A 144,179-nucleotide genomic window follows, 5' to 3' on the forward strand; every position below is an offset into this window, starting at 1 on the left:
ATTCCATCCTCCCGATCACCCTTTTGAAGTCATCCAGATGGATTATATCCAGATGGAACGTTGTCGAGGATTCAAATATGTCCTCGTAATTGTATGTGCACTCTCCCGATGGACAGAAGCATATCCAGTCCCAGATTACACTGCTCCGACCACTGCCAAACAGCTGGTTCGTGAATTCTTCCCACGGTACGGCTTGCCCCGTATCGTATACTCAGATAACGGCCAGCCATTCTCATCCGAGCTTGTAAAACAAGTTACACTTCTGTTAGGCTATCAGTGGAAATTCCACTGTGTCCGGCATCCCGAGGCAGCAGGTCTCGTGGAGCGCCATAATCAGACTCTGAAAATTCGACTTGCTAAAATCTGCAGAGAGAAAGGCGTTGACTGGATAGTAGCTTTGCCAGTTGCGCTCTTCTACATGAGAATGATAGCACATTCTCGATCAGGGCTATCCCCGTATGAGGTGGTCTTCGGTAGGCCACCGAATATGTGGGGGACGCCTATACCTCGTAAAATAACGGATGTTGATTGTAATATGCTGACAGATTACCTTGCCTCCTTGATGTCTGCACTACAATCTTGTCGTTCACAGGTAGCTGCAGCCTTTCCCGACAACACCGACGTGAAGCCCCATGAAGTGGTTCCTGGAAATTATGTTTTCATAAGAAACTTCGACCGACGGAGTCCGCTGGAGCCCCGCTGGCAAACACCGAAATTGGTACTTTTGACGACGAGGACGGCTGTGAAGGTTGAGGGCCGGAAAGGGTGGCTGCACTCGAGCCACGTCAAGAAGTTTCATGGACTGCCTTCTGACTTAAATTCTCAGCCCTGCCCTCCTCCACAGACTGACTCAAAACTCCCCCTGGTTGAGAAAACCGCTTCGCAAGAATTAAAACTAAAACTAAGGTCTAGCAAGTCAGACAGTTTAATTGTTTAAGTCCTCCCCTAGGTGAATCGGTTAAATTAGTTTCTGACATGTATCCCCTAGACCGAAATAGAGAGAGAGATAGACAGAAACAGCTCAAGAAAGATGAATATTGTAAATCACTTCGTAGTCACTGTATAGTGACACTATTGATTATGTTTTTTCTAAGTTTATTGATTATTGCTGCAAGTATCCTACTGCACATTTATTACCCTATTTTCAAGCGTGCACATTCTGCTTTCAACGTCACTGCCGAACATTCTTTTAGCGAATTACCCCCGCATGAGTTGTCCTACAGACTTGCGCTGCGCAACAACACCTTCATTAGTATGTTACATCACTCTCATCAGACCAGCAACGCTACAAATTGTTGGATATGTGGCCGACTCCCTCCCTACCAGAAATACAGGGGAGTTCTGGGTATGGGGAAACCTCAATACAGTTCTGCATAAAGTATGTTTCCCTGACAAGGAGGGACTCCCCAAAAGGACAGGGACTGATTAAGCATGGGCGAATTTTGCGAATCTCGCGTTCGCGAATTTTGCGGATTTGCGAACTCGCAATCCACAAAATCCGCGAATTCCCGCAAATTTGCGGATTTTTTTTTTTTTGTGTTCGCCCGTGTTTCTGCCAGTTCGCGAGGGTTTTTACAATTTCGCAATTTGCGAACTTACCTGTCGGGTCGCAAGTTTTGCGAACTTGTTGTTTCTACGTGTCCAGCCTGTTTGGGACACTCTTCTTCATCACTGCCACTCTCTGTCACCACTGCCACTCTCTGACTACTCATGCCACCCTCTGGCCCGCCCATGCCACCCTCTGTTTCATCACCACACCCTCTGGTTGTCCAGTGTACATTATTTTCGGCAAAGCAAAGCACACCTTAAGTGACCTGAATTAATTTGGGGCTGATTAATGTGTCACAGAATATTTTTTTAGCTGGCACCTGCTTCCTTAGTGCGCCCTGATTAGTGATCTTTTGCACTTGCTAAGTGCTTTCATTGTTGCAAAATTAGTTACAACACCTGCCCTGCCCCAACTGACAATAAAGAATTAGGGGCTGATTAATGGATTTTAACTTCCAGCCTGGCTCCTGCTTGTCTCCCTTAGCTGTAATTCAGGACCTTTGTGGCATATGTGTAACTATTCTGAGGTTCAGAGCAGGGTCACATAATAGTTGCAACTGGCAACTGAACTCTGGAGGGGCCCCTCAGGAAGCACTACAGGAAATGGCTACTAATGATGAGCCTGAACTTTTGAACCTGGTAAGTAGTTTCAGTTTTGCTAAGATCATATTTCTGCAATTTAGCACTTATTCGCGGGGCGCGAAGTTGTACTGGGAAGCCGCGAACTCACGCGAACAGTGCGAGCAGTGCGAGCAAAATCCGCTACTCGCGGATTTGCGGATTTTGCGGGAGATTCGCGAATCTCGCGGATTGCGAATTTCCCGAAAATCCGCAAAATCCGCGAGCGAAACGGATTTTCCGCCCATGCTTAGGACTGATCTAGAAAATGAAGTATATGGACTAGGTAACTTTACACTTAACCTCATGATTCTGAATGTTGAATCCGAATCCGAGCCAGTCTTGCCCGCTATGTCCGTATTACCAGTCAAAGGTGAACTATGTGTTAGAAAGAATGGTTCAGTACACCTGGGTCATAGTAAATGTACTACTGTGATCAAATTCAGTGATAAGGGCAAGTCTGCGTTTAAAGCTTCACGACATTCCTACTTCATTTGTGGTCATACCGCATATATACGTTTACCTCTAGATTGGGATGGTACCTGTTACATTGCATTCCTTTTGCCACCTGTTTTCCTAGCTCCTCCTGATTATCATAGGAATACCCATCTAGTACACAATAGACCCCAGAGAGATCTCCCGATTGTCGACTATACTGAAACGGCATGGGAGCAATACACAGACTTCAATAAAGGTTTCTTTCCCTACTTAGGTGCTGTCTTTAATAGTAAACTGATACGCAAGTTAACTAGAACCCTCGAAGCAGTAGTGAATGAGACTACTTCCGCCCTAGGTAACTTAACAGAGGAGCAGTCTGCGATGCGGATTGTTGTTCTTCAAAATCGTCTCGTCCTTGACGTCATCCTGGCCGATAGGGGCGGAGCCTGTAGAGTCATCCGATCGAGTTGCTGTGTTTTCATTCCAGAAAACGCGCCATCAGTATATAGAGCCATTACTCGTCTTCATAAAATTGCAAGTCAGATACACCAGAATCCAGGCACCTGGACTTGGTCTGTTTGGTTCTGGACTACGTTGTCAGCCTGGGGATGGAAGATCCTATCCTTCCTAGGTATAGCCCTTCTCATAGTATTTAGTTGTTGCCTATGTCTACAATGTGGGCCGGCGATTTGCGGCTTGTGCGCCACATCATGTATTCCTCATTCAAATTCTCATTCTAAACGTCATAAGAAGAAAGAAGAGCAAATGATACTACGTGAACAGATTGATAGACTTATGAGTATCGATATATCATGAAGGGTCCTTAGGGAACAAGGAGGGAATGAGGAAATATAAATTTTATGGTCAGAAATGTTCCCTAACGTGTACCCCACCGTCTCCATGTACGAGCTTAAAGTGCATGTAACTTCCCTCCTGTACCAGCTACAAAGACGCAAATACATTTGCGTCCAACGTTAACATGTCCTCTTTCAGATCCACCATGAATGGGTCAGATATTCCGTTCCTAAGTGTGCCTTGCCAACGTCTTTTCATGGTGTACTTTTCACGTTTTCCCTGGCTCAGGCGAGTTAGGCCCTGATTCCTGTCATCGAGTCCTTTTCTGCTTTCTGCCTCTGAAGGCTCCAGCTAGGATGAGCATCTGTATCCATGACCTTTGTCTTACTCCCTGCGCGGCTAACGGTGCCTGGCTCAGCCTGTTGCCTGCCAAACGATATTTTGCCTTCGAGTTATCTGCTCCACTCCTGGAAAATACCTGTCTGGTAGTTTAGGAAAACATCCTTCCAGCTGCAGAGCAAAGGGCCCGGCCTCACTGTCTCCATGCAAGTAATTCATAGCTCCTGTTACCATGGTAGGCCCATGCCCCCTCGCATCTCATGCAGACACGAAGACGCATATGCACGCACTAGCAGTCAGTATAGAATAGCCTTTTGCCCGAGAGACCTTTTCCATTCAGATAATACAGTTCCTTAAACACAAGATATTAGATACGATTTGGGATTAGGTTGTTCTGACACCCCAGACTTCTGTCTCCTCATGTAAGGCTAAATGTCAAGTCCCCTTCACCCTCCAGTCCCACGTCAATCACACGTCATACTGCTGCGCGCGCATCTCTGCCATATATTTCGGCTGACACTGCAGGATTCTCTTGTGGATCCACCCACCTGTGACATCACATAATGACGTTTCTAGTACCTGCCCTCATGCACGCCTATTGTAACGCCTCTTTCATTACGTATGTGTATTCTTATCTCTCCTCTCAGCTGTTACGCCTCCTGCATCTGTCATTACTGTAATGCATTGACTATATATATGATAACTTGTCAATAAAGTATTGTCTATCCTTTCCCGAGCCTTAGTGGCAACGGAAATCGATTTGCCATGGTTCGAACCATATAACCAATTCCTTTTTAAGGAATAAAACCCCTTTTTAAAACCTCAAATACCACGGATCCTGTCTTTTCTTTTTGACTGAGTTATTCTTATTGAACTTTACCGCATAAATTAAGTATAGGTAATTAATATTGACCACACATTTCCAATTGGGTTATGTACCTATAGTACATGTATGTGAATTTAGAGAGAGAACAGCATGTTGGGGGTCTGATTAGCAGGCACACAGCCTCAATAATTCGAAAACCTGTGAGCAAAAAGCAAAAATTGGGGTGACCTTAGGATAGCAGACCCTACTCTCCTACATAAACCCAAGGGCTTTGCTCAGATGGTGAAATACTCAATGTGTCATAAATAAGGCATGAGCTCTGGATGTGTATAAAGTGGCCTACTTGATCAAAATAATAGCGTTAAAGAGCTAGAGGTTATCATTCTAACACAAACACGTAAAAGTTATATACAGCACGCTTTCTAGTAAATGTTAGGCATGAATGTAAGCATTTTTTACAATAAGACGATTCTCAAAACTGGCATTCTGGAAGATACTACTTTTGAGGTTATTTTGGTTATTGACAGCAGCTTCCCACTAAAACAGGCTATGTTCATAAAACAGCACATGTGAAGCATTTCTTAACACTTTTATTATTATTTAGCTTATTTGCCTGCAAGGCTTTAGAATAAACACAGTCAGGGTACGTGGAAAGTCAAGTCTCCCAAGTCACCAGAAACTGCAGACTCCATATTTGATCTGCAGGTTGTCCAAACTCCTCTGCCCCTCTGTATGGTTAAGCTGCTCCAAGACATAATGCCATTCAGGGCGACAACCATCAGCTTTAAGGGTACCCAGCAAGGCCTATAATTGAAGGCACTCAAGCGGAATGTCCCATATGGTGCTCTGCATCAGAAGAAGCATGAGTTAAAATATTGAGACACAGGTGTTTTGCTTTTAGTGGTAACAGTAGGTGCAGCACCAAGTTGACCACTCTTAACACTTAACAAAATGTGTCATAAAATGTTGACAGATACATGACATGTAAGTGCACTTAGCACATGTTTCTTGATTCAATGATTAGTGAAAAATTTTTACCCAGCATTACTATTAAAGAGTGCATTTATTGTACAATTAGAGGATCTACTCACAAGAATGTGCTTAACTATCTCGATTAAGATGTTTCAATGAAGTTTGAGTAATATAAAACCATTCTCATTTAATAAATAATGTGCTTACTCAGAATAGGAAAACTGACTTTTCTAAATGTGTGCTTTAATGTTTGCATTTAATGACTTGAAACTGTGATTAGAATTATCATTATATATGTTGAATGTGATCTTAATTGAAATGATAAAGTTATGTATTGTATGCACTGAGGAGTCATTCCCATGTCCAGTGTGGGACAATCCATTGATGTTGCAGTCTACAACTTGGGGATTTGATGAGGACCCCTGATGTTGTGATCAATGGGGTGTTACCCAGTGGACTTTGCATGTTGTAATAGACTGTTCTCCATGACTTTTTAGACAGATGCTTTTGCAGATCCCTTCCTATCCTTTTGCCCCAGCAGATCTCTCTTGCGGATTCCTTGCAGACACCTTCTCTGATTCCCAATTACATGAATGGAGAGGTTGTATGCCACAATGCTTAATGCCTTAGGCTAACACTTATCCCTGATCAATAGAAGACCCATGAACAAGCTTCTGAGATGCTAACGTTCCCCTATTCAGATTTCTTTTTGTGCTGACCTGCCTTCCTTCAATGAAATTCTGTACTTTGAGAGGCTTTTGTTCCTAACCATCCTCTGGACTTTTAAATACTATCGGCCTGATTCATCATACTCCCGTTTTGCGAGCCCCTAATAGCGATTCATAGCGAATCGCTATTAAGGACTCGCAAAACGGGATTCATGTAGGAATATGCAAAAAAAATTTGATTCCTACTAATTCCTTATTTGCGATTAGCAAATTGCTAATCGCAAATAAGGAATAACTCCCCATTCATTCCTATGGGCCAAAAGGCCCATAGGAATGAATGGAGAGTATTCCTTATTTGCGATTAGCAATTAGCTAATCGCAAATAAGATAGCGATTGAAAGGGTGCCAGGGGTGTACAAAGGACACCCTGTAGCACCCCTTAAATGCTAATATGAACAGGGGTTGCGCACACACATGTCAAAAGGACATGTGTGTGTGCAACATGCAACACAGAAAAATGCTTTTAAAAGCATTTTTCTGAGTTATCGCTATTTACCACGAGGTTTGACCTCGCGGTAAATAGCGGCCCGAAATTGCGATTTCGCAATTTTTAAATGGATGATGAATTGCATTTAAGGAATCTCAAATAGAGATTCCTTAAATGTAATCCATCGCAAATTTGCGAAAACGCAATTACCGATTTTTGCATTTGGGATGATGAATCCCAAATGCAAAAATCTCACTCGCAAAGGGCCAGATTCTCAGAATCTGGCCCTTTGCGAGCCGAATTCAGCTTCATGAATTCGGCTGTATATTACTAATGTATGGGAGAGAGTGCCTTAGACTATTTTCTGAGCACCAGATTTTAACGCTATTATTCTGTAATGCTGTCACAGAATTGTGTGTTAGTTTCATATTAGTTCTCAATTTCTTCATGTGTCTGTGACTTCCAGCTGTTATTTTGCAACTTTACAGCATAGTCTTAAGAGATGTGTATTTTAATTTGATTATTAATTTGTAATACATCTTTTTGAACTTGGCTACCGAATCCTGGTCCTCATTGTATAGCCAAGTGGGTTGTACTGTTAATTGAAATTTGGTTGAATTCGAATGATAACACCCATCACCTCTCAGTCAGATTTAAAAGGTCTATCGGAGGACCAATGGAAAGGAAATGGGAACTGAAAATGCTTCTAGTCCAGTATATTGATGACCTACGGGTTGCGTAAAATATGCTGGAGGCTTGCAAACATGACTCAATTGCATTGCTGAACCACTTAGCTGAGAATGGAGATAAAGTGTCCATGACCAAATTAGAATTCTGCAAGAAAGAAGTTCTGTATCTAGGATATCGTATTGAGAAAGGAGCAAGGAAGGTGTCGCAAGAGAGAATCTCTGCAATTCTGAGAATTAAGAAGCCAACAACACAGAAAGAAGTCAGTATGTTCTCTGGAATGGTGGGCTACTGTCAACAGTGGTTTCTCAACTTTTCCCTGACAGACAATCCTTTATAGAGGCTGACACACAAAGACACGTCAGATCTGGTACCATGGGCTGATGGATGCTTGTCTTCACAGAGCTTGGAGTTTGTCTCTGCAGTGCCCCGGCACTGGCAATGCCTGATTATAATAAATGTTTTGCGTTGTTTTGCAGTGAGAGAGATGGTTGCCCTCTTTCAGTGCAAACCCAGATGCATTGCAATTTTCACAGACCTGTGACGTATTTTTCTGCCACACTTGGTCCCGTTGCTGCTACCCTGCCTAGATTTCCTAAAACTATTGCCTCCACCAGAGGTAGCATCGAGCAGTATGGGAGCATTGTTATGAGCCACCTCTTAACAGTTGCAGTACCCCAATCATTTGAGGTGTTGCTAACCCGTCCTCAGACACAGCACCTTACTAATAGTTGGCTTACCAAGTATGAGCAAGTCATCCTTGGTGCGGAAAATGTATCCCTTAGGAGATCAACTGTACTAAATCCAGCCACTTATTTGCCCATTCTGGGAATGAAATGGTTGAAGCTGAAGCAGAGGGTTACTGCCTTGATGTTTCTGAACTACGTATCAAGCCGAGTCCTGTTATACACTACTTAAATCAGATAAACATGCTGTTTGTTGATGTCTATTGCTTACAAGACCATGAGGGAAAACAGAGAACTGCCTATGGTGTCTGTATTGTCTCAGGTGTGGTCCAAGCCCCCTGGCTTCAAGGAGTCTTTCAGCACAAGTAGCAGAAGGAATTTCTCCGACCAGAGCATGCTGTGTTTTTGACAAGCTGAAGGTGATTTCACCAATAGTCAGAATGGCTTTGGTGTTGTTCATGACTTTGAGAAGTTATGGTTCCAATGCGGGTTCATGACCTCTACTGGGTCACACATTTCTGCAATGTTGAAAGTTTGAGAAACGTGTTACAGGGTGTGCAACTGCCTGCCCAAATTGCTGTGGTAAAATCTGCCAGTCAAAGAAAAGGCACTGATTTTGTGACAGTGGGTATCAAATATGCTGATGAAGCTGTAAAGTATTGCGCATTGAATTCATGCACTTTTAATGGGGTGCACGTCAATTAAATTTTGGGTGTCACAAATTGGCACACAACACATCTTTGACACAAACTTTTAGCTATCAATCTGGATTGGGGGTGAACCATGTCTGTGTAGAGAGGCGCACTGTATTTCATCGTGCTGCATGTTATGAAATGCTGTTTTTCTGTTAACAGGACATTTCTTGCAGGTATTCACATGCATTGTTGGTTTAGACCAGATATATCACTGTACTAGAGATAGGGAAAAGAGCCTGAAAATAAGACATTGACGAAGGAGCATTGAGAAACAGAGCGCTAACTGAATGGGCTGTTTAACAAATGTGACAACCCATGTGTGCCTGATAAAGAGGGTTGTTACCATGCCCAGTGTGGGACAATCCGTCAATGGTTAATACTAATTGATTTGCATTTGGTTTTGTAGCGTGGTTGGTGGGCACCTACCACTGTTTGGTGCACCATTGTACTGGCACTGGCAGGGAGACTCCCCCAGCTCCTAGCCAAGCCCTCAGCAGCCCCAACCAAAAATCTGCCTGATACCAATGCATAGGCCTTGCCTGTATGCAGCAATTACAGGTTGACCATAACTTGGTTTTGTGGGTGAGGAAGCATGTGACATAATTACGCTCATAACTCCTCCTTCAGCATTCGCCATTTAGGGCCAGATGTAGGTGGCTAAATACCGGTCAGTAACACCGAAATTCTGTAAATGTCAGCGTTACCGACCGGTGTTTAGCCATTCCTAATGTCCTAATGTAGGTAAGGAATCGGTAAATACCGATTCCTTAATACCGATTCCTCATTGCTCTTGCATTTAAGGAATCGGTAATATCGATTCCTTAAATGCAATGTAGGAAGCACATTAAAGAGTGCTTTTGAGCCTTAAGAAATCAGTAATTACCACCAACTTCAAGTTGGTGGTAATTATCGATTTCTCTTAAAAAAGCATTGGCACCCTTGAAATACCTCCCGGTAATGTCTTCACATTCATTCCTATGGGCCTCCAAGCCCATAGAAATGAATGGGTAGGTATTCCTTATTACCGAATCTTAATGACAGATTCAGTAATAAATAATATTAAGGATTCAGTATTTTTTACTGAATCTTTACCTACATAGGAAATACTGATTCCTTCTTTTTTTTTTTTTTAAATATCCTTTATTGAAAATCACAGGAGATAAGAACACTTGCAAGATACATCTTACACATCTTCACATCCCGGGGATGTCTGTCATGGTTGCGGGGCACAGTGCATCACATAGCATTGCATTGCTTCATACATCATGCTAGTAGTGTGCTACATACGTCCCATCCATGTTAGCGTGGCAAAGGAGAAAACATAACAAGATAAACAGTGAAAGGGATAAAGAACTAGGAGATACAGGGAAAAGGGAGGTTGTGGTCACTGATTCAGAGAGTGTGATGTGTGTGTGTGTCGCGTGGAAGGTGCGTCGATGCTTAGGGTGCCCGTAGATATTATCAAGGCGCAGTTGTGGATGCGGGTCCTGTGTCAGGGAGGGTAGTGGGTCGGCGGGGGGGCGGGCGCTGGGAGTGTGGATAGTGTTGGGCGGGATGGCGCCTAGGCGGTCACCATGGAATGTCGGCTGCCGACACAGTGTTTATGCTGTCGGGGTGATCATGTGTGGTTCTGCCGGTGATGACAAGGTTATAGCCTATGTGTCCCCCTCTCCACCCTGTGTCTCCTGGTCTCCCCTGGGGGGGGAATCATGTTGGGGGTGCCTCACTAGCTGGCATTCCTTGTGAAATGAGATGAGCGTCGTATCCCATAGTGTCGCGATCAGGAACTGTCTCAGTCCCGCTGTTTCCTCACTGTGTAGGGTGATGCTTTCCGCCTTCGCCCAATTGTCTAGGGAGGTGCTCCAGTGCTCCATTAGGGGTGGAGTGGCTTGCTTCCAGTGTTTCGTTATCAGCCTTTTGGCTGTGAGGAGGCCGAGGTCCCAAAAGCGAGAGGGTACTTTATTTTGTTTGGTCCGCTGGTATAGGCCTAGGAGGCCTGCCTCCCATGTGTGCGGTATCGGCATGGCTGTGCATTTTTCTAAAATCAGTAGCACAGTCTGCCAGTATGTCTGGATCTGCGGGCATTGCCACAGCATATGTAACAGGTCCGCTCCCACCAGGGCACATCTAGGGCAGCTAGCCGCAGTGCCCGGGAGTGCCCATTTGGTGCGTAGTGGCTGCAGAGTGTGTTGCGTGTGTGACAGGAGCGCCTGAGTCAGCCATTGTACAACATGTGTGCCGTTCCCCATGACATGTAGCTGTTGAATCAGTTGATGTGTTGGTAGTTCCTCAGCGATGCTGCCCCACCGTCGCGTGTATGCCATGATAATTGAGGCGTGCTGTAGGAACTGTCCCGCCAGGAGGCCCGTGTCAGTGGCCAGCGTCTCGAAAGGTATCAAGGTGCCCTGGGCATATAGGTCCGCCATGGTGTCCACTCCTGTGCGTGTCCAGTGTTCTAGTGCCGCTTCCGTGACGATGGAAGTGGTCTTTGGGGTGCCTAAGAGTGGGAGTGCTGGGGCATATGGCTTGGCGTGTTTCGTGAGCCGCAAGCTCCTAGTGTAGCATCGCACTGCAACGTCTACATGTGGTTGTGACGATCTCTTCGAGTGAGCCAGGGGGTGGAATAAGGCATGTACTTGTGCGGAGGTCAGCACGTCCGTTGCCGTGGCCGTTTCCTCCAGGTTCTTTCCCGCGAGCCAAGCAGTCACCCACTGTAGCTGCGCAGCTAGGTAGTATAATTCTAAATTCGGTACTGCGAGGCCGCCATCATTGACCGGCGCATACAGTTTCTGAAGGGCTACCCTGGGTCTCCCAGCGTTCCATATCAGGCCCCTGAGCATGGATGCCAGGTCTTTGAAGGTGCGGGCTTGCACGTATACCGGGATGTTGGCGAAGTAGTACAGAAGTCTTGGTAGGACGATCATTTTCATCAATGTTACTCTGCTCTGGACATTGAGCGGTAGGGTCTTCCAGAAGGCAATTTGGGATCTTATAGATGTTATGGCGCACGTCAAGTTACCGTCCAGAACATCTGGGGGTTTCTGTAGATATATATTCCCAGGTACCTAAATGTGGTTGGATGCCATGGCAGTTGTTCGCCGTTGATCCTAATGTCAGGGTCCGGAATGTCGGGATTGAAGGAGTGCGCCCCAGATTTGGCCCAGTTCACTTTAAGGCCGGACATGGCCTCGTAGGATCAAAAGATATCTGAGAGTTCCGGCGGTATCCGTGTGAGGTCCCTGACATACAAGAGTAAATCGTCTGCATATAGCGAGACAACGTGTATGCCGTCTGCTAGTGGAATGCCCCAGTGTGCGCCCTGAGTGAGTAGTATCTCGGCTAGGGGTTCTATCGCAAGCGAAAAGAGCAATGGGGACAGTGGGCAGCCTTGTCTGGTGCTGCGACGAACCCTGATGGCATCGGAAAGCAGTTTGCCCGTGCGGTCTCTCACCACGGGATGTCTGTACAACAGTCCAACTAGTTCAATGTAATCATCCCCCAACTCGAATTTGCGCAGTACTGACAGCAGGTAGGGCCATTCGACCGAGTCGAATGCCTTCTCTAGGTCTAGAATCAGGCAACCCGACCTTGGCCAATCCCGTGTTGCATAAGTTTGCACCCAGAAAAGTCTCCGTATGTTGTGGGAGGTGCATCTAGTGGGCACGAAGCCGTTTTGGCCACTGTGTATTAAGGCGGGTACTAGGGCTGCCAGGGGACGAGCTAGGGTCGACGCCAGTATCTTATAATCCGTGTTCAGCAGGGCTAGGGGCCTATACGAACCTAAGAGCGTTCCCTCTCGTCCCGGTTTAAGAAGGGACACTAAGGTCGCCTCGTTCATTGACAGGGGCAAGGCCGAGTCCTCCACTGCCGCTGCGTACACTCTAAGGAGCTCCGGGATCAGGATATCGGAACAGGCTTTGTAATATTCCACTGGTAGCCCATCGGGGCCAGGGGCCTTGCCGTTCGAGAGGGCAAAGATGGCCTCACGTAGTTCGTCCGCTGCCAGTGGTGACTCGAGGTCGTCCTGTTGGTCGTCTGTTAGGGTCGGTAGTGCTATGTCGTCTAAGTATGCATCTATGGTGGGTTGCGTAGTCAGAAGGCGGGACTCATAGAGCGCCCCGTAATGTGTCACAAAGGCCTCGTGGATTTTCGTCTGGGTGTATACTGTTGGGCCGGCTGTGGGTTGTATCGCTGTCACAGGTGTGGTGCGCTCCTCACGCTGTATCAACCAGGCCAGTAGCTTACCAGGTTTGTCACCTGTGTGATGTGTGCGGGCTGAGTGGGCCATGTAGTTAATGTTTTTCAACCTGGCAAGCAATTTGTCATGTTCAGCCCGCATCTCCAGTAAGTCAGCATCCGCGCCCGCGGCTGCTGCCTGTTCCGCTTGCAGCAAGCGTGATTCCAAGTGTCTGAGGTCAGCTTCTAATTGCCGTCGGGAATGTGCCTGAGTGCCTAGGCATTGTCCCCTAAGGACCACTTTGAAAGCATCCCATTCTATTTGAGGTGTCGATGCCGTTCCAGTGTTGTCCTCAAAATATTGTGCAGTGTGTGCGACAGTTGGGTAAGGAAGTCCGACAAGCCTGTGTTGGGCGCATACACTGATGCCAGTACCAGTAGGTTCCCATCTAGCCTGCCGTGTATTACTACATATCTCCCCCCAGGATCTATGTGTACGTCCTGCGTGGTCCATGGAGTGCCCGGCTTGACCCATAACAATGTCCCTTTAGCATAAGACGAGAAACCTGTAGCATATAATTGTTCGCGCCACCTGCGGCGTAGCGTGGGTGTCTCAGTGTCACTAAGGTGTGTCTCTTGCAGAAGGGCGATTTGTATGTGGTGGCATTTGAGGTACGAGTGGATTTGGTAACGTCGGGACGGTGTATGCATACCCCTCACATTCCATGTACAAACTTTAAGGCCGTCATTGCATGTACATAATAGCATCTCCCTCCCAGCCGACCACCACCCCCCCCTGGAACCCATGCATACCATCGAGCAAACATTCCTGCTAACAATCAGAATAAGTTGACACACCATTTCGGTTAAGACCAGTGGGGGAAAAGGGAAACATGGCTAAAAGAACAACTAGCCAGTGAACATTGTGAACAGTCAAAATGCCAAAAGGTCGGATGCAAAACGTGCTCCCGTCCATACTCTCTAGGAGAGCAACCAAATTGTAAGTCTAAGGGGGTGGTTATGCTATGCGCACTTAGTCAGTTATGTCAAGGCATAAAAGGTGTTGTGGGAAAGCCCACTGCCTTCCCGGGAAGAGCGTGCCGGTCTAGACCGCCCTGGCACGCAGGGAGCCCCACTCATACATGCAGCAAGCATTATACGTTACGTGGTCCAGTCGAGCTGTGACGAGGCGAAGTATCTCTGCAGCCGCATCCTGGTCGAAGGCAGGCACCCAGTGTCAGTCAATGGCTTTCCACCCATCGGGGGGACCCCTGGTGTGTGTCTATTGCTAGTTCATCCCTCAGGGTTGAGGGGGCCACCACCCGTCTGTTCCGGTAGTGTGTGGCTCCGAGGCCATCTTGGTGGCGTTGAGCAAACGTTTCTTGGGTTGCCTTGCACGTCGCGTGGTTAGCTGATGTAGTCCGCCGTTTGGGGAGTGACATCCGGCCGCCCCTCCGATGCTGGGGAATCCGGTATGCCATAAATGGCCTCGTCATCGCTGGGAGATTCCTGTGTGCCGCCGTCCGCCGCATCACTCTGCACTGGGGATCTACTGAGTTCCATCACCAGGCGAAGGGCGTCTTGTTTCTCCTGGCGCGTGGTGTCCGCTGGGGGGGAGTCCTCGTCTCGGCGTTCGCCCCTGCCCGTGACCTCTGGTGGGGTCTACGTCTTCTTCTGTAGCCTCCGGGCTGTCGCCGGGCCACGGATCCCGCAGTTGTTCTTGGGTCCGTGTCTACTCCACTGTCCAGCCATGATTCCACTTCCGCAGGGTCCGTAAAAAAATGAGTTTGTTCTCCAGCCACTACCCTCAGTTTTGCGGGAAACAGCAGGGAGTATTGCAGGCCCAGCTGTCTCAGGTGCTTTTTCACGGCCATGAAGATATGTCATTGCCGCTGCACCTGTATGGTGTAGTCCGGGAAGAACATTACCGTCACATTTTCAATCCGGACCTCATGGAGTTTTCTCGTTTCGCGTAGTATGGAGTCTCTGTCTCGGTAATTCATCACGCGGAGTAGCATGGGCCTCGGGTTGGAGCCCGTTGCCAGGGGTTTGGTAGGGACTCTGTGAGCTCGTTCTATGACGAAGTGTGGGGAGAGAGATCCCTCTGGCAGAATGTCTTTCAGCCACTGTTCCATGTGTTCCTCTGGAGATCTCCCCTCCCATTTCTCCGGGACCCCGACCAAGCGTACGTTATTTCTGCGTGTCCTGCCTTCCGCATCTTCAGCCCTGTCCTCCAGGAATTCCACCCTGTTCAGTAAGTCTTGTATTTGCTTGTGCGACTGGTCGGTCCGGGGCTGAAGCTCCTGCATGGTGCCTTCAAGGGTTGTGGTGCGTTCCGCCAGGTTCTTATGGTCCACCCGTAGGTGCGTCAGGTCCACGGCCACGCTGTCTATTTTGGCGGCCAGGGAGGTGCGGGTCAGTTGTATGGATTCTTCCAGCCGCTCCATTGCAGCCAGCATTGTATCGAGCTTTGCCGCTGTTTGGTCTGGGTCAGTGCCTTTCCCGGACTTGTCCATTTTGCCTTTTGAGATCGCGCCTCCAGTCCCAGTGCGTGTTCTAGGCCCGTTAGACATCTATACCAGGGTGTCGCTCCCGTGCCAGTGGTGTGTCCCGTCTCCTGAGGGCCTGCCGATGCGTGGGGTTACCGAGTGTCAGGGCAGTAAAGTATCTCTCGGTGTGCACAGTCCGTGTGTGTGCAGACGTCCATGTCCGTGGCTTCCTGGCGGCGGTTCACAACCTCTGGGGAGCGTTGGGCCGGTGTCCCACCAGCCGCGTGTGGCGTGGGGTCTGGGCGTGCCTCCCCTCGTCGAGTTTAGGCACTGCAGTGAGTCATGCGGGCTGCTGCGTCGCACACTTGATGCGGGTGGTACTGTGGGCGCCGTGTGTCCTCGGTGTGCTGTGGTCTGGCCGTGGACAGGTGCGCTATCCTGCAGATGGGATGGCGCAGATCGCTTTGCTGGTGCAGGGTGAGGGTCAGCCGTGTCCGCCCCCCAATTGCATGGCTCTCTCTACTCGTGACTGTACTGGGCCAGTCCCACCAGTCGCTGTGTGGAGGGGCAGGGTCCCCGGGGGGGTGCTTGCAGGTCCCCGCCGCCGGTGGAGCAGGTCTCCCCCGCCTACCTCTGGTGCGTGTCGGGCCAGCCGGCTCCTTCCAGTCGGTCTCGGGCTGTTGACCGATCAGGTATGGAGGCGGTAGGCACCTGTTACGTGGGTCCTCTGGTCTGGCCAGGTTCGATCTCGGGTGTCGCCAGCACTCCGCAGTTCCTTGTGGTCACCTCGTGCGTAGGCCGCAAGTTCAGGCCTACCGCGTTTCGCAAAGACTCGGCCTTTCCTGGGCGCCTGTCCGCGCCGCAGATTTCCTGGTGCTCTCTGCGATCACCGATCTGTCCCAAAATTGGCAGGGTGGTGAAGGGAGACGTCCCTGTGCAGCGCCGGTGGTTTTCGGCCGGCTGCGAGTGGCGGATCCACGGATAAATGCGCCGTGAAGGGGAGCTCAGAGCGGAGCTCTACCCAAAGGCGGCCATTCCCTCTGCGCGCTTAGCCACGCCCCCCGAAATACTGATTCCTTCATAGCGAATCGGTAAAATTCGCTATTAAGAAATTGGTATTTCTGATTTACCTACATCTGGCCCACAGTGCAGGAACTTGGATATTAACTGGCCTAGCTTAGCCTCCAAGACCAGGGCTGCAGCTCCTCAGCCTACCAGTGACCGGTCCCAGCAATTTGCAACACTGTGATCACATTGCACACACCCTTGGGAGTTCAAGAGAAAGTGAAGACCCTCTGCTGTCTGTGACGGTAGCGGCCAACACACGAGACCGCAAATTTTATCGCTGTTCTCACACATGGGAATGAGGAACTTAGAATGTATTCAAAGTTGTCAGTGTCAGCCATCCTTAGATGAGGGACACAAGCATAGCAACCTAAATACAAAAGAGAAAGAAATAATTTGAGTTTGTAATCTAAGAAAAAATAGCAAGAAAATAGAAAAAATATTCTTAAGGAGGGTAGATTAATTTAACCGAATTTTATTAGCACGTGAGTGTTAACTTTAAGCAAATATCTGAAAAGAGAAATATTGTATTTTCTTTCATGCCTCTTTAAAAGAGCTTCCGGAGCGAGCAACCACAAAGAAGAGGGCGGTCAGATGCTAAGGAGCGCTGAAAACCCCGTTCATTGATGAATTCATTATTGGTTTAAACCACAAATGAAAAATCACATGCAATTTAGTTGAATCAAAAGAACTGAGAACCTACCCACAGGGTTTCTTCTCACAAACAATTTCTTGGAAAATGAAGTACTCTTCTGGGGGAAAATGGGTTTATAATTGTATCTTTCCTCTTCTGTTTAAATTCCAACCTTTGCAATATAGAAGTGGTTACTCTGGGCATCGATGCTGTTGCCTAGCAACCTCACTTTCACAGCACATTCTATACGAGGTTAAATCCGAGCACTGCACTTTGAAGGATGAAGAATGTTTCAGAAAAGCTACATGTAGTCACAGGCTAGCGTGGCATGTTCTTTCTGTTCTTTCTGATCAGCAGCGACCTTTGGGCGCCCAGTATGAGTGGCGGGATGATTCCCGACATGTGCAACTCCTCTAAATGCATATATTCAGCCTATGAGCTTTGCATTTTTAATTGTAAAACTACATCCCCGTTAACATTCTACAGAGGAAACCTTCAGGAGTTTAAAGAGAAATGTAAAGAGAGTATAGGGACGACAAATTACTGGGACATGGATATTTTTTTGGTGGTATGCAACAAAATCCGCATGTTATGCTCTATTCACATATTTGAGCTGTTTCGAAAGTAGTAAAAGACAGGCCGAGGACCGACGCAAGTGTCTGGGCCTTTCTCCTTCCACTGAGTTTAGCACATACACTGTTTTACATACATAACACGGCTACTTATACTATTATTTAAATAACCTAGGGCCAGTTGTAAATTAACCTTCGTTTGCTATTTCCTAATAGCAATATTTTGTGATTTGCTAGTAGGAAATCACAAACAGCTATGTACAACAGGGTGTTTTACACTGCGTGTGATTCCCAGTGGGTAGAAATACCCTGACATCCAAGGCATCTTTGAGGGGTTCCCATAGGGACCGGGTATGGTAAAAAAAGCTGTTATTTAAAAATGTTCAGCCGGAGTCGCACTGGATTCCCGGATCCTGCCAACATGTTTTCCAAAAAGAGAAGCATGGTCTCTTGTGCTTCTGTAATCTTGGGCCCCCGGGTGAGCCAGGTCTCGGAGGCATGCAAAACATATGTAGGAGGGGGCCCTCGAGGCCCTCTCCTAAGACTTATAAAGCCCCAGTGACTGCCACTTCCCCCCGGGGAAAATGTGCAATTAATGCAAGGTGGGGCATGCGGCCCCCTGCAGGCCTAGGGACTGTCACCTCCCCAGGGCTAAAATGAAATTATTGCAGGGGGCAAGTGGGTCACTCCCAGGTATCGCCACCTCACTGGGGAAAATGCTTATGATTAAAGTCAGGGACACGCGTCCACTCGCAGTCCCAAGGACCACCACTTCCCTAGGGCTGTGTAGTGCAATGTAGCGGGCTGTTTGGTCTTCCTCCTGGAGCCTTAGATGGCCCTGGGACCACCACCACCCAGGGCCAGCTTGCTGTGACGGGGTATCCATCTTTGGGTTTTTCTGTTCATTTCTATGTTTTTTTAATTCTATTTCCTAACTATAATGACCCTGTAACCTTTGTTTTTCTAAAATAATTTCAAAGATTTTTCAAATTCTATTTCCAAACTATAAAGTCCCTGTAACGTTTGTTTTTTTAAGTGAATTTCCATGTTTTTTTAACCAGTAGTCGCATTTACAGCTTGTGGGAGAAAGGGAGCGGGCCTCTGACCAGGTCTCAGGAATCCTGCTGTGTGAGACTTACTGGAAGCAGCAGGTGGGCTTCTTGGCCCCCAAGGACCCTCAGCAGCCAAGAGGACTTCATCCCCCAACCAGCAGTGCACCAGGAGGAGCGTTTGCACAGTGGTGGAGAAAGGGGGCGTGGACTTTAAAGACCTCTCAGCAATCCCACTGTGTAGGACTTACTGGAGTTCTACCACTTGAACGAGTACAGTGGCATCAGCAAGAGTGTGATAATATTACAGATCTCTCTAAAAAGTTTAGAACTCACCACATGGGAAGGACTAAAGAGAAGACCCCCTACTGCTGGGGCAGAATCTAAAAAAGGGGGAAGAAAGAGAGAGGAGACCTTACTGGGAAACCCATAGGGTTATTAATATTGCCCTCACCCACTGAGTAGTGGCATGCTTCATCATAGGGCTGCTAACCAACCCTGGCAAAGACCAATGCTAGGGGTGGAGAGTGTGTTTTATTAAGAGTATAACATAAGAGGGATCCCTATTGCAGAAAGAAAGATAATTAAAACTGTCTAAGTGGTACCCCCATAAATTGTATTATGGGCCCCTCTTGGTAGGATTAAAAATATATTATAAATCGGTATATGGGAGAAGCAACATCTCCATTACTCTGTCTGCATGAACCAACATGTTTCAGCCTTTACCAAGCACCCAACAGTGGCAATGGCCTTCTCCAGGATACAGATCCATTTGAAGGCGTACCTACAAAAATAAGACATAACCTATTATTTATGGATCATCTTCTCACAGTAAGGATCACCTCCTCTATTTTTTCTTTTAACAACATCATTATATATAATGTGAAGTGAAATCTAGTTTCACACTGTACTCTCACCAGCAGATATCACCCAACACCATTTGAGAGATGATACACTCAAATTGACTCAAACCTGAAAAATAGTAAAAATACAACAATACTATCTTCCTTACGCGAGTCTCATCAATAGTAGTCCAAACAAGGGGACAGAATGGGAACGTTGCCCTATAGTCGCACTCTACCATCATAGGTAGTCCAAAGTAAAGGAAAAAGCCTTTTAAAATCGTAATAGGAAGGTTGCTGTCTCTTGTTATTAGTACAGACCTCTTAATTTGCACTGATTTTGCTGTAGTTGTTTCTCTGTTGTTGTGTGTAATTCAATTACAAAAGGTGTTCTCATGTTATTACTTGTTATATCAACAGTATATAGATGTGTGTCTTTAGTCAGCAATGAATTTAAAGGGTAAATCAGGCTAGTTTATTTTTATGTTTAAAGCTGTGGAAAAGGGTGCGCTTGGTCCGAGAATTTTCTTATGACTACAACACGAATATTGGATATTGGATATTGGATAGGTATTTATAGAGCGCTGACGTTCGCTCCCAAGGGAGCATCTTGGCGCTTTATTATTATTTAAATATCTGTCAGGGACCTCCGTTTGTTTGAGTACACATAGGCTCCTGTGTTAATTCTAATTCTAATATGTGTTATTGAAAAGGGCATATTTGTAAGTTTGTGTATTCATGGTCACATCTATTTTTTATATATATTGTTTATATACATATGTTAAGGCAATGGTTACCCGCCAGCGTCGCTCAAATGAATAAACGTTAACAAATAGTATTGGGCCTTATTATTACTATTATGTGTCAGCAACATTTTTTAAAATGTATTAGAATCATTTCACAGAGTTATGGTATTCCTTAATAAAGGTATGGGTGTGGTGTGTTTCTCGGCCCGTCATGGGATCTTATATTCAATGGGACACCTCATGTATGTTCATGTGAGTCCAATGGGGGTTGCATCTTGACAGGCCTATGGACTACTCTTATTTTCTCTCTGGGTTAGTGTTAATGTATTTTAATTACTTCAAGGAATTCATATGTATATCATATACTGATGTCCTTGTGCTAAGCATATGGGGCCCATCGAAAGTTCTTATATTCATTGGGACAGATCATGTTTCCTAATAATGCGTGTTATTTAATTGGAGTCAGGGGATGAAATCATTCAGTTCCTTTTCACTTCTCTGGAGTCCATATACCCATCTTTGTTCTTGTTAAAAGAAAAGCTTGTTATATCTTTGACTGTGTGGGGAGGTAGGGTATGTCAATTACAATCCATCTGACGTCTTTCCCAGATGGGTTGATTTTAAAAGGTGTGCACTGAGTTTTGTTATTGTGTTTTTGCACCTTACATTGCTCATATGTTTGAGGATTCTCATCTTTACTCATCTAGTAGTCGGGCCTCCATGAAGTGGTAAAAAAAATCTCAGCTGCGCTATGCAGCTAGATAGAAAAATGCAGTTCGCTGTGGTTTTCAGTGCCAGAACGGCACCATGCACAGTGCAAGCGAGCACTGCTTTCCTTTCTGCCGCTCGAGTAGATTTTTACTCGAGCAGCAGCTTTCTCAATGTGAACGGGCAGTTTCTCAGGGAGCATGCACGACTACTCCCAATGAGAAGCCTGACCCTCCCCAACGTTGAGAAATCTCGCTGGGAGGTTTACTTTCCATGCTCGCGCTCGCCAACTTGATGTTGACCACCACAATATAACATCGTCAGGTTAGACAGACCAAGGAATGTGGGAGGAGGCATAGCTTGCATTCACCGCTCAGAGATTGAGGTCTGCCAATTCCAATCTGACCCCCTAGAATCCTGTGAATACCTTGGTATTAATGTGAGAACACCAAATAATCAAAGCTGCAACTTGCATGCATTCTACCACCCACCAGGAGAGAACGCAAAGTTCACAGAGCAACTGAGAGAGATCATAACGACCAACTCTAATTCAGATGCCAATAACATATTCTTAGGCGACTTTAATCTCCACTGGGACGACGGCAATGACAAACTGGTTAACTCGCTTAAAGACTTCCTCAGTGAGCTAAAACTCACACACGCATGCAACCAACCCACTCACACACAAGGAGCGGCCTTAGACTGGATTATTTCAAGAAATACAGAGACATCAATCCTCGCTATAGACCCATGTGATTGGTCTGACCATCACATCATAACATTCGCGATACCTACAATGAAAAAGGGAAAGACTGTGCAACCACGCAAGCTCAAGAAACTGATCCGAGACACAAAAGAAGCTAATATTGAACTACTGGTTGAAAGGTGTGAGAAAGGCCTGAAGCCACCCAACAATAAGCAAAATGTCAATGAGCTGACGGATCACTACATAACCTCGATCGGTAATATCGTCAATGACACCATGCCCCAAAAACTGAAAAAAGTCTCAGAGAAGCCAAAAAATCCTTGGTTTAATGAGTCACTGAACGAGGACAGGCGCAAACTGAGAATGGCCGAAAGGAAATGGAGACAACATCCCTCTTCCCCTGAGCTGAAAGCCCTCAGAAAAACAAGAAAAGGATATAACAAAAAGATAATCAACTCCAAAAAAGAATTTTTCAGAGCTGAACTGGACAATGCCAGAAACAGACCACGAAAACTCTTCCAGATCTTAAAACAACAGTCAAATAAACTAGCCAAAACGGTTCAAGAGAACACAAATACTCCCATAAGCTGCGAGGAATTCTCCTCATTTTTCACGGAAAAATCAAAAATGCTAGAAGTTGAACTCACAAATGCAGCAGCTAACCTTATGACCCTTCCTCCACCGAAAAATGAGGCCAATGTGTCAACAGAGGGTCTCCAAACAAAAAACAATGCAAACTGGGACACATTTGAATTATACGACCAGGAAAAGATCGCCAAAACGCTGGTGGAACTCAGACCAAACAACCACTATCAAGACCCTCTACCGGGAAAGTGTGTAAGAGAAATCAGCCACACTCTAGTTCCAATCTGGACTGAGATAATAAATGCCTCACTGGCACAAGGGATCCTCCCTGACTGCCTAAAAACAGGGCAGGTAGTGCCCATCATCAAAAAACCGACAGCTGATGCAACAGACCCAAATAACTATCGACCAGTGACTAACATCCTCTACTGGCCAAACTCATTGAGAAATGTGTGCAGGGCCAATTAAGCCAACACATCGCTAAGTTCTCGCTACTAGATGATTGCCAATCAGGTTTCAGAACAGGGCACAGTACTGAAACTGCGATTCTGCATATTGTCGATGACGCCCTGCAAGCCCTAGACCGGAATCAAACATGCCTACTGATCCTTCTAGACCTGTCATCAGCATTTGACACGGTAAAGCACGAAGTACTAATGACCAGGCTACAAGACAGGATGGGCGTGTCCGGAAACGTGCTGAAATGGTTCAATTCTTTTCTAAAGAACAGGACCCAGGGATTCCAGGTTAACCAAGCAATCTCTTCCCCGAGCCCCAATACAATCGGGGTCCCACAAGGCTCAACGTTATCCCCTGATCTATTTAACTTGTATGTAGAACCTCTCACTGAGATCCTTCAAAAATCACAGATATCCTATCATATGTATGCAGATGACACGCAAATTTACATGAAGATCGCCTCCCTTGAGGACATTGACCGAATAAACAAGACACTAAAGAGAGCCTTGCGATGGTTAACAATGAACCATCTGAAACTAAACGCCCAGAAAACAGAATTCCTGCTAATCTCACCGACAAGGAGCCAATCTGAAGTTAAGGAATGGACTAAACTGGTGACGGCGCTAAATTGCACCCCGACCCTAGTTAACTCAGCTAAATCACTAGGAATCACGCTAGATGAAAACCTCGACATGAAAGAACATATTAATTCAATGGCCAAAAGCGCCCGCTTCCACTTGAATTACTTAAGAAAACTGAAACCCTTTATCTCAACGATGGATCTAAAACTGGCTATCCAATCACTAGTTATCTCGAGGATCGAATACGGCTGCACCACATTAGCTGGCCTACCGAAAACCTCCACAGCCCCACTAAAAGCCTGCCTCAACGCTGCGGCTAGACTCATCACCGGAACGAAGAAATTCGATCACATATCTCCTCACCTGAAAGCACTAAACTAGCTACCTTACGAGGCCAGAATTCAAATGAAGATGGCCTGTATTACACATAAAGCGGTTCACTACAACATGCCTAGATACCTAGCCAAGAAACTTAAGCTATCAGGAGGTAACAGACCAACTAGAAGCACAAAAGAGTTACTATTGCGACCAGCCTTTTTCCACAAGATAAAGACCTACAACAGAGCATTCTCCGGAGCTGCCCCCAGAATCTGGAACTCACTCCCTCCAAACATCAGGAAAATTCGAAATACAGTAACATTCAAACGTGAACTGAAGACTCACTTGATGAGTAAATACCCTACATAGAGAATCCGACGGATTACTGGGATGATCATTTACGCTACCAGAGGGTTGTCCTCTTCATAAAATTGGGAAGATCGATTACTGACAACTGACTGTTTTTCATGGTCAAGCCGAGGCTTGACACGTTACTGCTACCTCATATACCTGTGAACTTATAACTCTATCTCACAGACATAATCTATATAACCGCTACCTCACCATATTTATTCATCCATATTATCCTTGATATGCACTGAAATACCTTATAACCCTACCTCTCCGAGCTTGGATTATTACCATGACACAAGCTAAGCCTTGTTCGTCACCTAATGCTAATTGCACAGACATTAGGAAGTATATATCTAATCATGTCTATACAGTATATTACCTTCTACCTCATAACTATGTTTTTGTTACTTACTGCGACTATAATGTCTACATGTTATTCTTCCTTGTTAAGCGCTCTGATACCCACGGGTCTTGTCCGCGCTATACAAAACTCTATAAATAAATAAATAAATAAATCGTGAACGAGGAAAAATATCACCAGGAGGTGCGGAAAGCTCCGCAAACTCTGTCAGCTGAGCGGAGTTCACCGCCCAGGGTTAATTGATATCTGCAGGTGCATTTGATCAAATAAATGACATTCTCTGAATTACAAGTGGTATGATCCTCAGTTGCCAAGGGTATTTCAGACCAAGGTCCACAGTTTTACTATTTGTGGTAAGTGGGTAGGTTTTGCATGTTCCGCAGGAATAATGTCCTGTTATTGGGAGCAAACCCCGAAGTACCAGGATCTGCCTTGCCTGTTTTTTGTGTCTGTGGTCTCATGTGTACCAGAATATTCCTTATGCTTGCACTTTTTTGAAAGAAAAAAGTGGGCTTTTTAGGCTTAGACCATTCAAGTTTAAAATGCACCAGTTTTTTATAATGGTTTTCCTTACACAATTAGAGTCTGTATTGAATGTGGTCACACAGATGTTCCTGTCCTCTTTCAGTTTCTCATTTGGTTCTAATAGTGACTGTTTGTTATTATTTTTGGCTCGTTTCCAGGCCCTTCTTATCACATGTGGTGGATATTTTCATTCCTGGAGTTTGTCACTTAATTTCTTTGCTTCTTTCTCAAAATCATTGATTTCTGAGCAGTTCCTCTGCAAATGGAGAAACTGGGCATACAATAGATTCTCCCTGAGGGATTTTGGATAGAAACAGTGGAAAGAAAGTAGATTATTTCTATCCTTGGGCTTGTGATATACTTCACCTACCAATTTGCCACTCTGTGTTTTTATAGTCAGGTCCAAAAAAGGCAGAGATATGTCGTAATGGTGTATGTGAAAAACAGGTAAGGATTCCTACTATTCAGCAATGTTAGAAACTCCCCTGCAAAAGTCCTGTCACCAGGCCAGATTAAGAAGACATTGTCGATGTGACTATGCCACACCCTTATTCAATCTAAAAAAGGGTTTGCCCAGGAATAGATATACTCATTCTCAAATTGATACACGTAAAGAGATGCCAAACTTGGTGCAAAAGAACTTCCCATGGAAGTCCCATAGGCTTGTAAGTACAGAGTCTCATTGTACTGAAAAAAGTTTCTAGTGAGTGCCAGTTCTGCCAAACATAATATAAAAGGCCTTGGAATTTGGAATTCCCAATTTTCAGAGAAGAGAATTTTCTCCATAACTCTCAGAGTTTCTCTCTGAGGGATGTTAATATAAAGGGCTTCAATGTCTAATCAAAGTAAGAGTTCTTCATTTGTATTGAAATGTATGTCTTTGATCAGATTCAATACCTCCCTTGTCTCTTTCTCTACATAGTTGCCTAGCCATTGTAGGAAACACACTGGAAACTAATATACTTTTTCTTCTTGGACTTAAGCTGTGTTTTGCAAAGAAAGGCACCCTTTATGGAAGAGGAAACCGCACACAAATAATAGTGTGATGCTTCATCATCAGCATCCTCACCCCACCCTGGTAGGGGAATACCACCAAGGCGGACTCAACCTCCTCTGAGACTTAAATGGTAGGAGGGAATTCTTGGATAAGACTAACTGTATAAAAACAGTGTTGCCATGATTGTTTCCTTTATTCAGAGGTACACCAACTGTCTCTAAAAACAATTATGAACCGGTATAGTGAGGACAATGGCTCAAACCCATTCCTTCTCTGCAAACATGTTTCTGCCTGATGAGAGTAGCCAAAATGGTCTTGAGCATTCTTCAGGGCCAGAGGATTCCTATCTGAAGTGAATATGACTTCTAACAGTCTCTAACTTAAGAAAAATATTTTTTTTCCATAAGTAGTAAAGGTGTGGAGTTCCTTTTAACCCAGTTGATTCCTACCTGATTCTGGTTCAATTGTTTAATAGACTGCTAGATTAAAGAATAGGATGACAATAAGGAATGTCTTCAGTGCACCCAGATTATACAAAGAGAAAATTATGCTAGCATACTGTATATAAGCTCTATATACTCTAGGAATTGTTGGCAGGCAAGCATAATATCACAGCACGCCACAGCAAACAACATTGTGAAAGTGACATTGCATGGCAATCATCAGATTAATGAGAGGGAGCTCTCCCTTTACAAGATTATCTTATCAAAATATAAAACCTCCTTATCAAGGAAAAGAGCTACTACTACGCTCAGTTAATAGAGGTAGGCAAAAACTCCCCCAAAAACTCTAAAAGGTAGTAGCTAAACTCACCACACACCCCGGCAATGCAGTAAGTAAGCAATCCCAAACCTTTGTGATACATTGACAACTAATTTCCAGTAGTAAGTGGAACTTACTAACAATTTCAAGAAAACTTCCACTTCAGCAGCAAGGGTGGCTAGTGTCCAGTCTAACCCCATCTTACCCTCCTTGTCCGAATTCTCTCAGGTTACTACAGAACAGATAGCCACTATGATTAATCTTGCAAAATCAGGTTCCATCCATCACCCTTGTCCTCCTTCGGTTCTGAAACAGGACCCTGAAATCATAGGAATTAGTCTGTCTTCAATCTTTAATATTAGAGTCTTTCCTTCCATATGGAAAAGTGTCTCTATATTGCCACTCCTGAATAAACATAACCTGGACCCAGCAGAGCCCAGTAACTAATGACCTATCTTGCATCTCTCACTTCCTGCTAAGATAGTGGAAAACATTATAAACACTCAGTTAGCCAACTATCTACATGACAGCCATCTTCTTGATGAGATGCAATTTGGCTGCAGGACGTGGCATAGTACAGAAACTGCCTTGGTCAAAGCCACTGAGGAAATCAGGGGAGTACTAGAGGGTGGGTGGACGGCAGCACTTATCGTTCTTGATTTGACAGCAGCATTCGGCACTGTTGACCACAACTGTTGATTAGCCACTTGAGCTCCTAAGGAATTAAAGAGAAAGCTCTAACATTAATCTTGTTCTTCCTTTCAGGAAGACAACAATCAATGGCCTTGGGCCTATATGAATCTTCCCTCTTCACACTTCCTTGCGGGGTCCTGCAGGGTTCAACCATTAGCCCAACATTATTTAATATATATGTCACAGAACTAGCCAATCTGATCAGATCCTTTGACCTGTCTCTGAGCCCCCATGCTGATGATAATCAAATAGTCCTGTCAGCCTTCAAAAATGGCACCAAAATTGTCGCTCAATTCCATGATTGCATGCTAGCTGTCAGCTCCTGGATGAGTATGCACTGCCCTAAACTGAACACAGGAAAGACTGAGGTAGTCTTGTTTGGAAACCTCTCCACTATATGGATCCCCTCCTGGTGAACGGACAAACTGGGCCCCTTAACCATATCAGTGATCAAGGCTAAAACGTTAGGGCCATATTAGGATAACGGGCGATCCGCCCGCCAAAAACCTCCACCTGCTACCAATTTCCCCCGCCACATTACCATGGCGTGGGGACTCCGGCGAACGGGAAGAGCGTCCGCCAGTTTTCCGCCAGTAGGCAATCCGCTTGAATACAGGGCGGTAAAGCAGTTTTTATGGTGGCGGTGTCTGTTAGACACCGCCAGCCATACTACTATGAGGGTGGAAGCATGCCTTTCTGTGGCGGCATTGCCGTCATGCAATGGCATGTGGGAATTGCTTGTGGGGGCCCGTTGAGGGCCCCCAGGGACTCTGGGGGGTGCACATGGGGGAGTACCTATGGTACCCCCTTGCAGTTCCATGCACAAAAGGGCAAGCACTGCATGGTGCCTGCCATGTTGTGCATGGAAGTGCACAACATGCCTTCCTAGCATTGTGGCGGGCGGTGCTGAGTGCACTGCCCGCCACAATGTTATGAATGCAGGATACGCCCGCCACTGTAGCAGGCGCATCCTAATGGCACCCACGGGGCCCCCGCCCTTAGGATGGGCAGTCCCTTTTTATGATGAAATGGCAGGCGGACAAAGTCCGCCTGTTATCCTAATGTGCCCCTTAGGAGTGATAATTGATGAAAAACTGAACTTCGGGCAGCAGGTTAATTCTATCACCTCCTCCAGTTTGTATTTACTGAAATATCAACAAAAAGAATCCTGCCCTACATTCCTGCCCATACCAAAAAGACCATAATTACCACAGTAGTCTTATCTAAGTTAGATTATTGCAACAGCCTTTACTTGAATATACTGGAAAAACATTTGAAAAGGCTCTAGACTGTGCACGACACAGCAGCCAGGCTTCTACTGGGCATCCCAAAAATTCCAATTTGTGGCTAAGGAAATTCAAAAACCTGCACTGGCTTCCGGTAAGAAGTTGCATCAAATTCAAGGCCTTGTGAATCATCTATAATGTGCTTCATAACAAAGGCCCGCAGTTTTTGAGGCAGCCCTTTAAATGGTACTTCCTGAACAGACCTCTTCGCTCAGCAGGGGCAAACCTCATGCTACTACCCATAATTTGAAAAGCGGACTGGGGTGGCAGAAGTTTCATATCAGGATCCCTCAAACTGTGGAATAGTTTACCGAACAACATAAGGGCCTGCCTACCCTAACAGCCTTCAGAAACAAACCTAAAATCATGTATTTATCAACTAGGGTTAGGTTGTTTTGCTCAGGACTGCTAGTGCCAAGACACCTCTGGTGTTCGTGTGCTCAATGACATGACATACCATCACGAGTGCAAAAGCAACAATTTTGACGGCTTTATTTTTATTTTATTTTTACAACTTTAAAATAATATTTAAGAAAAACATAATTTAATAAAAACATTGCTATTCCTTACCCCAGACTTTAGGGGATACTGGATAACTGGTCTTGAAGGGGGTTTGTCCTCAAGTGGTCACACTCTTGTTGTATAAGGTAAAAATATTAGTAGTGTGGAAAAATGAATATATTCATGTTTGTGAATTTAGTCAGGATGTGGGGAACAGGAAACCACCCTATTCAAAAATGTAAATACCTTAGGTTGACCTGACAGTTCCAAAAACATGGTGCTTGCCTTTTTCTATTGTCATATGTTTTAATAAAACATGAATTTGGGCCTTGAGTAGTTTTTTAGTGCAAATGGGTAACCTTCTTGCAGATAAAAGTAGGCTCTGAGAGAACCGGAGCCGAATTTGTGGAAATGGTTCATTGCTTACACCCCTAACCAGAAGGACTCACCACAAGAAGTTCAGTGGTGATTTCTATTGTTTGTGGAACCTCCTCTGGTAGAAGGCTGACGGTTGCCCACGGCCCATAGTTGTGACCAGTTCTACATCATATGTCATCAAAAACACACTGTACCAGTAGGAACTTCATGATATACAGTGGTATGTCATATATGCAGAGAGTCTGCGGTGTGGCCCCATACTCCTGCAATTAGTTGACATTGCTTTCTTTTATATCAGTAGTCATAGTGAAATGTATCAAGTGAAGAGTTCTCTTCACTTGCTTGGTGTCAGAGAAACAAATATCTCATCAAGAATAAGCATGGGCGGAAAATCCGTTCCGCTCGCGGATTTTGCGGATTTTCGGTAAATTCGCAATCCGCGAACGCTCGCAAATTTACCGAAAATCCGCAAATTCGCACGCAGCGGATTTTTTTTTTTGGTTATACAATTTTGCGGCGTGCGGTGTAAGTTCGCAATTGCAAACATGTAGGTGCGGCGGGCAGCGACAATCTCGCACTCGCGAAATTATAAAAATTGCAATTCTGCACAAGAAATCTACTAGCAAGCAGCATAGACCTTCTGAAAATGATGATTTTTATCAGAATAACTCCTCAGGTTGACATTTGCCTGCACTTTTTTGGATTTGAGGCCTTTTGATTTTCTTTGGATAACTTTTGGATTAGAAATCAACTTTCTCATATAAGCTTGTTTGGGGCATTACAGTTGCTGTAATGCAGTTCTGCAGAAAAACGAGTTTTGCAAAAGTGAAAGCATTCAGCAGGTTCAAAAGTTCAAACTCATCATTAGTAACCATTCCCTGTAGTGCTTCCTGACAAGGGCCCCTCCAGAGTTCAGTTGCTAGTTGCACCAATTGTATGACCCTGCTCTGACCCTCACAGCATGCTCATAGAATAGCTACAAGTAGGCCACAAAGGTCCTGGAAAAAAAAATTGCACTGCAACAGAAAGCAAATTACAGATAATGAAGCAGGTGCCAGACTGGAATTTTAAAACAGTGACACATTAATAAATCAACCCCAAATTAATTCATGTCAGTTGAAGCAGGCAGGTGTGCTTGCTTTTTCCCCCCATAATCTACAGTGATGATGAACCAGAGGGTGGCATTGATGTACCAGAGGGTGGCATGGGTGAAACAGAGGGTGGCAGGGGTGAAACAGAGGGTGCTGGGAACCTGTGATGATGAAACAGACGTAGAAACAACATATTCGCGACCGTTGCGAGCCGACATGTAAGTTCGCAATTGCGAACTGGTACAAAATCCTTGCGAACTGGCAGAAATCCTTGCGAACTGGCAAAAATCCTTGCGAACACAAAAAAAATCCGCAAATTCGCGAGAATTCGCGGATTTTGCGGATTGCGAGTTCGCAAATTCGCAAAATTCACGAACGCCAGATTCGCATAATTCGCCCATGCTTAATCAAGAAAATGTTCACATATCTCTCAACTTTAATTGTGAGACTAGGTTTTTTTTGTTTGTTATTGTGCCACCCCACACACAAACGCACACCCTATATGTTAAAAAAAATCTTGCTGTTCTGTGATATGTTGGATGACAGCTCCTTGTTGTTATCGAGTTACCAAAACTAGTTGCTCATAGAGTTGTGTGTTCTAGCCATTGCTGTTTTCCCTTGTAGAGCCGAAGGTGTACAGTGTACAGTTGCGCCCTGCCTAACATCAGTACACAAACGCACACACCGTAGCCATGCTTACTTCCTAAAAAGGTACATCATGTGTAGTTACCTATGTGTATCTGCTCCAGACCCCTGGTACTCGGGCAGCAGAGGTCTATTTGAACAGTGTGCCTCCAATCTTGTTTGTTGCTCACTTGAAGGACGTGGTTGGGAGACCGGAAGGTGACTCGCCCTCTAGGTTGATGGGAAATGTAGTGTCTCTCATTGGGCTCATATTACCACATGGTGCTCATGGAAGATGGTTCTTTAATTGTATAAGTTGAAATATTTGTCAGAAAATCTCCCAGAGATGAAGGAGTGAGGCAGGGTGTTGAGGGCAAAAGATTGGTCATAATCATTTTTCAAAAAAGGATAATTACTGATGAAGGCCACCTAGTGATAATGATATCAGCATATCTATTGGGCCATATAACATTTAGGTTGGGGGGTGCCTTCCTGTGATTGAAGAGATGTGCCGTTGTTACTAAAGGGGTATTACTGTGCCCTGTAGTGGACCAATTGAAAATGCTTCAAGGCAAGGCAAGGCAGTGTTTTATTGTTGCTATCCTACACATGTGACAGCAGAATATAGGTAAAGTAGGGTGTAGAGTATGAGCTGAATCCAAGTAGGAGTTAAATCAACAAGGACATTTTGGAAGATTATATGAAAAAACAGGGATTGATGCATATTGATAATGCTCTGGTTCTGAGGCATACCATGGTATCTCACTGTTAAGTCCATGTAGATCTGGGCGTAACCTGTACACCAAATGCTGTTCAAAAATAAGTAGTGGTGATGTCATGGCTGTGCCTGTTTGTTTGAGTTTTTCTAGCAGATACCATTCCATTTCATTCTCACTGTGTACTTTTTCAATGTAGTGTTTTGTTGGCTTTGTGACGTCCCTGTGACACTGAATGGTACTTCTCTGCTCTGTTATGGTGGTATGTTCTTTTCTAGTCATCATCCCAATGTACAGGAAATGACATACACCACATTGCTGGTATTTCAATTGGTTAAATGTTTCAGTCTCCAAGGTGTCCTCAAACCCACATCTAGTTCTATTACTTTTTTGTCAGATGGAATATGCTGCATTTGCCGCATGGGGAGTGTTCCACTGGAGATGGTAGTTTCCAAAATGTTGACTGATTCTTGTGGACCAGCAGACATTTTTTTGTTCTTGTTGCTCGCTTAAAAGAGTGCATGGGTTTTTTCCAAATTTAAACCACCTGAGGTTAAGATATTCCAATTCTTGTTGGTCACTTTTTGAAAGGTTTTGGACATAGTACTACAGCAGGTAGTGACACAAATCAGCCTACCATTGCCTTGTTTTGGGTATGTGGTGAGGAATTGGTCCCTATTGTTGTTCAAGGCTCTTTTTCTGCTTTTTTACACATTTAGTGTGATAATTTTTCTCAGTAAGCTTGTGACTCTTTTTTTGCATGGGATTTGTAATCATTAACCTGTGAACAGTTACGACGCAATCGTAATAACTGTCCCACAGGGAAGCTCTCCCTCAAAGCATGAGGATGGAAATGTCAAACTGTAAGAATTTGTTGTAGTTATTTATTTCATAGTAAAACCTCACTCCCCAATTTTCCATTACTCTCTTTAATCAGAAGGTCAAGGAAAGGGAGTTCACTGCCACCCACAGTCATAGTGAACCTTAAAAAGGGGTTCAGGGCATTCATCCAGCCCCAAAGTCTTGAGCCTCCTCTTTAGTGCTGGTCTAAATTAGCAGGACGTCATCCCCAAAAAGTTTTCACATTTTTAGTTTGTCTTGCAAAGGGTTTTGATCATTTAAGACAAAATCAGATTCAAAGGAGTGCACATAGAGGCAGGCTAAGCTGGGAGCAAAAGTGCTCCATATTGATGTCTCATGCACCTGTGGATAGTACTCTCTCTCAAATTTGAATACATTCAGAGTGACTGCTAAATGTGCTAAATCCAGAGCAAAACCTCTTGGGGTGATGAAGTCCCATTGTGTCAAGCCAAGAATTCTCTCCATCAGTGACAGAGTTGTCACCTGTGGAATATTTGTATAACCAGGTTCCACAACTAGACTAATAAGGAGTTTGTTAGTGATGTTGCAGGATAAGTCAGGTTCAGCCCAACTTTTGTGTCTTGTAGGTAAATGGCCATCTTTTGCACCAATGGCCTCAGAAAGAAATCACAGAACTGTAAAAGAGGTTCCAGAACGGACCCAGTCCCTGAGACAATTGGTTTTCCTGGAGGGGTACATTTGTTTTTGTGTACCTTTGGTATAACATAAAAGTACAGTACTTGGGGTTGTTTCTGGATAAGAAAAGTCCGCTTCATGTTTATTTAAAAAACCCATCTCCAAATCTCCATAATCTTCATTGAGTTCAAAGGCTACCTATTCCTGGATTTCGATGGAGGGATCTTTTGATAGTCGTTTGTAATATCGTGCCTTGCTGAGTAGTCTGTTACACGCATTTCTGTACATTTCTTTTGAGAGGATTATAACAGCTCACCCTTTGTCTACAGGTTTGATTGTAATGGAGTCATCTGCGGCCAGTGATTCCAGTACTGTCCTTTCCTTTTTCCTCATATTTATGAACTTCTCATGGTCCATTGTCCCCAATCTGTCAACTGCCCTGTTTACAGCTTTTTCAAAAGCTAACAGCTCCAGTGGCATGGAGGAAATAGGGGGAGTAAATGTAGATTTTGGTCATACACCAGTGTTAACTTCCTCATTGTTGTAAGGTCTGTCTTGAAAGAACACCTTCAGTCTGATTTTCCATAAGGAATTGTCTGTTTCCAATTTGAGTATGAAGATATTTTCTTTTAGGGGTGAGGACAAAGCCCAACCCTTTGATAAGGACTGCTTTTTCTGTTTCACTGAGGTCAAGTTACTCAAGTTTATAACTAAGTCTGATGGGAGGCCTAGGATTTTCTGGTGCTCAGTATTTCATCCTGGGAAATTCTCCCTTCTTTTAGGGTGTCCCTGTCTTGCCATGATGCCCCTTTCCTTTTGCCCTTGCCTCGGTCTTGTTCTACAAAAGAAGACGGGGAATTGTTCAGATAGAAACAAGGAAATCCCTGGGGTGGCCAGATAAGCTGGTGGACCAAAGTTAGGTGGTACTCCATAATTTGTTGGCCAATCCCAGGGAAAGTCCATGGGAATTTGGGGAGGACCGAAAACTGGGTATGGGTGGGGGAACCCCTTATTGATTGGGGAAACCCCATTGGTTCCACCTCCTCCCTCTTCTTTGTCAGCCCTCTTTTTGATATTCTCTGTTATTAGTCTGAAGCGGTGCTACTTCACGATGAAGCATCCAAATTTGAAGTGGATTTTGATACATAGTCTCCTTGGAGTAGGAATAAGTGGTCTCATGAACGAATTTCTGTAGGTCTTTCTGAATGTCACTATTTTTTGATGGATCAGCTATTCCCTGTATTCTGAGATTATTTTGTTTTTTAACTCCAGCTTCTTCTTTTGGGTATTGTACTTTTCCGAGCCTTAGGATTGTTCTCAATAGCCATCAGAGCATCTGAACGCATTTTGGCTGTTCTTATTAACAGGACCATCAATTCTCTTATGCATTTCCATGCAACAAGAGAACAATCTTTCCTGAACTCCTTATCATCCAGAAGAATTCTGGGTTTGTTAGTCACTAATAATACATTGGGGGATGCATTTCCTTGTAGGCATTCTGTCATTATCGCCACATTGAGTAGGGTGTTGACCCGACCTCTTTTTATTTCCAGGAGGGATCACAATCTTCTAAATAGGCAAAGGTTTGTGCTAGGGTGGCATCCCCAACAAAGAGGGGGCATATAGAATAGCTGACACCTCCTTATCATCAAATGAGAGTCCCTCCATTATGTTCATAAGAACACCCGATCCCCAGGACCACGAAAATCATAGAATAGTTGAAGATTGAAGAAATTCATTAGGAAAGTCTCTCACAGCTTAGATCAGATGCACTACATTTCCAAAACACATAAAGAGAGGAAAATGGTAGACCACTGTACCTCCCTCCTAGAAACTGAAGACCTACCACAAGGATGAGTGCAGTGGCATCAACAAGAGTGTAATAATATCACAGATCTGGAGGTAACAGGAGGGCGTGTTGTCCCCCAAGGACCCGCTGGAGCCAAGGGGTTTTTATTCCCCATTCAACAATGCACCATGAGGTGCGTTTGTAGTGCGGTGGAGAAAAGGGGCATGGCTTCTGAAGTCCTCTAAGCAATCTTGGTGGTTGAAACTCACTGAAGGTAACAGGAGGGCTTGTTGCCCCTCAAGGACTCTCTGCAGGAAAAGGGACTTCATCCCCTAAACAGTTGTGAGCCAAGAGGCATGTTTGCAGATTGGTGGAGAAAGTGGCAGGGCCTCTGGTGACTTGCCAGACATTTTATTCCTAATTTTTTATGTATTTCTTAGGGGAGGGAAGCTGTGTTGTCCTCCTTCCTTGGGCCATTCTCGGCCCCGGTGACTCCATTCGCCACCCCCTGGTGCCTGGCCTCTTTATTTATTTGTTTTTTAAATCAAGAATAAGGGGACGAGGGCTATGTGGCCCCCCCTCAGGGCCGATTTTCGGCCCGGGTACACCGATCCCTTGGACCCAGCCTCTCTTCTGAGTTACCTGAACCCACTTAGGGGGCCCAGTTAGTTTTGTTGGGGATGAAGGGGGGAGCCTCAAAGCCCCTGTTGTCCCTGTGGGATTCCCACCTCCTGCAGGAGCCAATATTGCTTTTACAGAGAGGGAGCTGCTAATATGCAGCTCGCTCTATGTAAAAGCAATTTTGCTCTGCTTCTCACATGCGTGCGCATTTTTAATCTTCTTGCCTGCTAGAAGTGGAGCACAGTTTGCAATGGCTTGGTGGAAGCGGCAAAGCTCCCGCCAAGCCATAGTAAACAGCTATGTCCCTGGTGGCCACTCCGGGACATAACAGGCACCGGCCTTGTGGAGGTGATTGCCCCCAGGGCCAAGTATGGCTCCAGGAGGGGGGCTGCAAGGCCCTGATCCTTTCTTAGAATTTGCCCCTGCATTTAATTGGACAAAATCCCCAGGGAGGTGAAACTCCCCGGGGCTGGGGAGGGGTTTGTGAGGGCCCCTGCATTACTTTTAATTAAAGCTCCTGGGACATGGCGACCTCTGGGACTGCAGAGGGGTCTGCGTGGCCACCCTCATTATTTTCAGATTAAGGCCCTGGGAGGTTGTTGAGGCTCCCCCATGTACAAAAACAAAATAAGCCCTGGGTAGGTGGTGGTCCCTGGGGAGCCGGAGAGGCCATGCAGTCCTCCTGCACTCTTTCTGATAAATGACCCAGGGGAGGTGGTGGTCCTCTGACATCTATAAACCTCAGGAGTTAGGGGCCTGGGCATACCCCTCCTTTATTAAAATGCCCCTGTGACCTGGCCCACTCAATGGCTAATTAGTATTAATGTGCAGGAGCCAGGCTTTGTTTTTTATTTATTTTCAACTGGATGCAGCGCGATTACCACTGAAATTTTATTTTATTAACTTTATTTGGCCCTGCGGGGTCCCTGTGGGACCTCCCAAGAGACCTAAGGGTCAGGGTGTTTCTACCCTGCCCCCTTTCCTTTTTTAAATAACTTTTTTCTGTGCCTTGGTTCAAGCCAAGGCACACAATGGCTGCCAGCACTTCCTAGTTGAAAGAGTTGGGAGCCATGCAGATCTCATCACAAGATTGAAAGGAGTAACGGACCCTCTGCGTCTATATATACTACTGGAAATTTCTTTAAAATAACCGTAACTACTAAATGGATTTCCATAGTGGCGGCTCGCATAGGGCGGGCTGCAAGGCGGTGAGGCGGGGGAGTGGCAGGGTGGGGGGTAGTAAACTCGGACATACATCAGAACAGAGGAACATAATAATTACTTTCCTCCATTCCGTCGTATGTCCGTGTTTACTACCCCCCACTCTGCCCTTCCCCTGCCCAACCTCACTGCCCCGCAGCACGTCCTGTGCCAGCCTACACTGGATTTACACCAAATCACAAAAATACTCTTCCCTGAATCAACATCTACCTTCGTCCCAAATTTGCCGTAATTCCATTCAGCAGTTCAGGCTGTAGCCGAGTCTAAAGTTCCTATAGAAATTAACTTAGGGAAAATAAATTTTGGGAACCGCTTTTTTTCTGCTCCCACATGGATCACCCCAAAACTTTCAAGATAGCAGCGGAATTGAGCGCCAAACTAGTTTTGAAAATGTAGTGAGGATTCGTCAAACGACACTAAAGTTAATAGTAAAACAAAAAATGCTCTTCCTATGGAAACAACATCCGAACCATGAATGCCTACTGGCCTTCACCATTAGGTAATATATATATATCTCACTCTATTTAAAATATCTTGTTATCCTGTCACTGAGGTTAAAATGAAATATAGTTATATGCTAAGAGTCTGTATCCACACACCAGGAATAGAATTGATTGCAATGAAGCATCTTCCATAGTAGCTATGAAGGTTAGAAAAATATGGGTTTGCATTATTTTGTCTCTGTACCCCCCTAGGAATAAGAATCACATACTTTTAGACACATATGGAAAGGACTGCCATACTCTTTTTAGACTATATTGGATATTATTGACATTGTTTTTTAAAAGTAACATGACATTTTGCCTAAATTGCTCTGATGGAATATAGGATAAGCATGAGGCACTTTCCTTGTTTATTACAAGAATATCATATAGCACTTTATATTATCAAGTGCAAAAGAGGAGGCTTAATATCTAAACCTTGGAGAAGCACATGGCACCTTATGTTTCCTTGTACTTTAAAAGAGGAGCACTATGCACTTTATACAAGTTAGTGCAATATAGGAATCAATATGTGTCAATATTTTAAAATATGAGCGGCATGTAGCACCTTATACTCCCTGTGCTTAACTGGAGAAGTACATTGCACTTGATGTTTAGATCCACATGCACACTTTAAAAGCAATACGGTGAACTTTATACATTTGTGTGTAAGCGTGTTGTGCTATACATCCCATATATGTTTTTTAACTTTGACATATTTTCGCCAAAAATGCATCATTATCATTTGGGCATTATTTGAATTTCAGGATGATTAGGCACAGTGCACTTTTACAAGTAACGTGAGAGAAGCACTTTGCACTTTATGCGTCTGTATGCAATATAGTAACTCATGTGCAATATTGAGGATGCACGGTGTACTTTATCTCCTCCTATAGATTTTTGTCAACTGCAGGTTGCGCCTCCCAATTCAAATATCCAAATAAAAAGTTATTTATGAATGTCCATCCAGTATTAACAATGTTCAAGTTTCTTTATTCTTCTTTTTGTTTGAAACAAAGCACCAGGCAGCCAACGCGTTTCGTTTTTTTTAGACACAAACTTCGTCAGGGGTGTAAAGACATTTAAAAACATATGTATAATTCAATCTTAAAATACATAAACATGTGACAATAAATTACATATAGTACACTAAGACAGGAGACATTCTAAAAACTAATCTTACAGAAATTCATTTTCTTTTTACTTTTTTACCAAAACATGATTTTACAGGTATATAACAGGTCGAACACCTAAGCAACTTTCTCTTCATTCAAGTTCTTTGTTATTAGTTTCAATTATTAATCCACACTCATGTTCTCATAAAGATTACTTCGATCTTCGTAAGAAAATATGATACATTCATCTTACACAATTAAGACCAAGTCCAAACTACACAGACCCTTGGCATCTGATACTAAATAATTTCATCCATCAACCTTGTCGTACAATATTTATGGACAGATCTAATATTTCCCCATAGGATAAGTCAGGCATGCTTTTGTAGAGAGAGGAAAGTAGACATGTCTATAGTCTTTAAAGATAACTTCAAAAGATGAAAAGAAAATCAAAAAAGAAAAGGAAAATGGCAGCAGCAGTGGCATCCAACAAGAAGGGGCTACATGACGATCGCTGTAGATTCGGAACAGCTCTATTGGCTACATTCAATCAATCTAATTTATATGGAGGTTATCCAAAATTAGGCCATACGCCTACCAATTACACTGCTACTAGTTGTTTTTAGCCTGGAGACGCATTCTTCAGGATAGTTCAGCTGACAGCTCCCCTGCGCCATCACCTTAAGTCCATAATCACAGGTTGAATATAATGGCTGTTGTGCCTATTAAAAATAGTATTGTGTTATTTGGTAGACCTCACTATCATATCCCAAATCCAATACACCAATCACAATGATACCATTGTGTAAGTGCACTGTATATAATAACGTATCTGGAGATAGAGTCATCACCTTACCTATCATACTGAAGTACCAGGTATAATTTCTGAACTGGCAGCGATACCCTATTAATTGGCTGCTGTGCCTGAAAGAAAGGGGGATTTATAGAGGACATTATTCCTCACATTTAAAATCAGCTTCATACTACCATTATGCGCAACACTTAATACAGATAATTTGAGCCAATCAAACGTGTAAATATATGGCGTCGCAAACTTTTACTTTTGGGAAGGATATAAAAAGAATCCCATTATTGTCGTCCTTGTCAACCGCTACCATTAAGTTCAAAATCCAAGACGCCACTTGGCCTCCAGTTTCATTTGACAAAAAGACTTTTACATCTTAACACCCTAAAGATACAACATACAATTTAACATGCACTGCAATGATATTATTTCTTAGAGCCCCTTATGTCTTATATTAATAAATATGCAGTTAACCATGAGATACCATGTTAACATTGCCATTGAATTTTTCACACAGGAATCCCAATCCCATTGTCGATTAATATGGCCCAAACGAATACACAGTTTAATCGTCGAACATCAGATCACATTTAGAAATCTGACAAAAGTTAGTCTGGGCTCAAACATGCAGTCCTGTTATAAATTCGAACCTATTTTAATGGCAACTGTTATTTTGAAAATGCACAGATTACAGGACGCCATCATATGCATAGAAAAAACGTGCCCGAACACCCGAACATGAAATAACGTGGTTTAAAGACCCGTTTGATAAAATACGAAATCAGTACTAATGCTGGCAACCAATAATTTTAAAATTCCGCATATCCCTGAGCATCTCCATGCATTATGAAAACGTGCCCCTAGTTTCAAAACCCGAAGTTCAATACTGCGGCAGTACAAAAAAGGTTGCCCAGCTAACAATAACGCATTTCCAACTGAAAATGCAACCCCTAAGCATTAATCATTGCTTACCGACGATGTGGCTTTTCTAGCAGGAGGCTAATAGGGCACTCAAGGGAAACACCCAAACCTCTTCCCTCTATTTATCCACCTGGTTATGTCGGGCAACGTTCCCATGCATCATAGCGCCTTGAGGGGAAGTCTCAAAATTTACATCCTCATTTCTATTAGAAGCACCCTCTCCGACCCTGGGGAGGGTCAAAACCAGCTCCCTCCTGCATGTGGTTCCCGATCTCCCAACTGATGATGCATTGAATTTTCGTGCAACATCTATGGCCGTATACACCCTTATAATCACGCCCCCTACATATGTTCACGATCTCCGAACTGATGTTACATTAGATTCACGTGCAACATCTAAGGCCATATAGGTCCTTACAGTCGCATACGCTACATATACACCACACATGAATTATTCGGAGTCTATATGACAAGCTAATTGTGTTTGTAATTTATGCTAGCCTTAAGTTCCTGCTCCAACCACAAAAAACCAAGGGTAGATGCAATTGTTTTAGAATTGTCCACATATTCCCAACAGCTTCAGGTGAGCCTATTCGGAAAGCAGAATGCAGTAAAGAGACCAAAATTTAAAAAAGGGGTCTTATCAAAGCGAGAGAGGGTAAAACAGAGTAAATAGTATTAAAGCATAAAGATTGTATCCAAGTATGGGACAAAATAAACCTCTTTTTCTGAATGCCACCCACCCCTACATGTGCTCATCCATTTTCATGACATTCATATGGTTCATTATATTGTGCCTATATTTCAACACAAAACACAGTGTCCCCAGGTAGATTCAACACAGAATATACAACACAATCTGTGTTATATACCTATATATTGATAGTTGATCTAAACTCCAATCTACACAGTATTATGCTTCACATTCATTGTGACATGTCTGTACATCAAGAGAATGCATAAATATCACATTTTGTATGTCAAAACTGACTGTTGACAATTGTATACATCAATAAGGCTCCCTCCTGATATTACAACATGTCTATACAGCAGTAATGTCAATACTCCTGCACAGTATTTACAACTTTGTTTGTCAAACCCCAATATTTAACATTCAAAGGAAAGGAAGTAATGTAACTCTTCATCTGTATTGTGTCCCTTCGTTGTGCTACGTAGTTGACAGATCCATCCTGCCTCATTGCGTCTAAGGGCTAAATCTCTGTCCCCCCCAGGTCTTACAGGGATATGATCAATTCCATGGAACCAGATTTCAGGCCTACCCACATGACATTCACTCATATGTGTTGTCATTGGATATCTAGTGTCTTCATGCCGAATGGCCCGTATACGTTCCTGGATTCTAGCTTTTAGGGGCCGGATAGTGCTGCCTACATATATAATGTTGCAGCTACATCCTATCACGTAGGTGACATATGTTGTTTTACATGTGATAGTGTGGCTAATAGTATAAATACGTTGGGTGTTATAATTAAAGTCTTTTAGTTAATTTTTTCCTAATTGACAGATAGTGCAGTCAATGCAAGTGAATGTATTTATGCCAGTAACCATGTGCCCTTTGTTTTTTTCAACGTAACAAAACTGGGACACAATATCTCGCTCAACGTCCTACCCCGTTGATATGTTATCTTAGGTTTCAAAGAGATTCCTCCCTTAACACCTAGTATCTCTTGGAGTAGTGTCCAATGTCTAGACAGAATGTTATAAACTCCCTGACTGTGTTGAATCTGTTTTTAGTAACGTGTAGATTTTCAAGAAATGAAGTCATGTCACTACAGTTTCTTCTACGCACCCTGATCATTTCTCCATATGGGATATTGTTAATGGTGGGCCTAGGGTGCACACTCGTAGCATGTAATGTACTATTACTCTCCGTTGGTTTGCGCAATAGTTTGCTCTGGATTCTGTTGCCTTGGGCAAGGTATGTGATATATAAAAAGTATATCTGATCAGTCAAATTAGCCATGTTTACTGTCACATCGAATGGGTTGTGATTAAGGAAAGCATAATAGTCCTCCAATGGGCCCACAGACCCATTCCACAGGATGATTATATTGTTTATATACCCCAAAAAAGGATGTTTTCTAACCTGGGGGGGGGGGCATATTGACCCAATGCTTTTTCTCTATCCCACCAACCCATGAACAGTCCTGCATACGATGGAGCAGATTTTGCTCCCATCGCAGTACCTTGCAGTTGGTGATACCACTGATTTCCATGTAGGACATTTTTTTGACAAGATTATTTTGGTCATTTCAAGAATCAACTCATTATGTTCGAACCATTCGGCTGTCCTGGTATTAATTTAAGAAAATGTCCAATAGCACGTGAGCCCAAATCTTTTTTGATACAGGTATATAGGCTGGTTACAACTAATGTAACAAAGTGAAACCCTTCAGTTCATGTGACATCCTCAACCTTATTGAGGATATCCTTACTATCCTGGATAAAAGCGGGTAGTTTTTTTTACCAACGGCTGTAGAAATGAGTCTACATACTCAGAAAGACGCTCTGTTGGGGAGTCTATCCCAGCAACTATAGGTCGACCCAGGGGAAATGCCCCACCCTTGTGAACTTTGAGGAGGACATAGATAACGGTTGCAGGTTATTATATACAGTGCACTAACACAATGGTATCTTTGTGATTGGTGTATTGGATTTGGAATAGGATAGTGAGGCCTACCAAATAACACAATATTATTTTTAATAGGCACAACAGCCATTATATTCAACCTGTGTCTTACGGACTTAAGATGACGGCGCAGGGAGAGCTCTTAGCTGAACTATCCTGATGAATGCGTCTCCAGGCTAAAAATAACTAGGAGCAGTAAAAGTGGTAGGTGTATGGCCTAATCTTGGATAACCTCCATATAAATTAGATTGATTAAATATAGCCAATAGAGCCGTTCCGAATCAATAGCGATCTTCATGTAGCTCCTTCTTGTTGGATGACACTGCTGCAGCCATTTTCCTTTTCTTTTCTGTTTTTCTTTTCATCTTTTGAAGTTATCTTTAAAGACTATATACATGCCTACTTTCTTCCCTCTAAAAAAGCATGCCTGACTTATCCTATGGGGCAATATTAGATTTGTCCATTAATGTTGTATGACAAGGTTGATGGACAAAATGATTTAGTATCAGACGCCAAAGGTCTGTATAGTTTGGACTTGATCTCAATGTGTGGATTAATAATTGAAACTAAGAACATATGAACCCTGCACTTTGCGTGATTTGTGCTTGAAAAGGCAATGGAAGCAGTTCAAGCCTAATAAACTGCTCTTTTGAAGATTCCTGTGTGCTTATAGCCATGAAGAAGTTCTTGTCTAAAAAGAACAAAATACGTTGGCTGCCTGGTGCTTTGTTTCAAACTATTTTTTCTTTGGATATTTGAATTGGGAGGTGCAACCTACAGTTGGCAAAAGTTTATGTTGATCATTTGGAACGCCCCTTGGAAACAGCAGGGGTAGTGGTGTTGCACACTGTGAGAGAAAAATGCTTGAATTTTAGCTTGACTAGAGGAGGGTTGGCAAAAGAGTGCTGTTCTTGGCCTGGAAAGAGGTGCATCACATACACTTCGTAGTGTGTGATGGGTTGTGCTGTTTCCTTTCTGGTTTTAAATCTCCTCCTATAGATGTTTAACTAAGCATTTCTCCTAATACAGTAAATGTTATCCTTAAAGCAATGTCAGTTAATGAGAAATCGTATAATCACATATCCAGTTATGTTTGTCTGACCCGTATGTGGTAAAGATCTGTCTGACTGGTGTTCAACATGCTCAAGTTTTGCAATTGTAATTGTATACTTCCAGCTATGTTGTCCAATAATTTATGAAGTTAAGACATATTCTATTTTTGAATGATGCTAAATGTGTCTTTCCCCTGTAAGACATACACAAAGTTTTTTTTTTAAATGGTGAAGAGAAAGGGAACAGCTGTCCCTTTAAAAGACACTCTGTGCACCGAACTCTATGAGCCAGTAGAAGGCTATGGCCGGAACTCGTAGATCTTACTTGGGATTAATATGAACCCTGCACTTTGCGTGATTCGTTCTTGGAAAGGCAATGGAAGCAGTTCAAGCCTAATAAACTGCTCTTTTGAAGATTCCTGTGTGCCGTCCTTCTGTTTCGTCCTGGAATACAGATGTTTGTAAGGCAGGGCGGGTCCCAAAAGCTTTTACAATTCTATATAGTTATATATATATATATTATATATATATATATATATATATATATATATATATATATATATATATATATATATATATATATATATATATATATATATATATATATGACATCCAACGACAACCTCATCGAGTGGGGGTGGCGCGCTGCCGGTGAGGTAACCGGTACTCAATATTCAGGCAAAACGGCGTTCCAAGCGCGCACTCACGTACCATAAGAATCCACACCAGAAAGCAGGTCTGTCAAGTAAGTAGGGTTTATTCACGCCATAAGCCCTATGTGACGCGTTTCGCACCCCATGAGTGCTTGTTCACACAATGATGCTTGAAAAGTTTGCTGTTTTTACCGTGTGTCTCTAATAAACATAGACAAAGGACGTATCTATCTTGACAAGATTATAAGAGCGCCATCTTGTAATAGTACTGGCTGTCTTACATTGATTGTAAATTGTCATGTTATACAGCAGTAATCAAATCACATTACAAATATCTGGCAATGTAACCACAAACGAAAAATTGCTGGGCAGTAAGCACATATTTCGTAAAGTTAACCACGTAAACCAAATAATTAACGTTTGTGCAATGGCTTGAACAAGTATACCTACATGTTAAATAAAGTTGTGAATAAAGTTATAAATAATAACTCTAGACGTATAGGCACCCGCAAATACGTGTCTTGCAATATCAAACACATATCGCGGTCATCCAAACATCTGCTAGTGTTCTAGCACGTGATCAGCATATGGTGGTAACCATGGTGACGTATGTTTATCTAGTACACCGGTGCCTCGACGGCTGGATATTAGGCATATTGTTGTACAGACGACCATGTGTACAAAGTAACTGACATTGTATGTAACAGGTATACCTTTGTGTTAAGGTTGTAAATGCTATGCGTATCAGCTGGGGATGCTCTGCGGATACAAACACACTCGTGGTCATCCAATCACCTACTAGTGCTACTAGCACGTGATCGGCACGAAGAACTTGTAGCTGTTCCCATGGTGACCTTATGTTTATCTTGTGCACCGTCACACTAGTTAAATACTAAACATATGTGAGTATTAAAGAATGGTTGTTTGCTGGTCCCCCCTGGTTAGTGGGTAATGCAACCATAGATCGACAAATAAAGTTCTTATCCCCTGGCTAGTGGGGGAGGTCAAGTTTAACGTGGTTAATGTCCAGGACAATAGTCTGTCACAGTCATGTGTTAAAACACGGTTTAGCAGAAAAAGAAAGCATCATATAAAGGATCAGCCTAAAAAACCCTGTTCCAAATACCCATAAGTGTTACAGTGTACTGTGATACAAAAAAGACAACATACTTGGAGCGGAGAGTGGAGAAGGCCAAGTTGAAAGGACTCGGGTACTAGCATCACAAGCCTGAGAATAAGTCCTGCCCTTTCAACCTGTAGGGAAAAGTATATAAGGACCCATGTCAAAATGAGGAAAAACATTCAATCATGAAGTACATAACAATAAATTTCATTCCTGGTGTAAATGTACATTATATTCCTCTTCAAGATTGTGTCCGTTTGGAAAATGTGTGCAGAGACCAATGATGTGTCTCGATTCTCGTTGTCTAAGTCTTAAAGCACGGTTACCACCCCTTCTGGATAAGGTTACCTGTTCAATAATATAGTATCTTAGTAGTTTGGCATTGGAAAAATGATGACTTTCAAAATGCCTAGCAATAGGGTACTGTTTGTCTCTGTTCGTAATGGCTCTAGTATGTTCCAATATGCGTTGTTTGGCCATCTTTGTGGTACTGCCCACGTACCTCAGTTCACATGGGCATATAAGTACGTACACCACAAATATGGTCGTGCATATCAGAAATTGTTTTATGGTTTCCATCTTGTTGGTACTTGGATTCCAATATTCTTTGACCATATGGCTATTCGAACAGGCTTTGCAGTGACCGCAGGGAAAGAATCCGGGGAGATCCACCCCCGTGGTACAGTGTCACTAATCATATTGTGTACCAATAAGTCACTTAAGTTACGTCCCCTGCGGTAGGTAATGCTAGGTCTTGCTGGTATGGTACTACCTATGATTGGATCGTTTCTAAGGATTTCCCGGTTCTTAGTGATGCTTTTCTTTATTTCTTTGTAGTTACCATTGTAATCAAGGATAATGCGGGTGACATCATTATCCTCTGTCCTTGCATCATCATTCCTTTGGTTGGTTAGTAAGTTCTTGCGTTCCACTGATTTCACTTTCTCAGTAGCTCTTTTAATCACCCATTTCGGATAGCCCCTGTTGGTGAACCTTTGTACCATTGTTGCCTCCTCTTTGGTATAGTCATCAAGGGTGCTACAGTTGCGTTTGGCCCTGAGTAGCTCCCCATAGGGGATGCTCCACTTGAGGGGCTCTGGATGACTGCTCAGGGCATGCAGTAAGGTGTTGCCTGCTGTTTCTTTCCGGAACAATATAGTTTTAAGTTTATTGTCCTGTACTTTCACCTTGATATCCAGATATTCGAACTCCCTATCACTGATGTTACTCGTTAATGTGATATTATTGTTGTTGTTATTCAATCTGGAGATGAAATCAATGGCCATGTTTTTACTGCCTTTCCAGATCACAAAAATGTCATCTATGTATCTTAGCCACATAGTGACATTCTGGAACCCTTCCTGCACATCTGGTCTATTTCTCATGTCCGCCTCCCATGCGCCCATGAACAAGTTGGCAAAGCTCGGGGCAAAACATGTGCCCATCGCGGTGCCATGCAATTGGACATAGATGTCATCGTTGAACAGGAAGTAATTGTTGACTAGACAGTATCTCATCATGTCTAAAATTATGGTTGTGTGTTCCAGGTATTTGATGTTGCGGGTTTTCAGAAATCTAGCACATGCCTCTATACCTTGATTGTGTTCTATAAAGGTGTATAGTGAGCTAACATCAAGCGTTATGAGCAGTAGATCTTTTTCCCACTTAATATCCTTGATCTTATCAAGGAAATCTTTAGTGTCACGTACATATTTTGGTAGATTTCTGACATATTCCTGTAGAAAGTAGTCCACGTATCTGGAGATGTTTTCCAGTACACTCCCTCTGGACGAAATGATGGGTCTGCCTGGTGGATTGTGTTTACATTTGTGTACTTTTGGAAGCAGATATAGAATTGGGAGGATCGGAAAGTCACGTTTTAGATAGCAATATTCCTCCCACTCGATCCATCCTTTATCTTTCCAATCTGACAGTTTATCCCAAATTGTGGTGATACTAAGATTGTATTCCACTCTGTTGCTTTTTCTGTATGTTTTTTCATCCATAAGTTGTCTCATAGCTTCCCCTATATACATTTCTTTGGGTAGAATTACAATATTACCACCCTTGTCTGCAGGACGGATGATAATACTGTCATCTTCCGCTAATTCAACCATGGCTGATTTTTCTGCCGATGTAAGATTATGTTTAAAAGTTTTCATTTTTCTCTGCCAATTCTGGCTTCTGTAATGAAGAAGTTCCTTCCCCACCATTTCTTGAAAGGTGTCTATGTTATCATGATAAAGCTTGGGGGAAAAGGTGGATCTGGGTTTGAAATTGCTCCTAGTACTGTTATCATGTTGTATCTCAAGGGCTTCTAAGATACGTTTAGCTTCCAAACTTATATCATGATCATCCATTTCCTCATTGACTTCATTTAAAGCCAATAAATTGTCTATATCCCCAATGATCAAATTATCTTCCAATTCTCTAGTATCACTTGTGCCAGTATTCCTGCTTCTAGATGGTTTCAGTACATGCCACTTTTTAAGTTTCAGTTTGCGACCGAACTTAAATAAATCAATTTTGTTGTTCACATAATTCATGGGTACAGAGGGACAAAATGAAAGACCTAAACAAAGAGTACGTTTGTCTTTCATACTAATGTCTCTTGAGGAAAGATTAATAATAGTACAATTTACCTGGTCTTCATCCATATTTAATATTTCTTGTTTTGGCCCTTCTTGTTTCCCACTTGGCCTCTTGCTCTGTTTCCTCCTCTGTTTGAGTTTCTTCCTCTTCTTGTCCCGGTACCTCTTGGCCTTCCTCTTATGGGCGACGGAGTTTGTTGATTTTTCGCCTGTAGTTGTGCAGAAGCCCTGGTCGCTTGTCGGCTCTGATTCATGAGCCGATACATTTCTAAAAAATTGGGTTTTGCCTTCTGGGTTACTCCTTCTGCTGCCATTCCACTGCGTGAGCTGGTTGTGCTATCAATGGAGTCTGAGTTGTCCGTAAGAGATGTGCTGGTGTATTCATCATCTTCGTCCAATTCTTCATTACCCACTCCATTGGTTTTATCTTGTTGTTGTATCTCATCGTACAGATGATCATACTTCTTTGCGTGTGTCAGTATTCTCCCTGACTCATAGTCTCCACAATCCCTGTGGAGTTTGTATTGCTTGCGCTTTTTGATATCATCTTCTAGAGTCTTAAGTCTTATTTTCATTTCACTGATGTATTCAACAATGATTCCTTGGTCTTGATGTTTATTCAGCTCAACTGCAATTTCCTCAATTTCCTTTTTGATCTTTGTTCTGTCCGCCCAGGCATATTTCACGAGGATTTGCATCATTACTTTAGAGCTCTGTGCTGAATTTGCAGCCCAATCATCCATCATTTGAGGGTCACGTGATTCATACGAGGGGGTGATGTAAATTCGCAATCCTCTCGGTACCATATTCTTTTCCAGGTAATCCTCCAGGGAGGTGGCTTCCCACCATTTGGACACCTCCTGTTTATGAAGTTTTTCATACTTTCTTAATAGGTCCATGATGGGTTTGTTCGCCTTCACTGGTATTGTTGCAGAGGCGCCTTTGCCCGGCGCTCTAGCGAACAAAGAAATTGCAGCTTCCCTTCTCTCCTTCTCTTCCTCCATTAGGAACTTGGGATTGAGCCTTCAATCCCTTGGCAGGCACCGCAGTAGTGGTGTGGATACTGTGCCCCTCGGTGTAGTCGGAGTTCCCCCTCGTCTTCGGCAAGAACAGCTGATTGTCTAAGCGTTACAGCAGTAAACGCCGTAGAGAGCCGGTAAGATTTTTGACTGTACCGCGTTCCCGTGAGCACGTTGAAGACCCGAGTCAGGGCTCCAGGAGTAATGAATCACTCTGCCCTTGACTTGTTTGGTTTGCGAAGTGAGTACAGCTGCAAAGGTCTCTCTGTGACAACGAAGACTGCGTAGATACCCTCCGTAATAAGACATCCGACGACAACCTCAATGGGGTATCCCTCGTCGAGTGGGGGTGGCGCGCTGCCGTGAGGTAACCGGTACTCAATATTCAGGCAAAACGGCGTTCCAAGCGCGCACTCAGGTACCATAAGAATCCACACCAGAAAGCAGGTCTGTCAAGTAAGTAGGGTTTATTCACGCCATAAGCCCTACGTGACGCGTTTCGCACCCCATGAGTGCTTGTTCACACAATGATGCTTGAAAAGTTTGCTGTTTTTACCGTGTGTCTCTAATAAACATAGACAAAGGACTTATCTATCTTGACAAGATTATAAGAGCGCCATCTTGTAATAGTACTGGCTGTCTTACATTGATGGTAAATTGTCATGTTATACAGCAGTAATCAAATCACATTACAAATATCTGGCAATGTAACCACAAACGAAAAATTGCTGGGCAGTAAGCACATATTTCGTAAAGTTAACCACGTAAATCGAATAATTAACGTTTGTGCAATGGCTTGAACAAGTATACCTACATGTTAAATAAAGTTGTGAATAAAGTTATAAATAATAACTCTAGACGTATAGGCACCCGCAAATACGTGTCTTGCAATATCAAACACATATCGCGGTCATCCAAACATCTGCTAGTGTTCTAGCACGTGATCGGCATATGGTGGTAACCATGGTGACATATGTTTATCTAGTACACCGGTGCCTCGACGGCTGGATATTAGGCATATTGTTGTACAGACGACCATGTGTACAAAGTAACTGACATTGTATGTAACAGGTATACCTTTGTGTTAAGGTTGTAAATGCTATGCGTATCAGCTGGGGATGCTCTGCGGATACAAATACACTCGTGGTCATCCAATCACCTACTAGTGCTACTAGCACGTGATCGGCACGAAGAACTTGTAGCTGTTCCCATGGTGACCTTATGTTTATCTTGTGCACCGTCACACTAGTTAAATACTAAACATATGTGAGTATTAAAGAATGGTTGTTTGCTGGTCCCCCCTGGTTAGTGGGTAATGCAACCATAGATCGACAAATAAAGTTCTTATCCCCTGGCTAGTGGGGGAGGTCAAGTTTAACGTGGTTAATGTCCAGGACAATAGTCTGTCACAGTCATGTGTTAAAACACGGTTTAGCAGAAAAAGAAAGCATCATATAAAGGATCAGCCTTGAGAAAAAACCCTGTTCCAAATACTCATAAGTGTTACAGTGTACTGTGATACAAAAAAGACAACACACTTGGAGCGGAGAGTGGAGAAGGCCAAGTTGAAAGGACTCGGGTACTAGCATCACAAGCCTGAGAATAAGTCCTGCCCTTTCAACCTGTAGGGAAAAGTATATAAGGACCCATGTCAAAATGAGGAAAAACATTCAATCATGAAGTACATAACAATAAATTTTATTCCTTGTGTAAATGTACATTATATTCCTCATCAAGATTGTGTCTGTTTGGAAAATGTGTGCAGAGACCAATGATGTGTCTCGATTCTCGTTGTCTAAGTCTTAAAGCACGGTTACCACCCCTTCTGGATAAGGTTACCTGTTCAATAATATAGTATCTTAGTAGTTTGGCATTGGAAAAATGATGACTTTCAAAATGCCTAGCAATAGGATACTGTTTGTCTCTGTTCGTAATGGCTCTAGTATGTTCCAATATGCGTTGTTTGGCCATCTTTGTGGTACTGCCCACGTACCTCAGTTCACATGGAAATATAAGTACGTACACCACAAATATGGTCGTGCATGTCAGAAATTGTTTTATGGTTTCCATCTTGTTGGTACTTGGATTCCAATATTCTTTGACCATATGGCTATTCGAACAGGCTTTGCAGTGACCGCAGGGAAAGAATCCGGGGAGATCCACCCCCCGTGGTACAGTGTCACTAATCATATTGTGTACCAATAAGTCACTTAAGTTACGTCCCCTGCGGTAGGTAATGCTAGGTCTTGCTGGTATGGTACTACCTATGATTGGATCGTTTCTAAGGATATCCCAGTTCTTAGTGATGCTTTTCTTTATTTCTTTGTAGTTACCATTGTAATCAAGGATAATGCGGGTGACATCATTATCCTCTGTCCTTGCATCATCATTCCTTTGGTTGGTTAGTAAGTTCTTGCGTTCCACTGATTTCACTTTCTCAGTAGCTCTTTTAATCACCCATTTCGGATAGCCCCTGTTGGTGAACCTTTGTACCATTGTTGCCTCCTCTTTGGTATAGTCATCAAGGGTGCTACAGTTGCGTTTGGCCCTGAGTAGCTCCCCATAGGGGATGCTCCACTTGAGGGGCTCTGGATGACTGCTCAGGGCATGCAGTAAGGTGTTGCCTGCTGTTTCTTTCTGGAACAATATAGTTTTAAGTTTATTGTCCTGTACTTTCACCTATTCGATCTCCCTATCACTGATGTTACTCGTTAATGTGATATTATTGTTGTTGTTATTCAATCTGGAGATGAAATCAATGGCCATGTTTTTACTGCCTTTCCAGATCACAAAAAAGTCATCTGTGTATCTTAGCCACATAGTGACATTCTGGAACCCTTCCTGCACATCTGGTCTATTTCTCATGTCCGCCTCCCATGCGCCCATGAACAAGTTGGCAAAGCTCGGGGCAAAACATGTGCCCATCGCGGTGCCATGCAATTGGACATAGATGTCATCGTTGAACAGGAAGTAATTGTTGACTAGACAGTATCTCATCATGTCTAAAATCATGGTTGTGTGTCCCAGGTATTTGATGTTGCGGGTTTTCAGAAATCTAGCACATGCCTCTATACCTTGATTGTGTTCTATAGAGGTGTATAGTGAGCTAACATCAAGCATTATGAGCAGTAGATCTTTTTCCAACTTAATATCCTTGATCTTATCAAGGAAATCTTTAGTGTCACGTACATGTGTTGGTAGATTTCTGACATATTCCTGTAGAAAGTAGTCCACGTATCTGGAGATGTTTTCCAGTACACTCCCTCTGGACGAAATGATGGGTCTGCCTGGTGGATTGTGTTTACATTTGTATACTTTTGGAAGCAGATATAGAATTGGGAGGATCGGAAAGTCATGTTTTAGATAGCAATATTCCTCCCACTCGATCCATCCTTTATCTTTCCAATCTGACAGTTTATCCCAAATTGTGGTGATACTAAGATTGTATTCCACTCTGTCGCTTTTTCTGTATGTTTTTTCATCCATAAGTTGTCTCATAGCTTCCCCTATATACATTTCTTTGGGTAGAATTACAATATTACCACCCTTGTCTGCAGGATGGATGATAATACTGTCATCTTCCGCTAATTTACCATGGCTGATTTTTCTGCCGATGTAAGATTATGTTTAAAAGTTTTCATTTTTCTCTGCCAATTCTGGCTTCTGTAATGAAGAAGTTCCTTCCCCACCATTTCTTGAAAGGTGTCTATGTTATCATGATAAAGCTTGGGGGAAAAGGTGGATCTGGGTTTGAAATTGCTCCTAGTACTGTTATCACGTTGTATCTCAAGGGCTTCTAAGATACGTTTAGCTTCCAAACTTATATCATGATCATCCATTTCCTCATTGACTTCATCCAAAGCCAATAAATTGTCTATATCCCCAATGATCAAATTATCTTCCAATTCTCTAGTATCACTTGTGCCAGTATTCCTGCTTCTAGATGGTTTCAGTACATGCCACTTTTTAAGTTTCAGTTTGCGACCGAACTTAAATAAATCAATTTTGTTGTTCACATAATTCATGGGTACAGAGGGACAAAATGAAAGACCTAAACAAAGAGTACGTTTGTCTTTCATACTAATGTCTCTTGAGGAAAGATTAATAATAGTACAATTTACCTGGTCTTCATCCATATTTAATATTTCTTGTTTTGGCCCTTCTTGTTTCCCACTTGGCCTCTTGCTCTGTTTCCTCCTCTGTTTGAGTTTCTTCCTCTTCTTGTCCCGGTACCTCTTGGCCTTCCTCTTATGGGCGACGGAGTTTGTTGATTTTTCGCCTGTAGTTGTGCAGAAGCCCTGGTCGCTTGTCGGCTCTGATTCATGAGCCGATACATTTCTAAAAAATTGGGTTTTGCCTTCTGGGTTACTCCTTCTGCTGCCATTCCACTGCGTGAGCTGGTTGTGCTATCAATGGAGTCTGAGTTGTCCGTAAGAGATGTGCTGGTGTATTCATCATCTTCGTCCAATTCTTCATTACCCACTCCATTGGTTTTATCTTGTTGTTGTATCTCATCGTACAGATGATCATACTTCTTTGCGTGTGTCAGTATTCTCCCTGACTCATAGTCTCCACAATCCCTGTGGAGTTTGTATTGCTTGCGCTTTTTGATATCATCTTCTAGAGTCTTAAGTCTTATTTTCATTTCACTGATGTATTCAACAATGATTCCTTGGTCTTGATGTTTATTCAGCTCAACTGCAATTTCCTCAATTTCCTTTTTGATCTTTGTTCTGTCCGCCCAGGCATATTTCACGAGGATTTGCATCATTACTTTAGAGCTCTGTGCTGAATTTGCAGCCCAATCATCCATCATTTGAGGGTCACGTGATTCATACGAGGGGGTGATGTAAATTCGCAATCCTCTCGGTACCATATTCTTTTCCAGGTAATCCTCCAGGGAGGTGGCTTCCCACCATTTGGACACCTCCTGTTTATGAAGTTTTTCATACTTTCTTAATAGGTCCATGATGGGTTTGTTCGCCTTCACTGGTATTGTTGCAGAGGCGCCTTTGCCCGGCGCTCTAGCGAACAAAGAAATTGCAGCTTCCCTTCTCTCCTTCTCTTCCTCCATTAGGAACTTGGGATTGAGCCTTCAATCCCTTGGCAGGCACCGCAGTAGTGGTGTGGATACTGTGCCCCTCGGTGTAGTCGGAGTTCCCCCTCGTCTTCGGCAAGAACAGCTGATTGTCTAAGCGTTACAGCAGTAAACGCCGTAGAGAGCCGGTAAGATTTTTGACTGTACCGCGTTCCCGTGAGCACGTTGAAGACCCGAGTCAGGGCTCCAGGAGTAACGAATCACTCTGCCCTTGACTCGTTTGGTTTGCGAAGTGAGTACAGCTGCAAAGGTCTCTCTGTGACAACGAAGACTGCGTAGATACCCTCCGTAATAAGACATCCGACGACAACCTCAATGGGGTATCCCTCGTCGAGTGGGGGTGGCGCGCTGCCGTGAGGTAACCGGTACTCAATATTCAGGCAAAACGGCGTTCCAAGCGCGCACTCAGGTACCATAAGAATCCACACCAGAAAGCAGGTCTGTCAAGTAAGTAGGGTTTATTCACGCCATAAGCCCTACGTGACGCGTTTCGCACCCCATGAGTGCTTGTTCACACAATGATGCTTGAAAAGTTTGCTGTTTTTACCGTGTGTCTCTAATAAACATAGACAAAGGACTTATCTATCTTGACAAGATTATAAGAGCGCCATCTTGTAATAGTACTGGCTGTCTTACATTGATGGTAAATTGTCATGTTATACAGCAGTAATCAAATCACATTACAAATATCTGGCAATGTAACCACAAACGAAAAATTGCTGGGCAGTAAGCACATATTTCGTAAAGTTAACCACGTAAATCGAATAATTAACGTTTGTGCAATGGCTTGAACAAGTATACCTACATGTTAAATAAAGTTGTGAATAAAGTTATAAATAATAACTCTAGACGTATAGGCACCCGCAAATACGTGTCTTGCAATATCAAACACATATCGCGGTCATCCAAACATCTGCTAGTGTTCTAGCACGTGATCGGCATATGGTGGTAACCATGGTGACATATGTTTATCTAGTACACCGGTGCCTCGACGGCTGGATATTAGGCATATTGTTGTACAGACGACCATGTGTACAAAGTAACTGACATTGTATGTAACAGGTATACCTTTGTGTTAAGGTTGTAAATGCTATGCGTATCAGCTGGGGATGCTCTGCGGATACAAATACACTCGTGGTCATCCAATCACCTACTAGTGCTACTAGCACGTGATCGGCACGAAGAACTTGTAGCTGTTCCCATGGTGACCTTATGTTTATCTTGTGCACCGTCACACTAGTTAAATACTAAACATATGTGAGTATTAAAGAATGGTTGTTTGCTGGTCCCCCCTGGTTAGTGGGTAATGCAACCATAGATCGACAAATAAAGTTCTTATCCCCTGGCTAGTGGGGGAGGTCAAGTTTAACGTGGTTAATGTCCAGGACAATAGTCTGTCACAGTCATGTGTTAAAACACGGTTTAGCAGAAAAAGAAAGCATCATATAAAGGATCAGCCTTGAGAAAAAACCCTGTTCCAAATACTCATAAGTGTTACAGTGTACTGTGATACAAAAAAGACAACACACTTGGAGCGGAGAGTGGAGAAGGCCAAGTTGAAAGGACTCGGGTACTAGCATCACAAGCCTGAGAATAAGTCCTGCCCTTTCAACCTGTAGGGAAAAGTATATAAGGACCCATGTCAAAATGAGGAAAAACATTCAATCATGAAGTACATAACAATAAATTTCATTCCTTGTGTAAATGTACATTATATTCCTCATCAAGATTGTGTCTGTTTGGAAAATGTGTGCAGAGACCAATGATGTGTCTCGATTCTCGTTGTCTAAGTCTTAAAGCACGGTTACCACCCCTTCTGGATAAGGTTACCTGTTCAATAATATAGTATCTTAGTAGTTTGGCATTGGAAAAATGATGACTTTCAAAATGCCTAGCAATAGGATACTGTTTGTCTCTGTTCGTAATGGCTCTAGTATGTTCCAATATGCGTTGTTTGGCCATCTTTGTGGTACTGCCCACGTACCTCAGTTCACATGGAAATATAAGTACGTACACCACAAATATGGTCGTGCATGTCAGAAATTGTTTTATGGTTTCCATCTTGTTGGTACTTGGATTCCAATATTCTTTGACCATATGGCTATTCGAACAGGCTTTGCAGTGACCGCAGGGAAAGAATCCGGGGAGATCCACCCCCCGTGGTACAGTGTCACTAATCATATTGTGTACCAATAAGTCACTTAAGTTACGTCCCCTGCGGTAGGTAATGCTAGGTCTTGCTGGTATGGTACTACCTATGATTGGATCGTTTCTAAGGATATCCCAGTTCTTAGTGATGCTTTTCTTTATTTCTTTGTAGTTACCATTGTAATCAAGGATAATGCGGGTGACATCATTATCCTCTGTCCTTGCATCATCATTCCTTTGGTTGGTTAGTAAGTTCTTGCGTTCCACTGATTTCACTTTCTCAGTAGCTCTTTTAATCACCCATTTCGGATAGCCCCTGTTGGTGAACCTTTGTACCATTGTTGCCTCCTCTTTGGTATAGTCATCAAGGGTGCTACAGTTGCGTTTGGCCCTGAGTAGCTCCCCATAGGGGATGCTCCACTTGAGGGGCTCTGGATGACTGCTCAGGGCATGCAGTAAGGTGTTGCCTGCTGTTTCTTTCTGGAACAATATAGTTTTAAGTTTATTGTCCTGTACTTTCACCTTGATATCCAGATATTCGATCTCCCTATCACTGATGTTACTCGTTAATGTGATATTATTGTTGTTGTTATTCAATCTGGAGATGAAATCAATGGCCATGTTTTTACTGCCTTTCCAGATCACAAAAAAGTCATCTGTGTATCTTAGCCACATAGTGACATTCTGGAACCCTTCCTGCACATCTGGTCTATTTCTCATGTCCGCCTCCCATGCGCCCATGAACAAGTTGGCAAAGCTCGGGGCAAAACATGTGCCCATCGCGGTGCCATGCAATTGGACATAGATGTCATCGTTGAACAGGAAGTAATTGTTGACTAGACAGTATCTCATCATGTCTAAAATCATGGTTGTGTGTCCCAGGTATTTGATGTTGCGGGTTTTCAGAAATCTAGCACATGCCTCTATACCTTGATTGTGTTCTATAGAGGTGTATAGTGAGCTAACATCAAGCATTATGAGCAGTAGATCTTTTTCCAACTTAATATCCTTGATCTTATCAAGGAAATCTTTAGTGTCACGTACATGTGTTGGTAGATTTCTGACATATTCCTGTAGAAAGTAGTCCACGTATCTGGAGATGTTTTCCAGTACACTCCCTCTGGACGAAATGATGGGTCTGCCTGGTGGATTGTGTTTACATTTGTATACTTTTGGAAGCAGATATAGAATTGGGAGGATCGGAAAGTCATGTTTTAGATAGCAATATTCCTCCCACTCGATCCATCCTTTATCTTTCCAATCTGACAGTTTATCCCAAATTGTGGTGATACTAAGATTGTATTCCACTCTGTCGCTTTTTCTGTATGTTTTTTCATCCATAAGTTGTCTCATAGCTTCCCCTATATACATTTCTTTGGGTAGAATTACAATATTACCACCCTTGTCTGCAGGATGGATGATAATACTGTCATCTTCCGCTAATTTACCATGGCTGATTTTTCTGCCGATGTAAGATTATGTTTAAAAGTTTTCATTTTTCTCTGCCAATTCTGGCTTCTGTAATGAAGAAGTTCCTTCCCCACCATTTCTTGAAAGGTGTCTATGTTATCATGATAAAGCTTGGGGGAAAAGGTGGATCTGGGTTTGAAATTGCTCCTAGTACTGTTATCACGTTGTTTCTCAAGGGCTTCTAAGATACGTTTAGCTTCCAAACTTATATCATGATCATCCATTTCCTCATTGACTTCATCCAAAGCCAATAAATTGTCTATATCCCCAATGATCAAATTATCTTCCAATTCTCTAGTATCACTTGTGCCAGTATTCCTGCTTCTAGATGGTTTCAGTACATGCCACTTTTTAAGTTTCAGTTTGCGACAGAACTTAAATAAATCAATTTTGTTGTTCACATAATTCATGGGTACAGAAGGACAAAATGAAAGACCTAAACAAAGAGTACGCTTGTCTTTCATACTAATGTCTCTTGAGGAAAGATTAATAATAGTACAATTTACCTGGTCTTCATCCATATTTAATATTTCTTGTTTTGGCCCTTCTTGTTTCCCACTTGGCCTCTTGCTCTGTTTCCTCCTCTGTTTGAGTTTCTTCCTCTTCTTGTCCCGGTGCCTCTTGGCCTTCCTCTTATGGGCGACGGAGTTTGTTGATTTTTTGCCTGTAGTAGTGCCGAAGCCCTGGTCGCTTGTCGGCTCTGATTCATGAGCCGATACATTTCTAAAAAATTGGGTTTTGCCTTCTGGGTTACTCCTTCTGCTGCCATTCCACTGCGTGAGCTGGTTGTGCTATCAATGGAGTCTGAGTTGTCCGTAAGAGATGTGCTGGTGTATTCATCATCTTCATCCAATTCTTCATTACCCACTCCATTGGTTCTATCTTGTTGTTGTATCTCATCGTACAGATGATCATACTTCTTTGCGTGTGTCAGTATTCTCCCTGACTCATAGTCTCCACAATCCCTGTGGAGTTTGTATTGCTTGCGCTTTTTGATATCATCTTCTAGAGTCTTACGTCTTATTTTCATTTCACTGATGTATTCAACAATGATTCCTTGGTCTTGATGTTTATTCAGCTCAACTGCAATTTCCTCATTTTCCTTTTTGATCTTTGTTCTGTCCGCCCAGGCATATTTCACGAGGATTTGCATCATTACTTTAGAGCTCTGTGCTGAATTTGCAGCCCAATCATCCATCATTTGAGGGTCACGTGATTCATACGAGGGGGTGATGTAAATACGCAATCCTCTCGGTACCATACTCTTTTCCAGGTAATCCTCCAGGGAGGTGGCTTCCCACCATTTGGACACCTCCTGTTTATGAAGTTTTTCATACTTTCTTAATAGGTCCATGATGGGTTTGTTCGCCTTCACTGGTATTGTTGCAGAGGCGCCTTTGCCCGGCGCTCTAGCGAACAAAGAAAGTGCAGCTTCCCTTCTCTCCTTCTCTTCCTCCGTTAGGAACTTGGGATTGAGCCTTCAATCCCTTGACAGGCACCGCAGTAGTGGTGTGGATACTGTGCCCCTCCGTGTAGTCGGAGTTCCCCCTCGTCTTCGGCAGGAACAGCTGATTGTCTAAGCGTTACAGCAGTAAACGCCGTAGAGAGGCGGTAAGATTTTTGACTGTACCGCGTTCCCGTGAGCACGTTGGAGACCCGAGTCAGGGCTCCAGGAGTAATGAATGGATGACACTAGCAGATGTTTGGATGACCGCGATATGTGTTTGATATTGCAAGATACGTATTTGCGGGTGCCTATACGTCTAGAGTTATTATTTATAACTTTATTCACAACTTTATTTAACATGTAGGTATACTTGTTCAAGCCATTGCACAAACGTTAATTATTCGGTTTACGTGGTTAACTTTACGAAATATGTGCTTACTGCCCAGCAATTTTTCGTTTGTGGTTACATTGCCAGATATTTGTAATGTGATTTGATTACTGCTGTATAACATGACAATTTACCATCAATGTAAGACAGCCAGTACTATTACAAGATGGCGCTCTTATAATCTTGTCAAGATAGATAAGTCCTTTGTCTATGTTTATTAGAGACACACGGTAAAAACAGCAAACTTTTCAAGCATCATTGTGTGAACAAGCACTCATGGGTGCGAAACGTGTCACGTAGGGCTTATGGCGTGAATAAACCCTACTTACTTGACAGACCTGCTTTCTGGTGTGGATTCTTATGGTACCTGAGTGCGCGCTTGGAACGCCGTTTTGCCTGAATATATATATATATATATATATATCACAGAAAAAACCATAGGTTATAGACCATATATAGTTAGGAATTTGCATTTACAAAACCTTGAAAATTCACTGAAAAAACCATAGGTTATAGACCATATATAGTTAGGGATTAGCATTTACAAAACCTTATTTTATTTGCACAAAACCATTGAAATTCCATATATAGTTAGTTGCACTAACTATATATCGCGGACCCGCAATCCACTGCTAATGATGTCACATATTACATCATTCATGACATGGTCAGTGACATCACTGATGACATCACTGATGACATCTCAAATGACATCACTGATGAAATCACTGATAACATCACTGATGACAACACCCAGTGACTGTATGTTTCTGTAAAGTTAAAATATGTCTTACATATTGAAGAATGAGTGGATGTATAAGTGTCTGGATAAAGGATTTAGTAGGTGCATGACTGACTGTATGAGAGAATGATTAAATGTGTCTCACTGAGTGCATGGGTTAGTGATTAAAGTGTCTTAATTTGGCAATTATTATTTATGTTGTTCTGTAAACTGCTGCATGTTTAAATCAGTAGCTATATCAGTAACAATATGGGTTATTGAATGGTTGCCCAAGTATTTGTATGGGAGACTGAGTATGTGTGTGGGTGGCTGGGAGGTGTATAACTCTGTGCATAGATGTGTGAGCAGTTGATTCCCTAGGTGTATGGGTTCAAAAGTGCATGTAGAAACAGCTGTATGGACAGTTGACTGTGTGCATGAGTATATTGGTGAGTGAATGGATATCTCAGTGCTACATGTCAAAGTAAGTACATATGTAAAACACACTCCACGTGAGAGTTGACATATATAAATAACTGAACATAAGAGCCAGTGAATGTGAGAGTGGCTGTATGAATCATTGTGAACTTGTATCAAGGATTGTATAAGAGAGTAAATATGTGTTAGTATATGTTTGAATAAGTAAGGTGTGTATAACTGTATAGTTGAGGAAATGGAGATGTGATTGATTCTTTGCATGACTGACTAGGTGTGTGAGTAACTCCATGGATGTGTGACAGTCTGTGAGTGCCTGTTTACACTGAGTGTATCTAAGGTTATATTAGAGTCTGAAGATGTATTATCACATACATGATATCATCAGTGATGTAATCAGTAATGTCAAATGAGATGTCAGTGATGTCATCAGTGCTGTCATTTGAGAAGTCATCAGTGATGTCATCAGTGATGTCATTTGAGATGTCATCAGTGATGTCATCAGTGATGTCACTGACCATGTCATGAATGATGTAATATGTGACATCATTAGCAGTGGTTTGCTGGTCCGCGATATATAGTTAGTGCAACTAACTATATATGGAATTTCAATGGTTTTGTGCAAATAAAATAAGGTTTTGTAAATGCTAATCCCTAACTATATATGGTCTATAACCTATGGTTTTTTCAGTGAATTTTCAAGGTTTTGTAAATGCAAATTCCTAACTATATATGGTCTATAACCTATGGTTTTTTTCTGTGAATTTCATTGGTTTTTTAAAAGCTAATATCTATAGCTGTAAAATATATTCTTTATTAAGTGACGTATCACGTAGCCCGTGAGACGCCTCATGATGCATCGCATAACCGTGACGTATCGTCTCTGCAGCGCAAACCAAACCCAAAACGTAAGCGCGCCAGAACACGCTTAAAGATATATATATATTTTTTTAACCTTAATTAGACAAAATCCACACATGCACATATCACAAACGTTCAAAAAACACAATATGTCGGACTCCCGTTACGCTGCCGGTTAGCTGCACGGTTAGCTGCCCGGTTCGCGTACCAAGACGCGTCTCTACGGCGAAAAAATCGGATTTTTTTTTTTTTGGGCCCCGCGTGGCTTTATTATATCCCCCTCATCAATCCTAGGGGGTCAGAAGGGGTCTACCTTGCCCTCTTTCCTTCATTTCCCCCTTTGTTTTGGCCTCCTCTTGTCTCTCGATCCTACCGAGAGACAAGATGGCAGCCGCTCCGGACTGTTTACAATGTTGACAGCCAATCAGCTACTCCTCAGACTCCCGTTACACTGCCGTTTAGCTTCCCGGTTAGCTGCCCGGTTCGCATACCAAGACGCGTCTCTACGGCGAAAAAATCGGATTTTTTTTTTTTTTTTTTTTGGCCCCGCGTGGCTTTATAATATCCCCCTCATCAATCCTAGGGGGTCAGAAGGGGTCTACCTTGCCCTCTTTCCTTCATTTCCCCCTTTGTTTTGGCCTCCTCTTGTCTCTCGATCCTACCGAGAGACAAGATGGCGGCCGCTCCGGACTGTTTACAATGTTGACAGCCAATCAGCTACTCCTCAGACTCCCGTTACACTGCCGGTTAGCTTCCCGGTTAGCTGCCCGGTTCGCGTACCAAGACGCGTCTCTACGGCGAAAAAATCGGATTTTTTTTTTAATTTTTTTTTGGGCCCGTGTGGCTCTATAATATCCCCCTCATCAATCCTAGGGGGTCAGAAGGGGTCTACCTTGCCCCCTTTCCTTCATTTCCCCCTTTGTTTTGGCCTCCTCTTGTCTCTCGATCCTACCGAGAGACAAGATGGCGGCCGCTCCGGACTGTTTAGAATGTTGACAGACACCGGAGAGCCAATCAGCTTTGCATCGCAAAGTTCCGTTACGCGAAAAGTACGCGAACCGGAGCGCTGCCCGGAGCGCTGTTACAAATATATATCTTGTTTTAAACGTTAATTTCTCAAAATCCACTGAAGCACATATATTGAGACCTAGCAAAGGCACATCGGGCTAACAGTCCCTACAATTTTGCCAAGTTTCGTGCAAATCCATTCAGCCGTTCGAGCTAAAAGTGAGGCCAACCGCCCTATGGAAAAATGAATGGGAAAAACGTGTTTTGGGACCCCCCTTTTTTCTCGGCCCCCCCTTGACAACCCCCCCCCAAATTTTCAGGGGCTGCTCAGAAACAAAATGTGCCATTTTCCTGAAAATTTCAGCCAATTCCGTCCACAAACGCCAAAGTTATTAGACATAGAATTTTCAAAAGTTCCATAGAGAAAAAATCCTAACTATATATACCTACTGGCTATCGCCAGTAGGTAATATATATTCACTGAAAAACCATAGGTTATAGACCATACATAGTTAGGAATTCGCATTTACAAAAGCTTATTTTACTCACACAAAACCATTGAAATTCCATATATAGTTAGTTGCACTAACTATACATCGCGCACCCGCAATCCACTGCTGATGATGTCACATATTACATCATTCATGACATGGTCAGTGACATCACTGATGACATCACTGATGACATCTCAAATGACATCACTGATGACATCTCAAATGACATCACTGATGACATCACTGATGACATCTCATTTGACATTACTGATCACATCACTGATGATATCATTCATGTGATAATACGATGAACCTCTTCAGACTATAATATAACCTTAGATACAATCAGTGTAAACAGACACTCACAGACTGTCACTCATCCATGGAGTTACTCACACACCTGGTCAGTCATGCAAAGAATCAATCACACCTCCATTTCCTCAACTATACAGTTATACAAACTTTATTTATTCAAACATATACTAACACATATTTACTCTCTTATACAATCCCTGATACAAGTTCACAATGATCCATACAGCCACTCACACATTCACTGGCTCTTATGCACAGTTATTTATATATGTCAACACTCACATGTACTGTGTTTTACATATGTACTTACTTTGACATGTAGCACTGAGATATCCATTCACTCACCAATACACTCATGCACACAGTCAACCGCCCATACAGCTGTTTCCACATGCACTTTTAAAGCCATACATCTAGTGAATCAACTGCTCACACATCTATGCACAGAGTCATACACCTCCCAGCCACCCACACACACACTCAGTCTCCCATACAAATACTTGGGCAACCAATCAATAACCCATATAGTTACTCATATAGCTACTTATCAACACATGCAACAGTTTACAGAACAACAGACATAATGATGCACAAATTAAGACAGTTTAGTCACTAACCCATGCACTCAGTGAGACACATTTAATCACTCACTCATACAGTCAGTCATGCACCTACTAAATCCTTCATCCAGACACTTATACATCCACTCATTCTTCAATATGTAAGACATATTTTAACTTTACAGAAACATACAGTCACTGGATGTTGTCATCAGTGATGTCATCAGTGATGTCATTTGAGATGTCATCAGTGATGTCATCAGTGATGTCACTGACCATGTCATGAATGATGTAATATGTGACATCATCAGCAGTGGATTGCGGGTGCGCGATATATAGTTAGTGCAACTAACTATATATGGAATTTCAATGGTTTTGTGTGAGTAAAATAAGGTTTTGTAAATGCGAATTCCTAACTATATATGGTCTATAACCTATGGTTTTTTCAGTGAATTTTCAAGGTTTTGTAAATGCTAATTCCTAACTATATATGGTCTATAACCTATGGTTTTTTCAGTGAATTTTCAAGGTTTTGTAAATGCTAATTCCTAACTATATATGGTCTATAGCCTATGGTTTTTTCAGTGAATATATATATATATATACATACATATATAAACATATATCATCTGTATATCTATATAAATACAAACATAAATGCATGCATACATATACTTATATGCATACAGATGCATGTTATTTACATGAAAGTTGAAAAAACACTAATAAAAGCAAAGCTAAAAAGCCACCTCATTACAAACAGAATGGCTTTAACTTAAACGAGGGCCAGATCTATTGCATTTTCAATGCTTGTTTACTTTGGTTCCATCAAGAAGGCATTCAGATGTGTCACACATTTGCCATAAATTCTGAATGTTAGCACTCTAGTTGCACATTAGATCACTGTAGTAAAGCTACTGCTCACCAGGGACGTCTGCTGCTGGTATTCAAAGTGCATGTTTCAGTCTGCATGTCAGAATTTTTTTAATGAAATAGAAGAGGATTTGAGAAGTCACTCAAAATGATCCCTAATTTGTCTTTCTGAAGCACTAATCATACTTTCTATGGCACAATTAACCCCCTCATGTTGTTCCTTTTTAAATTGAGTGTTTTCAGACTTACCACTTCATTCCAATCAAGATGGCTTCTGGTGTGCCATACTTTTGTCATAAGTAAGACTGTTAGCGCTCTAGTTGTTCTTTAGAACACTCTGGGACATTCTGTCATTGGGCTATACTTGGGGTACATCTGGGTGATATTTGGGCTACATTTAGGCTCTTTTGTCTCTGGTGGCCATCTTGGGAGACTGTATGTCAGAATTTTTTAATGAAATTGAAGAGGGTTTGAGAAGTCACTCAAAATGTGCCCTAATTTTTCTTTCTGCAGCACTAATCATAATTCATATGGCAAAATATACCCCCTCATTTTGTTCCTTTTTAAATTAAATGTTTTAAGAGTTACCACTTTATTCCAATCAACATGGCTTCAGGTGTGCCATACCTTTGTAATAAGTAGGACTGTTAGCGCTCTAGTTGTTCTTTAGAGCACTCTGGGACATTCTGTCATTGGGCTATACTTGGGCTACATCTGGGTGATATTTGGGCTACATTTGGGCTCTTTTGTCTCTGGTGGCCATTTTGGGAGACTGCATGTCAGAATTTTTTAATGAAATAGAAGAGGATTTGAAAAGTCACTCAAAATGTGCCCTAATTTTTCTTTCTGCAGCACTAATAATACCTTCTATTGCATAATATACCCCCTCATTTTGTTCCTTTTTAAATTAAATGTTTTAGGAGTTACCACTTTATTCCCATCACGATGGCTCCAGGTGTGCTATACCTTTGTAATAAGTAGGACTGTTAGCGCTCTAGTTGTTCTTTAGAACACTCTGGGACATTCTGTCATTGGGCTATACTTGGGCTACATCTGGGTGATATTTGGGCTACATTTGGGCTCTTTTGTCTCTGGTGGCCATTTTGGGAGACTGCATGTCAGAATGTTTTAATGAAATAGAAAAGGATTTGAGAAGTCACTCAAAATGTGCCCTAATTTTTCATTCTGCAGCACTAATCATACTTTCTATGGCAAAATATACCCCCTCATGTTGTTTCTTTCTAAATTAAATGTTTTAAGAGTTACCACTTTATTCCAATCAAGATGGCTTCAGGTGTGCCATACCTTTGTAATAAGTAGGACTGTTAGCGCTCTAGTTGTTCTTTAGAACACTCTGGGACATTCTGTCATTGGGCTATACTTGGGCTACATCTGGGTGATATTTGGGCTACATTTGGGCTCTTTTGTCTCTGGTGGCCATTTTGGGAGACTGCATGTCAGTATGTTTTAATGAAATAGAAAAGGATTTGAGAAGTCACTCAAAATGTGCCCTAATTTTTCATTCTGCAGCACTAATCATACTTTCTATGGCAAAATATACCCCCTCATGTTGTTTCTTTTTAAATTAAATGTTTTAAGAGTTACCACTTTATTCCAATCAAGATGGCTTCAGGTGTGTCATACCTTTGTAATAAGTAGGACTGTTAGCGCTCTAGTTGTTCTTTAGAACACTCTAGGAGGCTGCAGTAGAACACAAAGGAATCAACTGACAGTCTCTGTCCTTGTTGGATGTACATGTTTTACTGAGAATGTCAGACTTCATTTTCACATGACTGAGAAAGATAATGTGAATTTACAGAAAATATGCTTTCAGTTTAGCTTATAGATCCCCTTCCAAACCACTGTGGGAAAATCATGAGATATTAGTTTTCTTTCAAACAATATTCATGATATCACAGCAGAAGGTTTTTTCACATGGTAAAATCACCTTAGAACCCACCACAATTCCTAAAACGAGTATGGTACCATCAACAAATGATTTATAATGTAACTAAAGTCCTAAAACCTTCTATTAACTACAATGCTTTTTAATGAGGTGCTATCATGTATATTGGTCCCAAGATGGCTGCCAACACTTCTTGGATGAAGTGCTGACAGCCAATCAGATCAGATGTGTGGTTAGGCTCCGCCCAGATATATATCTTTTTTTGAACCTAAATTACTCAAAATCCACTGGAGCACATATATTGAGACCTAGCAAAGGCACATCGGGCTAACAGTCCCTACAATTTTGCCAAGTTTCGTGCAAATCCATTCAGCTGTTCGAGCTAAAGTGAGGCCAACCGCCCTATGGAAATTAACAGGGGAAAAACGCGTTTTGGGACCCCCCTTTTTTCTCAGCCCCCCCTTGATGAAACCCCCCCAAAGTGTCAGGGGCTGCTCAGAAACATAATGTTCCATTTTCCTGAAAATTTCAGCCAATTCCGTCCACAAACGCCAAAGTTATTAGACACAGAATTTTCAAAAATCCCATAGAGAAAAAATCCTAACTATATATACCTACTGGCGACCGCCAGTAGGTAATATATATATATATATATATATATATATATATATATATATATATGTATATATATATATATATATATATATATACATATATATATATATATATATATATATATATATATATATATATATATATATATATATATATATATATATATATATATATATATATATATATATATATATATATCATGCTCCAAGTACCCACAGGCAAGGTCGCACACAGCAGCATGTGGCCAAAGGCATTTATTCGGGTAAAAGATAGCGCCATAGTCCAGCTTCTTTACAGTCCATATGTGGGGAGTAGTAGCCTGACGCGTTTCTGAGCTTTAGCTCTCATCAGAGGCACGACAAGGAGTTTTTGCTGCTTAAGACACGCCCCAGCAGTCGATTGATTAACACCATCCAATTGGCTTCTCGAGTGCACGCAATGAATGCTGGGTCTTATAGTCCAGTGTCTCAAGTACAGGTTGATGCACATTAATTCAACTGTTGCATTTGAAGCCCTCCAATGGGCCTCGGACTATGTGCTATCCATAAATCCCTCACACGCTGTTCCACAATGAGAGCTCGGCAGGACTTCGAGCCCTGTGACCCCCTATGTTCGTGGGGTAGTGCGGTCCTTCGCGGCTGGGCTGCCGCGTATTACATCATGCTCCAAGTACCCACAGGCAAGGTCGCACACAGCAGCATGTGGCCAAAGGCATTTATTCAGGTAAAAGATAGCGCCATAGTCCAGCTTCTTTACAGTTCACATGTCGGGAGTAGTAGCCTGACGCGTTTCTGAGCTTTCGATCTCATCAGAGGCACGACAAGGAGTTTGTGCTGCTTAAGACACGCCCCAGCAGTCGATTGATTAACACCATCCAATTGGCTTCTCGAGTGCACGCAATGAATGCTGGGTCTTATAGTCCAATGTCTCAAGCACAGGTTGATGCACATTAATTCAACTGTTGCATTTGAAGCCCTCCAATGGGCCTCGGACTATGTGCTATCCATAAATCCCTCACACGCTGTTCCACAATGAGAGCTCGGCAGGACTCCGAGCCCTGTGACCCCCTATGTTCGCGGGGTAGTGCGGTCCTTCGCGGCTGGGCTGCCGCGTATTACATCATGCTCCAAGTACCCACAGGCAAGGTCGCACACAGCAGCATGTGGCCAAAGGCATTTATTTGGGTAAAAGATAGCGCCATAGTCCAGCTTCTTTACAGTTCACATGTCGGGAGTAGTAGCCTGATGCGTTTCTGAGCTTTCGCTCTCATCAGAGGCACGACAAGGAGTTTGTGCTGCTTAAGACATGCCCCAGCAGTCGATTGATTAACACCATCCAGAGCTCCCTTTCACACGACCATGGAAAACCACACGAATCCAGCGTAATTGAAGGCACAAAGCTGAGTCTAACAAAATCTGACGCGTTTCGGGCATCCGCCCTTGCTCACATATATATATATTTATTACCTACTGGCGGTCGCCTGTAGGTAGTTATAGTTAAAACCTAGTTTCCATAGGAAATCCGCAACATTCTTTTTGGAATAACTTTGGCGCCGGTGGACGAATCTTCGGGAATTTCTCCAAGAAAATGGCCTGTTCTGCTCCTCTCTTTCCCTGAAAGGTTGGGGGTGATTCGCGAAGCGGGGGCCGAGAAAAAAGGGGGGTCCCAAAACGTGTTTTCCCCATGTAATTTTCCATAGACTTTTAGCCAAGGCTACAGCCCAAACGGCTGAACAGAATTACACCAAATTTGGCAAAAAGGTAGAGTTCGGTTCGCAGATCATGCTTTTTGTTAAATGGCGTAAATCCATTCAGTAGTTCCTGAGAAAATCATAAGTAAATTCATAACTATATCTATAGAAGCTTACTGTAAGCTTACTGTAAGCTTACTGTACTCTGTACCTTCCCGAGCATGAGCTGAATGCTTATTGGCCTTCAACACTCCAAACCAAAACCGAGGCACAAGAAAGCAGGGAAAGAAACGTGGAAAATGCAAAAAGAGGGCAGGGTAGAAACAACCTGACCCCGAGGCCTGCTTAGGGGTCCCACAAAGACCCCCACGGCCCAAAAATGTTTTTATTTCTTTTTAAAAAATCACGGGGTCCGCGAAAAAAAACAAAAAAAAACGGGTCTGCTTTTTTAAAAATAAGCCCCCGGGGGGACCCAATCCTGGGGGCAAAATGATTAAAAAAGTGTGGCGGGTCCCAATCCTCCCCACACTGCCCCAGGGATCGCCACACCCCGGGACAACGCAATTGTGATTGCGGGGGGCATAGAGCACCCCCACAGCCCCGGGGGGCTTTGTTATTAGTGATGGGGGGCCTTAGGGCCCCGGGGACTGCCACCCCCAGGGATTTTTTTATAAGTATGCGGGGGCTCATGGCCCCCCGTAGCCCCGGTCACTGCCACCCCATGGGGCTTTAATATTAAGCCCCCGAGCCCCGGGGACCACCACCCCCGGGTCTTTCTTTCTAGGTATGCGGGGGGCTCATGGCCCCCCCGCATCCCCGGTGACCCCAACTACCTGGGGCTTTGTTTTTTATTAAATAAAAAACCTGTGGGGGGCTCAACCCCCCCACACGCCCCAGAGAACGCCACCTCCCCGGGACACTTATATGTAAAATACGGGGGTCTGTGATGGACCCCTGGCCCCGGGGACCACCACCCCGGGGCTATGTTGATGGTGGGCGGGGGGCTATGCGGCCCCCCTCCTGGAGCCCTTGATGGCCCCAGGGACCGCCACCCCCCAGGGCCAGCTCCAGCAGTGTCCCGGGGGGCCCACCCCCAGGACACTGCTGTTTGCTGTTATAGGGTGGCAGCCTCACAGCTCCCACAATACCGAAGCAAACTGCTTTGATTTTTAAAAGAGAGAGCAGGAAACCTGCTCTCTCTTTCAAAAATCCAAGCTGATTGCTTTTCTGTATGGGGAGCAGCATGTTAGCTGCTTTCCACACAGAAAATCAATGCCGGCTCCCGCAGGATGCGGGGAGCCGGCAGGGACCGTGGAGGGCTTGGGGACCTCTGAACACATTTCTGCAACGCAGCTCCCTGGCGCAAACTGGAGGTACCTGATGGGCTAGTTGGCTCATAGGCGACCTCAGGATTGAAGAGGAATATATTCCCCAACCTAAAATGCGCCACAGAGCGTGTTTGCACACATGTCTCCTCAGGCCCTGCCCACTTCCTTCACTATTGAGCGAAATATTCCTCTAAAATCAGCCGAAGTACGAATTCCGATTTACTCACCTGTTATCACGAGAGAGGTCAGTGCTGCATCTTTGAACCCAGGACGGACCCTGAAAAGTAATTGTAACCATACTTACAGCAACTTGAATTTCCTTCCATAGGCTAACATTGACATGTTTTACTTGGAAATTCTTCTAAGTGTAGAGTTTTGGAACTTTAAAAAATTCCTCTAAAATCAACCGAACTACGAATTCCCATTTACTCAACTGTTATCAAGAGAGACCTCAGTGCTGCATCTTTCAGCCCACTACTGATCTTGAAAAAAAAAATTAATCGTTTTTACAGTAACTTGAATTTCCTTTCATAGGCTAACATTGACTGGTTTCACTTGGAAATTTTTCTAAGTGTGGAGTTTTGGAAGTTAAAAAAATTCCTGTAAAATCAGCCGAACTACGAATTCCTATTTACTCACCTGTTATCATGAGAGACGTCAGTGCTGCATCTTTGAGCCCAGGACACACCCTGAAAAAGTAAATGTAACCATACTTACAGTAACTTGAATTTCCTTCCATAGGCTAACATTGACATGTTTTACTTGGAAATGCTTCTAAGTGTGGAGTTTTGGAACTTAAAAAAATTCCTCTAAAGTCAGCCGAAATACGAATTCCGATGTACTCACCTGTTATCAAGAGAGACCTCAGTGCTGCATCTTTCAGCCCACTACTGATCTTGAAAAAAAAATAATCGTATTTACAGTAACTTGATTTTCCTTTCATAGGCTAACATTGACTGGTTTCACTTGGAAATTTTTCTAAGTGTGGAGTTTTGGAAATTAAAAAAATTCCTCTAAAATCAGCCGAAGTACGAATACCGATTTACTCACCTGTTATCGGGAGAGACCTCATTGCTGCATCTTTTAGCCCACTACTGTTCCTGAAAAGTAATTCTAATCGTAGTTACAGTAACTTGAATTTCCTTCCATAGGGTAACATTGACATGTTTCACTTGAAATTTTTTCTAATTGTGGAATTTTGGAACTTTAAAAAATTACTCAAAAATCAGCCGAACTACAAATTCCGATTTACTCACCTGTTTTCAGGAGAGACCTCAATGCTGCATCTTTCAGCTCACTACTGTTCCTGAAAAGTATATTTAACTGTATTTACCAGTAACTTACATTTTCTTTCATAGGATATCATTGCCTGCTATATAAAATATATATAAATTCAAAAAATATAAATAAAATAAAAATATTACAATTTCAATATTTTTAAAAACATTTATTTTTTCAAATTATATGAAAAATGTGTAATGCAATTTAAAAAATAAAATATCTAAAAATAAATAATTTAAAATAATGTAGTAAATCAGTATAAAAAATATAACAATTAATACATTTAAAAATGATCATTTGCAAAACCTTTGAAATTCACTGAAAAAACCATAGGTTTCAGCCACGTTATAGTTAAAAATTAGCATTTAAAAAACCTTAGAAATGCACTGAAAAAACCATAGGGTTCACCCGCGTTATAGTTAAAAATTAGCATTTAAAAAACCTTAGAAATTCACTGAAAAAACCATAGGTTTCACGCACGTTATAGTTAAAAATTAGAGTTTAAAAAACCTTAGAAATTCACTGAAAAACCATGGGTTTCAAACGTGTTATAGTTAGCTGGACATTTCACTCATACCAAACCATTGAAATTCCCCTGTTATATTTAACTATAACTTGCGCGCCCGCATGCACTGCTGATGACGTCACATATTACATCACTCATGATATGGTCAGTGACATCACTCATGACATCACTGATGGCATCACTGATGACATAACTGATGACATCATCCACTGAATGTGTGTCTTTCTGAAAAATAAATCTGTTTTATATATGAATAGCTAAAGGTCGATGGAAGAATAAATGTGTAAATAAGTGTCTAAATTGATGTTTTTTTGTAAAAATAATTGTATAACTGACTTATTAAGTGTATCTTAGTGAATACATGTATTTCCGAGTAATGTTTAAATATGTAAATATCTGTATCAGTGTCTCACTTTGTGTATAAGTCGCTGCATGTGTTGGTGACTAGCTACATGAGTGTCGATATGGGTTAATAGTTGGTTTTTAGAGTATCAGTATGAGTGTCTGGGGAACGTCGTTTACGACGCAACTTTTAGCACGCAGTGCTATTACAACGCGGTTTTTAAATCGCATTCTATTACAACGCATGACTCTGGGGGGCGCTCAAGGATAGGGAATACTTTTAATTTACTTTCCAACACCTTCCCTAGTGTCAACGGGGACTGGTGTTGGAATAGTAAATTAAAATATTCACTATCCAACACCCCTTTCTGTTATGCGTTGTAAAAGAATGCGTTATAAAAACCGCGTTGTTACAGCATGCGTGCTAAAAGCATGCGTTGTAACAACATACATCCTGAGTGTCTGTATGGTTTGATGGGGGGTATTACTTACCGCATAGATGCATGAATGTGCGACTCACTGTTTGTATGTGTTTTGAAGACAACATGTGTGCAGGACTGTATGGGTGGATGAGTGTGTTTATGGGTGTGTTAGTGAGTGAATCACTGTCTCAATAGTGTCTTTATGAGTAAGTACATATGTTTTGAACTAGTATATGTGAGTATTGATGTATATAAGTGAGTATATGTGAGAGTGAGAGATTGGAAGAATTCCTGTATAAATAAGTATGTGTTTCTATAAGTGATTGTTTAAGAGAGTAATTATGTGTATGTTTCTGTAGAAGTAAATGTAGTGGTGTGTATAGCTGTATATGCAAGTAAATGGATGTTTGATAGTTTATTTGCATGTATGAGTATGTGTGTGAGTAGCTCTATGAATGAGTATCGATGTGTAATAGGTTGTAGGTGTATGAGTATATATGATGAGTTAGTACATGTATGAGTGACTATATAGAACTGTTGGTGAATGAGTGGATGTGTATGTAGATTTTGGAATTACTGAATAGGTTGTAACTGGTATTAGTTTCTCCATTTTTTTGAAAATTGTAGTTTCTATTTTTGAATATGTGTATGAAATATTACATTAAGCTGAGAGGAGGTCTGCCACTCTTTCACAAGGATGATATCATCAGTGATGTCATGAGTGATTCCATCAGTGATGTCATGAGTGATGTCACTGACCATGTCGTGAGTGATGTAATATGTGACGTCATCAGCAGTGCATTGCGGGTGCGCGAGTTATAGTTACCTATAGCGGGGGAATTTCAATGGTTTTGTATGAGTGAAATGTCCAGCTAACTATAATATGTGTGAAACCTATGGTTTTACAGTGAATTTCTAAGGTTTTTTAAATGCTAATTTTTAACTATAACATGTGTGAAACCTATGTTTTTTTCAGTGAATATATACATATATGCACTTCTTATGACCTTACATATTACATCACTCATGACATGGTCAGTGACATCACTGATGACATCATTGATGATATCTCAAATGACATCATCCAGTGAGTTTGTCATGTAAACATTTTGTAGACTAAAAGATATATGCTAAGATATTGCATAAGTTAAATTGCTATTCTTTCTGAACTCCTAATGAGTGATACTATTTTTAACATGTCATCTGAGTTGCTGTGTGACTGTATCAGTGTGCGAGTGAGTGTCTTAGTGGTTGTATGGGTGAGTGAGTGAGTCGGTGTGCAATTGGCTGTATGGATCTGGCAGTGGGTATGTGAGTGGCTGTATGGGTCTGTGAATGGGCTTGCGAGTGGTTTTCTGGGTTTGTGAGTGGTTGTATGGGTGAGTAAGTATATGGGTGGTGGTATGGCTGTGACAGTGGCTAATGGGGTGTGTGGGTAGGTGTGTGAGTGGTTGCATGCATGTGTAAGTGGTTATACGAGTGGCTGTTTGAGTGGGTCTTTGGTGGTGTGAGTTGGTGTGCGAGTGACTGTATTAGAGAGTGTCTGTGTGAATGGCTGTATGGATGAGTGAGCGGGTATGTGAGTGGTTGTATCGCTGTATGAATGGGTATGTAAGTGGGTGTCTGGGTGTGTGAGTGGTTATATCAGTGAGTGAGTGGCTGTGTTGAGAGTCAGTATGGGTGAGTCAGTGGGTGTGTGAATGGCTGTGTGGGTGAATAAGTGGTTATGTGAGTAGTTGTATGGGTAAGTGTGTGATTGTGTAAGTAGCTGAATAGGTGAGTGATTGGTTGTGTGAGTAACTGTAAAGGGAAATGAGTGGCTGTGTGTTTGACTATATGAGTGAGTGAGTGGATGTATGAGTGGCTCTATTGATGAGTGAGTAGTTATATGGGTCTGTGAATGGTTCTGAGTGGTTGTGTGGGTGTGTGAGTGGATGCATGAGAGGCTGGATGGGGCTGTGAGTGGAGGTGTGAGTGGTTCTATGGAAGATGTCATCATTTACGTCATTTGAGATACCATCTGTGATGTCACTGATCATGTAAACAGTGTATTTCTGGAACATAGGTTATAGATAGCTCAGATATTTATGACTGCTGAATTTCTTTGGTTTTATACGACTTACATCTGAGCCTATCTATTACGTCCATGTAACCTTTGGTTGTTGCAGTGAATTTCTAATGTTTTTAAATTCAGTTTTTTAACTATAACCTCCCTGTAGCCTTTGTTTATTTCAGTTAATTTCAAAGGTTTTTTCCATTGTATTTCATAACTATACCTTCCCTTTAACCTTGGCTTTTTCCGTGAATTTTGAAGGTTTTTCTACTAAATGTAGCCTGTGTGAGTGAGTGTTTGATTGTCTGAATGGGTCTGTGAGTAGGTGTGTGAGAGGGTGTATAAGTCTAAGAGTGGGTGTGTTAGGCACTGTATGGATCTGTAAGTGGATGTGTGAGTCACTGTATGGGTCTGTGAGTAGGTGTGAGATTGGTTCTATGGGTGTGTGAGTGGTCTTTTGAGTGGCTGAATATGTCTGTGAGTGGGTGTTTAAGTGGTTGTATGAGTTTGTGAGTAGCTGTGTGGGTCTGTGAATATATGTAAGAAGGACAGAATGGGTGTGTCAGTGGGTGTATGTGTTAGTGTGGATGTATCAGTAGCTCTGTGAGTGACTGCACCAGAAGGGAACCTCACCTGCCCCTTTATTGAACAAGAGTCCACGGTTTTCCAGAAAAGTTCCACCCAATAGAAGTGTTTTCTACTGGTTAAAAGGTAAGTGCTCCCTTGTTCGGAAATAACCAACCCTGGTCGTAGTTCGCATAGTAGCGCTATGCGTAGCTACGCGAAGTGCACTTCACACTATGGGAGCTACGCGTAGCTATGCGACCTTCGTAGTGCACTGTGCAAAATGCTGTTCGCACTGATTGCACAGCGCCGGATGCTTATCCGCACCTGCAATCATTGCAAACTGCATCTTGCACAGTGCAAACAATCGTTTTCTGCCGTTCGAGTAGATTTATACTCGAGCAGCAGCTTTCTCAACGCGGACTGGTAGTTTCTCATCACGAGCGGTAGTGAGCATACGCGACCACTCGCAATGGGAAAACCTGACCTCCCCGCATTGAGAATCTTGCCGGGAGGTTTATTTTCCATGCTTGCGATTGTCAACTTGATGTGGCTGATTGCAAATAAGGAAAAAGTCTTGCCAGGATGTCATTTTGCTCGCTCGCAGTCGCCAACTTAACGTTGAGGAACGCGAGCAAGCAAAAAATTACCATTACGCTACACGTGTTTGCACTGTGCTACGTGCAATTTGTGTAGTGCGAAGTAGCGCAAACTTTGCAAACTAAGCTAGCGTAGCGTAGTACTTCACCCAGGGTTAGTAATAACTAGTGCATTTTCTACACTAAAACTGCATAATGGACCAGGAGGTCTACAGCTACCTTGTGTGTGTTTCAGCAATGTGATTGTTCCTCATACATCTTCATGCAGAAATCTGTGATAACTGGAAAACTATTACAGAGAAGACAACAGGACTGCAAAGTGTTGACACTCCACTAAGCAAGGGTACGTCCTCTTAACTAAATAAGGCAAGGGCTCCCACACCTAGTGACCAGCAAAAAAAGCTGCTCACTAGCTGTGGGAACAATTCTAGAAAAATCAACTCCCAGCGAGCGGGAGCAGTTTTCATGCCCTACCTGCTGGGAGCAGACTTACTTTTTGATCTTGCTTGGTAGAAACTGTCAAAGTTCCCACACAGGGAGAGCAAACAGCTATGTCCTGGTGTAGGCACCCTGGGCCATAGGGAGACAGCCCTGGGGGACGGCAGTCCCCAGGGCCATCATTAGCTCCAGGAGGGATGCCACACAGACCCCCTCCTTCACTGTGAATGGGCCGACCCTGGGAAGGTGGTGGTCCCCAGAGCTGTATATGGCTATGGAGGGGAGATGCGTGCTATGGTGAGTTCTGGCCTCTGGGGTGAGGTTGTCTGCAGGGGGTCTGTGTGGCCCCCACTAATTAAAGAATGTAAACCCTTGGGAGGTGGTGTACAAGCATCCCTCCTCCTATATTAAGTTAAGCCCCTGAGAGGTGGTGGTGGCTTAATGAACCCAATGGATGAAGAGCCCTGTTTGCCCCCTTCATTTATATTAACTATTACCTTAATGCCCAGGACCTGATCCAGCCAGGGCTATGTTGTTATCAAGCGCAAGAGACTGCACTTTAAAAATAATGTTTGCTGCAGATTTGTGAGTTGTAGGAAAGAAGGATCTGCTTCTTATGGTTACCCCACTTTTGCTAAATGTGATACTTTTTTTGACTAGTCTGACTGGGATCCTGCTAATCAGCTAATCAGGATCGAAGTCTATCTGTGTTCTCCCTGAACTGTTATTTCATGTACTTAGGTACACTCCAGATTGGATACTGGGGTACCATTGTCAGTCCCTAGTATATGTTACCCATGTACCCAGGACATAGGTAGCCCAGAAGCCTCCCATGGTCTGAAGCATGTAATATGCTACCCATGAGAGACCATGTAAAATGGAACCTACACGCCTGCCATTGCAGCCTGTGTAAGTTAGTGCATGCACCACTTACTTGAGATATAGGTTTTTCTATATCTAAGGGTCACTACACTTAAAACATATTATTCACCCCTATTGCAGGCCTTAACAATCGTGAAGGCAGGGTTCTTGGTTCTAACTGAGAGAGTGCTATTCATGAGCAGGACACCCCTGAAGCCTATGGAGTCCATTCTCCAGGGTTGTTAGTGCAGCAGCCATTTACGACAAATAGAGTGGCATTATGCGACCGTGTGATGACCAACTCAAAAACAGCTGAAATTAACCCTATTGTGTTTGGTGTCAAAAATTGTGGAACCTTACCCCCACACAGGTAACCAGAGGGGGAAGTATGATTCCACCCCTCAGAAGCGATCTTTGTTGGGTCTCTGGTGTTCCCGGTACCAGCCTTCTCATCCCGGGCAGCAAAAAATGGTTGCTGCCAACCAGAGACACGTTTCTGCCCTCCTGCTGCTGAGCCAAGCTCGAGCAGAGGAAGGTGGAACAATAGGCATCCTGTTACAGGGAGGTGTGACCACCTCCCAGACAGGATTTAGTGTATCAAAGCTGCCAGCGACTGGAAGTGTGCATGAGGAGGACATTTGGTGTCCCTGTGCATAGTCCAGTTCAAACCAGTCCTGGGATCCATTGGCTATTGCTCTAGCATGAAACTGGACAAAGGACATGGGAGTAACCTCCCCTCTGTCCAGACCCTCCCCTGGAGGGTTCCCTGAATCTGTCCAACCTTTTCCTGTGGGTACAAATGGGCTTTACAACAACAGGTGGAACCGTAAGTGGACGATTTTTAACGGGGTCCAGTGTACGTGTCCCAGAGACTAGCAACAAAGCAATGTACAAAGTTCCCCAGGTGGGGTGGTGGAAATCCAGAGTATGCTGAGTGGAGCATGGAAAGAGAAGGAAAGAAAAGCCAAACAAGGGGAATTTCCCTTGTTGGAACTAAAATCCTCACACACCTAGCAAGCTATATGTCATGCTTCATCATATGGGTTCTGCTCCTCGTCAGACTGGCACTGCAATGTCTGACGGGCAACCGTAAAGTTGCTCTTTATCAGAGATCTTTTGTTCCAGCCATATGGTGCATGCGGGTGAGAGGGAAGGAAAAAGGGTGTAGTCGTGAGAAAGTGGTGAATTAAAAAAGGTGGGTCAGTCCACAATAAGTTTTATTGACGTGGCTGACGCCCTTGATTAAAATGGTGGGAGGGGAGATATGTGCTTATGGTAGTACAAAGTAAGATACCTACAACCCCCTAATCAGGTCAACATGTTTCTTGCCCGGATGGCAATTCGTCAGGACCTATGTGAAACGTACTACACAGTGAAAATGAATGTTCATACAACCTTATGCCTTGAGGTCGTACAAGGGCAGGCAACCAGGTCCTGCTGAGCTGGGGTGACCGAAAAGAAAGTGCATAACAAAGGAATAATTTTAGTTCTGTATTTGTTATGTTACAAGGTCACAGGAACAGAACGCTCGAAAACACACTTGTGGGTGTAAAGGGACAGTGACTACAACGATATTTACAGGTGTATCCCCATTAGGAATACAGTGGGCTGCAATGCAGGGTTAAAAAGTGTTAAAAAGACCCTAAACGTGAGGAACATGAGGGGAGGCGCATAATAACCAATCTTACCCTAAGGGAGACCCTAAGGTGCCCTGCAGTCTGCTCCAGTCGGACCTGCACGTATAGGTCAGGAACCTGGGAGGAGAGAGAAAGTACGTTGGCGTAGAGCATTGAATAATGCTCAACAGTATTATGATAGCAGCCCGTCGTGAGTCAAGGCTCACAGAGTAGAAATTGCCGGCGGGGTGGTTGCAAATCAGGAAGACCATTTGTGCGTCTATATAGCCACATGAAAACAAGTGAACCTGCGGTAGTACGTAAGCCAAGTCGAGCACCCAAACACCAAATCGACACAGGCTGTCCCTGCACACCCAAGCGGGGATCGCTGGGGAGTAGGTACAAGCCATGGCCAAAACCACGTCCAGGACACTACAGAAGCACACGTAAGAGAGGCTCCACCAGAGGCAATACTCGCGTCCAAGGGACGGCGTTGAGCAATTGGGAGCAAGGAATCGCTTCCTGCCCCATCGGCAAGAACGCACCCGGCATGTACTGAAGCCGGCTGGGTTCACAAGGCGAAAAAACGTAGTAGGGATCTCAAGCAAACTTACCCAGATGGCGTGCGGTCAGCGGCGCTAACACCTACCCCCACCGTCTGGTCAGGACAGAGCAGCTGGTAACGAAACCGGCGTCCATGTGGAGTTTAAGTAGCTCCTGTCTCGCCGAGTCCGCATGGGGGCGGGGCTTCAGCGGGGGACTGCTGTGCATGTGTCAGAGTGGAAGGCTTCAGAATGCTACAACTAGAAAGCCGTCAGTGATGCCAGTGGCATAATAGTGGCGACCATCTTGGGTGTGGAAGGTCAGTAATTTCACAGCACAAGGGTGATTATGGATCAGGTGACAGCTGGGTGAGATTTAATGCGACAGTGACGACCACGGTACCGAGTCATTAAGGCCACTTGTGTCAAGTTGGAGGCGGTGGACCCACCTCTGTTCGATTCTGAACAGTGCCTGCTGTGAGATGGAGGGATGGGACTCCAAAACTAACCAACGTATGCTGTCTGCCTGATGGCTCTACTGTATGTAGTGTTCATACAGCTTGGTATTTGTCTTGAGACACCTGATGTCACTTTTGTGCTCCATGATACGTAGTTTCACTTGGCTCATGGTCATCCCAAGATAGTGTTTGTTCCATGGGCAAGTAAGTAGATAGATGCCCCTGGTACTGTTGCAATTGGTATGCTTACGTAACTGCCATTTGAAAGTCTCAGTGAGCATAGTCTCCTTGATTGGTCGAGTCTGGGGACAAAAAGCGCAGCTCCCATAAGGGAAGTGACCTGTCACTGGAGGGAGTCTTCCAAAACAGAGAGGAATGTGTTCAAGAACATTGGCTGATTGTTGTTGGGTGCATACAGAGTAACAAATGTGCAGTGATGTCCCATTATGTGGCCTTTTACCATGATATATCTGCCCTCCCTTTCTGCCCTGTGTTTCCCCTGGAGCAAACCGCAAGGCTGAGTGAAAAATGAGAGTCACCCCATTATGTTTAGAGAGTGCCGAGGATTTATACATCATTAGAAAATGTGAATGTTTCAAGCATTCATCAGAGTGTTCAAGATGGGTTTCTTGGAGTGCTACTACATCGTGTCTTCGGTCTATAATGTATTTCCACAATCTCTGTTGTTTGGTGGGGGAATAAAGCCCCCATACATTCAACATTAGTACCATAAGAACCATATACAAAGATAGTATGGAGACCCCTGTTATGGTGTAGCACCTTGCAATCCTCCCATCAGGTCCCGCCCGCTCCATGGTCTCTGCTAGCAATCTTTCTGGAGTCCTCCCCCTGAATTCCGCACTGCTCATTTTTAGTTGTGAATAGCTCCCCCCATGTAATAGACAAAGAAGTAATAGAAATCCCATAACAAAAACAAGACAACAAACCCTCTTTCCCCAAAACAGCATTGTTGCCACTTGAATACCTTTGTGCAGGCATCTTGGTCCGAACCCACATTCATGGTAAAGATAGCAAAAGAGCTGGAAATGAATCAAGATAAAAAGATATACGAAAGCGAGAGAGAAGAAGAAAGCACTTGTGGGATCACAGTCTTGTTTGGACCTAGTTGCCCCACATAAAGCCCCTGTGGCAGTTCAAGCTTATTAAGTGTCCAGTCTGTCAGTGCGGTACGTTGTGCCTTCCATCCCCAACTGGGGAGCTTTCTGAGAGTTCAATGACTCTGCCGTTTAGTGCAGGGTGCGGCTCCTCAGCATTTCTTACGCATCTTCTGACGGTGCTGGGTTCCCCAGTGTCTGTTTTCAGTGGGTCCTGGTGGGGAGCCCAAAGATCTACTAACCTCATCATCTTCAGCCATCTCCAACTGAGGTGGGAGGCAGAGGATCTGTGTCACCTCCAGGAAATCGGTGGCATTGAGGGGCTTGTTGCGGAGCTCGAATGCCAGACCAAAGCGATTTGCCCATCTGTACTTGAGGTTGTCCTGCCTGAGCCTGTCAGTTTTTGGCCTGAATTAAGTACATCTCACCAGCGTAGCTGGGGCGATATCCTGGAAGATGGAGAATGACATGGCTTGGAAAGATACTTCATTGATTTTCTGTGCTGCTTGGAGGATTGCTTCTTTCACTTTGACTTTGAAGGAGTGTAGTTTTACCAGTACATCTCTGGGATGGCGCATTCACCCGGCATGGGAGTTTCCACCCTATGTACTCTCTCAATCTTCACCTTCAAGCAGGTCTCCCTCAGGAGCTCATGAAGAGACCCTGGACAAAGGCCTCTAGGTCTGGTTCCTCCGTCTCCTCCTGGAAATTCCAAATCCCCACATTGTCTCTTCATGACCTGTTTTCTAAGTCTTCATTTATCAGAGCTGCAGTGTTACATTGGTCATGTAGAAGCCCAACAGTGGTCTCTAAATGATCAGTGTGGGCTTCCAGATCTTGTAATTTGGTTTCCAGGTCCAAGGTCCTTTTGCAGACAGCGTCAACATCCTGCTGGAGAGTGTTCAGACGGGTGTTGATGTCTGACCTCAGCGCTCAAGAGAGGAGGCCATGTCTGCCTTCAGTTCTTCTCGCTATTCCTTTCTGAAGTCCTATAAGGAGGCCAAGAAGGCATCTTTAGTAAAGGCCATGATGTCGGATGTGGTGGGGCTAGGAGATGGGCCCTGAGGCTCTGCTACGGGGAAATAGTTAGAGACCCTATTGCTCTGGGCCTTCTGCAGAAGCATAAAGACTATGAGGGACAGCTTGATGATGGCACTGCCCCAGAAATTCTCTGCAGCTATCCAATTGTGGGTGCCAGGTGGCCCCACGCACACCTGGGTGCCCCCACAGGGAGATGTTTATCATGGTCACCAGGGAAATCCAAGCTTTTGGGCCTCCAAAGCCCCCGGGTAGGGTGTGCACAGCTGCAGTCACGTAGCCTCTCCTGTAACACTCAGGCCTCCACAAAGCAAGGGGCACAGGCCACCCTTGTTGCTATTAGGGGCCCGAGCGCATTGCCTGACCCAACGACTTGCCATCTTAAAGTCGGGCATTTGCCGGTTGGTCATAGGTCTCTCCTCCTGCGACGACAACTGGTCATGGGATCCTGTCTCCAGACCCACACTCACCGCTTGCCAGGATAGAAAGCAAATGCGTTGAGGTCCATCCCGGCTTCGGGATCTTCAAGCCTGAGCCGCGGTCTGCCGGGAGCACTGCGCCTCCACGCAGCCCAGGACCCCGCAGTAGTACTTCACTCTCCCAGCGGCTGGAAGGTGTGCTCATTCCTCTGCAAGCGCCACACCGCCTCAGGAGCACGTCAGGTCACATAGGATTCCTGCCTGTCCCCGCTAAGCCGCAGGCTTCCTCAGTGCTCCAGACAGGCCACTCACCACTGGTGCCGCACCACGCCGTCAGCTCATCATGGACCACCGGTCTGAAGCTCATCGGCCCAGCAGGCCCTGTCTCCCTCACTATCTGACCTCATCTAGGGCTATTGGGGGTCCTCCTCTGCACATATTCTGCACCCCGTTGGTAAGAATACAGCTTATTTTAATGTTGTCTCCAGCGTTCCTCTTTTAGGCGTTTATCCAGCTCTGCTTTTGTCCTCGTTGATCACGTCCACATGGCCATCTTCGCTGGCCATGCTTCTTTTCTCTTTTTTTGTTATGTTTCTGTTCGTGATTATATACATATAGAAATTTCTTTTTTCTTTAATATCTCCAAAACTACTGAACGGATTTACACAAAATAACAAAACATACTCTTTCTGGACAAAGAGCTAGCTTTCTCCCATATTTGCTGTTATTTGGTCCTGCAGTTCGGGCTGTAGTCACGTTCAAAATCCTTATGGGAAACACCCCCCCTTTTTCTCTGCCCCCGCTTGAAGAATCACCCTGAAACTTTCCATGCACAACAAGATGGATGAGGACAAACTATTTGAAAAATTTTGTGAATTTTCATCTCTCAGTGCCGAAGTCAAATATACAAATATACATTACCTACTGGTGGTCGCCAGTAGGTAGTTATAGTTAGGACTTAGTTTGTTGGTGTGGAATGGTGTGAGTAATATGGATGAACCGGTGTATGCAGGAGATTCATTTTTTTTTATATACGATTATAGGAAGGAAGGTGGATGTAGAAAAGCGGAAGATTATGTGGTATGGCTGGGGAGCCTTACCATGTAATATTATCAGAAAACACCAAAGATGGTCCTTGGATTCACACAAATTAATCCTTCTTTCAGTCGTGGTAGATTGGCAAAAAAGAAGTGAGGCTTTACTAGTGTAACATGTGTTACACATTTCAGAGTACCAAAATGGATGATAAGTAATAGAGACAAATCAAGAGAAATCTGAAACTAATTTCTAAACTTAGCGTGTATTTTTATCTTAATTTAGACATCAAAATGTGCACAACAGCATACGTATAATCAGAGTTATAGATTCTTGACACATTAGTAAATTAGTACAGTGAAATACATAAACAAAATAACATTGTGACAATCGGTCATTTACAGGTCAAGTTCTGTGGAACCCTTATAGGGTTAATGTCATGGGGACCCCAGGACCAGGCCTCAACAGTCAGTTCAATTTTACCTAGCACGTGGAGTTGTTCTAGCTTTCTTTGGTGCTGAATGGGAGCCATGGGTGGTGCTGTTTCTACCGCTTACATGGTGCTGCATGAAACAGATGCAAAAACACAACAGATACACAGGTGCTGATACTCCTTCTAGCAGATTTTTCAGCTGTTCTTTTTGGCAGGTCCATTAGTCCAAAAGAGTTCTAAAGATGTGGGGTCTGTGCCCCAATATTTATACCTGCTCTGGCCTTTGAAGTTGGAAAACTCCAAAGAAAGTCCTTGTTGTGTACATAATCCAGTTCTGTCTTGCTCTTCCCTACTCTTTGTAAGAGGACAGACACAGCACTATCCACGTGTGAATGAGAACCTCTCCCACTACTCTTAGCCAAGGAAGGCCCAACAGTCATATGATGGGTCATCAGGATATGTGAGGCACACCTTAGCTCTCTTGGTGTGGCTGTCTAGAGTGTATGCAGGAAGCTTCAACTGTCAGCTACACAGATGTGGATTTCAAAGGCAGGCACAAAATGATTATGCAGGTAAATGCCAAATTTCTAAAAATGGCATTTCAAAAATGCAATTTAAAAAGAATCTTTACTAAAATATTTATTTTTAAATTGTTCAGAGATCCAAACTCCAACTTTCTATCATCTTCTTATGGGAATCTGCACTTGAAAGATGTTTTAAGGAAGACCCCATGTAAACTCATGGAATAGATAGCTTTTCAATAGTAAAAAACGCAAGGCACAATATTTCACTGTTAGGACATGTGAAAACACGCCACTACATGTCCTACCTTTTAAAAACATTGCACCCTGCCCATGGGGCTGCCTTGGGTTTACCTTATGGGTCACTTGTATGTAACAAAAGAGAGGTGTTAGACCTGGTAAGTGGGTGCACTTGCCAGGTTGACATGGCAGTTAAAAACTGCACGTGCAGACACTGCAGTGGCAGGTCTGAGACACATTTGAAAGGCTACTTTTGTGGGTGGCACAATAGATGCTGCAGGTGCAACAGTAGAATTGGATTTATAGGCCCTAGGCACACACAGTGCACTTTTCTAGGGACTTACCAGTAAGTCAAATATGCCAATCTTGAAGAACCAATCAAAACACAATTTACAGTAGGATCACTTGTACTTTAGAATTGAATAGCAGTGTAAAAGTGTGCAGAGTCACTAAACCAGAAAAAACTAAGTCCAGCATACCATCAAAAACAGCGGGTCAGAAACCATAAAGACAAGGGAAACCAGCCAAAAGATGGCAGCTCTAACACATGTCCCCTCAAGCTGAAAGTAGGGATAACTACCCACCGGCCTAGGAGTTCTCTCCACTTAGGTGGAAGAATCAGGACAGACCATCAGTTTTAGTGTGTTCGGTGGCAGTGTGGGGTTCGATCATGAAGTCCATTCCCTGTAGAGAGATGAACCACCTCAACCGTTTTGGGTTCCCACCCCTCATTTGCATTAACCATCTAAGGGGCCTGAGGTCTGTCTGTACTCAGAATTTAGTCCCAAATAAGTATTAACACAAAACATTAATAAGTAAAATTTGAATGTGTAAGCAGGTAAAAAAAATACTTTATTCATACCTGCTTCTTAAAAAGTATGGAGCATAGCTTTTTCTAATAATTGAGCACTTGCATTTGTGTAGCGACTAATACTCATTGAAAAAGTACATTTGTTTGGATTATCACCCCTTATGTAACTATAGGAGATGTCAGATGAGTTTGGGGTGGCAAATTCTTTTAAACAATTGACCTTACAGCAGCTGGTCTTTGGATATCATTAGAATCTGAATTGTACACTTTAACAGCGGGATTGGACTCTGACAGAAAAGAGACCTGGTCACCAAAATGAAAGTGACCCCCACCATCAAATCAAATGGCTAAAAAGATTTCCCAATTTCGCACATTGGGGCAACTTTGAACTTCTAAGGACGAGCTGCAACGGTGTTTTACAAGGGATGGAAGACAGCATGAATTTGTGCATGCAGCAGGGAATATCTGATAAGTCAAAAGTAATAACGGGCTCATCAGACCAAAAAACAGCCCCCACGTTGACTTGTCAGCAGGACCGGACTGAGAACCCAAAGCAACCTGGCAATTTTCTTGGACCAGCCCACTGGGGAAGCATTGCCAGGCTCCAGAATGCTCGAAATACTTGATTACCTCTTTTGATACTGAGGACCAATATTGCAGCACTGCTGCAAAACCGGACCCTAGTAACAAAACCGGCCCCCATCTTTCTAGTCTTGTCCGGACAGCCATGTTAACACTGCCAGATTGCTTTACAATACAGTCTGACCCTGCTTGACAGTGCTTTTTACCCCATTTGGAGCATTCTGATAAGTTATAATGGGGTTCAGAATAGTGTCATCCCATACGGCTCTCCTGAAACTTTGGTTTGGAGCTGCTCCATGCTCCTCCTTGTGTGCTTTCATTCCTGATATGTACTGCTCTTTATTTTGATTCAAATGAAACATATCAAAACATTAGGTTTTACTGTGATCATTTCACATTACAGAAGTATGTCTTCAAAAGAGATAAGTGAAGAAAATTAGGAGCAAATGTTTAATACCTAAGCCATTATGTGACAAGGTAGAGCATTAAACCAAAAGAATACTTACTGGTAGTACTTTGATCACATGAGAAGGAACAACATCATTATAGCCCTGGCCTTTTTATAGCTTTAGCGGTCGCACCAAACTTAGGGGGTCATTCTGATGGCAGTCAAACCACATCCGATGGCTCATCGGATGCGAACCGACCGCCATCTGCTGGTGCTGTCTGAGCAACACATAACAATGCATGCGGTTGTAGGCAGCAGGCAGAGGGACAGTCCGATGCTGTATGATGAGGTCATGGTGCCTGTTGGACCATCCAAGTGTCAGTAATCCCTGCAATAGGGGCAGTGCCTGCTCAGGTACCATCATAACGATTACAATGTCCCTTTCTGCTTGCCCTTTCATGGTGGTTTGCCTGCCATGAAAAGGCAGGTGGAAAGTGACTTTGGGGGCCCCAAACCGAGCCTCCTTCTCTCCTGGCCCTCTGCCATAGGGCCTGGGGGGGGCACCATAGCATCCCTGCACCGTATAGCAGGCACTGCATGGTGTCTGCCACAAGGTACAGGGATGTTTTCAAAGTGTACATTTTCTATTGTGCCTTCTGCTGCAGCCCGCAGCACAAGCCACAATGGAATATATACACTTTGTGACCGCAGCAAAGTCAGTCACATTATAATAAGGGCTGCAGTAAGCAGACTCCTTGTCAGGCGGTCCCGCTTCTGCTATGGTGCCAGTTAGACGTGAGTCCGACCGACCGAATGCTCTTAGATTTAAAAAAGAAATCAAACACAATGTACATAGATTGAGGGACCTTTGGTCAGTGAGTTTCATCTATTGGTCTTTTAAATTAGCTTTTACCTTTTGCTTCTACCCACAACATCACATAGCATGAGGCAATGGGTTACCCCACTATACTCATTGGCACCCTTCGCTTTTATTGAATGCAGAGTCTGTGCCCATTGTTCACAAGCACATGGAAATAGTCTCTGATTCTTCAGTGATCAACCTAATTCAAAGTGTGCTCTTTTATTTATGTATTTTTTAACTTTAAATCTCAACTATCACATTTTTTTGTGTGCCTGTTACATTATTTATTTTCCATCTCCGTTTTAGGCTTTCGGCTATAAAGTGTTTCAGTGACATTTTAATAATAGAGTGAAAAGTTTATTGATTTAAAAACAAAAAAAATTGTAAAACAGCTGCATCAGTGAATGTTTTTTTACATTTGCAAGCATATGGTGAGCATGTTTTGGGTGCTGCATGCTTTTTTAGTTTTTTTAGTTTTGTGGCATTGGCTTACATTAAAAAATAACCATTGACAAAGCCTTGCCAAGACCAGTCCATTTGGCTTTGCCAGTGCTTGCTTGTTGAGACCAACATTCAGCTTTAATTCCAGTTCAAATGAACTGCTAAAAACGCGTTGCACATGGGTATCACACTTGACTGGGGAGATTGGACCAAAATGCGTTTAAGAATGCAAAAATTGTTTTAAATGCAGGAGCATTAAAATAATTTGTTTCAGAAGAATGTCAAATGTATTGTTGCCGTATATGCAGTTCATTAGAATATGGTGACATTTTGATGCAGTTTGTTCAAGGAAGGAAAAATGGCGTTACATTTTGATGTATGACATTAAAAGGTGTATAAAGAAATTAAAGCACAAAAAGGGAATAAGCAATTTTCACATGGAACCCTTTAATGTATACACCTCATGGGCCAGCACCATAATGTGCACCTAGGACCCGGGAAAATTGGGTTGGGCAGCTTAGGGCACCTAACAACAAAGGGGGGTGCTACCCCCCTAAGAAAAAACGTGTGGCAACGGTGGCGCAAAAAAACCCGGCCAATGAGAAGCTGGACGAGGTTTGCAACCCACTCCAATGGGTCAGTGATGTCATGAGTGATGTTACTGACCATGTCATGAGTGATGTAATATGTGACGTCATCAGCAGTGCATTGCGGCCGCGTGAGTTATAGTTAGCTGAACTAACTATAACGGGGGAATTTCAAAGGTTTTATATGAGTAAAATGAACAGCTAACTATAACTGGTGTGAAACCTATGGTTTTTTCAGTGAATATATACATTTATAGCGCCATCTTAGACACAGTTTTGTCCTCATGTGCATGTAATCGCAATCAAGGAAGGACTCAGAAAAACATAAAGAGTCACTACAAATGGAGCGCCATCTTTAAACATTCAAATCAATAAATCCCATTCATCTGAAAGAATTCATTGACGTCCTAAACAGGAACGAACTCAATCTGGAATTCTCTGGTGAAATAAGTGAGACCTCTGTGAACTATTTGGATATTAATATCTATATAGAATCAGGAGAATTGAAAACCAGATTGTACTGTGAGCCGACAGCAGGCAATTCTATATTGCATTAGTCGAGCAGCCATCCCTTTAATCTAATAAGAAGTATCCCCTATGGGGAACTCCTTAGGATTAAACGTAATTGCACAGATGAGAAAGAGTTCTAAAGTACAGCTAAAACCAGTTTGCAACATTTTCAGGCACGTGGCTACAGCCACGAAATTTTGAATAGCGCTTTCGAAAGAGCTAATAAACTGAAAAGAGAAAGCCTCTTAAAGACCAAAGACAGGAGAATACAAGAATTAAAAAATGGGGGGAAATTCCGCCTTATAACTACATTTTCCAAAAATGCCACCCAATTTAAAAAGATCTTGAAAAGGAGTTGGCATATATTGCAAACCGATGAGGTGTTGAGCGTGGATATCCCTTCCAATCCTTTAATTACCTTCAGGAAGGCCAGATCATTAAAAAACAATCTTGTACACAGTTAGATGGCTGAAACCCCCAAATCAGCTTTTGGACTCCTGCAGGGATTCTTCCCGTGTGGGAAATGTAAAGCCTGTAAAATCAGCAAGCGAGTACTGACCTATGAAATTCCCAACATAGGAATCCGTAGAAAGATCAGAAGGTTCCTTACATGCACCACCCCATACAGTGTCTACTGTTTAACCTGCCTGTGTGGGCTACGTTACATGGGAAGCACGATCAATCCCATTAAGATATGAATACTAGAGCACATGCGGGCGATTGCTAAAGGAGATGAAGCATACCCTGTTGCGCGTCATTTTGATAAAGTACATCAACGCAACAGGGATTTGCTCAGTTACTTTGGGCTTGATCATGTCCCTAGCAATCCAAGAGGGGGGGACAGATTGCTCCAGCTCCGCAGATTGGAGTCAAGATATATCATCGACATGCATACTAAGTATCCTTTGGGTTTGAATAGCAGTGAAGAACTTGCAATACACCTGGGAGAATAACTGTACTAGATCCTATTCTACTGTTGAGGCTATACATACAGTCCTGGATGTGCTGAGTGAGGTGACCAATATGATCCAGGAACGTCAACCTACTGTATCTGCACTTTCGAGTCTTGCCTGATTTCTGAAATGTATAAATGTATATATGTAAATGGAAACCTTTATCTCTATTTTCTCCACACTAATCTTCCAGGTTGCCCTCTTTCTTGAGTGGTTCTGACATTATTTTCCTTCTTTCTTCTTGGATGCATATATCTGTGTATATGATGTATTGTTGGTCTAGATTAGACACAGGCCTTGTGCTTTTATTGCTTGCCCATGCAGGGCAGGATTTGTTTGCTTTGTTTGCTTTGATTTATCATAGCTTAGATTGTATATACAATTGTTATGGAACGCCGTGTATGTAATGTATATATATTATATTGAGCCCATCTATGGGCACTATCAACTGCACATCTTTCTGATAATTGGGATTTATTGATTTGAATGTTTAAAGATGGCGCTCCATTTGTAGTGACTCTTTATGTATTTCTGAGTCCTTCCTTGATTGCGATAACATGCACATGAGGATAAAACTGTGTCTAAGATGGCGCTTGGGTAAACATAGATGAAGGTTTTTTACCGAAACGCGTCTGTTGATGTAGTGTCTGTTTGCTGGTGAATAATAAATAACCCAAACGACCCCCCCGTGAGTGCTTTTTTACCGTAGGATGGAAGTCCAAAGTTACGGAATCTGGAGCGAGTATTGATTTGTGGGAGCACCCCCACAGTGGAAAGCACCCGCCTGCGAGTGCCCTGCCCAGGTGTTTTTGGAGCGGGCTATATATATATATATATATATATATATATTCACTGAAAAAACCATAGGTTTCACACCAGTTATAGTTAGGAATTAGCATTTAAAAAACCTATGAAATTCACTGAAAAAACCATAGGTTTCACACCGGTTATAGTTAGGAATTAGCATTTAAAAAACCTATTAAGTTCACTGAAAAAACCATAGGTTTCACACCAGTTATAGTTAGCTGGAAATTTTACTGATATAAAACCATTGAAATTCCCACGTTATAGTTAGTCGGACTCACTATAACTTGCGCGTACAATGCACTGCTGATGACGTCACATATTACATCACTCATGACATGGTCAGTGACATCACTCATGACATCACTGATGACACCATCCTTGTAACACAGTGACAGACCTCCTTTCACTGTAAAGTAACCTTTGAAACACATATTCAAAAATAGAAACTAACATTAACAAAAAAGTGGATATACCCATACCAGTTACAACAACCAATTTAGTAATTTCACCATCTATATACAAATTCACACATTCACCAACAGTTTTATGTATTCACTCATACATATACTCACTCATCATATGTAGTGATACCCCTATTCATTCTGTTACACACTGACAGTCATCAAAAACTTACTCATACAGATACTCACACATGCAAATAAACTAATAAACATCCATTTATTTGCATATACAACTATACACACATTAGCACATTACTTCTAAGGAAACTTACACATACTTACTCTCTTAAACAATCACTTATAGAAACACATACTTATTTAAACAGGAACTCTTTCAATCTCTCAGTCTCACATATACTTACTTATATACATTAATTCTCATATATACAAGATTAAAACATATGTAGTTACTCATAAAGACACTAATGAGAGAGGCATTCACTCTCTAACACACACATATACACACTCATCCACCCATACAATCCTACACAAATGCTGTCTTCAAAACACATACAAACAGTGAGTCAGTCATTGATGCATCTATGTGCTAAGTAACAGCCCCACCAAACCATACAGACACTCATACTGATACTAAAAAAAACATCAAATAACCCATATACACACATATGTAGCTACTCACCAACCCATGCAGCCACTTATACACAAAGTAAAACACTGATACATATATTTAAATATTTAAACATTACTCGCTAATAGGTATTCACTAAGATACACTTAATAAGCCAGTTAACCAATCAATTTTTTAAAAAACAACATCCATTTAGACACTTATTTAACATTTATTCTTCCATCGATCTTAATAAATACAAATATAAAATATATTTATTTTTCATAAAGGCACACATTCACTGGATGGTGTCATCAGTGATGTCATGAGTGATGTCACTGACCATGTCATGAGTGATGTAATATGTGACGTCATCAGCAGTGCATTGTACGCGCAAGTTATAGTGAGTCCGACTAACTATAACGTGGGAATTTCAATGGTTTTATATCAGTAAAATTTCCAGCTAACTATAACTGGTGTGAAACCTATGGTTTTTTCAGTGAATTTAATAGGTTTTTTAAATGCTAATTCCTAACTATAACCGGTGTGAAACCTATGGTTTTTTCAGTGAATTTCATAGGTTTTTTAAATGCTAATTCCTAACTATAACTTGTGTGAAACCTATGGTTTTTTCAGTGAATTTCATAGGTTTTTTAAATGCTAATTCCTAACTATAACTGGTGTGAAACCTTTGGTTTTTTCAGTGAATTTCATAGGTTTTTTTAATGCTAATTCCTAACTTTTTATACAGACTCATACCTATGTGTTTTTTAGTGAATTGCTAAAGTATGTTTTTCTAAAAATGAACACTATAATGTATATTGAGATAATATTTTTAATTTAAAATAGTTTTTTTTTATATTTCACCCTGGTGCGCTTCCGGTACGCGCACCGGTGCGCGTACCGTCAGCGCACTAACAAAAAAAAAGAAAAAAAAAATAATGAAGGAGTAACCATAAGGAATGGTAACAGAGAGAGTGGTGTTAAGAGAAAGAGAGCTAAAGGGAGGAACACAGAGAGACTGAGTAATAGATAGTAAGACAGAGAAAAAATGTAAGAGGAAGTAACTGAGAAAAAGAAAAATGAATAAGGGAACAAAAGAAAGAAGAAATAGGAAGAAGACTAAAGCAGAGGTTAAGGGAGAATGTAAATGGATGTTGAAAGTAAAAAGAAGGACAGTTAAGTATTGGAATGACAGGTAGTGACGGAATCAGAGTAAAAGAATAGCAGTGATGGAGGGAAAGTAAATAGCAGTGAATATAAGTAAAGAGGGGTGAAAGAGGGTATATGTAAGTGAATAAGGGTAACACATGGGGAGTAATAGAGAGAAAGAAGAGAGAGAGAGTAAAAGAAGGACTGTCACAAAGGGACTAAGTGAACCAGTAAAAAAGGTAAGTGAAGGAGTGTGCATAGGCAGAAGTACTGAAAGAAATTGAATGTGGTAGGAAGTAAACATGGAAGAAAAGAATAAGTGAGGAAAGCAAAGTAAGGAAATAGGTGTGCGGTAGGGTGACAGAAAAATAGTGAAAATAAAACAAAAGGTGATAACAAAAAACATTTTACAAACACACTTACCATATAATCTATGCAAATTTGTATCTGTGAAAGATAAAGGAAAAAACATGTTATAATTACATAAAAATGTATAAGAAAATAGAAGAAACAGTTCATGAGGTTTAAAAATCTACAAAAGTTTACTAAGAAATGAAGCAATAGTGAAGGATACAAAAACATAAAGAAAGTAATGTAGAAAGAAAAAAAAAAGGAAAAAGAAATAGTTAGAGAACAAATTCCTAAAGGTAAATAAGATACTAAAAGAATGTAAAATATCAAAACAAAATGAGTAAAGATAAGAAAGTAAAAGAAAAATGAGTGAAAAGGAGAGAAGTCAGATTGATAAACTATAAATAAAATAGAGGAATGGAAGATGATTGAGAGTGAGTGAAGTGAAGTCACAGAGTGAAGGGATGAAAAAAATGAAGTTATTAAAGAACGATGGATAAAACAGGAGTGAGAGAGTAAGTACAAAGAAAGACAAAATGAAGAACTAACTGAACTACAGTACAATGAGTGTGAAAGAAAAAAAAATGGAGAAAGAGAAAGAGGGTTAGGAAACTAAAGCAGTGGTACTAAGAGAATATGAAAACGATAAAAAGTGGTGGAAGGAACAGAGGAAATGCAGATAGTTCCTATTAGATGAAGAAGTTGTGAATGAAGTGCAGTAAAGAAACAGCAATGAAAAAAGAGTGTAAATTAGTAAAGAGAGGTGAATAAGGGTGAAAAAGAAAATGAGTGTATAACAATGTGAACACAATATAAATTACACAATGCAAACTACACAATAACTTCTACAATATGTTACATTATTTATTTTTGCTGTTCTCAGAATATATTGAATTTCACTTAAATTAGTGAGTTCAAAGTCTTCATCATATAACAGCGGGAAAAAAAAAACCACAATCTAAAAGATTGTGTTTAAAAAAACCCATTCAAACATACATCTCATATATGTACACTAATCTTTGATTCACTTACTTTTCCATGAGGCCAAATAGAAGATAGTGAAGGTCCTTTTCGTGGAAAAAAGTCTGCTGTGCCTTATAAGTTCCATTTCATCAACTTCCTATGAAAAAAGATCTAAAAACATCATACCATACACAATCCTCACGGCCAATTTGTGTCTGATATATCAGTATTTTTTACTTTGAGATCCACTTAAAGTATCTACATGAGATAAATAATTTAAAATATTAGATTAACTAACTAACTAACTAACTTTTATTAACTATTCCCGTCTTCAAAGGCCAATTCCCTTTACTAAAACTTTGGTTTTAAAAACACTAGATAAGAATTTGCAGAGTCATAAGGCAAACGTTGTTTATAAGTTAAATGAGAATCATTGCAGTAACTCCATCCATTTTCAGATTTTAAGTAGCATGTATAATGTCCTGAGGTGGTCGAAGATCTATCATGATAAATAATAGCTTCAGTTGTAAAGGTCCTTCCAGAAATTGATAACTGAGAAGCCACAAAATTTTTGATAGAAGTTGTCAATTTAGTTCCATCAGGTCTACATCGTTGGAAAACTAAAATGATATACTGCCCATACCTTTGTATAAATAGTGTGGACAGCATTGTACATTTACATTGGGTACACACCATATTATGATCTGCTGCTTTAACTAGATTTTTAAAAGACACTGATTTACAGTCTGGTAAAGTCAAATATATAAATCTTTCAGTGTCTATTCTAGTAGTACTTGATAAACTACAATTGTGGCAGTCATGCTGCCATTGATAAGAAAGACTGAAAAGATTATCTACATCTACACCTTCATCTTCCAAAACACCAAACATATACATTAAAAATTCCTGACAATCCTGCTGAATGTTCTGTGAAAATTTATCTTGACCAGAACACAAATCTAAAATATTTCGAATTTCTGTTACACTTTCTATTTGTGGTGTACCACTGCTACATTTCTGAAACACAGAATTCAATAAACCACACAATCTTTGATCCCGATTTTCAACAATCTGTTCTTGTAAACTTTTAAGAAAAAAAACAACATTAACCACTACATTAGCATAGCAGTTGACACCAGAACTATTTTCAAACTGAAATCCAACAACATTTTCTCCACAATTCTTTTTCTTCCTGTTTTCAATTACAGTTTTCACTACTTTTTGTCTTTTTGCAACTACCTCACTACAATTATCCTCATTTCTTCTTTTTCGGCCTACCACACGTTTTTCAAACAGAGGATATTGAGGCAAATGTGGAGCATACTCTCTTCTTAACCTATTGTATTCTTTAACACAATCTAGATCTGCAGAAATCTTTGTCTCATCACACGCAATCAAGTACAATCCTGATAAAGTTCTGACTCGAGATAATGCCACATATGCCATACCCTCTTTAAACACAGATCTTCCAATGTTCACCAAAGCACTATCTACACTTAAACCTTGAGATTTATGAATTGTCACCGCATACGCCAAACAAACAGGAAACTGTTTTCGGCGAACATATAAGTCTTTTACAAGTAAAAATCTAGCAGAACAACAACTTATTTGTTGTACTTCTTCAATGCCATCAAATTTTATTTTTAAAAATTCAATTCCATCTCTATTTCTGTAATTCACAAAATCAACAACATAACCCATTGCTCCATTTACCAGACCGCTTTCAACATTTAAATTCCTTCTCAAAATGATACGACAATTTAAACACACATTCAGAGTCTTTTCAAAACCAGCTGTTTTTGAAATACTTTTCTCCAATGAATACAATTTAGTTTTCAAATTTTCTGATAAAACAATTGTTGCACCCATATGCTCTATTTTATCTATTGCTTCCAGTTTCACAATCTCTTCATTTTCTAAGTCTAACATTTTTTGGTTGAAGATGGAACATTCTTGCAGAGTTGGCATCAAACATATCCCAGATTTCTTCTCAGTCATTTTTTAAAAAATATTCTCTGGAAGAATGTTTTCATTTGGATACAAATGTGAAATTAATCGACTATGCAAAGCTTTTTTCCCTTTCTCAGTCACTTTTCCAATTCTTACATCTTGTAGAATATTTTTATAATCTTCATCCTTGGCCTGTCGCATATTTTGAAGCAGTTCAGCAAATTTAAAATTTAGCCATATATTAACATTTCCAATGCTTCCAAGGGACTTCCTGGTATCTTCATGCGTGAGCATTTTAAACACTGGTTGTCCTTTTACTGGAGTCAACTGCAATAGATCTCCAAAAACAATAATGTGTTTTCCTCCAAATAACACATCATAGTCTGTTTTAAGAATTTCTTGCATTCTCAAATGCACAAAAGCAAGCATTAGATTTGAGACCATGCTTACTTCATCTATGATAAGAAGTTTCATTTTCTTCAAGACTCTTGAAACTTCAGAACACGCATCTCCAGATAGCTTGTTGTAATGCAATTTATTATCATGTTCAACTGGCAGCATCAATAAACGATGTAGAGTAATCCCTTTAATGTTATGTGCTGCCAGACCAGTTGGAGCAGTTACAACACAAGACAGTGGTGAATCAGTCCTTTTCTGCAGATAACTTGCAACGGCTTTAATTAGAAAACTTTTTCCTGTCCCCGCTTGTCCACTTACGTACAATCGGACAGGGTCAAATAATATACATGAGCACTCTTTTTTCTCATGTCTGAATCCATGTTCAATCTGCTCTGTGACTTCATCATATATCTTTTTCTGCTCAAGGTTTAGTTGCTTTACTAAATCTTCTAAGTTAACTCCATCCTCTTGAGCTTGTTCCATAGCTCTTTCCACCTCATCCATGGCAGTGGCAGCTTCATTTTGGATAATTGGTCCTCCTAGTGGATCCTGGCTCAATGAAGTAGAACTCTGACTATCTTGAGAACTGTTTCTAGCTATCTCTTCAGCAATTGTAGTTTCTTGCTCCATTTCTTCATTCAACATTTGCAGATAATTTAGAAAAATAGGACATTCTATGGTATCCTTAGTTGCATTAAAAGAGTCTTCATAACAGAGAAAATCTCCAAGTAGTTCCTCTTCTCTACGCCATGGCTTAAAGAGTTGCAAAAGAGCTAAATAGTAAAATTCTCTTTTGTCTGGAACTTCACAACTCAATTTTCGATGATTAATCAAATGGCCTTTTTTCTGCTTCACTAGACATCCTTCATAGCCAATGAGTGCATATTTTCCATTATTGATATCTTCTGTGATGTTCCTCTTATAACTGTAGTTTTGAAGAACTTCATACAAACATGTGTTCTCAAGGTGAGTACTTCTATTTGGATAGTATGTATCCAACATATTTGTCTTCAAAATATCTGTACTGTTTGGTTCTTTTTCCGCCAAATATTCAATTTCTTGTACAGATTTCAAAACTCGGTTTCGTGTTGCAGCAAGACCAAGACTCACCCAAATGATTGTTCTTGATTTGGCATAGAGACTTGCTGATGATAACCGATCAGAACATTCATATGCTCCAATTTCTCGATGCGACAACATCTTCAGACTGAAACTGTATAATTTCTTGCTTAGACTCTTTTCATGTGAAATATCCTCCCACATTTCCTTCAATTCTGTCTTTTCTTTTTTGGTGATGTAAGATGTCACATATCGAGCCACAGCAATAGAGTTGTCAGCAACGAACTGAATATCCATGTTAGCATTCCACATGGACAAAATCACTGGGTTGTAATCGTTGATGTACTTAGATTCTTCATTTCTTTTCAAATTATGTGTATTTTTGGGAGATTTCCTCGTCACAATATGTCGTAGAGATGACATCAAATTATTTACTCTTCCCTTAGAAATCACTGGTCGAGGAAATGCAAAACGACATTTCGTGTAGTACTTTTCCTTGTTTTTAAATTTTCGACGACAGTACTTTCCACAACGATGCGATTGAAAACGTAAAACTTGTTGCCTTAAATTGTTTTCTTCATTAGATTTTGGAACAGCACATGTTGAATACTCTTCAATGAAACTCATCACTGTTTCATCTGAATCTGATCCAAATTTGGGTGCATCTTTAATCCACAACAACATATGTATATGAGGAGCACCTCTCGCTTGATATTCCTTCCTCCAAAAGAAATCCAAAACCTCTCCAAGGGGAGGATTTTTTTGTTGGTAATAAAAGACATCATAGCTTCAAATCTATGATTAAAATATCTGCAAACATTCACTGGATCTAAAGAACACAGTTCTCCTGGTGTTTTCAATTCTATATTTGGTATGTTTTCATTTGCCTCTCGTAGAAATTGAAGTAAATCGTCCCATGCATACTCAGCACAGCTAAGAGTGAGGAACCATGTAGGAGTTCCTAAGTTTCTTAGCATACATTTCAATTCTCCATGATGACGAAACCAATACTCGTTGGTTCCACGTTGACATGCCATGAGATTGATTAGCTGAGATTCCAAAATACTGTCTTGCAGATTAACTTTCTCCATAAAGTCCCTTGCACAAACATTCTGCAAATGAGGTCCACTTTTTAATATATGATTAACTGCATAAGAAAGCCCAGACAAATCACTTTCAAATAGTAGATGAAATAAATATGGAATGCATTGACGAAACCTTGGATCTTCTGCATATAATCTTAGAGTCCGGTATTCAGCTGCAGGAATTTGAACTGGTCGATCATCATATCGTCCACCACAACCTGTTGGAAATAATTGTGGAAAACAACGAGCTTCCAAACTTTCTTCCTATACACTAATGGGACTTCCTTTTGCTGCTTTCATTTGAAACAAGTCAATTGCATTTCCCATTACTTCTTTGGAATGCAAAGGATGAACAGTATAATGTTCATATATTTCTTCAGTTCTAGACACATCAACTTTTTCAATTTGACCAACTGAAGAATCACTATCTTCTTCTATAGCTGTTTCCTCTGCTCCAACACTTACATCTTTGTAGTACTCATTGTTTTTGACCACATACAACGTTGCCTTCTTGACTTTTTTAACATCCACTAAATCTTGCCAAATTTTCTTACTCTTTGTTGGAACCCCATTAACTAGAATAACTAAAGGATCTTCTTCTACTCTTTCTACACCAATTGTATTAATATTTTTCTTTACATCTAGAGGCAAATAAACAACTCTTCCCTTTAATCCTCTCAGTAAATCTGATGGAGGCAATTTCCCTGTCTTAGGCTCCATGCGTACAATAGCCTGAAAAGGATGGACACATTGAATCAAAATAGATTCATAAGTATTTAGATCCATCAATTCAGAAGGAATATCTATCAACTGAAGATTATTATAAACTGCTCTAGCAGGCATTCTATTTTCATTTAATTTTTTCAAACAATAATTACAAATACGCTGATCCAAACTCAAATCAAAAGAATTCTCCACCAACAAATAACTTACAAAATCCTCCCATTGACTATTATTTTCCAATTCACTTTTTGCATATAAATCAACTAACCTGGTCTGAATTTTATAATGAGTCCGTCGACAACACACACAAGTTAAATTAGGCCTCTCACTTGATTTCACCTTAAACTTGATAATTTCCTCATCAAACTTTTCAATACTTGAAATTTGTCCATTATCTTCTGCATTACCATCCATTACTATATCTATTTCTACACTGTCCTCTTTGTTCCCTAAATAACAAAACTCAATTTCTTCACAAATAGTCTTCACATCCACTTCAGATCCATGCAAAAGAGCACTATTTAACTGTTTAAGCTTAAGTGCAGGACTTTTTGCATAATACAACTTCCTCACTAATTTCCTTACGTTATTATGATGCACTGCTAACATCCTAAAATGATGAAAAACACTCCGACAAACTTTTCTAGAAAGACAAGCTAGTGAATGCCCTTGCAAACCTGTGCTTTCTCTCACTCTGCAAGGATCTAACTCTTGCAGGATCTTCATTTTTTGTTTGAGACTTTTTTTACTATATGTACTAAGAAATTTCGAAGCAAATCGATTGATTCCTGTCGCACACTACAAATACTACTGCATTTCCATGTGTACACTGGACCCTTAGTACGTCTCCCTAAAACTTCATCAGCTAACACCTCTTCTGCATCTCTAGATACAAGTTTCTCTTTTTCCATCACACAACTATCTTTCACCTCATATGCACGACCACTGGTGTCAACTGCATGCACCAAATCATTTTCCTGAAAGTAACTCTCCTCATTGAAAAAAGGCTCAGAACTTGAACTATGCATCCATTCACCAGAACATACTTCACAAAAATTACTCCGATTAATAATTCTTTTCCATCTACTGTTCGATTTGAAAACATCAATTGCCTTATTAAGTATCCTAATTCTATTGATTATTAAAATAAATAATTTTTTCTTAACTTCAAAAGCCTGATCAACAATCTTTTCTACACTTTTCTTTTTCTTGTAAAAAGCAGCTTTTACTTTACTTTTCTTATCATTTTTTAGCAAATTTAAAACTACCCTATTGCGTAACATTCGCCTACGAATGTCCCTAAAAACATTTACCCTTCTATTGCTATCCATTCTCTTCTCTCCTGCTCCAATGGAAGCATTTTTTGTGGGCTTCTCTTTCCTTTTTAGATTTGTTGACTTTTTCTGTATATTCACATTAGCAATATCATTTTTTTTTCTACGACATATGTTGCGAAGAAAAGACTTAATTGGCTTACCAGAAGCTTTTCTGGTGTTTTTTGAAGTACTTGTTGAAGAGGATTCCATAAACTCTGTTGTTGATGTTCTCCTTTTCCGTATGTTATTTTTGATATTTCTTTGCTTTGAAGGCATTTTTGCTTCCTTTTCAGAAGTTGATTTGAATCTGTTGTTCTGTTAAAAAAACACATGAAAGACCACTATTAGCAAACAACAAAGTAATGTTAAAAAGCAAACAATATATACAATAAATTGCAACATATTTAAGTTTATACAGTAGCAACTCATGGCTTTATTTATAAAGGCCTTGCGCCACCAGTGCGTCACTTTTTACCCATGTTTAAAGTAATGCACCAGCTGCACATGGCAATCATAAATAAGGGCCAAATGCAAATACCAATCATTTGCACCCACAAATCGATTTTTGAATAACATGTAAGAAACACTGCGTAGAACCTAAGTACAACCACTCAATATCATCAAACAAAGTCAGGGTCTGATTTATAAAGGCCTTGTGCCACCAGTGCGTCACTTATTACCCATGTTTAAAGTCATGCATCAGCTGCACATGGCAATCATAAATAAGGGCCAAATGCAAATACCAATCAATTGCATCCAAAAATCGATTTTTGAATAACATGTAAGAAACACTGCGCAGAACCTAAGTACAACCACTCAATATCATCAAACAAAGTCAGGGCCTGATTTATAAAGGCCTTGCGCCACCAGTGCATCACTTATTACCCATGTTTAAAGTGATGCATCAGCTGCACATGGCATTCATAAATAAGGGCCAAATGCAAATACCAATCAATTGCACCCAAAAATCGATTTTTGAATAACATGTAAGAAACACTGCGCAGAACCTAAGTACAACCACTCAATATCATCAAACAAAGTCAGGGCCTTATTTATGAAAGCCTTGCGCCACCAGTGCGTCACTTATTACCCATGTTTAAAGTCATGCATCAGCTGCACATGGCAATCATAAATAAGGGCCAAATACATATACCAATCAATTGCACCCAAAAATTGATTTTTCAATAACATGTAAGACACACTGCGCAGAACCTATGTACAACCACTCAATATCATCAAACAAAGTCAGGGCCTTATTTATGAAAGCCTTGCGCCACCAGTGCGTCACTTATTACCCATGTTTAAAGTCATGCATCAGCTGCACATGGCAATCATAAATAAAAGCCAAATACATATACCAATCAATTGCATCCAAAAATCGATTTTTGAATAACATGTAAGAAACACTGCGCAGAACCTAAGTACAACCACTCAATATCATCAAACAAAGTCAGGGTCTCATTTATAAAGGCCTTGCGCCACCAGTGCGTCACTTATTACCCATGTTTAAAGTGATGCATCAGCTGCACATGGCATTCATAAATAAGGGCCAAATGCAAATACCAATCAATTGCACCCAAAAATCGATTTTTGAATAACATGTAAGAAACACTGCACAGAACCTATGTACAACCACTCAATATCATCAAACAAAGTCAGGGCCTTATTTATGAAAGCCTTGCGCCACCAGTGCGTCACTTATTACCCATGTTTAAAGTCATGCATCAGCTGCACATGGCAATCATAAATAAGGGCCAAATACATATACCAATCAATTGCACCCAAAAATCGATTTTTGAATAACATGTAAGAAACACTGCGCAGAACCTAAGTACAACCACTCAATATCATCAAACAAAGTCAGGGTCTGATTTATAAAGGCCTTGCGCCACCAGTGCATCACTTATTACCCATGTTTAAAGTGATGCATCAGCTGCACATGGCATTCATAAATAAGGGCCAAATGCAAATACCAATCAATTGCACCCAAAAATCGATTTTTGAATAACATGTAAGAAAGTACAACCACTCAATATCATCAAACAAAGTCAGGGTCTGATTTATAAAGGCCTTGCACCACCAGTGCATCACTTATTACCCATGTTTAAAGTGATGCATCAGCTGCACATGGCAATCATAAATAAGGGCCAAATGCATATAGCAATCAATTGCACCCAAAAATCGATTTTTGAATAACATGTAAGAAACACTGCGCAGAACCTAAGTACAACCACTCAATATCATCAAACAAAGTCAGGGCCTTATTTATGAAAGCCTTGCGCCACCAGTGCGTCACTTATTACCCATGTTTAAAGTCATGCATCAGCTGCACATGGCAATCATAAATAAGGGCCAAATACATATACCAATCAATTGCACCCAAAAATCGATTTTTCAATAACATGTAAGAAACACTGCGCAGAACCTATGTACAACCACTCAATATCATCAAACAAAGTCAGGGCCTTATTTATGAAAGCCTTGCGCCACCAGTGCGTCACTTATTACCCATGTTTAAAGTCATGCATCAGCTGCACATGGCAATCATAAATAAGGGCCAAATACATATACCAATCAATTGCATCCAAAAATCGATTTTTGAATAACATGTAAGAAACACTGCGCAGAACCTATGTACAACCACTCAATATCATCAAACAAAGTCAGGGCCTTATTTATGAAAGCCTTGCGCCACCAGTGCGTCACTTATTACCCATGTTTAAAGTCATGCATCAGCTGCACATGGCAATCATAAATAAGGGCCAAATACATATACCAATCAATTGCATCCAAAAATCGATTTTTGAATAACATGTAAGAAACACTGCGCAGAACCTAAGTACAACCACTCAATATCATCAAACAAAGTCAGGGTCTGATTTATGAAAGCCTTGCGCCACCAGTGCGTCACTTATTACCCATGTTTAAAGTCATACATCAGCTGCACATGGCAATCATAAATAAGGGCCAAATGCAAATACCAATCAATTGCACCCAAAAATAGATTTTTGAATAACATGTAAGAAACACTGCGCAGAACCTATGTACAACCACTCAATATCATCAAACAAAGTCAGGGCCTCATTTATAAAGGCCTTGCGCCACCAGTGCATCACTTATTACCCATGTTTAAAGTGATGCATCAGCTGCACATGGCATTCATAAATAAGGGCCAAATGCAAATACCGATCAATTGCACCCAAAAATCGATTTTTGAATAACATGTAAGAAACACTGCGCAGAACCTATGTACAACCACTCAATATCATCAAACAAAGTCAGGGCCTCATTTATGAAAGCCTTGCGCCACCAGTGCATCACTTATTACCCATGTTTAAAGTCATGCATCAGCTGCACAAGGCAATCATAAAAAAGGGCCAAATGAAAATACCAATCAATTGCACCCAAAAATCGATTTTTGAATAACATGTAAGAAACACTGCGCAGAACCTATGTACAACCACTCAATATCATGAAACAAAGTCAGGGCCTTATTTATGAAAGCCTTGCGCCACCAGTGCGTCACTTATTACCCATGTTTAAAGTCATGCATCAGCTGCACATGGCAATCATAAATAAGGGCCAAATACATATACCAATCAATTGCATCCAAAAATCGATTTTTGAATAACATGTAAGAAACACTGCGCAGAACCTAAGTACAACCACTCAATATCATAAAACAAAGTCAGAGCCTTATTTATGAAAGCCTTACGCCACCACTCCATCACTTATTACCCATATTTAAAGTGATGCATCAACTGCACATGGCAATCATAAAAAAGGCCAAATAAAAATACCATTCATTTGCACCCAAAATCGATTTTTGAATAACATGTAAGAAACACTGCGCAGGACTTATATACTAACATACAATTTCACTTCTAAAACATAACTATCTGCTTCCAAATATTCTCCATAGAGCAAATAAGTCTCTATCTAAATTAAATGAATCATTACTTACCTTTACAAATGCTTTTGGAGATTGAGAACAGTGTCAGACACACACACCAATTTTTCTTTAGCAGAGCAAAAGGTGTGCTCTCAATACACTGAAACCAAGACTGGCATAGAAAATCTCTATCTTTGTACACATATGCCTTAATTCAACCAATCAAAAGTCTTCCCTCACTATTTTCAAACCAACACCCATCCCCCTCTCAGACCTTTCTATCTGTTACCATAGCAACTCCCTCCTAACTGAACTCTAAGGTTCAAAAGTTTATCTTACAATGTTGCAAATTAACTCAGCAAGGATGTTTGACCTCTCAATACAGCAGTCTATACAGGGTATTTTTGCTTTTGGTGACTTTTTTTAAACCATTCAAATTGCTTCTTTCACACAACATAACCATGCACCCTAACTTTCAGTTTTCAACTATCTGAATCCACCAATCATTGCTTGTGATTCAAGAGCAGAGAAACTCCACAATTATTTTTTTGTAAACTCCTACTGTTCCAACTGCCATTTCATTCCCACACTTCATCTGACTGGACCAGAACCTTCTCACATCATGTACTCTGTTTGGATTATTGGACATAGCTACATCCACTGGGCTCAAAGGTATGCAGCTAGCAGAAATTTTCATAACCTTGATTTATCAAATGTGGAAATCAAGTGGATTGGCCACAGAGGATTAAAAAGTCACCAATTGATACCATTGGTGAAAACCTTTTTGCATCTGCAAGAACCTGACCTTATAATTGTGCACTGTGGTGGAAACGATCTAGGCACATTGACTGGGGTAGGTCTGGAAATGCTTTTAAAGGACACCTTTCATCAATTGATGATACTTTTTCCCCACACTGCCTTGGTATATTCCAATATATGCCAAAGACAGAAATGGAACTGGTCCAACCAATTTTGTCCACAATTTGAGAAAGCACGGAAACATGTGAATAAATCTGTTTCTGCTTACATGAGAGACTATGGAATGGGTTCAATATACAATAATAACTTGCGTTACAACATGCAAGACATCTACAGAGGAGATGGAGTGCACTTCTCAGATGAGGGGAATAGAATATTCCTCCTGAATTTAAGAATGTGTATTGGAACCTACTTGTAGGTACCTAAATCAACCACAGAACCCAAAAGCTCTTTTCAGAGCTACCCTTCCTTCTGATCATTCAAACCGTTTATTTTTTTCTAACTTTTTTCACTATTTTTCACCAAACTACGCTTTCCGGTACGCTGACCGTTGCGCGTACTGGGCGCTCCCCCCGCGAAAAATATTACAATTTTTTTTAGGTTTTTACCTTTATGAGCCTCCTAAGACCCCCTCAGAAAACCTAGAGGGTCAAGAAGTCTCTACTGTGCCCCCTTCTAGCCATACCGAACATTGATTGCCCTCCATCTTGTGTCTCGATTGTACCGAAACACAAAATGGATGACTCCCGTTACGCTGCCGGTGCGCGTACCGGAGCGCGCACCAGTAAGCGCAAAATAAAAAAAGGTGGGAAAGTAATTTACGGAAAACCCAATGGAGACACTTTCATCAAATATAGAATACGCCCTACTACATAGCAGTCCCTACCATTTGCCCAAATTTGGTGAAATTCCATTGAGACATTTAGGCTACAGGCCTGTCTAAATATCCTGAGGTAAATTACATGACAAAAACACACTTGTAATGTTAGAATTTACAACCAATTAAAACATTTCTTTCATTTTCTACGATTATTTCCTGACGTTTGATTGGTTAAGTACAAGAATATATATAAAAGAAGAGAGGGAAACACAGCCATTTTGACTACTGCTTCCAGAAGTACATTTGAAAACAAATATCACTGACAACTTCAACTGATTTCTCTAAGGTAAGTTCTAATTATGGAAGTATATTGTACACTTTAAGTTAATTTCTGAAAAAATATTCTGTTAGTTATATGCTATCCCTCTTTAATAGTTAGAGATAGAGATAGACTTCTCTGTAATAGTTATGAATTGAGTTAGACTTCTCTGGTATACAGTACCCTAACTCTACTAATATAGTTAATTTGTATGCAATTTTCAGAAAGAAAATGGAAGGAGAAAATCAGGCAAATGATACTTCAATCAAAGTAAAGGTGGAAAAACCAGAAGATCAAAAAAAAGAAGTTGATTTCATGGATGACTCTTTGGATGAACAGTTTATAGAATGTTTGGAAGAAATGGAATCATGTACTAATAATTATGAGGAAATTCCGGACAATATTATGTTAGAAATTTTATTAAATTATGAAAAAGAATCAGAGGAATAAATTTATATTTAATAATTTCAAATTGTTTGAGACAATAATCATTTTTATATGTAATTCATAAAGTATTACCAAAAATGTTTAAAATATAAAGTGAGACTTATAGTATACTGTTCAACTATTTTTCTGTTACATAGTAAGTTTACTCATAGTTACTACCTTTCTCACACTATATTATCTCCTATGTATATTTTACACCTCTTTTTCATAAGGGAGCAGGATAGACTACTCATGATCCCCTAGAAATTCTCAGGGAGTGCTTAAAAGATCTGTTTCTACTTTCCAGACAGACTATGTTATAACTTCCATATACCACAAGAAATACAATAACAACATGCAAGATATCTACAGAGGAGATGGCGTACATTAAATTAAAGTCTCTGCATTGGTACCTACATGTAGGTACTTACATAAAATAAAAAAAAACAATTAATAAACATACAATTTTTTAAAGTGATTATTTTTCCATAGTACCCTCATTGGAGCGCTCCCCGGTGCGCTCTCCGGTGCGCGTACCGGGCGCTTCCCCCGCGAAAAACGCAAAAAAAAAAATTTTTTTTGAGGCCCCGCGGGGCCCTTTAATGGCCCCCATATCAAACCTAGGGGGTCAAGGGGGGTCTACCCTGCCCCCTTATGGTCAATTCCACCCTTTGTTTTTGCCACTTCTTATGACTAGATTTTACCGATAGACAAGATGGCGGCCGCTCCGGACTGTTTAGAATGTTTACAGACAACTGAGAGCCAATCAGCTTTCTGTGCGCAAGTCGCGTGTCGCGCCCGGTGCGCTCCCCGGTGCGCGTACCGGAGCGCGGCTACAGATATATATATTTTTTTGAACCTTAATTACTCAAAATCCACTGGAGCACATATCTTGAGACATAGCAAAGGCACATCGGGCTACCAGTCCCTACAATTTTGCCAAGTTTGGTGGAAATCCATTCAGCCGTTCGGGCTAAAAGTGAAATCGACCGCCCTATGGAAATTAACATGGGGAAAACGCGTTTTGGGACCCCCCTTTTATCTCGGCCCCCGCTTGACGAATCCCCCCCAAACTTTCAAGGAAGGACCGGAGCTCGATGAGGCCATTTTCAGGAAATTTTCAGGCAGATTCGTCAACCGGTGCCAAAGTTATTCCAAATAGAATTTTGAGATTTAACATTGAAAAAAATCCTAACTATAACTACCTACTGGCGACCGCCAGTAGGTAATATATATATATATAGTAGTTCACATCCTTTGAGAAACCGGGACCCTCGGACTGCGGTGCAAACCAGGGTCAAAGGCACCCTGTATGTATACTGCTTCACCACACGCTCACAAACGTGTAAATGCACTCGAACTCCATGCGATATTCACCATCAAATTAATCCATCCAGCAAGGTTCGTGAGTATATTCTTTTATTCCAGCATGGAACACAGTTCATAGAACTAAACCCCCAACGCGTTTCAGCGACAACTCGCCTTGGTCACGGGTGAGTAGCGTTCAGAGAAGTAAACATTAAATAAAGTTTTCAACTTCATGTGCAAACATAAACAACGGACTCAGTGCATAAAGTAAAAACACAGCGGCCATCTTGGCATGGTCAAAATTAATGGTAATGTGCCCAATAGACAGACAGACTATTCACTTTGCCTGACTGGTTCTTGCAATTATCAAACCTGACGCCTCTTGCATGTCACACCATTGTATCAGTGTGTCAAGTATCCACATCTTAAATAAATCAAATACTAAACCCAAGTGGGGAAATTAATGAAAACCGGCATGCTGTCATCATCAATCATAGAGAGATAACATTCATTCATATATGAGATAGGCACATAATATTCAGGTGCTCATAGGTGACAATGAAAAACCGGGTTACACAGTCCCAAGTGGGAAATGAATCTGCTGGCAGTGGCCCATGCGGAACATCAATCAAAATTTATGTCACATAGCTTCAAATAAATCAATTCAAAATTAATTCAGTCAACCCATATCTTGAAAGCAAATCTTTGAATCCCAAGTGGGAAATAGTGAGCATGACCCATGGGGTAATCAATTCTTCCGCCCGGTCTACTCTCCACAGCTATGTGTCACCTATAGAAAAACACAAGAACGGCACATCAGAACTACTAATGCCATGTACAAGCCGCCTTCAAACAATTGTGTCAATTAAGAAACAGTTATGATGTGAAGTGATTAAAAACATTAGAATCATTGCTAGGAGTTCAAAAAAAGATAAACAGAGCAATATACATAGTTGAACATCAATGTAGGCAGCACATTTACATTTTACTCTCCCAAATACCATTTAAGTTCTTCTTCAGAATTCAAACCTCCTGGGATACGTGTATCAAGGTCAAGAATATATTTACTCTCCAACTGACGCAACCTACGGATTCTGTCACCACCCCTCCTCATGCTCGGAATCTTGTCAATCACAAAGAATTTTAAAAGATTGTGATTGCTTTTATGTTTTTCTTCAAAGTGACGGGCGACTGGCGAACTCTGGTCCTTATTATCAATCGCCCTCATGTGCTCAAGAATCCGTTTTTTTTTTTTTTTTTTTTTTGCTATGAGGTATCATCCATTGAGAATATTGAAAGAACTAATATTATGTACCATAACATGTTGAAGGAATGGCATAATTAGGGTCTATTAGAATGGAATGAATACTCCTTTCTGTTGAATAGAAACCCTAAAGTGGCAGTATTATACCTCTTGCCCAAACTGCACAAAGATGCGGTCAGGCCCCCTGGCAGGCCAATTGTTTCCTCAATTGGATCCCTCCTTGAGAACACCTCGAAATATATTGATTTCTTTTTACGTCCTTTTGTGGAGGGGATACCCTCGTATCTGAAGGACAGCAGAGACTTTATCAATAAGATCAAAAACCATGTATGGCAGGACCACTATCTCCTTATTTCCCTCGATGTAGGCAGCCTGTACACCTCCATTAGGCATTTGGATGGTATCAATGCCTGTCGGAGGTTCCTGAAGAAACGTTCCATCTCCTTTCGAGACCATACTGATATGATTCTAAGAATGATGCTGTTTTGTCTCGAAAATAATTTCTTCATCTTTAATGAGACATATTTTAGACAGCGACAAGGGACGGCGATGGGAACTTGTTTTGCTCCCAGTTTTGCGAATCTATTCATGGCAAACTGGGAGCAACAGGTGGCAGAAACCAGTATTTTGTATCGCAGCCATGTTAAGACCTGGCTGCGTTACATTGATGATCTCTTCATCATTTGGGATGGTCCTGAAACACTGGCAGAAGACTTCATCCGTGAATTGAATTGCAATGATCTCAACCTCACTTTTGATGGTAAGATGGAGTTTCTGGACTTGAAAGTTGAGGTGGAGAAGAATAAAATCGTCACTAGGTTATACCGTAAAGCCACGGCAGGCAACACCCTGCTCCACGCTAACAGCAGCCACCCGAAGTCACTCATACGCAGTATCCCCTTTGGGGAGTGCCTCCGGGCTCGGAGAAACTGTAGTAGAGATGAGGACTTTGTCAAAGAAGGAGACATTATGAAGGAACGTTTCAGAGAATGGGGTTACCACCCACAGGTAATTGAAGCAGCTTTCATAAAAGCTAGCAACATCAGTCATGATTCATTACTGGTACCCAAGACCGACAAGCCTGAGGAGCAGGAAGTTATCAGGTTTATCCCTACTTACCACGCTAGTTCGTGGCAGGTACAGAAAAGCTTCAAGAAAAACTGGAACGTGTTACTCACTGAACAGACTCTTAAAGAAGTTCTAGGCAGCAACCCGAGTATTACCTATTGGAAGGCTGATTCTCTCAAGGACAAGCTGAGCAAAAATGAGGTCAAGATTACACCTAGGAAGACCCAGGAAATAAAGGGCTTTTTCACTTGTCTAAAGTGTAAAGCTTGTAAGTTCAGTAATAACGTCAAATCAGTATACTATCCAATAGAAGACAGAGAGAAACCTATCACACAATATCTCAACTGCCTCTCTGATCATGTCATATATGTATTGGTGTGTCCGTGTGCCAAGAAGTATGTAGGGAGCACCATGTTCCCTGCGAAAAAACGGATTCTTGAGCACATGAGGGCGATTGATAATAAGGGCCAGAGTTCGCCAGTCGCCCGTCACTTTGAAGAAAAACATAAAAGCAATCGCAATCTTTTAAAATTCTTTGTGATTGACAAGATTCCGAGCATGAGGAGGGGTGGTGACAGAATCCGTAGGTTGCGTCAGTTGGAGAGTAAATATATTCTTGACCTTGATACACGTATCCCAGGAGGTTTGAATTCTGAAGAAGAACTTAAATGGTATTTGGGAGAGTAAAATGTAAATGTGCTGCCTACATTGATGTTCAACTATGTATATTGCTCTGTTTATCTTTTTTTGAACTCCTAGCAATGATTCTAATGTTTTTAATCACTTCACATCATAACTGTTTCTTAATTGACACAATTGTTTGAAGGCGGCTTGTACATGGCATTAGTAGTTCTGATGTGCCGTTCTTGTGTTTTTCTATAGGTGACACATAGCTGTGGAGAGTAGACCGGGCGGAAGAATTGATTACCCCATGGGTCATGCTCACTATTTCCCACTTGGGATTCAAAGATTTGCTTTCAAGATATGGGTTGACTGAATTAATTTTGAATTGATTTATTTGAAGCTATGTGACATAAATTTTGATTGATGTTCCGCATGGGCCACTGCCAGCAGATTCATTTCCCACTTGGGACTGTGTAACCCGGTTTTTCATTGTCACCTTTGAGCACCTGAATATTATGTGCCTATCTCATATATGAATGAATGTTATCTTTCTATAATTGATGATGACAGCATGCCGGTTTTCATTAATTTCCCCACTTGGGTTTAGTATTTGATTTATTTAAGATGTGGATACTTGACACACTGATACAATGGTGTGACATGCAAGAGGCGTCAGGTTTGATAATTGCAAGAACCAGTCAGGCAAAGTGAATAGTCTGTCTGTCTATTGGGCACATTACCATTAATTTTGACCATGCCAAGATGGCCGCTGTGTTTTTACTTTATGCACTGAGTCCGTTGTTTATGTTTGAACATGAAGTTGAAAACTTTATTTAATGTTTACTTCTCTGAACGCTACTCACCCGTGACCAAGGCGAGTTGTCGCTGAAACGCGTTGGGGGTTTAGTTCTATGAACTGTGTTCCATGCTGGAATAAAAGAATATACTCACGAACCTTGCTGGATGGATTAATTTGATGGTGAATATCGCATGGAGTTCGAGTGCATTTACACGTTTGTGAGCGTGTGGTGAAGCAGTATATATATATATATATATATATGTATTACCTACTGGCGGTTGCCAGTAGGTAGTTATAGTTAGGATTATTTTCAATAGGAAAATCGCCAACATTCTATTGGGAATAACTTTGGCCCCGGTTGAAGAATCTGCCTGAAAATTTCCTCAAATTTGCCTTGCGCCGCTCCGATCCTTGCCTGAAGTTTGGGGGGGATTCGGGAAGCGGGGGCAGAGAAAAAAGGGGGGTCCAAAAACGTGTTTTCCCATGTTAATTTCCATAGGGCGGTCGACCTCACTTTTAGCCCGAACGGCTGAATGGATTTCCACAAAACTTGGCAAAATTGTAGGGACTGGTAGCCCGATGTGCCTTTGCTATGTCTCAAGATATGTGCTCCAGTGATTTTGAGTAATTTATGTTCAAAAAAATATATATATCTATAAGCGCGCCCCTGTGCGCGGAAACCTGATTGGCTCTCCGGTATCTGTCAACATTCCAAACAGTCCGGAGCGGCCGCCATCTTGTGTCTCAGTAGGATAGAGACACAAGAGGTGGCAAAAACAAAGAGGGGAATGACCAAAAGGGGGCAGGATAGACCCCCCCTGAGCCCCTAGGTTTGATGTGGGGGCCATAAAAGGGCCCCGCGGGGCAAAAAAAAATTATATTTTTCTTTTTGATTTGCGTGGGGGCAGCGCCCGGTACGCACACCGGGGAGCGGACCGGGGAGCGTACCATCGGGGAAAAAGAGGTAGTTCTGAAAAGAACTGGTTTTTTTCTTTTTGTTGTTTAATTTTTTTTATTGTTTTTTGAACATTTTTTACTTTTTTTGGCTTTTCTGAACAGTTTTATATTTTTTTTTGTATTTTTTATGGGGAGAAACAAAAAACAGGGAATTATAAATGGCTCAACTGGAGCAAAAAAAAATAGGAAAAAAATGAGGGTTTCTTCGGGCACTTGTGGTTATCCCCAGCAATGTTGATGAGGGTAATACTCTTCTCACCATAAGTAATTGTTTTGCCACAAGATTTGCAAACAAATTTGAAATCAGCAAACTTAGTTTGTATATTTGGAACCATCTGACTTGCCTCTGGACCCGATGGAGTGGGTTCTTTGGTTGCTGTCAGTGTGTAACAGGATGTATATGTGTATCACTACATATGATGAGTGAGTATATGTATGAGTGACTATAAAGAACTGTTGGTGAATGAGTGGATGTGTATATAGATGGTGGAATTACTGAATTGGTTGTTGTAACTGGAATGGGTATCTCCATTTTTTTGAAAATGTTAGTTTCTATTTTTGAATATGTGTTTCAAGGGTTACATTACACTGAAAGGAGGTCTGTCACTTTGTCATAAGGATGGTGTCATCAGGGATGTCATGAGTGATGTCACTGACCATGTCATGAGTGATGTAATATGTGACGTCATCAGCAGTGCATTGTAGGCGCGCAAGTTATAGTGAGTTCAACTAACTATAACATGGGAATTTCAATTGTTTTATGTCAGTAAAATGTCCAGCTAACTACAACTGGTGTGAAACCTATGGTTTTTTCAGTGAATTTAATAGGTTTTTTAAATGCTAATTCCAACTGTAACTGGTGTGAAACCTATGTTTTTTTCAGTGAATATATATATATATATATATATATATATATATATATATATATATATATATATATATATATATATATATATATATTAATGAAACAACCCTAATAAGTGAAAGGTTCAAAGAACGGGGACATGGTCGAAAATGCATAGCTAGTGCCCTGGCTAAAGTGAAAGAAAGAGAAAGAACCAGCTTACTTAATCCCAAAGAGAAAGAAAGTCAACCGTCCCAGAATGTGACGAGTAGATTTATCACTGACTATCACTGTGACTCAAAGGAAGTGAGGAAAGCATTAAATAAATACTGGAATATACTCAAGCTTGACAAAGACCTGGCTCCTGAAATTTCAGAACATCCTCAACTCACCTTCAGGAGACCGAAATCCCTCAAAGACCTTCTCTGCTCCACTCTTTTACCCAAGACCGTGAAGCAGAGAAACCCTGTGCAAGGTTTCTACATTTGCGGCAGGTGCAAAGCCTGTCACAATAGTAAAAACATCAAAGAGGTTCAACTGTCCAAAGATATAAATAAATTTAAAATTACCATGTAACATGTCTAACTGATCATGTTATATATGCCCTAAAATGCCCCTGCCAGTTACACTATATTGGCAGTTCCAAACACCCAGCCAAAAAATGAGTGCTTGAACACATGCGGGCGATAACCAATGGTGACAAACAATATCCCATTGCGAGACACTTTGCATTACACCACAAAGGTAATGCAAATATGTTGTCCTTTTGTGTACTTGAAACAGTTCCAATAAGGCCGTATCAAAGAGATGAGGAGACTGGAATCAAGACTGATTATTAAATACAGGACAACCCAACCGAACGGCCATAATTTACATGAGGAACTTAGTGTGCATCTTGGTTAGTAGACTGGTTTAATTGTGTGTATATACCTGCTGTTTTTTAAAACTTAACACTAATTTATCACTTGTCACTTGTAGTACAGTCACTGATCACATATTTGTTATTTTCTGGTTTACAGAGTCTGTTGGTGATCTTATTTGGGAATCTGTCCGACTTTTGGGAGCACCAGATCACATAAGAACTGTATGAAAAGACCAATAATTTGGGAATACTTGATGATTTATGCCCACTGGGGCTTTATTGAATTGCAGGGCGAAGCTTACCATGAGCTTTGAGTGCACTTTTGCAATACGCAATATTGAGTGATGCGCAACCATTACGGAAATAGGTGCCCACTTAGGCTTCATTTAGGTTTTGACTAATATTTAAACTTTTTGAATATAACCTATGGTTTAGCTATCATTAAGGCAATTTAATTAATGATTGAATCTGTATATATTTATGTTTATCACAGTAAATATTAGTGAGCACTGAATCGCCAATGCATTATTTATTATTCACAAATTATCTCTCAAAACAAATTCAATTTTGGTTCTAGGTTAATTGCATTTTGCGTGTTATTTAACGTTTTTGCAATCTTTAAATTTGTGGCCTGGTAAGATCTATAATGTTTCGTACACAGCCCGTAGATATACCTATCAGTCTGTCTTCCATGATTATGATTGAGAAAACCATGTGACTGTATATAACGAGCACTTTTGTTTGGTTTCTGTCTCGTGAGAAAGCAGGTTGTACCTGCGAAACGCGTCGAGAAAGCCATTAAATAAACATCTTTGCACTTCAAAGTGGCCCGGATTGCTTTTCTTGAATGGAGAAGATGTTGGATTGATATCTTGGGATTCGCTATCCCATCCGAGGCCCGCCTTTCAAAGCGGCAGGGTTCTAAGCGACTTGTTTGGCTGGATATATATATATATATATATCCTCGCAGCTTCTGTAAACGGCGTTTGGACCACAGAATAACGGACCACCAAGCAGCGAGAAAGTATTCCAGGAAGATTTATTATCTCTTCATACGGTTAGGCATGACGCGTTTCGGTTAACAGGTAACCTTGATCACATAGCGACAATGCAATACACTTCCACATTTAAATACTTATTTTTTTCAAACATTGCTCAACACGTGGTGCTAGACAATGAAAACATACTTCTAAAGGCAAAATGTCTGGACATTTGAGTATGCAGTTTTAAACTGTACATTGGGCATTCGTTGATATCGGTCTCGTTTTTGCTTACAGTACTCACTTATTTCAGCATAAATGCATTGATACCGCTGTGCAACATATCGCAATAAATAATGCATAAATATGTGTAAAATAGTATTTCACATCATTTTCAATTGAGAGACTAGGCCGTTAAAAAAAAGATTCTTTCACTTTTTCTTAAAAATTTACAGGCACCATCTCCCCCTTTTTGAAAGAAAACTCTGAAAGATATCAAAATTCAGAGTTAAAAATCAAATGTCAGCATAAATGCTTTTAAAACCCACTTATGCAAAATTACGCATTGGTAGTGCAAACTCCAAAAGGTATAAAAATTCAGAGGTAAAACAAATATCAGCATAAATGCTTTTAAAACCAATTAGTGCAAAATTACGCAATAGTAGTGCAAATAACCTATGTGCAAATGTTGCATAGATTGACTGCTCTCGTGAAGAGACCGATATGTATATATATATATATATATATATATATGCTCAAACAACATGAACCACAGCTCCAACAGTCCCACAGTCCTCGGGACACCACTGGAGAGAAGAGTGAAGACACGAGAGCCGACCCAGTTTGCAGATGAGAAAAATGATTTATTCATTTCATCCGCTTTCAGCATTATATATATATCATTCTGACGGATCCCATTCTTGGTCCAATGCTACCTGAAACTCCTACCATCACATTCAGACGTGCGCCATCCATGCGCGACGCTCTTGATAGAACAGCACCAGAAAATCCACCCAAACTTACTAAGATCACCAAAATGGGTTTCTTTAAATGCACTTCCTGCCGTGCCTGTAATTTTGCCACCAATACTACTGAATATGTCACTGCATTTAGCGACACACCTATTCCCATCAGAGAATATCTAACATGTAGATCGGAGTTTGTTGTCTACAAGCTCAGATGTACATGTAATCTGGAGTACATAGGCAGCACCAAACTGCCTGTTCATCAAAGAATACTTCCGCATATCAGGGCCATCGTTAACAGTGATAGCAATTACACGGTGGCGAGGCATTTTGAAGCAGTTCATGACAAAAAGCTGAAGGACTTGCAATACACAGTCCTTTGTTCAGTGCCTCAACCTAGTCGTGGTGGGGACTGTGAAAAATTACTGAGACAGCATGAATCTCAACTCATTATGTCCCTCGACACCAAGGCCCCTAACGGGCTCAATCTGAGTGAGGATCTAAAAAGTTTCTTGTAACTTTTAAATTGCAGATCCATTTGGTTCTTGGTTTCTGTTGATCTTTTTTCCATACTGGAAACTATTATGTTCCCCTTTTTTTTCCTTCTCTTGTTCAGTCAAGGCGTCAATTCTTGGCTCTGGCTTATTGCCGCGTTTCTGATATGACGCCTGTTCTTAGTCATGTTTGTTTGATAATATGTTTTGACTAAGCATTCATGTCATTTTGATACTATCTATTTCGCCTCTGGTGTTACTATTTTTTCCTTTGCTTCTTTTTGAATTTCATTTTATTTTTACACATTTGAGGTTGGGCTTCTGTATCTTTTATTATTTTTTCACTTTCTAATTTATTATGTTTTCCCTATACTCAGCTATTTACTGCTTTGCACTGTCCTTGCAGTATTTAACTTGTACCATTACTGTTTGTTCTCTGTTAATATGACGTTTTCTCTAATTAGAAAACAGTGGCATTGTTGGATTAATCAGGCACTATGTCTTGAGTTGCTCGCGTTCTAGATTTTCTACAATTTGCTGGCTCTAATTAACCCTTGGAAAGCACATCATACTGATTAGGCACTATGCTGTGACACTTGCTATTTTGCTTGTCTGTGTGCTTCCCTCATCAACCCCCCCCTTTTTTTTCGTTTGTAAACTTTCCCAGCCAGCCATTTTTTACTTTCTTTGAACGCTTCTGATCAATGCTTGTATTTTACATCACTTTTATGAAATACATATACCGCTTATAATTGCCATGAATAGTACATAAACTGTTAAATTATATTTGGTACAGGTTTCTGTTTATGTGATAACAACATGCTTTATTTTCTGCACTGTTTCTTTATTTCTTTTTTACTCTTGGGCGTGTCTTCCCAATCAAGTCCCTCCCTGCATCATGTATATATTCTCCCACTTCTTTTGAGTGCCTTTATGTGAACAAGCTCCCCAGTGGAGTGAAACGCGTCATTCATTAAATATACGTTTATTCCTGCTACTCACTTGAGTTGGATTCTTTGTGAGCTTCGTTTTGGCTGTCTGCTGTGTCGTAATGAGGTCTGCACCCTGATGTTGCCTGTCATCCACTGACAGGTTGGGATTCCTTTTCACATATATATATATTCACTGAAAAAACCATAGGTTATAGGCCATATATAGTTAGGAATTTGCATTTACAAAACCTTGAAAATTCACTGAAAAAACCATTGGTTATAGACCATATATAGTTAGGGATTAGCCTTTTCAAAACCTTATTTTACTCACACAAAACCATTGAAATTTCATATATAGTTAGTTCCACTAACTATATATCGCGCACCCGCAATCCACTGCTGATGATGTCACATATTACATCATTCATGACATGGTTAGTGACATCACTGATGACATCACTGATGACATCTCAAATGACATCACTGATGACAACATCCAGTGACTGTATGTTTCTGTAAAGTTAAAATATGTCTTACATATTGAAGAATGAGTGGATGTATAAGTGTCTGGATGAAGGATTTAGTAGGTGCATGACTGACTGTATGAGTGAGTGATTAAATGTGTCTCACTGAGTGCATGGGTTAGTGACTAAACTGTTTTAATTTGTGCATCATTATATCTGTTGTTCTACAAACTGCTGCATATGTTGATCAGTAGCTATATGAGTAACTGTATGGGTTATTCATTGGTTGTCCAAGTATTTGTATGGGAAACTGAGTGTGTGTGTATGGGTGGCTGGGAGGTGTGTGACTCTGTACATAGATGTGTGAGTAGTTGATTCACTATATGTATGGGTTCAAAAGTGCATGTGGAAACAGCTGTATGGGCGGTTGACTGTGCATGAGTGTATTAGTGAGTGAATGGATATCTCAGTGCTACATGTCAAAGTAAGTACATATGTAAAACACAGTACATGTGAGAGTTGACATATATAAATAACTGTGCATAAGAGCCAGTGAATGTGTGAGTGGCTGTATGGATCATTGTGAACATGTATCAGGGATTGTATAAGAGAATAAAGTAAATATGTGTTAGTATATGTTTGAATAAGTAAGGTGTGTATAACTGTATAGTTGAGAAAATGGAGGTGTGATTGATTTTTTGCATAACTGACTAGGTGTGTGAGTAACTCCATGGATGAGTGACAGTCTGTGACTGTCTGTTTACACTGATTGTATCTAAGGTTATATTAGAGTCTGAAGAGGTTCATGGTATTATCACATGAATGATATCATCAGTGATGTGATCAGTCATGTCAAATGAGATGTTATCAGTGATTTTATCAGTGATGTCATTTGAGATGTCATCAGTGATGTCATTTGAGATGTCATCAGTGATGTCATTTGAGATGTCATCAGTGATGTCATCAGTGATGTCACTAACCATGTCATGAATGATGTAATATGTGACATCATCAGCAGTGGATTGCGGGTGCGCGATATATAGTTAGTGGAACTAACTATATATGAAATTTCAATGGTTTTGTGTGAGTAAAATAAGGTTTTGAAAAGGCTAATCCCTAACTATATATGGTCTATAACCAATGGTTTTTTCAGTGAATTTTCAAGGTTTTGTAAATGCAAATTCCTAACTATATATGGCCTATAACCTATGGTTTTTTCAGTGAATTTCATTGGTTTTTTAATAGCAAATATCAAAAGCTGTAAAATGTCAAGTACGTGATAGGTAAAAACTTTTTCGTGTTTATGCACGCTGATGTGCTTTGAACCCTGCCCCTCTCCCCTCTTTTCTCTTAGTAGTACTCTCTCTTTGCAGATAGTGAAGAGTAGTTAACGCAGGCCTTTACCCCCATTGTAATCCGTCGTGCCTGCTTGTCTCTCCATTTGATTGATTGTTATCCAAGCATTTGCTGTTTTACAATTGATTCTCTTTGGTTCATTCTCTATTTACAAACAAGCACAAAGTCGCAATACTCTGTTTAGTCTTTGCAGATAGTGAAAAATCGTGTAAAAAAATAAAATTAATCGAGCAAATTCAGTAGGCCACTAATTGGATCTCTTTTTGACCTCGCTAAAATAGAAATATTAGGAACAACCCTTCATGAGAAATACGAAAATAGTGAGATGAACTGAGCTCCACACCATGAGGGCTGCAAGACAGCTCGGCTCCGTCACCCACCCCGCCCAAAATAACGACAAACCCTATGCAAATATAAAAAATATAGACAACACACCAGCAAAGAAACAGGGTAAAACATTTTATTAAATAACTATTTACATAACTATTTTATACTTTTTATTGCCCGATCCGGCTAGCTCAATCGATCGAGCATGAAACTCATGCACTCTGATAGCAAGCGTTGCTACTGATGCTATGCAGACCAAAACTGGTTTTCAGTTTGTACATTTTTCTAGATTTTTCCATCCAAGGTTGGTTGAGATTTTCAACATACGGTGTGGTGGCGCGGACTGGGAGGGGGCGCTTCGCTCCTGCCCCCTCCCCAAGTAAGATTTTCATACGTGAAAGTACGTTAATGGTTTTGGTCCCTGAGTTGCTTCAATGTCACTGCCATTCTCAAATGGCATAAGTTCTGGATGTTGGGTGCCATAGTTCAGAGTTCTGAGCAGCGCTTGTAACACTGTCTGAAGCTTATTTCCACCTACTGCAGCTTCACTATTCTCAAAGTAAGTGAGTGTCGTTTGTGGACCTGACTGCATTTGAAAACAATTTGATATGGTACCTCCCTAAACCGCTTGACGGAGGCCCCCGAGGGGCGGTGTGATGGCACGGACTCGGAGAAGACGCTTGGCTCCGACCCCCTCCCCAAGTCTTATAGCACTGGTGTAGCCTGAGATCGCCCCCGACATAGGCGGCCGGCTCCCGGGGTCCGGAGGAACTTTTTGCCTTTTGATGACTCTTCTATTCTGGACTTTGTCCCACAATCCGTTTGACCTGAAGGCACGCTGTAGTGGGGCGCCCCTTTACCGTTTTAGTTGCCATTCCGCCCGCTTTTGCTACACTGTGCCTCTTCCGCCATTCAGCTGTTTACCGCCCGCTCTTGCGACTACAGCGTCTCGCTCACCATGTAGTTAAGTTGCTCCCGCTCTTGCGGTGCAGCGATAGGCGGCTGCCACAGGACTCTCAAAATGGCGGCCGGCTCTTCGGTTTTGGGCCTGGTCCACTAAAATGGCCCTGGGACACCTTGGAACTCGGACGCTTCCCTGATAGGGCTTGGGTCCCATTCTCGAAAGCGTCCCCTCAGCCGTGAAGATTCTACAAAAGTCTTGGGGGCCCCCGACTCCCGCAGGCTTCTGGTGGGGAGCGGCTGCCATGTCTGCTCGTGGAATGGCCACGACGGAGCTACGAGATGGTAGTGCTCTCATGCTGACGCCAGCTTTAGTCTGAAACATCCAGAAACACTGTAGACTACCAATTCGATCAGTTCCGGTAGCGCCCCAACATGACCGGGAAGAGAAGAACTTGCCCTCCCCTCTTTGACTGATGGTTCTTGTTGCCTGTCCCCTCTGTTGTCATTTAACAGAACTTTTTGGACTGCTGAAAGGGGTTGTGTTCCGAACGCTGGTTGGTGGAGACATTTTGACTATATTCTTGACCTACGTTGTCGCGTAATGCGTTATATGACACGCCGCGTTAGCGCACCCGGAAGTGATCCGGGGCGCGGCGCGCAGCGCGTAACGTAAGCATAACAGGTCATGTGACTTGTTAATAAAACTTTTCATTGGTTCATTTTACTTTTGTTATTTTAATGATGAAAAGCTTGGTCATATGACCTAAAAATTACGCTTTTTATTGTTTTCGAACATTATTTTTTTTTAAACATATATGTTATAATATTCCAGGCTAATGTACTTTCCTGGAAAATTTACAACTGTCCTGCAAGTAAAATATATTCCTTTTTTGAGAAAAAGGGCGTTTCTTCGTTCCATGACGGAGCAGTTGAGTAAAAGAGACTCGGCCTGCTGTCTTAGTCGCCGATACGCCTGATTATCAGATTCTTATCGATCACTTTATGTTGCAGGAGTGGAAAACACAACTGCCCTTGACCATTTATCTTTACTGCGTTCCTACATATTATACCTTTTATCCGTCATGTAATTGGACTGCTTTATTTCACTTGCCTTTTACTGATTCGAAAACAGTGACTAAATGTAAAAACTTTACCAATGTAAATACTACTACCGTGTTTTGTTTTAAAAACCTTTATTGTGAAAATGTCAGCATACAAATACGGGCCTATAACCACGTGGGCCGGCCACGGAGCAAACTGAAATTCGAACTTTCAATAGTACAGTAATCAATAATACATCAGAACTTAATATCAATAGGGATGTCGAAATATTCAATCAATTCTCGTCCCCGCCCGCCATGAGCATCAAAACTGCATTCATATCTCGTGATATCAAGGTTGTTCAACCAGTACACAACAATGAGTTACGAGTCCCATTTATACCGGCGCCATTTTGGGCGAGGCCGGGCAGGTCCAAGATATAGTCAAAATGTCTCCACCAACAATCGGCCAGACCAGAACCCCTTTCGTCCCTTTATGCTACAAGATGGTGTCTTCCATTCAGAAAATATTGTTGGCAGCATTTTGAAAGGAAACATAAACAGCCGTTCTCCTAGTGAGTCTCACATTGTTACATTTAGGAAGAATGTTGAAGAGTAGTATGTGGAAAATCTGAAGCCATTTTTCTACAAACTCTCAATCAGCCTTGGATGGAAAAAAAAATCCTGAAGAATGTACAAACTGAAAACCAATTTTTGTCTGTATAGCATCAACAGCAACGCTTGAGTCAGCTTTGTGTCAAGCCGCCATTTTGATTCAATCAATAGCGTCCCCCTGCACACATTCAGGGACCTGGTCGTGTCTTCAGATGAAACGGATTGTGGGACAAGAAGCAGAAAGGAAAAGGAAAAAAGTTCCGCCGGACCTCGGGAGCCGGCCGCCTATGTCATGTGCGACCTTTGGCCACACCAGGGCAATAGTGAAGCTGCAGCAGGTGCAAATAAGCTTCAGACAGTCTTACAAGCACTGCTCAGAACTCTCAACTATGGCACTCAACATCCAGGACTTGCCATTCGGATCTTGGCGCCTTGTGCTGGTTCCGACCTATTCACACATCGGTCCACTACTGACATCACCTCATAAGCCAACGGGGCACCACACGCCGACTTTTGGCGCAGCATTGTAGGATGGCCACACCAGTGCGGCAACTTGCTGGACACCACCTCGGTGCCATCCGGATCTCGGCGCGTTCGAGTCACTGTACCGCAAGAGTGACCGGAACTCAGCTGGACACGCCGTCTTTCGGCGCAGCATTGTAGGATGGCCACACCAGTGCGGCAACTTGCTGGACACCACCTTGGTGCCATCCGGATCTCGGCGCGTTCGAGTCACTGTACCGCAAGAGTGACCGCAACTCAGCTGGACACGCCGTCTTTCAGCGCAGCATTGTAGGATGGCCACACCAGTGCGGCAATTTGCTGGACACCACCTCGGTGCCATCCGGATCTCGGTACGTTGTGCTGCCTTCGGCCTACTGTAGCCGCAAGTGCGGACGCAACTCAGTTGGACGGCGAGTGAAACGCTAAGGGGCGCCGCACTGCAGCCGAGGAGCCTCCATCTTGGGGGAGACGCACAGCCCCCACTGACTGACGCGACCTCACAGGCCAAATGGGCGCCCCACGCCGACTTTCGGCGCAGCATTGTAGGATAGCCACACCAGTGCAGCAACTTGCTGGACACTTACTCGGTGCCATCCGGATCTCGGCGCGTTGTGCTGCCTTCGGCCTATTCGCACATCGGTCCGCTACTGACGCCGCCTCACGTGCCAACGGATTTTCTACGCTTTTTATAGCCCTATGCCGCATAACAGGTCATGTCACTTGTTTATAAAACTTTTCATTGGTTCATTTTACTTTTGGTTTCCTAATGATGGAAGGCTTGGTCATATGACCTAAAAATAACACTTTTCATTGGTTTAGAACATTTTTTTTTCCCAAACAATGAAAGCCCCACCTTGTTTCTGGATGATTCAGACTGAAGCTGGCGTCAGCATGAGAGCACCACCATCTCGTGGCTCCGTCGTGGTCATTCCGCGAGCAATCATGGCAGCCGCTCCCCACCGGAAGCCTGCAGGAGTCGAGGGCCCCCAAGACTTTTGTAGAATCTTCACGGCTGAGGGGACGCTTTTCGAGAATGGAGCCCAAGCCCTAGCAGGCAAGCGTCTGAGTTCCAAGGGGTCCCAGGGCCATTTTAGTGGACCAGGCCCAAAACCGAAGAGCCGTCCGCCATTTTAAGAGTCATGTGGCAGCCGCCTATCGCTGCACCGCAAGAGTGGGAGCAACTCAACAACATGGTGAGCGAGACGCTGTAGCCGCAAGAGCGGGCGCAACTGAGCTGGATGGCCGCCACCTGGGGAGGCCCGTTCACGCCGCCTCCCCCACGCCCCCCCCCGGGCCGCCCCACGCCAATTTTCGGAGCAGCATTGTAGGATACCAAAACCAGTGCGGCAGTTTACTGGACATCACCTGGGTGCCATCAATATCTCAGCGCGTTCTGCTGCCTTGGGACTATTCGCACAACAGACCGCTACTGACGAGGCCTCCCTCCGCACCACCCTGGACGCCCCACGCTGTTTTTCTTTGCTGCATTGTAGGATCCCAAAAACCAGTGCGGCACCCAGGTGACATCACCTGGGTGCCGTCCAGAACTCAGCACGTTGTGCTGCCTTGGGACTATTCGCACAAAAGACAGCTTCTGACCATTGTTGCTTTTTTTTTTCAAAAATGTTTAAATGTTTGTTACAGTTTTTGTTCCGTTCGTTATATTTAAAAGTTAATAAAGTTTTATAATCCCACTTTGTTGGAGTGCTATATATTTTTAAAAAATCGGGTGAATGGGGCCTTGAATCGGGTTATTGTCATGTGTGGGCTTTGCAAGTGTACTGCTACAGGATCGGACATTTCAAACTCAAATGCACGTTCTTTTTCTTACCTTTCCGAAGCATGGAGCGCAATAGCAGGCAGAGAAAGGGTGATGCAAGTGTTGAACACTGCCTGGCCTGGAAGTTGCTGGCAGTGCCCCCCCCCCCCGCCCGCTCCTGAAAGAGGACACACACACACCGCCGCCCCGAGCACTTCACAGATCTTTAAAAGACCATGCGCTTGTTCATGAGGCCTAAATGGTTTATCACCCCTTCTAGAACCCCTGCATCGACCCTCTGACGTTTCCTGGAAGAATTACCACGTAACACAATACCAAGCCTTGTCAACTGAAACCCCCGAGGAATCGTGGGGCATATTATCAAGCGGGTTTATCTCCGCTTTTTTGGCTTTAAAAGCCAAGAAAGCGGAGATAAAATTATCTCCCTATTACCAAGCTGTCGCCAACACCAGTTAGCGACAGCTAATAGGAGATAGCGACCATCTTGGGCCCCGCTTTGCATGTCAGTGATATTTATCACTAATGACATGCAAAGTGGGCGTGCCAAGATGTTAGCGACTGGAAACAGTCCCTAACATCGCTATCTCCTATTACCAACTTTTGGAGATATTCGCGCTAAGCGCGAATATCTCCAAAAGCTAACACCTGACCTGAGCAGTTCTTAGCCATGTTATCCAATGGGAGGTGGATAACATGGATAAGAGCATTTGCTCGATAATACATGAATATCGCTGACTTTTCTGCGATATTCATGCATTGTGGCCGTTTTTTATCGCATTTGCGATAAACCTTGCTAATAGCAAGGTTTATCTGCGATAAAAATTGCCGATGTGCGGCGATAATTTTTGTCTCTAAACAAGTTAGAGACAAAAATTATCGCTAGTTGTTGGTAATATGCCCCCGGGTTTTTGCTTGCAGAAATCGGGAGGCGGGAGACTAGCACTGAAATCAGTAGTCTCACGCCTGAATCGGGAGGGTTGGCATGTCTGGATTCTCTACAGCTGGGGCCATAAACTACATCCGCAGGGGTAGGTGATAGCCTGGGACCAGCCTGGCATCTAAAATGGCTGCCGTGCACGACAAAATTGTGGCATTGGAAAAAAGGCAAGATGGCGCAGACAATGTTTATCAATAAGGATTCATTTATAACAAAATATTTTATCGCAGTGACAAATTGGCGGTCAACACTTCCTGATTTCCATCGAATCGAACGTTAACAGACGTCACGCAGCAAAAAAAAAAAAAAGCTCACGCACAGCCGCTGGAAGAGATGTATCAACATATATGAGCCTCCTCAGCCACCCTCAGGAAACATAGGGGATTAGGATACGTCTCCCGCACCCCCTTATACCTAGTAATTTAATTAAAACGAAGCACAAAATGGCGAATTCCCGTTTCGCTACCAGTTTGCGGCCCAGTTCGCGGCCCGTGAAGCGCTTCTACCGTGAAAAATCATTTTTTTTTTAATTTTCCCCACGGGACCCTTTAATAACCCCAACAACATTCCTAGGGGGTCAAGAGGGGTATACCTTGCCCCCTTTCATTAAATTCCCCCTTCGTTTTTCACCTCTTCTTCTCTCTCGATCCTACCGAGAGATAAGATGGCGGCCGCTCCGGACTGTTTAGAATGTTGACAGACACCGGAGAGCCAATCAGCTTTCTGCGCGCAAAGTTCCGATTCGCGAAAAGTAAGCGAACCGGAGCGCAGCCCGGAGCGCTGTTACAGATATATATCTTGTTTTGAACGTTAATTTCTCAAAAACTACTGGAGCACATATATTGAGACCTAGCAAAGGCACATCGGGCTAACAGTCCCTACAATTTTGCCAAGTTTCGTGCAAATCCATTCAGCCGTTCGAGCTAAAAGTGAGTCCAACCGCCCTATGGAAATTAACATGGGAAAAACGCGTTTTGGGACCCCCCTTTTTTCTCGACCCCCCCTTGACGAAACCCCCCCAAATTTTCAAGGGCTGCTCAGAAACAAAATGTGCCATTTTCCTGAAAATTTCAGCCGATTCCGTCCACAAACGCCAAAGTTATTAGACATAGAATTTTCAAAAATCCCATAGGGAATAAATCCTAACTATATATACCTACTGGCGATAGCCAGTAGGTAATATATATATATATATATATATATATATATATATATATATATATATATATATATATATATATATATATATATATATATGTATTCAGTCCAAGAATCTCCTCAATCATGGAGAACACAGGACACCCAGAGCTTCTGTTAAGCCTTAAGTGGCGAAACTAGTTGTGGAGACTTTTTCATCTGCCTGATTAAATACCTTAACAGAAGCTCTGGGTGTCCTGTGTTCTTCATGATAGAGGAGATTCTTGGACTGAATACGTTAGCCGGCTGGTGGCTATGCAGGACCGCCCACTGACAGCCCAACTCGTGTACCGGCACTAGTGGAGGATATATATATATATATATGAAAAGAAAAATTATTGAAAGAAATTAAAATCAGGCTAAAGAAGGAGGAAGGAAAAATCATTGACCGCAAAACATACAAGTTCCAGAGGGATCGTAAAGACTAAGAATTGGGACAAATCTTTACATTTTCAAAACGATATGACTCCATGCGTACTGCGTTGTCAGGCAAGACACAGGCGGCAAAATGAGATAAGGCGCCACAACCCAGAATGCGTAAAGACCAAACTGACTCCACAATATCGGACTTCAGCTCGGAAGGATGAAGTGGCTCTGAGTCCGAACAAAGGGAGGTGGTGGCGGACACACTAAGAAAAAGACCCTCCCTGGGAGAAGAAATCATTTTTTTATGCCAGGACAGACTGCAGTCTCTTAGACCTGGGACGCCAAAAAACTACAACGAAGGAGGAAGAACTACAACGCAAGGAAAAGGCAGAGGGCGAGACGGCGGAGGAAACGGGAATCAACCCACGTGGAGAGGTCGGGGGAAGTGGACCAAGAAGCAATAACCACGCCGAACAAAACAATAATTAACCTTACTACTAAGGCACTAGCAAACAAAGAGGAAAATATCTTAAAACTGGGACTTTCATTTGCTTCAAAAACGAACCTCAAATATGCCAAAGCATGGACTGATATTTACACGGCAATAAGAAAGCTAAAACTGAAAAAATATCATAAACTCAGAAGTGCAGGTGACAATATAAACCAAGAAGAAGAACACGGAACACTCTCTCAAGAGTTAGCCGGACTATGGGAAACAGAGGGAGCGGAACCCATGCATCATGTGTCAAGTACGTTAAGTACACAAAGTAAGAAACAAGGTGAGACGGGACTTACATCACTAAAACCAACATCGACATTTTGCCCTATTATGCCGCGTGATGGTATCGACATTTTTCATGAAAATGTAACGAATGATCTCAAGGAGTTACACAAACGAATAAGTAAAGGACACTACAAGAATAATCAGCAGACAATGGACTATGAGAGCTTGGTAAAGAAACTGAATAAGGATAAGAACATTATAGTACGACCAAGCGATAAGAGAGGCAATGTGGTCTTACTGACAAAGGAAATGTATGAAAAGGAAGCATATGCGCAGTTAAACAATTGCGATCACTATGAAAGAGTCAATGCGATAACAGTGAAAGGAATGCAAACCGAATATCATTCTTGGTTAATTAAATGGAAGGGCAAAAAATTGATATCTGAAATGGAATATCAATATTTGAAAGTTGACCATCCAATAATGCCCTGCATATACTTTATTCCTAAAGTACATAAGGACCTAGATAACCCCCCGGGCAGACCAATCATCAATGCGATAGGGGGGCTTCTGGAGAACACATCGGTATATATTGATCATTTTCTTCAGACTTATGTGCAGTCCCTGGACTCATATGTCCGTGATTCAAGTGATTTTTTGTGCAAAATGAGTAACATTGATTGGCAACCTGAAGAAAAGTAGAAAATGACTCACTCTCCCCACCAGGGATCTATCCAGCAGTTTGCATAATAAAGCAGCAAAGGAATTGACAGCCAATCTGTAAAATTAAAAGACATCTTTATTATAATTAATTATGAGGCTTCGTCGTCCAACCGTAGTTTTACAATTGAAAGAGGGAGCCTGCCTGAGCTTTCTCAGGCAGGCTTTTTATACAAAAAGTTTGCCCCTAGGCTCACATTCTTGCTGTGACACACATCATTGTAGGTCGCTCCCATGGTACCATAACAAAGCAGGCTATAATTATGAATTCCATTCTACTTGCCCAAACTGACCAACCCATCTTCCATCATGAACATATGTCAAACTTCACATATTTTCCTGTGCAGGCCGGAGAAGCTCACAATAGAACTGGTTTCCTCCCCATCATATAAACAGTCACCTCCCCATTGTAAAAGCCCAGAAGCAGAGAAACAGAGCCAGGTGTGGAAGATAGAAATGTAGGATAAGGGATGCTTGTGGGTCATAAACAGGCATGGCTACTGTATTCGGCCTTCTAATCTTGCTCAGGCCAATGTACACAACAAGTTGCTCAGATCTTTAATATAGATTGACTAGAGGGCATGGACTGGTTTGGTGAGGCCAACATCACGTAGGCAGATTCAGCCTGTTCAGGTCATGGAGAAGTCAGAGAAAGGTGGACGTGTCCTTTGGATCAAATTCAGCCTTTAATCAATTGACTATATGAGGGCAAGACACAAGATGGATGCCGTGGGCTCAGGACAAGAACAGTGATTTAAGGGTGATAGCATCACTCGATCGTGACGCAAATACACAGGCATAATGTCCTGATCATTAATGGTCTATTGATACCAAATTCGTCGTGGTATGATGATATTTTCTGCATGAGTGTTTAGGCCTTGGTACCCAATTATGGCGGGGTCCGGAATTTTCAGAACCACAGACGCTCCTTTTGCCCTTATATAGGCAATAACCTAAACCCATGTCAGTCTGAATCTAGGTCTATACTTATCAGATCATCAAGGGGTTGCAGTAGTATTATCTTACTACTTAGCAACTCTCTCGGGACAAGTCTTCTTACACACGTAGTGGTACAAAGGCCATATATGGCAGGACCAAATAGTGAACACCTCTATCTGTAGTATGTGGTATAAGATCACCCACCCAACACTTAGTGATGTTCTAGTGTTGATGTAGAAACTGTACATAAGGGTCTATCAGTAAACTCTGGCCTAACCAATGTATGTTCAGGTAAAATATGAAAGTCATGTGAAGAAACAGTAAAGAAAGAGTAGGTTGAGAAGTTGGTGCAGACGTAATATAATAACTAATAGAATACATAAAAGTATTAAAATAGATAAAGTTATACCACACTTAGAGAACAACATTCTATAATTTCGGTTTTTCATCTCTTGCTTTTTTATCGTCATTCCTCAATACAATCTCCATTTTCTAATGTCGCTCACGCAATCTTGATAGAGTACTTCAGCTGTGATTATTAGCAGGTCATAGGGACACTGCAAGTCCTGCAGGCCTACTGCCACTACTCAGGTCACAAACTGAACCGTTGGTACTCCTACGTGACCCTGCAACTGGCAAATGGTAACCAATCAAAAATTTAACAAAAAACCATAATACAATTTCAGAAAAAGCAAGAGAAAAGGAAAAGCAAAAGTCAAATGCAAAGAAGTAATAGTAGGAAGAGACGTAGGTTGGAAGGTGGGTACAGATGTCAATTTGGGTAGCAACAAGAACAATCCCACCCATAAAAGACAATGTCATTTTAGAATGACACTAGAAAACACGTTGTTGAGAACATATAGACCACGGGAGGACGTAGTGATCATTATTACATAATTAAATCATAATTTTCCACAATCCTAAACAGAAGGCAAATCCTAGAATTATCTAATAACATTCTATATAGCTTCCTATGCATTTCAGTAATCTAGTATATGTTCAAGTGAAACAGTGGCGTTCCTGATCAATGCTCTTAGATGAAAAAGGGATACACTTCCACAGAGAGTGGACTTTATTCTGCTTTTACTAAACAGAATAGTACTTTAAAACAATGCCAGAAGAGCAGCAAAAATTAGTTTCCAAACTTCAAGTCTATACAAGCTCACAGAAAATACCCAGAGTCCGCCAAAGCCTCTCCTTGCAGGCTTCTATTGTCCATCAAATCCGCTTCCAGTGTCTTCTTCGCGTTGGGCCTCTTCAATTCAGGCTTTTTCATGAGAAGACAATACTGTTTAGTAGGAGTGCCCTCCGGGCAAACACTCACAGCTCACTCGAAAGTCTCAATGTCTTAAAACAATGCACCAGTGTCTCTTCTTTGTGGCAGACACTACAAATGATGCGCTCTTCATTAATCAAGGGCACAAAGCATCTCGTGCAGATCCAAGCACCATTTAGCAACAAACCTAGCAAGGTCAGCAGCACTTTCAGACTCCAACACTCATCATTTAGTGTCAGAGGACGCTCAAGCTGCTCTCTCATGGGCACCAGAATAGTAATGCCTTTTTCCAAACGTGGATCCTTGGGTGCACTGCCGTTCCGCTGGTGCAAAGCAAAAGAGGTGTGGGTGAGGCCAAAACTCGGGCCAAGGGCTTCAGGGGACCGCGTGCTGCCAGAGGTTCAAGCACATGACAGTTTGAACAAATTGCACAAAGTGGATGACAGTCCTGCCATCAAAAGCAGGGATCCTTCGCATCTTTGCACTGAACTTCTGAGGCAAAACAGAAAATCAGCTCCTTTTCTCTTTTCTTTTTACAACGCCTTCTGATGAAACAAATGGCTTGCTTAGGAGGTACCACTTCAGGCACGCTGATGATCGCTGTCCATGCTGATGACCGCTGCCCACGCTGCTGATTGCTGTTCACGCTGCTGATTGCTGTTCATGCTGCTGATTGCTGTCAGGAATTGCAGGGCCAAGAAGTCTGTAGTCGTCTGCCATGTTTACTGACGGGGAGTGGGTTTAGTGTTGATCACAGGTCTGCAGGGAATCACTCTTCCTTTGACTCTGGAAGATCCAGCAGGACCCTAGTGATGTAGCAAGTGTAACACAATTGTTAGTTTCCTTCAAGTCAGATATAAAAACAGTTAAGCAAGTGGCCTGTAATCTGCAAAGGAGTGGCAATACACCATGGGAACCTAAATGGATGCCCACACACAGTGGCATTGTCTAATGGGGTACATTATTTAATGGGGTAAATACATATTCTCCTTAATGATGAAGCCTAGGTGTTCCTAAACTCCTTATCCAGAGCATTTCAAATAGAGCAATGACATAATACACATTATCAAGGACATAAAGAAGTCCCTTCTTTAAACAATGTGCATCAAATGCGCTATGTAATACAAAGGCTAATGATCAACAGTGCAGACAAAAGGACAAGAACTAGAGAGTCCTGGTATCTGCATGATTAGAACACATCTTATTAAAAAATTGGAACAGCAGAAACAGAAGAGAACTGAAAAATTAAAAATAGACATTAAAAATATGTCGTACTAAAAAGAATGTAAACTTGAGATATCTCCTATTGAGATGGAAAATCTCCTATTGAGATGGAAAACTTGTATTGGGTCAATTTAACCAGGCTATCACTATCCTGACAGTCAGTCTGAAAAGACATTTGAAGTGGGCCTAAAGAAAATTCTCGAAAACTAGTCTGATCAATCAAAAGGGAATGTATGTGGCATAAGGGGGTTCCTACTACATCACTGCAGTCTAGAAGTGTGAACATGAACAATACACCCATAATAATAAATGGGTTGACTGGTGAAAGGAAGATGGAGAAGGGAAAATGGAAGTAGGACACAACTAAAATCTTCAATAACTAAACATGGTGCAACATTGGTCAGGGAAAAAGCAAAAAGAAAAATCTATAGGAAGGACAAGAGTTCGCTTGGGTGGTCTAAGGCATGTGACACAGCACCAAGAGCACGGGGATACATGAAAGACCAATGTTACAGAAATTTAACTCTACCGCTGACAATCTATACCCTACACGATAATTCTAACTAATGTTCAGTTGTCTCTTCAGGGAAAAAAATGAATCCATAGGCTTATTCAGGAATCAAAAAATGCGATAAAAAATGTGATATCAAAATTAGGCCACCTTTAGTCACGGATCTATAATTCCATCCTTAGGCCCAATCAAGGATACATAAATGCAGAGCTGCCTGTCCTTAAGGAAAAAGGGCAGTTAAGTGACTAACAACGGATGGCAATCTTTGATCCAGTATATCATTTTAGTTTTCTTAAAAAAATCATTACAGCCAAATTAGGCATGCACTGGAAAAACAGCTGCCTTACTCGCTCACAGTATGGGGTCCATATCTGTGAAATTTATCTTAATACAAATTCATCCAATTTATTGTGAAACAATGCATATCGTCATATGCGTTCCTTCACAACACAGGGGAACTTGTACACAAAAGTAGCACCATAGAACAGAACATACACACAAAACATTAAAATAAATAAATCAAATAACGCGTTTCAGTGGACCAAATGTATAAATGAAACATAAACACACATTTTTTCTTAAAGAAATTACGCAAAAAAAATTTCTCTTCAACCATCCAACTCACGTGTCTTGTGAATTAATCCATGAATTATCTGTAGGAAGAAGCAGAAAAGATACACAACACACACATTTCTCAAAATACAACATCAATTATAACCCTTTTTATCAGACTACAAAACATGACACAACGTGACATATAAAAACTTTTCATTACTTACCTGTAACTTTTTTTATGTACTTTGCAAAAACGCCCGTTCTCACTCAGGCCTAAGGCCTTTAAGTTGCAGAATTTTGGGGAAGGGCTTCTACTTATTGCCTATCTAAAACTTAATGTAACACTTCGTTTTTCTTTTTGTCAAATAAACTTAACAAAAAAAAAATTCCTAGCATGGAGACACACATATACCAGTTCTACAGATCATTTAGCAGAATGTTTGATATTTGTTTTCTCAAAGAAATCACTTTTGCATTTGCCCTTTTTAGATCATGTTCCTTCATTTTACAACAGTGCTTAATTTGTAAGACATGAAGTGCAGGTGCTACAATTTTGCATGAGGAATACCTTTCCTATTTGTTTATTATCTCAGATGTGCGCTTTTAACGCAGATGTAATGTGAATGCGGCAAATGAGAACAAGCCAGCCTGCAATGAATGAAGGTTACATATTTAAATCATATACAATCAACTACATCTCATATAAAGCGCTTGTGTGCAGCATTATGAAAGCAACTGGGAGCTATGCAAACCACGTGTGGGCTGTACAATCCTTCAGGGTACTGACAAATGAGGCTGCAGTTTTACAAATTAAATAGTGTTCCTTTTATTATTATTAGCGGGATGCAATGCTGTGTCAACCCTGCCGTATTTCTAATTTGAGATAAATGTGTTGATGACATAATTTACCGTACAACAAGCGTTTTGTGGGAACATGCTGGAGCTATTATTTATTCTTTGGCTAAAATGCAATCATCATTGCTGTACATGGCCCTGCATCCTTTGCTCATTTTAGTTCCCAAAAACGAAAATCCCATCCCAGCTAATGTCATATTTGTAACGCTCTAAGAAGATACTTTTAAATTAGAAACATGAGCAGGAATTAAATTTATCGGAGCAAGTCAGGCTATTCAAGCGACCTCAGGTCAGGACCGTGGCAGGGATTTAAATACAAAGAGGCAGCTGAAGTTAGCATCAGATGCATATTTAACCATGTCATGCTGCATTCCACAGGCGAGGCCCTAATTAAAAGGTCACAAATGTCAACAAGACAGCCTTACAAGATAACATCTCGGCCGGCCGCTACTGCTGGAACACGTTACACAGGTTCTGCCAGTCCCCTGCTTGTGGTAACTGAAGCTGACAAGGCCAGTAGGTTTAACCAATTCCACATAACCTGCAATATTTCACTATATTTAAAACAATTTCTATGACACATTGACTCGCTGAATCATAAGAAGGCACAACCTGCAAACATATATATTAAGATCTAAATGTATGTATTTTACTGAAAAGACACTTTAAAAAAAAGGGGCCCTGAAACTATTCAAAACAGTCTATTTATCTGAAAATCGACTTTTGCATTCTGGATACTAAGAAATAAATATCCTACAATTTTTTTGCATAATGGGTATTACTAGAATGTCTACTACCCAATTTATTTGAAAATAATAATTTATACCTTATAGAAATGAGCTTGTTTGCGCCTAGGGTAAGGGAAATTGCGCACAGAAGTGTTTGGTCATTTTCGTGGTACAACATAACTTAAATCAAACATTTTAATGCTAGGGGGTCATAGTATGAGTGTTAAGCTTCACAAATATTAAAAAACGATTTTTGTAGCACTTGTTTTTTAATAATTATTTTTCATAATTAATAATTATTTTCTCCTAATGAAGCCTAATTATTGCTATCTGTGACTGTTCTACATATAAAACGCTCACTACATCCCTAGCCTATTATTTAGATGCATTAACTCACAAACCTGAGCGCATATACCTAACTTAAAAAGCGTCACATTCTGCGTCACTTTTTTTTGGGCCTCTTTTATGTAAAAGGGCCTTCATGCAAAATTCGACCCGTGTTTAACTGCAAAAAGTGCTGGCTGAAGAAACATTCTTATCAAATATACTGTAGCTAAAAACGTTTGCCTGTGAACATCTAACACAGTGCATTTAAGTGAAAATGCTGTACATTAATTTATTTTTGCAGAAACATGTAATTTCGTTTTTGTCTAGGGCTTCATTTATATCCATTAAATGTGAACCACCCACATTGAGCTCATTTCAGACATAAACAGAAAGGGGGAACAAACACTCAGGACACACAAAACAGTGCGCTCTAACCATTTCTTGTACATAGGGCCGTCGCAATTTACAACAAAACCCAAAAACCAAATAGACATTTAAACACACATTTTAACCCATGGGTCAACACTTAGGACAGGAACAAGGAACAGCCTACAGACTGTGTTCAAAAATAACCTGCCAAAACTAGTTGTAAACCATATTTACAACAAAAACGTTTTAGTTCCTATTTTTTTTGTTTTTGTTTGTTTTTAATTCTTCAACAGATTTCCAGAAGGCTGCAAAAGGGGCAGCCTCACAGACCTTTTAGAGAGAGCTCATAAATTGGAGTTCCAACCGGAGGTATCAGACGCGAATCCTCCAACCGGGAATCCTTTGTTGCAACCTAGTCAATACTAATACAAAACAAAACACCGCGACCAGGCATCTGCGCTCACTAGTCGGGTTTCAAACTTCATGGTGCTATCTCCAACGATATACACGCAAATGTACGTGACCCACGGTTTTTGAATACTGCAGTGTTCAAATAAAACTAAGGAACCAATACTGAGGAAGATTATCCAACGATAATCTGAACCACAGCAACCAAAGGCCTACCAAATGAACCAAATGTACCGGTACCCAAACCAAAGCGTCACATTTCTGCGACCAATAAATAACTAAGGACTGCGTCACATTTCCGCGACCAATAAATAACTAAGGACTGCGTCACATTTCCGGGACCAATAAATAACTAAGGACTCAGAACCAAAAAGGACTGGGAGTGACCCATTTTTATTCTTCAACTAAAACAGATGGAGAAAATATCTCTTCAACTGCCTATACAAATTGCAATTTGCATATACACAAATATTTGTCCAGATTATAACTGTTAATTCCCCACTGCACTAACAGTCTGTTAAAAAATACTTACAGCAAAAAAAGAATGGGTTCCTTAGTCAGGAGTGACATCTTTAGGAGAGTTTTAAGTCAGAAAAATCGAAAAACATACTGGGCCACAGAGACAGATAATCTCCCAGAAAACCCTGTGCCCAGAGTACCTCTTTTTGGTAGAATTCTGTCTTGTCTTCCCCAGCAGTTCTTCCATCCTTTGACAAAACACTCCAGTAGATAACCACTCCATGATAAGGCCCCGAGTTGGGCAGCCAACTGAAGAAAAGTAGAAAATGACTCACTCTCCCCACCAGGGATCTATCCAGCATTTTGCATAATAAAGCAGCAAAGGAATTGACAGCCAATCTGTAAAATTAAAAGACATCTTTATTATAATTAATTATGAGGCTTCGTCGTCCAACCGTAGTTTTACAATTGAAAGAGGGAGCCTGCCTGAGCTTTCTCAGGCAGGCTTTTTATACAAAAAGTTTGCCCCTAGGCTCACATTCTTGCTGTGACACACATCATTGTAGGTCGCTCCCATGGTACCATAACAAAGCAGGCTATAATTATGAATTCCATTCTACTTGCCCAAACTGACCAACCCATCTTCCATCATGAACATATGTCAAACTTCACATATTTTCCTGTGCAGGCCGGAGAAGCTCACAATAGAACTGGTTTCCTCCCCATCATATAAACAGTCACCTCCCCATTGTAAAAGCCCAGAAGCAGAGAAACAGAGCCAGGTGTGGAAGATAGAAATGTAGGATAAGGGATGCTTGTTGGTCATAAACAGGCATGGCTACTGTATTCGGCCTTCTAATCTTGCTCAGGCCAATGTACACAACAAGTTGCTCAGATCTTTAATATAGATTGACTAGAGGGCATGGACTGGTTTGGTGAGGCCAACATCACGTAGGCAGATTCAGCCTGTTCAGGTCATGGAGAAGTCAGAGAAAGGTGGACGTGTCCTTTGGATCAAATTCAGCCTTTAATCAATTGACTATATGAGGGCAAGACACAAGATGGATGCCGTGGGCTCAGGACAAGAACAGTGATTTAAGGGTGATAGCATCACTCGATCGTGACGCAAATACACAGGCATAATGTCCTGATCATTACCGGTCTATTGATACCAAATTCGTCGTGGTATGATGATATTTTCTGCACGAGTGTTTAGGCCTTGGTACACCATTATGGCGGGGTCCGGAATTTTCAGAACCACAAACCGGGAGATTGGTTGCTAGCATTGGATGTAAGTGCCCTCTATACGAGTATAAGACATCTGGACTGTATAGAAGCTGTCAAATATTATTTAACAAGGAGAACTGAAGAGTTCAATGAGCATAATGCAATGTTGATAAAAATGTTAACCTACTGCTTGGAACACAATGTGTTCATATTCAATAATCTCATACACAGACAATGTCAGGGAGTGGCAATGGGGGCCAGTTTTTCACCAAGTGTCGCCTGTTTACATATGGGGGCCTGGGAAGAACTGGTCCTCAGAACCAACTTTGAAAAAGAGATGAGGGAAAACATTGTAGCGTGGTACCGCTTTATCGACGATTTGTTTGTTGTGTGGAGGGGTACACGGGTGGAGGCGGAAAAGTTCATAGAGAACATTAACAAAAATAATCTTAACATCAATTTTACGTTCTCAATGAGTCAGACACAGGTCTCCTTCCTAGACATCCAGGTATACACCCATAACAACAAATTGGAAAGCAGGTTATACCGGAAATCTACTGCAGGAAACACAATATTAGATGCGAGCAGCACTCACCCAGCCCATCTGATACGGAGTATTCCGTATGGTGAGATGCTAAGGCTCAGGAGACTATGCAGTGACCCAGATGAACTGAAAAAAGCTCAGGATTCCTGCACTCTTAGATTTTTGGAACGAGGGTACCATGAGAATGTAATAAAACAAGCAATCCAGAAATCAATGGCCAAAGACAGAAGGGAGTTGCTTGGATGTAAAGATATCTCGGCTGAGATATCTAATACTCAAATAAACACAGGCAATGTAGGTAAAACAACAGTAGAACTATTCCGGGTAATAATGGGATATTGCAATTAGCATAGAGAAGTGCGAAAAATAATAAACAAAAATTGGCCAATAGTTAGCAAAGATCCTATTATAGGCCAGAACCTCCCTAAAAAGGCATCCATAACGTTCAGTAAAGCTCCAAACATGAGAGACAGAGTGGTAGTGACATGTCCTGAGATAATTGACAGCACATCGTGGTACAAGAACAATCAAGGCTTTTTCAAATGTAAGACCTGCAAGGCCTGTGTACATGCTGTCAACAAGAAAGTATATAAGGATGGATTTAGTGAACGAGAACATCGAATCACTAAGGTACTAACATGTAAGACGGAGTACGCCGTATACATCCTGGAGTGCCCTTGCAAATTAAAATATGTGGGGTGCACGAAGCTCCCCGTACACAGAAGAATTTTGCAAAATCTAAGGGCTATAACCACACAAGATAACATCTACCCTGTGGCGCGTCACTTTAAAACACACCACCAAAGTAACAACAAACAACTGACATATTACGTAGTAGATGCCATCACAGCTAGTAGGAGGGGGGAAACAGAGAAATAAAATTGCGCAAAATGGAGACCAACTACATATTAAAGTTTAACAGCAAACAGCCGGGAGGTTTGAACCTAACAGAGGATCTTTATACATGTTTACACAAATAAATAAATACAAGGGAGAAAGAGATGAGGTAACAAATTGTCGCTGTGGGTGTATATATATTGTATATAGATGAAATTGTAGGGTGTATATTATTATTGCCAAAATGTAAATAATATAAAGGAAAGATATTTATATATTTGTATATATTTTTGTACATCATGATGAATTCAGGGCTTTAATAGTTGACAACGGTTTACCATATTTCGACACTCCAACAAAAAGGTCACACTGAAGTGGACTGTAAGTAAGTGATAACAATGATGCATAGGAAATATCTGCAATATGATAGATTGGTCGAACATATAAGCCAAATATGCTGAATTGGAATATCAATGCTCAGAAAATAATATGTTTTGACAAAGCAAAAGTCAAATTGATTAATGCCTGTAAGTAATCAAAAGCGAAGGGTGGCTAGAAAAGTATACAATATTGAGAAATGCTTAATAGGAGAGGAGTGGAACACAAGAACAGCTTTAGAACTGAAATGAAATAAGTATGGGATTTGGATTAAGAAGCTCAGTCCTACTCTGACAAAATAAAAACCTTTTTTAATATTTGCACACAAAAGCACCTTACACGTATTGGGGAACAGGTTTAATCTATGGGGCAGGACTTATGATCTAGAACTTGAGTATTATTTGCAACTAAGTGATTTATCCTACAATTGTGAGAAATAAAGAATAACACGTATATATAAAAAAAGTTGTAAATATTATCAGGGATTTAACCCAGCATTGCTTGAGTAAAATGAAGCTACTCACATTGTCAAGGCAATATTTAGTACTTGTAATAATTGTATGTACTAATTATCGGGAATCTATATATATTTGTACGATATGCCTGTGATCAAAAGTCTTTCCACCATGTCAATGTCTTTTAAATGGACCAATCACGCAATAGCACTGTGCACTTTAAAAACTCACGTAAAATGTGGTTACACTGTCATGTGATCAAGGCTTTGCGCCGAAACGTTATGGCGACAGCTGAATAAAAATTTAACCAGCATCTGAAGTTTGGTCCGTGTCTGTGTCCAGCGAGATCGAAGTGAGAGCGATTGTGGGAGGAAACGGAGGTTGGAGTATATATATATATATATATATTACCTACTGGCGGTCGCCAGTCGGTAGTTATAGTTAGGACCTAGTTTCAATAGGAAATCCACAACATTCTATTTGGAATAACTTTGGCGCCGGTCGACGAATCTTCAGTGAATTTCTCCAAGAAAATGGCCAGCTCCGCTTCACTCCTTCCCTGCAGGTTCGGCGGTGATTCGTCAAGTGGGGGCCGAGATAAAAACGGGTCCCAAAACGTGTTGTCCCCATGCAATTTTCCATAGGGACCTTTAGCCAGGGCTAAAGCCCGAACGGCTGAACGGAATTACACCAAATGTGGCAGAGAGGTAGAATTCGGTTTGCAGATTGTGCTTTTCATTAAATGGTGTAAATCCGTTAAGTAGTTCCTGAGAAAATCAAAACTAAAATCATAGTGATATTTAAAGACGAAGTACTGTACGCGTACGAAATCCGTACAATCAAGAGCATGAGCTGCATGTTGATTGGATGTCAACTGTCTGTCAACAGTCCAAACCAGGAAGTGTTGGCAGCCATCTGGTGCCTCAGTAGAACCGAGTCACAAGAAAACAGTAAAACAAAGTTGAAAAATAAGGAAAGGGGGCAGGGTAGAAACATTATGACCCTCTAGGCCTGCTCAGGGGGTCCCACATAGATCATTAGAGCCCAATTTCTTTTTTTTTTATAAACCGTGGTACTGGAATTGGACGCGTTTTTGGGGAAAAAAAAGACTGCTTTATTGTTAATTAGCCCCCAGGTGGGGTCAAATATCGGGGGCAATTTGTTTTTTTAATAATGGGGGGCCCAGAGGTGTCCCCTGCTCCGGGGACCACCACCTCCCCGGGGCTCTAATATTGAAAATAGGGGAGACGGACCACCCAGCCCCGGGGACTACCACCTCTCGGGGCTTTTGAATGTTGGGAGGGGGTCTGCGCGGCCCCCTTCCTGGAGCCTTTGATTGCCTGGGGACCACCTCCTTTTAGGGCCGGTTTCTACAGTGTCCCGGGGTGCCTACAGTGACGCCTTCTGCAGTGCCCGGGGTGACGAAAAGCAATGCGGTTCCCGAAGGACACAGGGAGCTTGGGGGCTTTGGGGCTCATAAAAAAACAGTTATTTTCAGAACTAACTTTACTGGTCAAAAAAGGAGCTATATTTCTATGATAGTATGTAAAACTTTCTGGGTTTTTTTCTGCACCAGTTGTACTCTCTACTCATGTGCAGCCTCGTTTCCAAGCTCACGCTTCTTTGTTTTTCTTCAAGTTCACCAAGCAAACCTCTCCTCATTTCAGGTATAACATTTTCCGCTTTCTTCTGCCGGGTCGTGTGCCTCATCCGCTGCTATACTTTTGTAATATATTAATAATCATATTCTATCTATATTTATTTGAAAAGTATTGCCGAGGCGCCAAACGTTAATTACATACTCCGTCCTCCGCCATTTTAGTACTTTTCCTCCTTTATTTTTATTATACCTGCTACTTTCAATTTACCCCCGCCTATCTTCTCTGGGTTCCATGAGATTTCCTGCAACAGACACCACAGTGTTTGTCCTTGGCTTCCGATCTCATCAGACTTGGTTACACACATACCTAAAAACTCATTTGAAGCATGTAAGGCACAGCTATTACAACGCGTGATCGTCACCACAAAACCATTACCGTGCTTATGCCTTTATCATGCGTGGTAAATGTATGGTAGTTGTAAAAGAATGTGTGCTAAAGTCATGCGTGGTAAAGCCATATGCGTGCTAATGAATTTGTGGTGACGGTCACGCGTGGTCATGACCGCGTTGTAATGGCTGTTTCTCCCCAGGACACTGCAGGAACCGGGTCTAGGCGTGGCAGACTCCAGGGTATCAGGCGGTGGGCCACGCAGCCTCCCTCACACAATATAGAAATCTCCGGGGGTGGTTGCTTTTGTGGTTTGAGGGGTTCATTGAGGCCCACACAGTTAATTTTGTAGAGGGGTAGGTTTGCACGCAAAAATGTTGCAAAAGGTTTGTAAATGTGGTACACATTGTTTTGTTTTACTTTGATTTCCTTTCTATGTTGTAGTCCATCCACAAAAAAATGTAACTTATTGTACAGCCAGTAGTTTTCAATCCTACTGTCAAACATCTTACTATAATACTTCAAATTATAAATATTATTTTTGTTGTGGACCGCCCCCCCCGAAAAAAAAGAAGTATATTGTTTTTTTAATTAACTTTTATTCAAACAACAATAACTGTAAACATAACTTAAAGATAATATAATAAACAACTAGAAAAATAACTTTAATAAAACAATATTATAAAAAAATTGTGATGTGGACTCCAAAAGGCGTTGGGTAGGTAATCTGCAAAACAAAAAACAAAAAAGAGTTTAAAGTTATGTAGATGTGACTAAATAAGGTGAAGCATTACAAGCGAAGGTAACACTACGACTTTATGTGTGCAGTGTGCCTAGTACATTTCACTTCTGTTATAGTCCCGCATTCAAGTGGCTTCTATATGGAAGTGCCTACTGTGTTACTGACACAAAAGTGGTACAACGGGATTGTAAATACGCCTACTTATTTCTAATGCATTGCATGGAGGCATTGTATATCTAGGCCACTGTGCTTACCTTGTACAAACACTGCGGCCACCAGACTTCACAACTTCAATTCAACTCGGCTTCTACACGTCAAAGTAGACAGCAGTATGTATAACTTTAAAAGAGAAAGAGAATTGATGTCACAGAGAGTGAGAGAGAGAAAGAGGGAGAAAACAACATTAAAACTGTCTCGCAGAGGCTGGAGTTGAGATTTTTTCTTGAAAAGTCAGACATAGATTTACAAGCTCCTTGCGCCACTTTTCCCATGTTAAAAGTGACACAAAAAGTGGTGCAATAAGCATGTAGATCTGTTTCTCAGACTGTTGTAACCTTTCTGTTGTCACTGCTCAGAGGTAATTATACATTTCTACACAGTCAAGCTGCTGCACACTACCCACTCTCTCCTTTCACAAATAATTTGTTGTTGTTTCGGAAACAAAATTCTTTGCTCACCTAGTGCCATTGGCGTGATTGAAAGAGGGTGCTCTATGTGTCGAAGAAGCCTTCACTTTAACGAAGAGAGTTCACCACTTCAACTCCGAT

This window comes from Lissotriton vulgaris, chromosome 10 (genome assembly GCF_964263255.1).
Source record: "Lissotriton vulgaris chromosome 10, aLisVul1.2, whole genome shotgun sequence".
In the NCBI taxonomy this organism is placed as follows: domain Eukaryota; kingdom Metazoa; phylum Chordata; class Amphibia; order Caudata; family Salamandridae; genus Lissotriton; species Lissotriton vulgaris.